The sequence below is a fragment of the Eucalyptus grandis genome, chromosome 4 (assembly GCF_016545825.1).
Source record: "Eucalyptus grandis isolate ANBG69807.140 chromosome 4, ASM1654582v1, whole genome shotgun sequence".
In the NCBI taxonomy this organism is placed as follows: Eukaryota; Viridiplantae; Streptophyta; class Magnoliopsida; order Myrtales; family Myrtaceae; genus Eucalyptus; species Eucalyptus grandis.
Genome location: NC_052615.1, coordinates 34,665,022 through 34,802,197, shown reverse-complemented (window position 1 = coordinate 34,802,197; position 137,176 = coordinate 34,665,022). Strand labels below are relative to the sequence as shown.

The 137,176-nt window shown below is 41.9% G+C and overlaps 19 protein-coding genes and 1 pseudogene across 29 annotated transcripts in view; 9 read left to right on the top strand and 11 right to left on the bottom strand.

Moving 5' to 3' along the window:
- Positions 1-4,962, top strand: part of LOC104442047 (uncharacterized protein At1g32220, chloroplastic) — an 8,683-nt gene extending 3,721 nt beyond the window's left edge. For both annotated transcript variants that reach the window (XM_010055339.3, XM_010055338.3), the window contains exons 4-7: positions 2,637-2,692; positions 3,519-3,665; positions 3,840-3,965; positions 4,402-4,962. In XM_010055339.3, the coding sequence (XP_010053641.2) occupies positions 2,637-2,692; positions 3,519-3,665; positions 3,840-3,965; positions 4,402-4,682 (610 nt within the window). In that variant the 3' untranslated portion in view covers positions 4,683-4,962. The remainder of the gene's footprint in view (positions 1-2,636; positions 2,693-3,518; positions 3,666-3,839; positions 3,966-4,401) is intronic.
- Positions 4,963-8,345: 3,383 nt separating this feature from the next.
- Positions 8,346-14,099, top strand: LOC104442046 (inactive poly [ADP-ribose] polymerase RCD1). Of its 4 annotated transcripts, none has more exons than XM_010055334.3 (8): positions 8,346-8,616; positions 8,801-8,841; positions 9,248-9,381; positions 9,619-10,855; positions 11,477-11,715; positions 12,071-12,159; positions 12,953-13,138; positions 13,228-14,099. In XM_010055334.3, exons 4-8 carry the CDS (start codon positions 9,759-9,761, stop codon positions 13,393-13,395), a joined length of 1,779 nt encoding a protein of 592 aa, XP_010053636.2. In that variant the 5' UTR covers positions 8,346-8,616; positions 8,801-8,841; positions 9,248-9,381; positions 9,619-9,758; the 3' UTR covers positions 13,396-14,099. The 4 variants fall into 4 exon arrangements, with proteins under 4 accessions (XP_010053636.2, XP_010053637.2, XP_010053638.2 ...); XM_010055335.3 differs by having other exon boundaries at positions 8,796-8,841; XM_039311299.1 differs by having other exon boundaries at positions 8,348-8,841; positions 13,228-13,323; positions 13,661-14,097.
- Positions 14,100-20,473: 6,374 nt separating this feature from the next.
- Positions 20,474-25,540, bottom strand: LOC104442045 (probable transcription factor KAN2). The gene is made up of 6 exons (XM_010055333.3): positions 24,585-25,540; positions 24,188-24,264; positions 22,810-22,855; positions 22,556-22,715; positions 21,588-21,654; positions 20,474-21,242 (listed from the first exon to the last, which is right to left on the bottom strand). Exons 1-6 carry the CDS (start codon positions 25,231-25,233, stop codon positions 21,114-21,116), a joined length of 1,128 nt encoding a protein of 375 aa, XP_010053635.2. The 5' UTR covers positions 25,234-25,540; the 3' UTR covers positions 20,474-21,113.
- An 8,180-nt stretch (positions 25,541-33,720) lies between these two features.
- Positions 33,721-42,123, bottom strand: LOC104442044 (lysine-specific demethylase JMJ706). Its single transcript, XM_039311570.1, has 11 exons — positions 41,598-42,123; positions 39,758-40,142; positions 38,204-38,360; positions 37,895-38,114; positions 37,594-37,647; positions 37,438-37,517; positions 37,045-37,322; positions 36,404-36,799; positions 35,913-36,304; positions 35,469-35,750; positions 33,721-34,641 (listed from the first exon to the last, which is right to left on the bottom strand). Exons 1-11 carry the CDS (start codon positions 41,598-41,600, stop codon positions 34,294-34,296), a joined length of 2,595 nt encoding a protein of 864 aa, XP_039167504.1. The 5' UTR covers positions 41,601-42,123; the 3' UTR covers positions 33,721-34,293.
- A 12,121-nt stretch (positions 42,124-54,244) lies between these two features.
- Positions 54,245-60,755, bottom strand: LOC104442043 (homeobox-leucine zipper protein HDG5). Of its 2 annotated transcripts, none has more exons than XM_039311210.1 (13): positions 60,652-60,755; positions 60,363-60,469; positions 59,833-60,097; positions 59,473-59,684; positions 58,935-59,052; positions 58,103-58,291; positions 57,476-57,973; positions 57,214-57,315; positions 56,686-56,904; positions 56,343-56,511; positions 55,712-55,980; positions 55,499-55,594; positions 54,245-55,300 (listed from the first exon to the last, which is right to left on the bottom strand). In XM_039311210.1, the coding sequence occupies exons 3-13, from the start codon at positions 59,971-59,973 to the stop codon at positions 54,815-54,817; spliced, it is 2,499 nt and encodes an 832-aa protein (XP_039167144.1). In that variant the 5' UTR covers positions 59,974-60,097; positions 60,363-60,469; positions 60,652-60,755; the 3' UTR covers positions 54,245-54,814. The 2 variants fall into 2 exon arrangements, with proteins under 2 accessions (XP_039167144.1, XP_039167143.1); XM_039311209.1 differs by having other exon boundaries at positions 60,583-60,681.
- An 11,808-nt stretch (positions 60,756-72,563) lies between these two features.
- LOC104442042 (plastoglobulin-1, chloroplastic) lies at positions 72,564-75,955 on the top strand. The gene is made up of 3 exons (XM_010055330.3): positions 72,564-73,220; positions 74,635-74,830; positions 75,309-75,955. Exons 1-3 carry the CDS (start codon positions 72,643-72,645, stop codon positions 75,615-75,617), a joined length of 1,083 nt encoding a protein of 360 aa, XP_010053632.1. The 5' UTR covers positions 72,564-72,642; the 3' UTR covers positions 75,618-75,955.
- A 955-nt stretch (positions 75,956-76,910) lies between these two features.
- Positions 76,911-78,332, top strand: LOC104442040 (probable calcium-binding protein CML17). The gene has a single exon (XM_010055329.3). It carries the CDS (start codon positions 77,531-77,533, stop codon positions 78,020-78,022), a length of 492 nt encoding a protein of 163 aa, XP_010053631.1. The 5' UTR covers positions 76,911-77,530; the 3' UTR covers positions 78,023-78,332.
- A 584-nt stretch (positions 78,333-78,916) lies between these two features.
- On the bottom strand, positions 78,917-80,570 carry LOC104442039 (dolichol-phosphate mannose synthase subunit 2). Of its 2 annotated transcripts, none has more exons than XM_039311734.1 (3): positions 80,391-80,570; positions 79,370-79,481; positions 78,917-79,266 (listed from the first exon to the last, which is right to left on the bottom strand). In XM_039311734.1, the coding sequence occupies exons 2-3, from the start codon at positions 79,457-79,459 to the stop codon at positions 79,114-79,116; spliced, it is 243 nt and encodes an 80-aa protein (XP_039167668.1). In that variant the 5' UTR covers positions 79,460-79,481; positions 80,391-80,570; the 3' UTR covers positions 78,917-79,113. The 2 variants fall into 2 exon arrangements, with proteins under 2 accessions (XP_039167668.1, XP_039167667.1); XM_039311733.1 differs by having other exon boundaries at positions 79,370-79,484; positions 80,391-80,559.
- Positions 80,571-81,367: 797 nt separating this feature from the next.
- Positions 81,368-84,858, top strand: LOC104442038 (syntaxin-22). Its single transcript, XM_010055326.3, has 7 exons — positions 81,368-81,864; positions 82,299-82,392; positions 82,590-82,729; positions 83,058-83,132; positions 83,607-83,764; positions 83,852-83,952; positions 84,367-84,858. The coding sequence occupies exons 1-7, from the start codon at positions 81,665-81,667 to the stop codon at positions 84,430-84,432; spliced, it is 834 nt and encodes a 277-aa protein (XP_010053628.1). The 5' UTR covers positions 81,368-81,664; the 3' UTR covers positions 84,433-84,858.
- A 713-nt stretch (positions 84,859-85,571) lies between these two features.
- LOC104442037 lies at positions 85,572-87,848 on the top strand. The gene is made up of 2 exons (XM_010055325.3): positions 85,572-85,943; positions 86,057-87,848. Exons 1-2 carry the CDS (start codon positions 85,835-85,837, stop codon positions 87,610-87,612), a joined length of 1,665 nt encoding a protein of 554 aa, XP_010053627.2. The 5' UTR covers positions 85,572-85,834; the 3' UTR covers positions 87,613-87,848.
- A 480-nt stretch (positions 87,849-88,328) lies between these two features.
- On the bottom strand, positions 88,329-92,152 carry LOC120292637 (annotated as a pseudogene).
- Positions 92,153-93,173: 1,021 nt separating this feature from the next.
- On the top strand, positions 93,174-95,735 carry LOC104442036. The gene is made up of 7 exons (XM_010055324.3): positions 93,174-93,350; positions 93,489-93,578; positions 93,884-94,038; positions 94,545-94,665; positions 95,028-95,147; positions 95,235-95,305; positions 95,409-95,735. Exons 1-7 carry the CDS (start codon positions 93,234-93,236, stop codon positions 95,644-95,646), a joined length of 912 nt encoding a protein of 303 aa, XP_010053626.2. The 5' UTR covers positions 93,174-93,233; the 3' UTR covers positions 95,647-95,735.
- On the bottom strand, positions 95,574-100,683 carry LOC104442035 (inositol-tetrakisphosphate 1-kinase 1). 4 transcript variants are annotated; one of them, XR_005550533.1, is made up of 3 exons: positions 99,068-100,683; positions 97,203-97,344; positions 95,574-97,067 (listed from the first exon to the last, which is right to left on the bottom strand). XR_005550533.1 is itself a non-coding variant. In XM_039311434.1 (2 exons), exon 1 carries the CDS (start codon positions 100,383-100,385, stop codon positions 99,390-99,392), a length of 996 nt encoding a protein of 331 aa, XP_039167368.1. In that variant the 5' UTR covers positions 100,386-100,683; the 3' UTR covers positions 98,829-99,193; positions 99,359-99,389. The 4 variants fall into 4 exon arrangements, 1 of the variants encoding a protein (XP_039167368.1); XR_005550532.1 differs by having other exon boundaries at positions 95,574-97,344; XR_005550534.1 differs by lacking the exons at positions 95,574-97,067; positions 97,203-97,344 and having other exon boundaries at positions 98,829-99,193; positions 99,276-100,683.
- A 6,715-nt stretch (positions 100,684-107,398) lies between these two features.
- Positions 107,399-110,328, top strand: LOC104442033 (uncharacterized membrane protein At4g09580). Its single transcript, XM_010055322.3, has 4 exons — positions 107,399-107,853; positions 108,965-109,235; positions 109,354-109,524; positions 109,794-110,328. The coding sequence occupies exons 1-4, from the start codon at positions 107,660-107,662 to the stop codon at positions 109,917-109,919; spliced, it is 762 nt and encodes a 253-aa protein (XP_010053624.1). The 5' UTR covers positions 107,399-107,659; the 3' UTR covers positions 109,920-110,328.
- Positions 110,329-110,870: 542 nt separating this feature from the next.
- LOC104442032 (nucleolar protein 12) lies at positions 110,871-114,271 on the bottom strand. Its single transcript, XM_010055321.3, has 6 exons — positions 113,329-114,271; positions 113,181-113,239; positions 112,740-112,809; positions 112,454-112,579; positions 112,220-112,348; positions 110,871-111,559 (listed from the first exon to the last, which is right to left on the bottom strand). Exons 1-6 carry the CDS (start codon positions 114,118-114,120, stop codon positions 111,083-111,085), a joined length of 1,653 nt encoding a protein of 550 aa, XP_010053623.2. The 5' UTR covers positions 114,121-114,271; the 3' UTR covers positions 110,871-111,082.
- Positions 114,272-117,407: 3,136 nt separating this feature from the next.
- On the bottom strand, positions 117,408-119,012 carry LOC104442031 (alanine and glycine-rich protein). Its single transcript, XM_010055320.3, has 3 exons — positions 118,335-119,012; positions 118,037-118,209; positions 117,408-117,921 (listed from the first exon to the last, which is right to left on the bottom strand). The coding sequence occupies exons 1-3, from the start codon at positions 118,917-118,919 to the stop codon at positions 117,810-117,812; spliced, it is 870 nt and encodes a 289-aa protein (XP_010053622.2). The 5' UTR covers positions 118,920-119,012; the 3' UTR covers positions 117,408-117,809.
- A 2,561-nt stretch (positions 119,013-121,573) lies between these two features.
- Positions 121,574-124,137, bottom strand: LOC104442030. Its single transcript, XM_010055319.3, has 4 exons — positions 123,463-124,137; positions 122,791-122,929; positions 122,278-122,363; positions 121,574-122,149 (listed from the first exon to the last, which is right to left on the bottom strand). The coding sequence occupies exons 1-4, from the start codon at positions 123,748-123,750 to the stop codon at positions 122,021-122,023; spliced, it is 642 nt and encodes a 213-aa protein (XP_010053621.1). The 5' UTR covers positions 123,751-124,137; the 3' UTR covers positions 121,574-122,020.
- A 1,823-nt stretch (positions 124,138-125,960) lies between these two features.
- Positions 125,961-127,621, top strand: LOC104442029 (RING-H2 finger protein ATL29). Its single transcript, XM_010055318.3, has one exon. The coding sequence runs from the start codon at positions 126,268-126,270 to the stop codon at positions 127,126-127,128; it is 861 nt and encodes a 286-aa protein (XP_010053620.2). The 5' UTR covers positions 125,961-126,267; the 3' UTR covers positions 127,129-127,621.
- Positions 127,622-127,935: 314 nt separating this feature from the next.
- LOC104442028 (RING-H2 finger protein ATL51) lies at positions 127,936-129,810 on the bottom strand. 2 transcript variants are annotated; one of them, XM_018872334.2, is made up of 2 exons: positions 129,358-129,810; positions 127,936-129,279 (listed from the first exon to the last, which is right to left on the bottom strand). In XM_018872334.2, the coding sequence occupies exon 2, from the start codon at positions 129,171-129,173 to the stop codon at positions 128,082-128,084; it is 1,092 nt and encodes a 363-aa protein (XP_018727879.2). In that variant the 5' UTR covers positions 129,174-129,279; positions 129,358-129,810; the 3' UTR covers positions 127,936-128,081. The 2 variants fall into 2 exon arrangements, with proteins under 2 accessions (XP_018727879.2, XP_010053619.3); XM_010055317.3 differs by having other exon boundaries at positions 127,936-129,228.
- A 2,049-nt stretch (positions 129,811-131,859) lies between these two features.
- On the bottom strand, positions 131,860-134,574 carry LOC104442027 (28 kDa ribonucleoprotein, chloroplastic). The gene is made up of 4 exons (XM_010055316.3): positions 134,079-134,574; positions 133,865-133,963; positions 133,145-133,438; positions 131,860-132,337 (listed from the first exon to the last, which is right to left on the bottom strand). Exons 1-4 carry the CDS (start codon positions 134,496-134,498, stop codon positions 132,227-132,229), a joined length of 924 nt encoding a protein of 307 aa, XP_010053618.2. The 5' UTR covers positions 134,499-134,574; the 3' UTR covers positions 131,860-132,226.
- Between the last annotated feature and the right edge of the window lie 2,602 nt (positions 134,575-137,176).

Genomic DNA, 137,176 nt, shown 5'->3' with positions numbered 1-137,176 from the left:
CAAAAATTCAAAGTGGTAAGACAAACAATAACTCATTTGGAAACAAAATAGAAAATGGAATGCCACTCACAAATTGAAGAAGGCATGCGATTAACGAGACAACATGCGATTAGAATAGCATCAAACAAAAACATTTTGGGGACCTTCATTTCAAGTAACATAGATCTGGTAATTTCTAATAAATATTTATTTTTCTTTTTAGCAACACCATTATGTTGTGATATATCAGGACAGGATGATTTATGGATTATTTCATGTTGAGTCATAAACTCAGAAAAGGGCGTTATTCCTTAGCATTATCAAAATGCAAAACTTTAACACACACCAAATTAAGTATAAATTTCAGATATAAATGCACGAAATATAAAAAATAATTCCAAATGATTTTTCATTTGATATAATCAAGTGACTTTGCAATGATCATCAATGAAAGTGAAAAAACATTGGAAACCCAAATTGGAAACCATATGACACGGACCCCAAATATTTGAATGAACTAACAAAAAGGGAGACTCTGTTGGTTTTAATGACTTGAGGCAGACAACTAATACGATATAATTTGGCGAGTTGGCATGATTCACATTCTAAATTAGAAAGAGATCGAAAATTAGAATCTAACTTCTGAAGACTATGCTAAAAAGGATGACCAAGACAACAATGAATATGATGTAGATTTGCAACATTGGAGCAAGCAATTAAGGGAACATCTTCAAGCACATACAACCTCCCTTGCCTCATCCTCTACCAATCGTTCTTTTCATAACCATATCTTGAAAAACACAAGAATCACATTGGAATGTCATCAAATACTGAAACTTCTTGGTTAATTTATTGATTGACGTTAAATGAAAACTGTGAAAGATAAAGCATTGAAGACAATGACAATGAAGGAGTTGAATGAACAGTGTCAACCCCCTTAATGTGTGTAGATGATCCTTTGGCTAAGGTAATTGTGGATGAAGATGGAGTAATAGAGGAAAATATACCTTAAAGACTTGACATGTGATCAGAAGCCCCTAAATCAATGATCCAAGGACAAGAAGTAACTGAAAGGCATGCGGTGGCATGACCTATCTGAAACTGGTTATATCAAGCAAATTCCTCCTCAAACATAATAACTACCTTGCCTTCAAAAGACTGTGGAGAAGAGTTAGCACCGGATGTAATCTTCGCAAACTATTGATGCTACCCTGGTCTTCCATGTAGCTTATAACAAAATTTTTGAATATGACTAGATTTGCCACAATAATGATAAGTCCATGTGGCCCTTGAGGTATTAGAAGAAACGTGAGATTATTCATTATTATTCTGTTGACTTTGGCCTCTCCCCATTCTCATACCTCGACCTCCCCCACGTCCATAATATCCTCCACGGTTTCCTCCATCACTCCTACTTCCACTACTAGTTCGAGACTAGGACACTATAAATATACCTTGAGAAGATTCACGAGATACTCGAAGACCAGAGCAAATGTATTTGTGAGTGATGCAATAGTCTCTCCTCCAAGAATTTGTGATCTAATAGCTTCATATTCAAGGCCACGACCTCCTAAAATTCCCATTACAGCTAATTGTTCTCTCTGAAGTTCCATTGGTTGAAATAGGGAGAACATCATTTAACTCCTTATACATTCTCTTAGAATCAACAAAGTATTGCGTAATAGAATATCCCTTCCTTTCAAATTAGTTAAACTCCTGCGATAGTTCATAAATTCGCAACTGGTTATTTTGACCAGAATATAATATGTCTAAATACTCCCACATTTCTCTAATCGTGTCAATATAAGTTACTACATCAGCAACATTACTCTCCATGGAGTTTAACATCTGACCAAGAATACGTGCATCAATATCATTCCAAGTTGCATCATTTGTGGGTTTAGACTCAATTAAGTGTCGATGCTGATTTCTGTTTGTCAAAGTAAGTTTCACAATTTTCTTCCATTGATAGAAATTAGAACTACCTTCAAGCTTCTAATTGATAATCCGATTAGACAAAGAGGAAATCACCTCAGTAACAGAATTATTCTTCCCATGATCACCCTCAACTTTACTTCCCAAAGAATCATCCATTCTCAAATAATAATAAGAAAGTTTCCATGATACTTTCCTTCCAACAATTCAGCCTCAACAATTCAATAGATTAAAAAAAGTCATGAAATCCTAACTTGGCCAAAGCAAAGTGGCTGAGGAAGCTGAGAAGATCTCACATAGCCATGCAAATAGATCCAAAAAGCCAGATAATTCTATTGCATAGCTTTGTGGGGGCCAAGTGAGAAAAGCCAAGGAGATAACAGACCATGGCGCGATGCCACGCAAGAGGGTTGCGCGAGAGAGGTTGCACGCGACCGCGCGAAGGGGGGAGAGAGAGAGAGAGAGAGAGAAAGAGATGCGCGAGAAGAAGACGGATTCAGACACAAGTCACGGCGCCGGTAACCTATTCCGGCGAGTGATCAACAGCGGGAAGTGGTTGCTCGGTCGACTAAGTTTAAGAACCTTGCTCTGATGCCATGTGAAAGAGAAAAGTGTCTTATATTATTTAATAAAGTTCAATATATACATCAAAATAAGCCTAAAGGTCCTAAAACCACTTTATCCTTTATACTTCTAACATATATATATATTTACTTTTGCAGGTCCGGACGACCTACTTACCCAGGTTCTTGGGTTGATCAGGTTACATGGGCTTCAGGCATGTCTTTTGGTCTCCCTTGTTTGAACTTTAATTCAAGTATGAGTTTTAGATGCTTTATCACAGTGAAGGCGAACTTCTATTAGTAACTCATCTCAGAATGCTTGAACAGTTCTTCATTTAAAGTTAGCTTTGTTGAGTGATTATGCCAATTTTTTTTTTCTTATTTGGCCTTCTTGCTTCAAAGGAAATGTATTTCTTTCCCTCCTTTTCCCTTGAAAGAAATCTTGGAGGTTGCAATGAAATTTCTGATAGATCTTAATATATGCTGTAGTTGTTCAGTTAGCAGGTCTTGAAAGTTATACAATTTTGAGCAACACATCAGTCTATCTAGGAAGATATAAATTCTTGTGCATTATTCTTGTCTTACGAATTTCCAGTTATTTGCTTTACAGTAATTCTTCCTTATGCTTCCTTAAAATGTTGTCATTGTTTCGTCTTCTTGGCCAAAAGAAATTATGTTAACTTTTGTCTTCTAGGTGATTCTCAGAATGATATTATGGACATAGGAATACTAAAACTGAATTTTACTGCAAATTATGGTTGAAAGTTCTGAGAATCAGGCTGTGCTCAAGTTCCAAGGCTGCTGCTGGCTTGAGTTGATGCAATGATGCAGAGTTTTCTTGCATTCTGTGCATCCCTATGGCTATTATCTTGGAATAGACTGTGTAGGCTTCTACTAGATGTTGATGATTGGCTCTCTAAGTGGCTATGGAGCTGTTACCTCGTGCGCTTATTATATGGCACTCGTGCACACAAGGAGGAGAATGTCACATGCTCAGTAGCTTACTCTCAATTAATAATTACTTAATGTATCTCCCTGTAGGAGATGTTTTCTACGCCAACTGGGATGAAGTTTTAGTTGGGGCAACTGCTGTGGTTTCGACCCTTGGTGGTTTTGGTAGTGAAGAGCAGATGCAGAGGATCAACGGGGAGGCCAACGTTGTCGCTGTGAATGCTGCAAAGGATTTTGGTGAGAAGTTTTAGACGACGCTACTTAGTTCATCAGTTAATCACGCTAGTCTTGGCTTTAGGAACTGGCTCTAGTTTCCCGAAAGAGATATGATGGATGAGGACCCTTGATGCCCTGCAGCGCATCCTCTGATTTGAAATTTGACATGATATTCTCTCCTTTTAATCCTTACAGGTGTTCCGAAATTTGTCCTCATCTCCGTCCATGACTACAACTTGCCACCTTTTCTTCTTTCTTCTGGATACTTCACTGGAAAGAGAAAAGCCGAATCAGAAGTCCTCTCCAAGTATCCAAACGCAGGTAATCTGAGACGTGTCTTCTACAGGGATATTTGTCACACGGATGGACATAGTATTACTAACTAAATTGTCCTTGACAAAATCAACTATGTGTTTTGATTATGGCCTAGTAAACGTTACCCATACAAGTCTGGTGAACAGTATCCTTGGAATTACCGTTGAAATAAGAGAAGTAAAAAGCAAAGAAGAGCCCCTAAGGAATTCATATATGTAGGCATTGCCCTAATCTTGGGCTACAGCTTCTTTTTACAATGATGCATTTCCCTAACTAAAACTCAATTATGGAGAATCTTACAGCAACTTTTCATTAAATCTGTGGGGAAGCTAATGATGAACAGCCCTTTATTAAGTTTAAAGAAGAGTGGTCAGGATGAATTATTAATTTGATCATGGCTATCAGCTGCAACAGACTGATGTGAATATTTCCTTTGCTTCAGGTGTTGTCTTGAGACCGGGTTTCATATATGGAAAAAGGAGGATAGACGGCATAGAGATTCCTCTTGACTTTATTGGCGAACCATTGGAGAGAATTTTGCAGGCTGTGGAAAACTTTACCAAACCTCTAAGCTCTCTCCCAGCATCAGATATTTTTTTGGCTCCACCAGTTAGTGTCGATGACGTAGCGCTAGCGGTAATCAATGCTGTAAGTGATGACGATGTCTTCGGAATCTTCACAATTGAACAAATTAAGGAAGCTGCAGCAAAAGTTAAAGTGTGAAGTCTCATGGAGTACAGGGGCAGGTCCCATAGACAAAGCATCGCCTAAAGCGGAGGCCATACTGTGGTGGGTTCGGTATACTGGTTTCCAATAAATTTACAATGCAGGCACAGGTTTTCTCTGACCTCTTTTTTCTATGCGGGTTAGTGGGGTAAAGGTTTAAACACATGGTTCTTTTAAATATTATCAGTGTATGAAGCTCTTGACCCCGGCGCAATGCATGGTAAAAGTTTGTATCTGATAGTCATGAACCCGATAACCTGCTTTTTTGTGCATTAGATATCCACTGTTAGCAGGAGGACGTGTTACTGTTAGTGAGCATTCGAGAGATCTGGTATATTTGGCAACCCAAGTCATCAATACAAGATAGCAAGCTGTTTTAAACATCTTTTGGTCAAGATTTCCCTCGCGAAGATGTGCTTGTCTCTCAATAATGAGAAACTTCCGGTTCAATTGATTCCAGTTCGGAGCCCTGTCGAACCAAATATCGCTGTTATTGGACAAGAAGAGCGTTAGCTTCAAGTTTAAGCAGAGTTGATGCACCCATCCCTTCTCGAAACGATAAAAGCCCTATGCATCTTTCTCTTTCCAGATTCCATCATCAGATATTTGACAACTGACGAGGTACCACCAATTCTTACATCCAATCAAAACCGCACCTTCCCCCAGCAAGCAAAAGTAGGTGCGCGGGTCATGTCAAATGAATTATTTTCCTTAATCAAGTACTAAGGGACATCAATAGCAGCTCGTTGGACTAACAACAATACTCCCTTGAACGGGCAATAGCAGGACTTCTATAGTCCTGTAGATGTGGATGTGTCCTCAGAAATTTATTCCTGAGCTAATCAATTGCTCGTGTCACACGGCGAAACTTGCTTGACAAGCTAGAAAGCCGAAAGGGGAAGGCTACAGGTCCGTTTGATAATGCTTATGTTCGGGATATAATTTCTTTTTAAAAATAATTTTTTATTTTTATTTCTCTAAACAATTTCTCAATTAAATAATGTATTTGATAACTACACAAAATTTTTATTCTCGAAATGGAAAAATAATAGGAATGCGTTTGATGCAATTTACAAAAAAATTGTAATGTAGAATTTTTTTTTAATTCTATTTTTTTTTTTTTGTTTCAAATTTATTCTTTAGTCACTTTTTTATTCTGGAGAATAGAAAAATTAATTGATATTACTAAATGGATTTCTGATTTTTTTTTTTTCAAATAAAAGAATAAAAATTGAAAGAAATAAAAACGTTATCAGATGGAGCTTAAGAAAATGGATAGCAGTGACGGCATCGAGCCGGATATATTGCTTGATAAGAAATTAACCTGGGAAAGACTGCCTTGAGGAGGCTCGTCAGCACAACAAGAGCTCCTTAGAACTGAAGTCTTCTCCCGAGCATAATACAGAGCGCCAAGGAACGGTCGCTAGAGAAAGTTCCCAGAATTTCTTAATCAAAAGCGAGTGCTGCTTCTCTAGAATAGGATCCTAGGGAGAATAAACTCAAGCCCTCATTTCCAACGACTCTAAAGAAGACTTTCTGATACTTGGAGAGCCCGCAAAATTCGTCGCTCGTGACAACTTTGGAACGAACTGCCCGAGAAAGCTCCAGGTCTCGTGTGCTGATTGAACCATTTTTTGTGGGCGTTGCCATCCGGGGGAGGCGCCATTTCCAGCTCCCACCTCCACCACCACCTCCACCCGCCACTCGTCAACCCCAAAGTCTAGATATTCTAAGTATTTTTGCCGTGGGAACAGGATGCTCTGTTTCGCCATTTGCGAAAGCGGCGCGCGTACGACGAAGCCCGGGGTCGACATTATTTTATTAAAGCAGGGGACGCAAAAGTTGAACTTCGCAATCAGTCATTCGTCCTCGCACGCTTGGAACTTGCATCTGATGCGGACTAGCAATCGGAATCGCGAGAAACCCACTTTATATATATGCGAAAAATTATTCAAAAAATCTTAATCGATCTTTTAATTTTGTTAATAAAGTCATTAACTTATTTTACTTTTTGTCAATTAAGTTTGTCCGGTCGATTTTAGAGAGATTACCTACGTGGATAATTTTTAGTACTGTTTTGCTTTTTTTTTTTTTTGTTCTTCTTCTTTTCTTTTTTTTCCTTCTTTTTTTTTTTCTCCTTTCTAGTCTTTTTTCTTTTTCTTTTTCTTCTTTCCTTTTCTCTTATTCCCTCGGCCGACCTCCACCGGCCATTGGCCCTCGATAGTCTAGTTGGAAAAATGATATGTTCACATCAGTGATTTCGATCAAAATTGATGGAATGGATTTAATTGACAAAAATCGAAAATATTTAAGATTCAACTAGCAAATTTAGATTTTTTTTTGACCAAATTGACAAAAGTATGATAAGTTTAGAATTTTTCAAACAATTTTCCCTACATTATATAGGCCGCTCGGTCTCGTCACTTCGGGGTGTGCATTCAAAAATTTGAAAGGTGCTGAAAATTGTTAATGTAAATAATTTTTAATAATATTTTCAATATTTTTTAATTCATTTTCCCTTTTTTCTTCTTTTTTTTTTCTCTTTTTCCCTCCGCTAACCTCCACTAGCCATTGGCCCTTGGTAGCCCAATTGGCAAAATGACATATTCACATAAGTGATTTTCAACTAAAATCAACTAATTTACTCAATCGGTAAAACTTAAAAATGTTTAAAACTCATCTGATAAAATTGGAAGGTTTAGAACGGAATTGAGAAAAGTGCGAAAGGTTTAGGATTTTTCAGACAATTTTCCCTGATATTCTACGGAACTCTTGAATCTCGTATCACTCGTGGACACGTATCATTTCCCCTCTCGGACTATTTTTCCAAGCGGGCTTTTGAAAATTTGGCACACACATACGTAGGAGCGACGACTTGGGAAAGGAAGAAGTCTAGGCCAGTGACAACGATACCATCCTACTTTCTCAACAGCGGACGTTCAAATCAATTTTTACCGGTCAACAATGCCCCAAAAAAAAAGTCAACGGAGCCTCGCTGATTGGTGGGGCCTTTCCCGTCCGCTTCCCTTCACGGCTTTCAACGTCCGTTACCGACCGCTTCCCTTTGCTTTGGGCCCCACCCCTCTCTCTCATTGCGTTTTCTTTTTTGCTTTTTGGTATTGGGCCTATTCTCTCTCTCTCCGTGGGCCCCACGCACTCTCTTTCTATGGAAAAAATAAAATAAAAAAGAAGCTTTATGAGGAAGGTGCTGATGACGACACGTCAGGCAATCTTATCTTTCCCTCCCACTTTCCTTACCGGGCCCCACCACCCATCACTTATTTCCGCAATTGACCCCTCGGAAATCAGGAAATTGCGATTCGGGCCTCCTAGTCAGATGTGATTGCTTTTAATGACCCGGACCCGAAAATCAAGTCGAGGAATAATCGACGCCCACGCGTGACGCGTGACCCTCACCCGCCACCGAGAAAAAAAAAATCAGAAAATCGGGAAAAATCCCTTCCCCCAATCAGAACGCGACAACGCCGCGTAGTTTGAAAAGTCAACTGGGGCCCGCCGGGTGCCCCCGTCCAATCAGGGGGGCGGGCGGTGAGTCACGCGCGTGCCGTGCGCGTCACGGCATCGAAAAAGCAGCCCCTCCAAGCGCTAATAATTCAATTTTGTGGTGCTGCTTGAAAGCGACGGTTTTCCTCTTGCTTTTCGCGCACGTAAGACCGACCTTCAACACGCTTTCGGGGACGCTCAAATGCCTCGCGAGCTCGCCGATCCTGGCTCACGCCGTTTAGCTGCTGGCTCCTGGATGCTGTTCATGCCGCCCGTCGCTTAACGGCGTCGTCTCTCTCCACTGTTCCCTCCCCTACCTCCGCCCTTCCGTACTACTCCCGATCTAGGGTTCCGCCGGATCTCGGCGGCCCGCGGCGGTCCGACCTATCGAACCTCGGTTACGGCCAGTTATTTTGTTTGTATTCTGGTAAGCTAGATCGCCTGCCCTGTACTGCCGATCTCTCATGGAATTGGAGGTTTGGTCGTCAATCTTCATGAGATTGAAGGGTTTGTTGTTGTTTTTGCTTTGGCTATCATCTTGTCGGATAGGCCTAACGGTTTTAATCAGCGCTCTGGTTTTTTTTTTGGTGGTACGGGTTGATTCAGAGCAGATCGGAGCCGATTGCTTTGTTTTTTGTCTTACGGTTTTCGTGTAAGTACCTTTTCCCTCGTTGGAATCCGTACCTTGTGGTTGAAATTTCGTTTTGTGCATCTGCTTTTTAGGTTTTGTAAACCTTTTGGGATTGTTGGCGGCAATTGGGGAAAATCTAACCTAGATCCGGCGGTTCTGCTTAGTTTTGAGCGTGTTTCAATGGATCTTTTTGTGGCCGCCTGATTTTGTTCGCACAAACTGGAGTGATTTGGAAAGCGATAGGGTTTTTGTGGAAAGCTAGGAGCCATCGGACTTTAGTCGAGTGATATTATAAAATTTTTGGGGCTTTTGAGTTAGTTTGGTGTCCATATCTTTGATTTGTAACTTTTGTGAGGTTTATAGGAACAAGATGCATGCTAGAATCTGAGTTGTGGTTTGGTATGTTAATGGAGCTTATTGATCGCAGGTGTTGTAGGGGCTGTCGTATTTTTGGGCGTTACAGCGATCAGTGAGGATGACTTCTACTGTTTATACAATTACTGCTTCTGTTAATACAATTGCAACAGATATCGACATAATGGACTTTAATACTCACACTTGGTATGTTTTGTCTTTAGATTTCAATCTTATCAAGCTGTACCTTGTGATATAGATGGCAAGGTGTTTATTTCCTTTTCCCGGGTTTGAATTCGTTCAGCCAAAATGACGCTTAACAGTTGTATTCCAAAATGTTCAAATAAGATGAGTTCATCTTTGCGTATATAGCCTGTTTGCAGACAGGGCATCGGTTTGTTGTCGGTAGAAAAAGTTAGTTTCTAACTCATTTAACTTTTCCAGGTCTCTCCTGCAATCTCCAGTGGAAAAGTCGCTCTGAAGTGCACCTGAACCAGGCTATTTGGACAACTTTCTGTACGAGTTTATTTTGCATTCGAACTTGAACTCATCAATAGTGATTGATCTAGTACAAGCGGATAGAAATGCAAGCCGAAATCGGAAAGGTATTGGATAGTGATGGTAAGAAAAGAATCTCGCTCAATTTGAAGCGAAAGCGAGCAGTTGGCATTGCTGATGTAGCTCCCAAGGTTCCGCGCTCCTGCGATATATCATCTACTAATAATAAGCATGGAAAACGAAGGAAAGTTGATGGCTTCAAAAGCACTGCCAGCTGTCTGTCTCCTTTTGGAAAATCTATCGCTAGATACTATTATAGTTTCATGAAAAGTGGGGTTCCGCAACGTTTGATGTATTATCAAAATGGTGACTGGACTGATTTCCCCCAGACTCTAATTGGCATGATCAAAGAGGATCTGAGCAAGAAGAAGGCCGCCATAGAGGTGAATTTTGGTGGTGATCATTTTCTGCTAGATTTCTTGCACATGTTTCGACTAGACTTGGAAAGTAACGTACAGCAACCTATTGCTTGGATTGATGAAGCTGGTAGCTTCTTTTTTCCAGAAACCTTTGCCAGCGAGTGCTGTCAACATAAATGCTTTGATCTACCAGAGCCTATGCATGGGGATGGGCCTTGCGAATTGAAGCTGCAACTTGAGATTGACATAAGTGGCATAGATCAATTTAAGCTAAAAGAATGTAGTGGCGAGTCAACCACTCCCAACAAGCAAATCCAGAAATCAGCCAATGAACGCATGTTTATGGAAGTTGAAGAAAGCTGTGACAGGAAACACCGGGTGAACTTGGTTGAAACTGTCGGCGAGAATAAGCAGATGGAGGTAGAAGTGGCCTCTAGGATAAAACATGATGGTGGGAAACTGGATTCTGAAACAGTGAGGAAGATGTTCCTCACAGGCGTGGGCGCTACTGCTGTGGGCAGTCTTAATTTGCATCCCTGCTCAAGTGAACCAATGCGAGATCAATTAGAGCTTTTCCAGAAGCAAATTGAGATAACCGAGAAACGCCGGGGAACTGCAAATGTTAAGTACGCTTGGCTTGCCATTCCAAAGGGGATGTTGCCCACACTTATGAAATATGGGCTTGGAAATTGTGGAGCACTGATAAGTAAGCCCACTTATGGCAGTGGTGTGCAGCTTGCGGCTGCAAACTGTATTCAGATCAGGTGGATATCTTCTTTTGATATCAGCAGCAAATATGTTATCAAAGTGCAGCAGCTTATATGGATGCATCTAGACACAATGATCACATACTCATGCACACATTACATGATCAAATTCCTATACAGCAAGCAACATTTTATACTTCTTTCCCTGGGGAAAACACGCTGGAAAGAAAAGTTGAAAATTCAAATCTTGATGGGCTTTAGATGATTTTAACCACTGGGCATTTGAATTTTTTGTTTCTTTAATGTGAATTGGAACTATTAGCAAAGACAAAGCATCTTCCGGTCCTAGGACTGCAAGGGAAGTAATCAAAATGCAAGTCATGGCTTAGCTGTTGTCCTTGTGTTTTAACCATGATAGGCATATTTTTGTAATAGTCAATTCTTACAAAAACTAACATAAACCCCTGCCTCCTCTCTTCCCCCCCCAACCCCCAAAAAAAATAATAATAATGAACAAATAAATAAAGGAAAAAAGAACAAAACGTTTGTGCACACAAGACACTTTATCCTGTTCCTTTCCAGTTTTTATTTATGTTAATTCTTTCCTTTTCGTCTTTGATTTCATTAAGGTTTATTTCTTGACCTATATAGAGGTTTCAAATTTTGGTTTGTTCTCAGAAATAATAATGATGTTGACGAAAATGGAGTTCAACACATGGTGCTTTGCCGTGTAATAATGGGAAACATGGAGGTTGTACATCCTGGATCTACACAGTGTTATCCAAGTGGCGAGGGCTTTGATAATGGAGTAGATGATCTTCAAAACCCCACACGTTATGTAGTCTGGCCTATGAACATGAACACCCACATTTATCCAGAATATGTTATTAGCTTCAAGGCCACATTGAAAACCGAAGGTGAGAGTTTTTTTATAATTCGTCGGTCATCTCTTTTGCTAACGCTTATCGTGTACAACATGCCAATTATGTTATTGGTCATTTGTCCGATGGAACATCATAAGTTGATCTTGATGTCCAGATATCATCTTCACAGACTCAACCTATCTTGGATGAAGAGATTTTTGAAGTTGATGTTTTAATAACAAGGCCTTTCCTTTCATATGTTGATGTCGATTGTTCAATGGGCCTCATTCATTCAGGAGATTGATCATCAGTTCAACTACTGATTGGATGACTCAGTTAGTCATGTCTTTTTGCAAGTGCTTTCGTATGTATTTGCTGCACTTTAGCCCCAGTATTGTTGTGTATGCAGATCTGATTGGAACTAGGAGTAACCATACTGCATTGAGAGTTACAAGGTCTTTCCAGGAGCCTCAAACAGACTCTTCTGCAGTTGACTCAGTAAGGATCCCAAATATGTTGTTTATTTGCCTTTTTTTTTCCTGCTTTGGATACTGTGGTTTGCTAGATGATTGGCAATGTGTTCGTAACTTTCATTTTTCTTTTCTTTTGAAAATCTTTATTTGTGTTTGAAGAAAGCCTAAATTTTAGAAATTACCTGTTCATTTGCCGTGGCAGTTAAGAGTACATTGCTATGTGCTTGTAGTTGATGGCTACTTCTAGTCAGCACTAATGGTATATGAGAGGGCATTCCATGTGACAGTTACACCATGGTAGTGCATGTGGTGCAATATGCCAATAAAAAAATGAGTTATCACTAAGTATTGTGCAGGATGACAAGCATTACATGCAGACAACATGATTGGTCAATCGCGTCATATGGGCTGTGTAGCTAGGGCTTAAAATACTGTCTCCCAAAAATACTTTTTCCCAATAGGACAGGGCTGTGTAGCTTGCCACTACTTATGGTGGCCGTCTGGCATTGATCATTATTGAGTATGATGCTAAGATTCCCGTGATTAATGATTAAAGATGTTGAAAGAACATATGCACGAATTTGCATAAGATGAATGTGAAGTGGAAATGTTAAGATAGATAATTAAGATCATACTACAAGAGGTATCAGGAAGTTCAGATGTGTATTAAAGCATTTTTGATATTTTTCTACAATGACTTTCTTATAAGTATAGTCTTCTTGCCCTGTTGTTAGGAAGTCTGGTCTGCTGCAACTTTTAGTCATTTCCTTTTCAAATTGCATACAAGTTTTTGGGGTTTTCCTTCCTGTCAATTGCAGGAAAGTAGTAGTCATCCACCTTCAGACATTGTGGAACATCAGGGGAAAGCTCCTACAATAGGTTCCAGTGCTCCTAAGACTCCTAGATCCCCCTGGATGCCTTTTCCTATGTTGTTTGCTGCTATTTCTGACAAAGTTACTCATAAAGACATGGAATTGGTGCAGAATCACTATAACTTGTTCAGGGTATGCTCACAATTGTAGCAATGTCTTCTTTTTTCAACATTATGGGTATTATTTTGGCCAATCAAACTGATGGTTCTTTTTAATACCAGGCAAGGAAGATTACGCGGGACGATTTTGTCAAGAAGTTGAGACTTATAGTTGGTGATGATTTATTGAGATCAACTATAACTGGTCTTCAGTGCAAGGTACCTCTGCTCACAACTTTAGTTTCACTCCATTTGGAGCAACTTCTAAGTACTGCTACTTGGATCCATTGAAATGTTACGTGCATTCATGCATCCACTTCTTTGGTTGGTGCATTGTTGGTGATGGTTTTCATGGACTGTTTCACATTAATCACTTGAGAAAATTCATCAAAATGGAAAAATATTATGTTATATTGGAGAGAATGTCCTATCAGGCTATTGGTGAACTGTGTCATTAGCTTTTTTGGTCTCATTTCAGATCCAACTCTATTTTCACTTGTTACTGTCTCTCATTTGAAGTGGCATCATACTTGATTGTGTCATTGGCTGTTTGCAGACTCCTTCGAAGAGCGAGGAGGAGCAGAAAGCAGGAGGCCCTGGTGGATGTTGATTGTCCTCATCTTGGTGTGGAGGCCTGTTTCCAATCCTTTCAAGATGTTTGGCGATGGAGTCGCGAGTGCTGTGTTCTGCGAATGCGTCGACATGAAGTGAATGTTATCTTTTCCCCTTATCCTTCGTAGCAATAGTTTCTGCATGTCAAAATTTGTATAGAGTAGTTTCTTAAATTTCCTACATAGATCTAGTTTGTTAGATTGGATAAAGTGCTTGTTGAAATTGGACAGCCTTGTGTCACGGGTTGCCGCGCGGTCACGATCCCAATCGATCGGCCCGTGACACTTGACTTTTGGAATTACCGCTTTCATGCTGATTTGAGGTGTTAAAACTCCGGATTTTCTTGCGAACTATGCTGAGCTAAGCATTATATTTTTCTCATGCTTCCTATCCTGTTGGTGTTTTGCCTTATTTGACAGCTGCAGAGTGGTCCTGAGATCCTAATAGGGGACAAAATTTAACAAGTGAAGACTGCACATCTTTCGCGGGTGTTACAAATATGAGGCCATAGCTTTGGTTTGCGTCTTGTGAAATCCATCGTAGATAAACTCACCGAAGCTCTTCCTCATAAGCAGATGAGCCTCATCATAACTCCTGCCCATAATGCTTAGAAGCGAGCAAGAAAGGGCCGAGGGCTGTTTATTCACTAGGACAGCAAACCAAAACGTGTTGAATCAAATTATAAATCTTGAAGGTGGGAAAAGAGCAAGCGACAGCACGAATCCGAGGATTTAAGTCCTCTATTGCTGGTTATAAAACGCAAGAAAAATTCCTGTGAAAGGAGCATAAGAGCCAAAAGAAGACGCGCCCTGGACGGGCCTGGACCAACTTTAAAAAGAATCTCACCATGAAATTGGTGGATCTGGGCTTGTATTTTTAACCAGAATCGACAAGCAATCACGTCACCCTCAGAGACGTGAAAAGGTAGAAGAACGAAACAGACACACGAGGCCCCGCTTGGTCCGACGTTTCAGGTAAGCGTCAATCATGGAGCAATCGCTGCTCCCCGACTCTTTCGCCCTTTTGACTCATTCTCCGCTGCCGCCTGCTAAACTACGAAAGTGAAATGTTAGTCAGCAGTCAATGCCGCCGGAGGCGATTTTAAGTTTTAGTGTACTTCGCAGCCGGGGCCCCACTGCGAACCTACCTTCTTTTTCCTAATCTTTCCATGCGAAAAAGAGAGCCCACGAGCTCTGCTCGAAGCTGCTGCTGCGAAATTTCGCGAGAGGATTTCTACAGGGGGACCGTCCGCTCCTCCCCTTAGCAGTCGCTTTCCTCACGGCAGCAGAGACTCTTCCCTTCGGACCTCAACGAATCGGACGGCCGCGCGGCCGGCACGGGGGGTCCACATTGAGGGCAGTGCGGTTCCGACACGTGTTGGGACGGTGGGGCCGAGGTTTGAATGATGGTGTCATGATGGGGGTGAATAATTTCTTTTTGACATTCCCGAGTCGACAGTGGTGGAGATAGATGGAGACGGGTGTCTATAGCCTTATGCCTAGACTAGGTTCGAAATGGACACGCGTTCCTTTCGCTAGTGACCTGGTCAAGGCCGAGGCCCAATAACGTTTTCGATGAATTAGGAGTAGGTATATAGAAATCCAGCTATCTAGATATTTATAAAAGACACCTCATAAGTCGATGAAATCGGTTCAATTCTTAGCCCGTGCAAGTGACCTCCACTCAAAGTAACATATGGTTTGTGGCAGTCTAGTTATCTTTGACCATTCTACATGGCACATCGCCACGTCAAGTGAAAATTAGTCGGGAGATCTACGTTGTAATTTTGCATAAAGATTTAGGATTAAATTAAGCAAAGATTGGAAAATTCAAGATTAAATCGTTGTCCGCACAAAAGATTTAGAACTGATTCGACAATTCCCCAATTTCACAATGGCGGACATATTACAAAATCCCTGTACCTTATTTTGGATTGAACATATAAAATTGTTATTCACATGTGTTGAAGCAGAAGGTTTTTTTTAATAATTCAGCTTTCAAAAAGTGAAGCAATAGCTGAGAAGCGAAAGTGGAAGAAATATTGGAAGGATATAATTCTTCACGATGGAGCTCGGCCTCTGACAGTTTATACTTGATCGGGCCGTTCAAGCTTAAGCTTGGAGCTTAATTAATCATTAGCTTTAGGTTAATCGACTCGAGAGGTTGGGCTTGGGTTTTCTTCGTCAATTAGGATTTGGTGCGTTAAAATGAGGAAGGATTCTATTCATCCTCCACAATCTGATTTCAAAAGATACCCACATTGCGAAAGTTGCGCATCAATGTCATCCACAATTAGTAATCGGTGACAATATTTTGTCCACACGATTTCGATGTTATAGACGACAAACATAGCATTCCTACCTTAATTTATCATTTTTTATTATTTGACAATGATGGATTTGGCAAACCATTGGACATGCAACATATTTTGTTCGATTGGGTTAATCTGTGAAGGTTCATTTTTTCGTTCTCTTGGAAGCTCGAAAGCTTTATCGCTCCTTCTTCCCAGCTATTCTGTGTGCACAGACTCGTCTCTTGGTAGGAGCTACAGCGGATTTCCCGAGACCAAATTTCTAATCGACACATTTCCCGAGACCAAATTTCAAATCGACACAATTATTGTCATTATTGGCATGATAGGGGGTGGGAATTGAGCATGAACTTTGAAAAAAGCAAGTGGGTGTAGATCTATCAAACTTGTTTTTTTTTCCCCTCGTAATAGGAAGTTCTTATTCAACCTACTCTATGCTAATAACCGAGGGTCCGAAGGAACATATGTCCATACTTGCATTATTTCGATGCAACGTTGGCATTGCATCTAGTAGATATGACAGCAACTATTGGAGCAAATAGTCCGTGTTCCCACGCTACCACCCCCACCTAACCCTAAATGTCAAGATGAAGCTAGTGAGTGGACCCCCATCATTTATTTTATGGACGGAAGAAATTATGTATGTAATAATTTAACAGTACATCGTAGATTGAATAGGAAACCCTTTACCAAACATTCATTGTTTTCATGTGTTGTTTAGATTATTAGTAGGAATTAGTACACAATGAGTTATTGGCCAAAGAAAATACACTGTCTCGATAGTTTTGTCGAGTTATCCTTGGCCCAACTAAGCTTGTTGATCAAGTCTACCTCCTCCAATCTTGTCTAAAGCGGGTCATCTAAATATGATGTACAAGATTTTTGAATAAATATCGGTAGAAATTGACGCTCAAATAGTTGGTCGCGCTTTCACCACCGTCGGCCATAATCTTACTCATTAAGCGGCCAGCTCCACCGACCACGACGATGTCTCCCACCCCTCTCCAATCGAAATCTAAGGTTGCCTGAGATGGCAACCTCCTCGGCGAACACAATGAAAGAGAGGGAGAGGATGGTCTTTTTAGCATGAATTCACATGAAATATAAGGGCATTTCCGTCTATAACTGGACACGGCTAATGTGACTTGCCCTTGAAAGGTTACATGTCGAATAGAAAATCCGACGCGAAAACCTAACGTTTCTGGTAGCATATGTTGTCGGCATCAAGCAACGTGTAATCCTGGAAATTAAGAAAGGTGTTCGGCCGTGGCCTACATTTAAGCCCTACTGGGCTGCACGTCTTGTCAAAGCTCGGAGTGACAGCGACGAGCAAGTGTCTTCATTAACTCCCTTTGCTGGCCGTTTCCATGAGTACGGGTCACAGCTCGTGGCCGGTTCCTGTGCGCCCTTTGAAGCGATGGCGTGTGGGCCAAACGCCTTTTTTCCCATTGCGATTATCACGATGTAGGTGAGCGACTTCAATTGCCCTTGTACGCATCCCCCATCTCTCTCTCTCTCTCTCTCTCTCTCTACCGCATTATTGTCTCCTAGCGCCCGCTTTGACAGGAACAGCTCCTTCGCGCTCGCTAGAGGCCACCCGCATAGGTCCCCCTAACTCTATTCCCTTCTTGTTCCTCCTTTCAATCGGACCCGGTACGAGCTTATTCTCCAGTCCTTTTCTCCTGGATGGTAACTCTCCAAATGTAATTGCCATTTAGAAAAAAAGTTACTTCCAGAGATAGACTCGAAATGTACGTATTGGAGCCCGTCGATCTCGTTCTCATGCTAGGTTGAAGCATGGTCATTCTTGATGTTTTCATTCGCGTGCGTTTCTCGTGGAAGTTTAGGATCGCCGATCGAGTATTTTGAACGAGGTCTAGGCGATAAAAAGGTTCATGAAAAGGAAAGGTTAGTAGATGCTCGACATTTATAGTTTGATCAAGTGCATTGCGATAGTTCGATGCTATGGTGAAAATGTCTCGAGTTACGTTACAACTGTGATCTAAGAGCTAAGCTACATTTTAGAGGAAGAGCAACGTTAGGTACATCCAGATTGATCTGCGCAGCCGGTGTATGTTGAGTAAATATGCAGCAGACTAGGCGTAGGCATTCAAAACAAGTCGTGCATATTCAATATCAGAAAGGCACTCACCGACAAAATTTATTTAGCATATAGAGTTTTAAAAATAAAAATATTCAGTGTACATGCAGCATGAAATTGAATCTGATGGAAAAAGGTCGATTGAGCTGGAGTGTGGGTCAAAGTCAAAACTCCATTTCCCCGAATCTCACTCGGAGCTGTCTCTCTCTCTCTCTCTCTCTAAACTGAGGAAGAGCGGGTAGTAATGATGCGGCAATTATTGCAAAAAGCTACCAATACCATATGCATCAGAAAGTCCAACTGAAACGTGGCACAAGCATCGTCATGTATATGTATATATGCCCACACACATATATATAGAAAAACGTTCCTAGAAGGATGCGTTTTTCTCGTGGAATTCCTGTGCTTTCGTGACTTGACTTGATCTCCTATGTTTTGAGAGTAAGTTATATCTCCCGTTTTCCCCTATTTACACTCATATAAAGAAGGTTTTTTTTTCCTATATTCAAGGACCTCAGTGTCCAATATATATACCTAACACCCTAAAAAATCTCTAACTCTTATTCCAATTCTATCTTCTTCTTCTTTTTTGGTAAGTGTTCCAATTTTATCTTTTGTCTCATAAAAAATCTCAAACTTTAGATCCAATTTTAATTATACCCTCAACCTATCTTTTTCTCATAAAATAAAAAACCTCCAACTTTAAGTTATGTTCCAAATTTATCCTAAAATTTTTTTGTCCTATGAAAAATCCTCAATTTTGCATTCCAATCACAATTTTACCCTACAATTTTTACATTCTCATAAAAAATCACAAACTTTTACTCAAGTCACAAACCTACCCCCATTTTCCCTACGTCCAAAATCTCTCGTTGACAACCAAGAGATGGAAAACTCTTGAGTACAAGCTGTCCCAAGTGCAAGCTCTCCAACCACGAGAAATGGAACATTCCCACGCACGAGAGATCAAAGACCGAGCACAAAATCACAAACGGCGATTTTGACGTAGCATTTATAGAGGCAAATTTGGAACTCAATTAAAAGTTGGTGATCTTTAATGAGAATTTTTTTTTTTAAGTAGAGTAAAATTGAAACTAGACCTAAAGTTGGGATTTTTCATGAGACAAAACAAAAGTTTACGGTAGAATTGGTATTGGAGCTAAAATTAATGACTTTTTTATGAGTAAAAAAGTTAGGGTAGAATTGGAAATGAACTTAAAAGTTGAAAGTTTTTCAACGAGACAAAAGATAGAATTGGAAGAATAGCTAAAGGTGGAGGTTTTCAGGGTATAAGGCCTATATATGCGCGCATTAGACAGACTTTGTTCTGGCAACTGGCAAGTGAGGTCAAAAGAACAAACTGCATGATGAATGGGGAATTATTGCTCCGACGGTGGGAGAGAGAGAGAGAGTTATGGAGTTTCTAGTGAATTCATCTCGCCCCAGTCAACAGGCTACTGTAAAAAGAGGAGCCACCATGTGTCATTTCCGGTCAAACATCGTATGCTCTGTAATTTACCAAGTACGACTTTCGCACGGTTAATTCAGACAAAAGTCCGAAGTAGTCATTCGCGTTCGCGTTCTTCTTTGGTGGGTTTATAGATATAGCGTCATTCGCTTACGTTAAGCGCCGCATGCAGGTGAAATATTGCAGGGTAAGTAACTCAAAAAACGACAACTTTCTTTTTTACCCCCTTTGGTTCGGCGGTAATGGAGCCCTCTTGCCAGGACCAAATCAGAAATACTGAAAGCGAGAGTTGCTTCCGTCTTTTGATGCGCTCAATGCACCAGATCTTCATCTTTTCTGAACTTGGGGCATTTCTCTAGTCTTTCTTTTGGCCCCCCTACGTGCAAACCCTAAATAGCACTCAACACAGAAGCAAAAAGGTAGCAACATTTTCCTCTTTTCCTTGTGTTTTTCTCTATGGTGTGATTCATTCCATTCTCATATTTCTTTCTGTTGCTTCAATTGTAGAGATTGAGTATGGTAGTAGTGTATCATGGAAGACAAGATGATGCTATTGCATTAAAAACTTTTTAAAAAAGCTATTTGCTTAGTCAATTACTTCTTCTGCTTTTGATAAAGGATACTTATTTTGCTACGATTTGCTAAGTAGGAGCAAACTGTTAGAGAGATCTTTCAGTAACGGAAGCACAAAGTTCTTCGACTACTCATTCTTCCATCAGGGTCTAAATTAAGCCAATTTACAGAATTCGCGGATCACGCAATAAGACCCGTGCTCAGGTTTCGGGTTTCTTGACAACAATTGTACGAGTTCACGTTATTTACATTTATAACTTTTTATTATCAACCATTCACAAGGAATTCTCTCCCAGTGCCTATCTTTCATTCACAAACACAGAAAATATATCATTTCACTATGAATCGAATGATACCAGAAATGTGGGCACCACATGGGTCAAATAGCTTAGACTGCTTGATCCACGGTAAAAAAGTTTAGCCGGGAAAGTTTTTCCAAGCATGTGTGACAACGGTCCATCAAGACATACTACAATTACCACAAAGGATCTTTCTATGCTCATCATTATTGATGGTTAGATCTCTCTCTCTCTCTCTCTCTCTCTCTCTCTCTCTCTTAGTGGGAGACAAACTAAACCAATTAGGTTTCATATCTACGTAGGAATATGATGCCTTTGATTTGGATGCTCCCACAGGAGGGTTTCATACTAGATGAATTAGAAAGGCAGGACTTGCTTTTCCCCATCGTTTCTTGCTTTTCTTCTGCTTTCTGTCATTGTTTGTCTCCTTCCCTCTCTTTTTCACCTCACTTTTTTTCTCTTTTCCTTTCTCTCCTTTTCACTTTTCTTCTCTTTCTCTCTCCCTCTCTCTCCTTTCTTTTTCACTCTGATTTTCTGAGCCGGCACCTGGTTCTCTACACAGAGCAGTACCCTTAAGAGGTATAATGATTTCAAAATGAGTAGCGCACAGGAGAGAGAAAAAACAATAAAATAAAATAAAAGCAATCAATGTGAAGATGATCTTCCCAATGTGAACTCCAGATTGGGCTTCATGTTATTGCTTGTCCCCGAAAGATTCGGTGAGTTCACATCTGATATTCTTTCGTTGCTTGGACACTTTGCATTACGATCTTCCTGCAGGAAGGGAAAAAAAGGGGCAAAAACTTCATGGGCAAAAGGGAAGTGCGTGAAGGTAGGAATAAAAAGGACACTGTGTCTCAGGGAATAAAAGACTACTTATTGAGGAACAGCAACAAAAGAAAAAATTGCAGAGAGTATTTGAAAATCCTAGGGACAAGTTCATGTGACGAAGCAACTCTTGATTGTCAGGAAACGTAAAAAGAAAAAGAGAGAGAGAGAGAGAGAGATAGAGAATCAAAGATGTCACCTTTAAAGATGAGACCAACATATTACGAGAGAAAAGCAAACTTCGTATACAAAGAGGGGCATTTAGGGAAAGCAAGTGCCAGAATTTGGTACCTCAACGTATGTTGCGCAATTTCCTATGAAATCATCCTCTGGTAATTTCCCTTGCTTCCAGGCTTCCCTGTTAGAAACCAACCAAACATGTTTGAGACTCGAGAAACTATGTCTAATCAGTGGAGGCCATGCAAGAGAAAAAGCAAGAATCACTTGAGATAGCAGATCTTTCTTGCGAGCTCCTCCCCTTTTCACACATTATTGTCTTGATTCAGAAAAGGAGAATTAAAGTTGAAACCCACCCACGTGATAGACCAATTGCTAGTTGCCAAATCAAACAGCTGATTAGTGACGACACAAAGATGCAAAGCACCAAGGACACGAACTTCTAGCACGAAAGTTTTCTACAAATGGGTTCATATTTAGGGCATAATTTTTAGCGCCCGAATTTCCACGAATGGGTCCATCCATGGATACATCCTTTTTGACTACCAAGTGTGTGGGCCACCAATCAGTTTGTATCCCCTTACATAGAGAGTGCCCACAAAATCCAAAAGAAAGAGATGTCTTCGTTATATTCTTTAGGCAGATCTTGTCAAGTGGGAATCATTTCTTGGAATGGTGGGAGAGTTAATGGTGTATCTTACTCCATCTCCATGTCACACGCGAATGATGATGAGAAACAAATCATTGCGCCATCATTAAAGTTCCTCTCTTCCTGGTTTGGACATCGAAGCACATAGCAGTGATGAAGGGGTTTTGTTCTTTCTGTTTGCTGTTTGGATCTGAGTCCTATTTCTTAAATATGCAATGGTCAGTCTGTGCCATCCAACCAATGCAACTAATGCCTACTGAAACTGTAGATAATCCTCTGAAACTAAAGTTAGTTACACTTTTATGCCAAAATATTTTGGTTTCTTAAATGTAATTCTCTTTAGATGGACTGAAATGCTGGTCATGCATGAACTGAGGCCCCTGGCAGTAAGTAATTAAGGTATTGCGATGCCATTTGCCTAGTGAGTGTTCACCTTGCTGATTTGCTCCACTTTAGGGCATAGTAATCCTTTTCTTGATTATTGAGTTCTCCTTGTTGAATCGATGTCTCAGGCCCTCTTGAGTTGCCAATCTCGAACACCAAATCTTCCGAGGTATCTCCAGATGATGCATTATCAAGCACTTCAGATTGTCCTACAAAATGTCAAATTAAAGATTCTTAGATGGCTCATCAATAGTTCCGGTTCCATTCGAATCAAAATCAATACATAAAGAAACTTGTGGATACCTGAAGAAGCAGCTGTCTTATCGGTTGTCTTCACGGTTCTATACATCTGTCTCCACAAATTACAGTTCATTATCGAAATGCAACACATTCTCTTCACAAAAATATCAACGAGCATCTCTTGAGAGCAGTAATTATGTCTTTTGGTAAATAAAACTAATACAGATTCAGTATTCGTAGTTTTTCTTTCAATAATAAACAAGGACTATTCTGGCTATGAAAAGTAACTGATTAACACGTTTTATGGGAATATTAATCGCATGTGGTACTAATAGCTCAAATCAAACAAGTCTTTCAAATTCTATAGGACCCATATTGGATCGACAGAAAGTAGATAAACCATGCATGAGTTCTGCTCTTCAATTTATCAACAGAACCAGCCATCACAAGATTTCCATCTTCACGGGTGCTTAATTGAGCTAAATCAATGTGAATGAAAGGGTTATTGGCAAATTGACTGGCCAAAAAAAAAAAAAAACCGAAAAGGTCATTGGCAAATTCAGTTGCAAAATGGCAAGAGCCATGTATATACTTCCTGCTTTTTGACCAGTACCAAAGCCAATTATATAGTTACCGGGACAAGGCGAGTAAGACGACTGCACGGTCTTTTGTTCTACACATCATATGATTTTGTAGTCCAGTACGTACTGAACCTGTACTAACCATAGTTGAACCCCACTGTGGCTAGACCCATCCAAATGATGAACATATAATTAAGAAATGATGGTATCCTGCATTCCATTTCTCGGGCTTCGTGCATGGAATTTTAGTCCTTGTCTAGTTCCCAAAAGCCAATATTTGCACAAAACCTACTATGTAATTTCAAAAAGTAAGAAGAAAATTCATTGCACATACTCACCCTGGATTGGTTCGGACAAAAACGATGACAGAGGACTGACGAAACACCTTCGCAAATTACTCGGCTTTGTCCTACTGTTTCTCTCTCTCTCTCTCTCTCTCTCTCTCCCCGGAAGACTCAAACTCTTTACCTCACGTGGTGGTTTCACTCTTCCAAAGGGAAAAAGCTGTGCATGAGCTTGGAGGACCATTAGATGTAGGGGAAAAAGAAGGGGCCAAAAAAAAAAAAAAAATTGCAGGGTATTGGAATTTGATAAATGCATTGAACACCTCCCTCTGTGGTGCATAACAATGCAGGGCAGTAAATAACAAGTTCAGAAACTACAAGCAACCTTTCTACAAACTGCAAACAAGTGCATGCCTCGAAAAAGCAAACACGGGTCAAAACAAGTGTAATATGTGATTTTAACTCCCATAATGCGACAAAAGAAAAACGTGAAGAGAAAGAGGAGAGAAAAATTCGACAAAAATATCAGAGGTAAATTAATTATTAAAGAAGGGTTGTGTCTTTAGGTAGTAGTACCTGTAAATGAGATTTCACATGCGCCAAGGTGAGATCTTTCACATCCATTAACTCAAGAACCGACTTTGGTGTTGCTCCTAAACCCCACAACAAAAAAGAAACCAAAAAGAAAAATCGAAACATAATGAGTATATATATATATATAGGCGCTTGTCTTTTTCGTGACGTCTCTGAAATTGTTGCTAGCAGCAAATTCCAATGGGAACGGAAGCAATATAAGAAATTTAAGCTTGTTTTCATAAAGGAAACGAGACTAATGGTGCGCGTTGATTATCAAGGATTCGAGTGTTTAGGGATGAGAAAGAATCACTTTGCTTTGTAGATTATCCCGAAAAGTGATGAACTTAGCCTTTCAACTGAGAAAAAATGAGGCAGAGAAGATGAATATTTAACCTACTTTCATGGCCGCCTAACAGCTCGACGGCGTGGACGAACCGGGCATGAAGCGTGGTGGTCCACCGCATCCGAGGAGCCCTTGTGCTGCGTTTGGGCCCGGGGAACCTCGACGCGAGCCTCGACCGCATCAAGCCGTGAGAGTGGAATCTATTAGAACTCGAACGGCTCATGGCAGCGTTATTAGCCAGGGAAGAGAGTGAAGAATTGGCAATAACTTCAAGAGGCTGTTGCTGTTGATGATGAGAAAATGGAAAAGAAGTGTTTTGGTATAGCGGGATTCCTCTGATGGGTCTCAACGTTTCGACCTCTTGGCCAAGCGGATTATGTTGCAGATGCTGCTGATAAACAGTTCTGTGGTTCTTTTCTTGAAAACGATGGACGAGGCTGTTGCTGCCTCGTTTCTGGAGGAGAGGATGAGTGTCGGGTCCGGACCCAGTGAACAGGGTGGTCGACGACGGAGAGAGTTCGGGGCGAGTGTCGGGTTTCGACATGGAGGAGAGGGAGCTTCTAGAGTCCAAGGCCTTCTTCCAGAAGCTCAAGTTGGCCTCTTCTTGATCTGTTGATCTCCTCCATGCCGAGGTGGGTTTGCTGTTGGGAGGGCTTATCTGCAGCGATAAGTCAGGCTGTGCCGGGAAGAGCTCCATCCTCATGTGACCAAAACGTGCCCGGAGTCTCTCCTCTCGGCTGTTGTGGTGCTCTAGGATGAGAAAGATGCGAACTCGTGAGTATGGTTATTGGATTGGAACACGATGAAGATTTTGGGAGAGTTCAATTCCTCGTGGGGAGTTCAAATGGGGGGTTTTGATCAATTTGAAGAGCAGTTGCAGAGAGATTAGAGATGAGGGCGATTGAGAGGGAGAGAGAGGAGAAATTGACAAGGTACGAAGTGAATGGTTGGATGACTTGTGTGAAGTATATGTTAGAAAATGACACTTGAGGGGCTAGAGAGAGAAAGAGAGAGGGGTTTTTGTTGTGTGGACGTGGGAGTATGGTACAAAGGTATTTAAGAAAAGGATGAAAAGATTGAGGAACAAAAAGTTAAGAAACAAGTGACTTTGTTTGATTGCTTTTCACTCCTCAGCTATTTCTCTCTCGTTTCCCTTGGAGGAGAAAAAGGGCATTTTAACTGCAATATACCTTTCCTGTTAGCATTTGTCCCTCGAGAGCTTGAACTTGCGTTTGTAATAAAAGCTTCTAGTTCTTTGAAATCGAGAAACCTTGGATTGATTGGACGTCATGTGTTAAATAATCACACCACTATAGTCATTCCAATTAATTTTGCCCAAAGGACTATCCGTATAATAAGTTTATAACTGATTGAGCAATTTGCTCAATGTCCTATTCCATGTTTCTGAGAAATAGACAATATTTAAATTATAAATTTCATCTCTTATCAAACAAACTTTTATTTACATTTCCATTATGTGAATATTTTGGTATTTGATATTTGATGCCTAAATTTTTAGTATTATTTTTTCAATTTTATCAATTGGAAAGAGTTGTTCTCCTCAAAAGCATCAAATGGAATAGGATATATATCTCCTGTAAATAATCATCTTATTTAGATTTAACCCAACTAGTGCCATGCCTTTGACAATAGATCCATAAGTTTCATCCGGTAGTCGACAAGCCTTCTCAAATATGAAGGCTAAGTAAGACTATCGCTAGCTTTTAACATTAAAAATTACATTTTAAGATATCTTTATATCTGACATTGCCATCACAATAGCCGCCCAATAGATATTTGATCACCATCTTCACCTCCGGCCCCCGTCTCCTTTAGAATACCATCACTGTCATGATAGATGTATTATTAGCTAGCCGAAGGCTGCCCTAACCATCGGCCACCATTACCACCTTCTCCGCTTCCGCAAATCTATGCAGGACCATGGCCGCCACCGCCTTCTTTCGCCATCACTCCATTTGCAGAAAACCAGAACCGCTTCACCATGACCTCAACCACAGTTGCCATCACTATCGATCCCGTTGCCACCATCGCTAGTTCAACATGCTACCACAAATTCACAGTCAGTTCCGCTCAACATCCTGCAGCCCAATTCTATCTATGTCATGCATTATTTCAGTTTTCAGCCGTGCATTGAAAATATTAGGTAGGTTTCTATTAACACGAGTGGTTAAGTGAGCTTCTAGACAAATTAACCAATCAATTGAATTGCTAAAATGTTATCAAGTGTGTGTGTGTGTGTGTGTGTGTGTGTGTGTGTGTGTGTGTGTGTGTGTGTTTTCTCACCCCTTGTTGGTTTCGAAAGCATCTATGACTACATCATCCTCCCAAAATACATTTCATTGTACCTTTCAAGTAGATTTGGTAGTCCACTCCGATTGGGAGAAAATCCATACTAAACTGATGTGGTGATAATTCATTAAAGGCCTCTTAGCCGTCTAATTTGTGGGTGACAACTATGGACATAACCATCTATATATATAATTTTGTAAGTGCATGATGTTCACAACTTGTGACTCATCAATTAGATTGGTGATTGGAGGAAGTTTCCTCCCTATTGGAGGAAAAGATAGCCTTTTGATGGATTCAACATATATATCCCAACAGGTTCTCTTTGTAATTTAACAAAATACATTGGAATGAATCCTGTAATTTTTTGAAGCTAGCACGATATTGTTGGAGTAACTTATCTTCATATAAAAATAGGAAAAAGAAATACAACATATCATTCTTATCTTGATGTATAATTTATTCATGTGTAGTCTATAGGAGTCTTCTTGAGTTCGTTACACCACAGTTTGAGACTCAAAATTATGAATAGAGTCCCTCTTTTTTCCACGACGTAGTAGTGATCAAATAATGTACTTTTCACATTATCATAATAATCACTCCTTCTCCTAAAATTCAAAATGACCCTAAAAAGAAAAATTTTGTTTATCTATTTATACAATCGTCCAACTTTGTGATTTGAGGGATTATATTTTCTTCTGGGTCACACAAATTAAACTTCCCTTCCAACTAAAGACGTTGAAAAGTATGTTGTGATTAACTATACTTTTGTTAACAAAATCGATTATGCGTAGCAAGTTATATTGGAAGCATAAGAAGGGGGGTATCCATAAAAGGTTCTCAGTCACTATGCAAAAGTCATCTCATCGTAAGATGACATGCCCACTTCACTGACACACTTCTTGGATTATTGTTCCAAGAATTACAGAAACGTTCGAGCGGCCCTAAAGTGAAGGGAGCCCCTCTTTTATTTTTTTTTTTTTTTTTTTTTTTGGGCAAAAAGGCACTAGAAGAAGCAAAAAAAAAAAAAAAAAGGTGAAAAAGAGCTAATCCACATGCTCTTTTGGCTTGCATGGAGGGAGGTCAGATGACTCCATGAGTAAGTGTTCCCAAAATTTGTCGTCAAAGGTTTGGTGCTTATGTTTGTCAATTACTCGAGATTCACTTTGATACCTCCACTTTGGATGATTCAAAGGGGCGAAGGCATATACTTGAATACTTGAAAGCTCATGAGATATCCTACAAACTTATGAACCAGTTAAGTTTAAATCTCGAGCCTATTACAGGGTGCCTTAACCAAAGTAATGTGCTCCATAATTAATGAAATTTGAAAGGCTGGCATTCAACCCTCGAGTTAGAAATTTCTTACCACCCTAACCAATTTTCAAACTGTTTTTAGGAGTAATGGTGTTGCTCTAATTGCATATGAGGAAAAGAATGGAGGGAGAACTCACAAAAATTCAAGGAAGCATAATATCACGCACTAGAATGCGTAAACTTTATTCCGATACGATGAATCAACACGTTTTTAAACAATGTCGTCTCCATTTAACAGCATAAAAGAAGTCGACATGTGACATGGACTCCACACGTTTTCTTGTACTGCGACTGGATTTGTCAATCTCATTAATTATCTTTACTGAAAGCAGAATGAACAGTCTTCGTGTTCGATGGGAGGGCGATGGCGAAGACAGAAAATTTTTACTAGGCTCTCTTAGCCGACGTCTGTGGGAGTATTGGTGAGGATTAGCTTTTTCCATAATGTCATGTCGTGTACCCACCAAACTGTACCAAAAAGCTCTTCTTCAGGCAACGGCGCTCTCTTGTCGATAACCTGGAGGTCCAGGTCCCCCACAGGCTTCTCCCCTTTAGCAGCCGGTCAAAATGACTCAACCATAACTTTCGTGAGCCTGATATATGGAGTCAGTGAGGTAACAATGCTAAACGCTAGGTAGACCCACCTTCCGAAATCAAAGCATGGTAAAAGGTGGAACCCTCCCGTCGTCTTCGCTATAGAATGCCAGATCCGTTTCGACTGGTTCGTAAATCAGTATCTTTAAATGACATGACAGATTGCTATTGAGTGTCGACTACAACAACTCATGTGATTAGATAAGTCATCGCCGATGCACTTCGGGAACAATTTCAAATCCTATAGTTTGCTTGGACCAATTTGCCCTGGTTAACCAACTAAATTAGAATTTAGGTGTGTGTCCTTCAAAAGTAAGAAGGCGAATATAACTTCTGATATAATAAACATAAGCAAAGGAGTTCGAACTTACCTTTTTCTTTCTTCCGTTACAGAATCTTAAGTAGATTTTATGTAGTTGAGTGAAAGAATTGCACCTGATAAAGACATCCACTAAGTGTAAGAGACAATGAAATTAAATGCAAAAGACTACTAGAAATATCCATTCTATTTCATATAGGTTTATGTTTCTATATGAATAATTTATTTACTAAATTAAAAAGAAACTGAAAACTGTGGTGTTGTTCACCTATAGAAAGTTCCTTAAGGTAATAACATCAATATGAATAAATGCTGTAACTCTGAGTTTTCAAAAGTTAATTTTGATTAAATATGATTTATACAAGTTATATACGATAGCTTTATTTCTTTCTTTCGAAATTCATTATCTTATAAAGAAAAATTATAACCAAGGCATAGCACAATTACAATTCTTAATTTATTTATTTTCAGCCTTAGAAATTCACTATTTCTAAACAATAAGATATATTTTACAAAAAAAAAAAAAAAAAGGATTAGAATAAAAGATGACCTCCAGCTTGAGCTTCACCTTCAAAAAGGATCAGATAACAAATGAAAAAGAGCAAAAGAAGACAGAGTTAAAGACAACAAATATCTAACAGTAAATGGAAAGAGTTAGAAGGAAAGGAGAAGCAGAATTAGATTCTAAGGAAAAAATAGAAGCAAAAAGAGGTAAGCCCCAATTCTCTGATTATATACTCCATTTTGGGCGACATTCATTCCTTCCTATTATTCAAGAATCTTCATGGAGATTTTGAATAAGCTTTCAAGAATAAATTTGTCCATTCAAGATGTAAAATTTGAAGTGGTTGTGGAAGAAGATTTTGTAATTGTAGAAATATATTCATCCAGTGGTAAATGATCTCCTAATTCCGTTTTTCAATTTATCAAACTAACCCAATTCTAATGTCCGATAAAAAATAGGTCATCCAAGTTGACATTAAGGGATCCAATGGAATTACCTTCTTGTGGTCTGGCCCAAGAAAAGGTTCCATCCTAGGATTTGAAGTTAAGCTACAGCTGCGTCTTAATCTCTCATTCTATTCACTCACCTTTTTCTTCTTTGCTTAGCATTCAAGTGGTGCCGGGCCAATTTTTGCTCGGCTCGACTAGTACAACTTCCTAAGCAATTTTAGGTATGCACTCCCTCGTACCGACACAACGCATTCAGCATTTTACTCCTGAAATGCTCTTTAACAAAATTATTAAACTCAAATCAAAGGAGCGGAGCAAACCATCTTATCATTTAAACAAGAGAAAAAACCACCACAAACCCTAAATTATGCCTACTGTAACACATTTATCCCAAAAAAATTTTGTAATACTAAGAAACCCAAATTTGTACCCATGTCACATATTTATTCTTTTTTTTTTGTGACACAAAATTCCAAACCTACATGACATATTTACCCTAAATTATTTTTTTGTGACACCAAAAATTTCAAATTTATACGCATGTGACACATTTACCTCAAATTTTAAGGTAAATATGTCATACATATACACGTTTAGGGTTTTTAGTGCTACAAGAAAATGTTTGGAGTAAATCTATCGTACTCATCAAGTTTGGGGTTTTTATATTACCAAAAAAAAAAAATTGAGTAAATGTGTTACGGAGGACATAATTTTGGATTTTTTTTATGGCTTCTTCCCTTTAAAGAAACACCTTATTCATATTCACTCGTCTTTATAAAATAGTGGAGTCCATTAATTAATATGAGAGAGAACACCCACATATTGGAATCTTATGATATCGTAATTGGGTCGGGAAAATTATCAAAAAAATCCTAAACTTATTTTTTTGACCAATTGAGTCCTAAACATTTTACAATTATTCCCGATCAGTCCATCCAGCCAGTTAGTCCTTCCTCCTATCAGAAAAAAAAAAAAAAAAAAAAAAAAAAAAAAATTCCGTCCATCGTTAGCTACTATGTATCAGAAGTTCAGGATGTAGTTATTGTAATTTTGCAAGCACAATAAATTGGGGGTCCACTAAGTTGTCTTCTTCAGAATTTCGCCTACTACTGACTTTGTGTGATAAACTAGATGATGCCATGGGGATCTGCATGGTAGAGAAGGGAAGATTTTCGCGTTACCATCAATTATAATCACTTACGAACAACAACCTCTGAAATGCGAAGACAATTTAGACTGCATTATTCAATTTCCAAGAAATTCTCCCGAGGCTTTTCTTAGCATAATGGCATTTTGGTGAAAGCCTGTAGTAAATGCTAGAGAGAGAAACGTCCTATAATGTTCTCCTAGGGGTCCCGACAGTATTGGAAGCAACAAAAGTAACCGATAATGTCAATGTTCCAAGAGCGCGGGGTTGGTTTGTCTAGGTGTTCGATAAAATACTCCATCCTTTTACCCCATATATAGAAGCATAATCTTGACAATTCTTCTTTAGTCTAACAGTAGACTTTATGACAATTTACATATTCCTCGTCTATCGGAATTAGGGTATTGCATGTACACGATTCTAAGAATGCTAACTACATAATAAATGATAACTAGCTTGGAAGAATCTGAAAACTTGCTAATTTGCCATTTCTTAGCATCTACTGCTCTAAATCTTTGTTTTCCCGCACGCGATGTATAGCAGCAATTTGCCGACAAAGGATGCAGGTAGAGAAGGTGCTTTATTAACTAACGGGGCATCTCTCTAGATAATGAATTAGGTGCCTATGCGTTCGTAATCAAGATCTAACTTAAAAAGGGGTCTAGATATTGAATTAGGTGGTGTAGGAGTGCCATATTGTTATAAAATTTAGTGACCAAATTAGGGGATCTAAAGTTGAATGTTTGGAATCTCCTAATATATTTTTCGATATGTGGGCTTAAAAGGATGACGAGTGACTCGTTGATTCAACATTCGAGAGCTCGTAGACGCCTAAAAATGCGATCAAATAGGGGTTAACTACCATGTCAAGTAATATCTATTCAATGACATGAAATATCTATCGATTATGTCAAACATTCGTCAATTCCTTGTGAGTAGTATCTCTTGACACACTCCCTCTAATATATTTCGAGATATTATATTTAAATGGTACGAAATGTGGGAGAGGAGACATCAGAATTCAACCTAAAAACATATGTTTCGATACCATATCAACCAGTCGTGCTTGACTTATAATGAAATATGTACATGTTAATTATACTTCCTAAAAAACAAAATCGAGAACTGTGGATGATATCAGTGTAAAACAGAAACTTCTTGAACGAGGCAAGCTGTCCATTTCTTTTTTAAATGCCTAATCAGGATAAAGGATGTCACTTAGGAATGGGAAGCATATAATTAGTGGAGAGCTCTTCGATGATATTCCCCCATATCTACTGACCCCTTTTGAATAACTAGAAAGAGTAATAAAGAGCCGGGCGACCCTTTTCCATTTGTGAAACAAATATGCTTGGGAACTCGTGATCAAACACGCTCGAAATCGAGTAAAGGGGGACGGCCGTCGAAGCAGAACTCACACGGACAAGGCTCGAAAAGCGGCAAGTGCTCAATTCCTTGCATTCGATATTCTCTCCCATGAGCTAAAAGTGGGTAATCAGATCCTTAATTTCAAGGACAAGAAACAAAGAACGAAAAAAGAGGAGGAACAGACAGGATCTTTCATGGAGACTCGGAATAAGTGTGACCCGTTAGTGCCCTACAAATCCGGAGAGATCATTTGCTGGAAAGTGAGAGAGAGAGAGAGAGAGAGAGAGAGAGAGAGAAGATTATGACAAGAACCCATTAACATGATTTGGTTTTTTGTTCCTTTTTCTCTTGTTCCGTAATTTTCTTTGTTTGCTTCGCTTTTTTTGCTCCGATTCTACACTAATCTTTTTATTCTCTTCTTGGAACACAAAGGTTTGGGGGGGAATTATTGATGGAGAGGGGTCCGGTCCTACAAAGAACTTTTCACGCACAGGAAAATCGAGGTCACATCAGAATAGGGTGCTTGTGTCAAGAAGGTCAAGGTTCACAGTTGGATCGCTGGTCCCACCTACTGACTAAAGTAGGAAAAATCTCCCTTTCCCCTCTCTCTCTTTGGCTTGATTGCAGCCAAAGATGCACGCGATAGAATGTTGAACGTGACATTAGCTTGAGAATGTTTTGAGCACTCTTATGGAGAGACCATGTAAACCTGCATAGTTTCGGCCTTTTCTCCCGGGATGGTTATTGAACGATAGTTCACCATTGAGACAGGCAGTAACTAGCCATGATATCCTCGATTTTCAGGAGTAAAGAGGACGAAGCATATGATGAGTCGCGGGCTTCTGTTGACTTGAGGCTTTGGGTCGGAGTCTTGTGAGGTGGAGTGGCCCTATAAACGTTGATAACAGAAGCCCAAGTAAGGAAAAGGCCTTGAGCGGGTCACTAAGGGTTGAAGTAGCTTTTTCTCTTTCGGTCAGAAGATGAAAGACACAAACACTCCAGTGGTTAACAATGGTCACAGAAGGTGTGTCCGACTGTGAGTACGGTCCATGAACACGGATTTGATAGGAGTTTCTCCATGATTAAGCTTAAAAAATAAGACAACCACCACCACCACCAAAAGAAGAGTTACCTACCCCAGTTGGCAGTTCTTCTAGAAGCAAAAATATACAGAAAAAGCACCATGAGAACAAGAGAATCATCTTCACATTGAGGAGAGAGAAGACATTTCTCTACAAATTATTCATGTTGTCCAGCATACAACGACCCATTGCCATGAAAATAAAAGGGTAAAGAAAGAATCAAAGAACCGACCAGGGGGGAAGCAGCGTGTTAATCGTAGGGAACAGTGGCCGAGGCCAATTTCCCTCGACCCAAAAAAAAAAGAAACATATCTGGATTAGAAGCAAAATATACATCAACTAAAAATTAAAACGCCAATCCAACTTTGAGCTGTGCTGGAAGGTTCCCCTGCCCAAGAAGCAAAAACAACCCCCGGCCCGAGAAACCCAAGAATCGTCATTCGGTGCGTCGCCTCCCATTTACGAGGCTTGCACAAAGAATTTGAATTTTTATCCTAATTGAGGTTAATCTGTTCTTGCTGCTCCCAAATCAATCTTCTTCTGTGTCGTTAGAACCTCATTAGAGAAACAAATGTTAGCGGAGTCAGGCTCTAGAATGTGCTGCAGAGTAAGGTGAGACCAAATTTCTCCTTTGCTTTACAGAGACCTAAACTTTTCTGAGTCCAAACCTAAACTTCAATCCAATCTTCGCTCTGACCCTGATGACGATGGGCATCTAACTTTAAGGCGCTTTGGACCAATTTCTAAAGGGGGAGGTTCACTCATGGCCTTTCCCAACTCATATTGGAATCTATCCTTTGCTTGGCATTCGGCCTTGTTCGTTAATTCCTCATTAGACAATTTCTTAAACTTAATAGATATTACAGAAGATCCTTTAGCAAACCTGTCCCCGGCACTGGTTCCTGGGGTTTCCCTGTGAATAGCAGATGCACCGACGCCATATCTTGCTTCATCAGACCTGTAACAATGTGACTGCATCAACTGCCCACGGTCAGATTGTTGTTTTCTCAGTCGCTTCAATCCCTGCATTTACACGAACGAGCCAGAAGGCAAATTTCAATGTTAAATGTTGGTGTCCAGCATTATTGCTATTCTGAACTCAAGAAAGCATCAACACCAAGAGATCAATAGAAGTTATGAACTTGTGAGTCATAGCATGAGCAAAAGTAACAACAGTTTCAGCTTAAGAATGTGGACAAGCTAGAAATTTCTAATATTTTGGAGCAAATTTAGGTTATGAGGATTGATGACATTAAAAGAGAGGTGGTTGAAAACATGTATAAAGGTAATGCATAATCCAAGTTAAATGGTATGACAAGCTACTTCAAAACACCATTCGAGATACTGACGTTAACAAAGGACAGTGCCACCAACACATGAAGACCTCACTTATCTGTGCCTTGGGCAGTGATTAGCAAAAATGAACATCTACATCCTGATATAAGCAGATTTAAGCAAATGTAGAAAGCCTGTACAAAATCTTTAAGGCTGGAAGATAGAACATGCCAGCGATCTAGAGATAAATAAAATTGAAACCAAAAAGTGGCTCTAAAAGAAAGCATCTTAACCGCAAAAGGCATGCAGTTGCTCCATGAATAACTTCAATACTAATCTCCGAATCAGTATGGCTAGTTGTTTATTTCTAAGCTACACTCAACAATTACAGTTTGAGGCAAACTAATCAACCAAATAAAATGTATCAAGACCTATCCTTACTTTCAACAGTAAAAAAAACACCCCCTTACATTATAACTTGAAGACAGTAAAAACAACACAACAACAAACAACAGGAAAGAATAGCAAAGACGATACTTTTCAACAAAAAGTTGCACTAGAGCCTGAAACTACACCTGGTGTCCAGAATGCTGCAAGGGCAAAGAATCATGCCTACTCCTCTTCTCCGCTTTCATAGACGAACGTCGTTTAACTCGGAATATCTCAGTATCAGAGTCATCGCTATATTGACCAGATAATGGCCTCCTCGCTGAGTCGTGGAGTCTATCCTGATCAGCACTCGTGCAATCATCATATGACAAAGAGGAGACAGATGATTCATATGCATTGCGAGACAGATTTTCTGAAAGTTTGTCAGGGTTAAGAATTGGCTTCTCAAAAACATGATGCCCCGCATTCTGCACATGATATTACCAGAATAAACATCAGAGAGCTGAGACCTAAAAAAAGTTCAAAAATCATGTTCTACCACCAAAAGTCACAAAGCAAGCTTATCTGTGACTTCCTAAACTATACATTATGCAAGATAAAAGATGCAGCAATTGATATCTGAATCTTACATTGTCAATAATAGATGAGCTTTGAGTCAGCATAGAATTTGAATGAGTTGGATGAACTGAGGAGACGCATGGTTGATGCATTTCAGGTTCCAAATCTCTTCTTCCATAATTAAGTTCGGGTTCTCTCTCAATACAATCCAACTCTGGTGACTCATTAGCATCTAGAGAAAGTGGATGAATGTCACAATAAGGGATGTATCTCTCGTTATAACTGTCATCAAATAAATTTGGAATCGAAAACAATTCTTTATCACTGCCTTTATCCCGACGGATATCATCCAAAATCTGCTCATCCTGCTCAAACCTCTTGGCTGCTGCCTCCAGTTTTAATATATGATCCCTCACAAAGATTGTATAATTGCTTCCACACGGAGATTTTATTGATTCAATATCTGAAGAAATCATTGAAAATTGCAATAAGCCATTTAGAATCAGAAAACAAGAAAGAGGAACTCATCAGCCAAAAGCAATGATGAAGAAGCAAAGAGTACCATGACGTAGGCAAACGAGATGGAGATGACAGGCACAGTTGATATATGCTACATAGCAGTCGCGCTTGCATAGACTACATATAACTGTTCCATGTGAAACTGGTATTACACCAGAGCATGCCCTTGATTTCATTAAGCCCCAGCGAGCACGATGCTGAAAGCGCATCAGCTTCACAAAAGAAATCTGCATACTGCGGTGTGACGCCAAGTGTGCAGAAGAGTAGTCTAAATCTCCAAGTTCTCCGCTTGCATAGAGAAGCATTGCTTCTTTACAGAGGAGCTCTTCATGAGGTAGCAACGGAATCCTGTTAAGAAGTGCATAGCGCTTGCTAGCTATGGCTCCAAGACGAAACCAATCACCAAGTGCAAAGTTCACTGCCTCACCACAATTGAAACCTAAATAGTTGCAGACCTATTAGTGCAACTTGCAAAATCAAATGAAAGAAAAACCATACAAGATTAAGCTAAGAGTTCTTTTTCTCTGCTCAATGCATGCATCAAATACGTAGGTGCAAACACATGCACATGCACATGCACGAGCACTTCCACGTGTACACACGTGCGCATGTCCGTGAGGGAGAGCCAGGGACACAACTGTCTAATTATGTGTCAAATCAAGCTAAGTTATTACAAAATCTTACCATGGCTAAATCCTGCATGATATGCTCGTGGGAACGTTACAACAAACTCCCCAGGCTTCTGAACTGCTTTGAAGACTGGGACATCGTGTTCTAACAAAATATTTGGGGGAAATAGAGTTGTTTTTCCCAAAAGTAAGTCAAAAGCCCCATCCTCACCATCGGCAGATAGAATATCAGTGGTATAAACATGCTCCCTAACTACCTTTTCGAAATCCAAAGCTGCATGACCGGGAACTCCATACCAAGTTTTAAAAGCTCCACAGTGGTGATAATTGATACTGCAAGCAAAAGGTGAAGAAGATGCTAGTAAAGGGGCAAAATTCAAAAGACGATGCTCAGAAAACTAAGGAAGGAGTTATGCCAAAATGCTGGAGCATTAACCATTATTTATACCTGTACAAGTAGTGATCTTCCACGTGCCACGCAAACATACTAAAGAGCATTCCAATGTAAAGCATGGGATCAGTCACTCCCTGGAATAATCACATGCATGAGGACCAGAGGGTAATAGATATGACCATGAAAGAAGAAGGTAAGCTAAACTGGTACCGGAATTGCAGTTTCCAGCAGATGTAAAACAGACTTGGGCAGGCGTGAGAGATTCTGAAGTCAAAACAGAAATGAAGTTATGAGTGAAACTAGATAGACCAAGCCTAGAAGCATGCAGAGTGTCTTCAATCCATCAGGACACCAACTATATAAAAGAGCATGATGACTTGCAATACACAAGATAACTTCTGGCTCGCCAGCTGTGTCATCAAACACCACTAAATATGCTTTAAATAGAAAACGCAGCATTAAGGATTAAAGAAAAAGATTAAGAGATAGCAAGCAAAAATTAGATCCTCACCTTCAAGTTCCATTTACTACTTCCGAGTTGATCGGTGTCAGAAGATGAGAAGGCACTACCGTCAACATCACAAGCATATTCAACAGCTTCCATCTTTCCACAAGCAATTTCTTGCCAAAATTCCTTTTCCATGAATTTGGCTGGAAGACATCCAACACTTTGATATCTTCGCGAAAAAACCTTGTTTGCCATCTTCTCAAAGTCCCGAAAAGAATAATTCCTGAATGCAAAAATGTACTCGTCAGCAGAGAGAGTAACGGACAGAGGAATGATCAGGTAAACATTATTCAGCATTACAAGAAAAATGACCTTCCACTCATGAAAAAGGTGACCCTGTCATCAGAATCCCACTCAGCCAAACGAAGAGGTTGTACTCTAGTCGTGAATTTGAATGATGCTTTCTCCCTCGTCAATACAACCCCAGCAGGGACAGAAGCACTCAAAGGAGAAACAATTTTGCATATACCTAGCAGATTAGCACAGATGCGGTAAGAGAACAATAGAATACAAATTACAAAATTCATGGCAAAGAAAACAGGATTACAAAGGACTTTTAAGTAATAAATTTAACACCATGACTTCCGTGTTAAAGCAGCTTGTGACAACATAATTTCTATGTTACTGCTTGATGCAAATAGAGTACATCCATTACACTGATAAGTTGCACACCTGGATATTTATTGCTTCCAAGGATAAGACAAATACCGAGCACATGACACTTTTTGCAATATCACATTCCCAATCCATTCGACCAAAAAAAAAAAAAAACATTCCCAATTCCAGTACATTCTGCACACAACTTGACAATTATATATCAGGTTGATCCAGCCATTCCCTACATCTTCATAATAGCTTTTTACGCATGCTACTTTAAGGTGCCGAGCTACAAGTAATTCATCCAAAAATATAATGACATTGTACAGCATGACTTTACAAGAAACATATGATGCACGCACCTAATCATCTCTCTAGCCACTTCGTATTAAGTCCAATGATCAATAAATAAAATGAAATATATTCCATCTCTACCAGGCATCTTTCAGTCTACCATTCTGATCTGATTACATAGTATAATAACCATTTCCTCATCATCTAACAACAAACGCACTAATAAGACAAATGTAATGTGGGAGTTACATCATATGACAAGCATTTTATGATCCTTAGTATTCCAACACAATTAGTGCTGGTGATTCTTCATTTCAAAACCTTCATAGTATCTTGATCTTCCACAGTGGAGTTATTTTGCACCATAAGCAGACCTCCAATCCACACGACGACAAGCAAAGACAGCAAATCTGAACACAACTAGTATTTGCCGATACATTCAAGATTACATGTTTTCAGATCCCGATACTAGAATAACAACACTGCTTTCTCTCGATTCACCTCCAATTTCTGACCTTTTCCATCTTCATTGAAAATTTAAAGTACCATGTCAAGTGAATATCAAATTCAAACCATTCCACCTAACATATGTTGCATCTGCGCATCTAAAGCTTACAGAAAAAAGAAATGCTGCTGAACGCAGCCATAAGAATCTAAATGGACCAGTTTCCGCCCCAAGAAACTCATTTCAGCTGACAGTACCAAAGAGAGGAGATGATGGAAAGAAGCTACCCACAACTACATACATGGCATGCAAGCTGAATTGTGTTACCATCTCACTTTAATCATGTTAACTTAACAACAACACAACAGGATTTTTCATAAAAAATGTCCGTTCATATGTTCACATTCTGATTATTTGAGTCTTATGCAATAATGAGGTAGAATGAACATGCCCTTCCACAAAAAAACTACATTTCGCAACATCCCAATTAGAAAAATTCAGAAGAAGTCCAAGTTGTCCAAGCAATTTACCATATCTTGAAGCCTTTGGAGCAATCTTTTGCAGGTAAACTAGAGGATCCTCAAACTCCTCCTTTGATGGATAGTAAACAGGACACTCTGGAATTTGGTCGGTCCATTCTAAATCATCCATACAGAATTTTTCTACCTTCCGCTTTGAAAAGACATCCTTCCCAGTTGAAGCCCCATGTGATGGATGAAGTGAATTGGGATTACCATGTATTCTCACACCACATGAAGCTGAAACTCTCAATGCATCTCCTCCACTTCTATTCATTACATTAACCAGACCATCAGTCTCCATGACACTTTGAGTTCTCATTCTCTGAAGCCTTTTACGCTTCAGGAACTCCAAAGCATTTGTAATTTCTCTAGATTGACAACCCCTTCCTTCCACCTGATTGAAGAAAGGGTAAGTGTACATGCAGAAACTGGACGAATGGGAAAATCAAGACCAAGCTCAAAAAATCAATCTATTGGGGGCCCATTAAAGTGAAAAGGCAACAATTTGGAGAATCAAAACCCCATGCTAACTAGATTAATTAAAAAGGAATGCGCAATTGAATAGTGACGGGAAAACCAATCACACACCACTTTATACCAGGAACAGAAGTGCCAAGACCGCAATCTAGAAATTGAATGGGGAAACAAAATAGTCACATTCTAACCTTAAATCATGAGCTTCAGGATATAACAGAAAAACCAATGTAGTTAATACTGTTACGAAAATAGCAAAGAAATCATGTCGGACACAAAAATTCTACTAGTTATGCATACTCATCAATTAGCTCCAAGTAAAAGTCAATGTGAACCCAAAATGGCCATTTAGAGTGAAGTCATGGAGTGCGATGAAAAATATTTTCATAACCAGTCAAACACCAAAGACATGTCTCACATTGCTTACAAAATGACTAAATACCCAGTCAAATCCTGAACAATGCCCACTAGCTTTCCCTGAAGGAGCACATACGTCGAAAAAGCCAAAATCCAAACCCATCCCAAAATCCACGTCTCCAGGGAAAATTTGTCAGTTATATACACACCGAAAAACATGGTGAGACGTGAAGGACAACTTCGATTCAGCAAAGCACGGCCACCCGATATTGACGAGACCGATGCCGCCACTTCATTCTCACTGAATGATATGGAATTGGCCGGCCGTAAAACAAACGGGGAAAGGTATAATCGCGTCGTCTCAAAACTACCCGTCTAAAACACAGGACTGGTCAAACCCATCAGTTCTGCACCGTCTACAGTGATCTGTCGCGCCTTCCACATTGATGGGTCCCTAAAGAGGGCAAATTCAACCGAAATTCTAACGCGGTATAACCAAAAATTGCATCTCCGGAGGCATTTTTGGTGCGCTTCCTGGGCAAATATCAGGTAAACGCGCAACACTTTCCCAGAAAGAGAATATTTCCACGGAAAATGACAGGTTTCAGGAAACCGTTTTTCCCATTAAAAATAAAAATAGAAATAAAAATAAAAAGCGAGGAAATTACATGTTCGCCGTTTATCATTGAGTCCTAATTATTAATTAGTCTAAATAATTTCCGGGGACTCCTGAGGCGCATTTGAATTTCCACAGATCAGACGGACTACGAGAAATTTACCAGGAACGGGAATTCGTCGACGGAAATTTCCCAAAAAATCCACTGTGAATGCAGAAATTCAAGAGAAAATCCGTTTCTTCAGGTTGAAAAAAGCATCAGCCCAGGATCTGGACCGCGAATGGAAGAATGGAAGCCCGTAAAATTTCGTCCAGAAGAAGAAACAAATCTCGTAATGCAAACCGCAAACAGAAGAGAGGGAAAAAAACGAAAAAACAAAAAAAAAAGGATGATTGACTTACCATCTCATCACGGAGACGGTACCTGCGAGCCTCCGTGCTTCACAAGCCTCGCCGGAACAAACGGCCAACGACCGAAACCGAGATCAAACGCCAAGGAAAACAAACCCTAGATCACGATCCCGGCCTCAACGAATCCACCGCGCGCCTCGAGACGGCCTCAGCCTCGCCACATTCCCCGCCCGAACCGCTACGGACGCGAGCTCACCGTCGCGGGCGCGGAGATCCGGGGCATTCCCCCCAACGGAGCCGAGAAATTCGCCGGGAATCCGAGGCGCGCTGCCAATGGCGGAGGAACCGAGCGGCTCCACGGGCGGGGGGAGGGGGGCACGGGGGTGGCGGCGTTCGCCGCAGGGAGAGCGGCCGCCGGCGGGAAGGGGAAGGGGGAGGTTCGCCGGCGGAAATATTATTGGCGAAAAGAAATTTACGAATAAAGGGAAGGCGAAAAATAAAAATTGGAGGGAGAGAACAGTGGAGGAAAACTAAAAAGCAGAGAAAAGCAGGAGGCTTTGGAAAACCGAAAAAGAGCGCTGTGGTGATAATTTATAGTTTTATATACTGCGCCAATGGAACTGCTTTTCTGCTGCCAAAAAAATATATATATTCCTTTTTTTTGGGTGAGGAAGTTTCATATCACTCTACAAGAGTCTCCTCGTCAAAAAAAAAAAAAAAAAAAACCCCAGAGAGAGAAAAAAAAAAAAAGCAATATTTTTTAATGGTTTATTTATTTTTTTATTACTGAGATAAAGAGTGGGAGTGCGTGAAGGAAAGTGGTGGTTGTTAGGTGGTTCAACCAAACGCCTTGCCGGCCAGAACGCGCATCGTGACCCCCAAAAGAAAATAGGAAAAAAAAAAAACCCCGTTTGCCTGCCCTACGGCGTGAAATGACCATTCGGCCCCTGGGCGGGCCCCGTTATCCCGCCCCCTCCCCGCGAGGGGGCCGCCGTGGATTCGGGATGACTGGAGGGGCGTTTTGGGTAAATAAAGTGGACGGTGTTATCGAAGGGGTAAACGGAGGAACGGGAGGGGTGTAGGGTGTCCTGTTTCGGTCAGAAATAAAAGGAAAGTGGATGGAAGGGAAGTGAGGGGCGAATAATCACGTGCGGCGTAACGACGCGACGGTGCCGAGTGGGAATAATCCGACCGTCCAATTTTATTTTTTTTCCCTCGCCCCGCGGCTTTTGATCGGTTCAACGGGGCGGCAGAATCTTGACCGCCCCCTCCTCCCTCGCGTCGGATGACAGATCGCATAACCGCCCCGGTGTACTTTGCCGTTGAGAACCGCTGACCTGTAACGAAGCCCCCAGCCCCCTTCCCTTTCGCTTACCTTCCTAGTTAGTTAGCCATCCCCTTTCGACGAAATGACGATATTCTCCTCCCCAAATCGAGGCTCTTACGGCACAAACTCGGTAAGAAAAATCCGGTTTTTCAAAATATTAGTGCTGCTTGTCGTGAGGACATTCCATATCTTACAAATCACGATATTAGTTAATTTTTTGATTATTCAATCAATGCCACCATGATACACCTTACAAAACTTTTTTACATTTTAAAAACCAACCAGTGCGATATTAATATTACCTTTTCATATTGTGTCATGGCATTATTAGCATAATCTATATAAAGTGAGTTATGTTTATTTTAGATGAAAGCAGGTCAATTTGTGTCGATTTTCGAATTTAATTAAAAATGGATTTGCTCGCCGGCTTATTGGACATTGAAAAATTCGGCACTCTAGGGATTGACTAAATTTGGCCGATGAGAAGATGATTATTTTTTTGCGGGTTTTAAGCCATCACGAATTTCATCATTTGAAAAAGGAAAAAAAAGAAAAAAAAACACTGCTGGCCGAGGGCAGTCCCGGCATTTCCGGGCCCTCCCCTCCTCTCCGTGATTGCCAGCGAACGAACCCCACCACCCGCAACGTGGCCGCGCGTGACTGGAGGGCCACGCGCTGGCCTACACGTGGTGCTCGCTCGCTCGCTTCGAAAGGAGAGAAACACGTGGCGGCCCGCGGAGGCCGTCGGTTTCGGGAGGAGAGCGCTTTTCCGTGCGGTCCTCGCCGCGGGCGCGCGCGCGCCTTCGATAGGTAGGCGGTTACGGACTCACGAGAGGCGGGCGCCACGTCTGCACTCCTCGCGAGGCGCGAGCCCGAAACGACCGGCGGACCCGGTCGCCGGTCAACGCCTCCCCCCCAAACTCTTTTTCTCTTTCTCTCTCCGGACGCGATTGGGCGAGGGGCGCGAGCTTTTTTGCCCTCTCCAGGGGAGGAGGGGGCGGGGGGGGAGTGGGTTTCTTTTATTACGCGGAGGTTGGTCTAATGATTAGCCGGGGAACCGGTCAGCGATAGCGAAGGCTCGGCGCGTCGGGAACTTTTTGAAGCCCCACTTGGCGGCTCGACTTCGGCGCCGAGTCAAAACTTCCCGCGCCCACTTCCGTCTTCGGCGCGGCTCGTCCTGAATTTTCTTTTTCTTTTTCTTTTTATTTATCCGAATTTGTTTTCCGGGACGCGCCCAGGTCCGGGGTCATTTCGTAATTCGGCTCGCCCCACGGAAAGCGCGCCCCCTAGGAAACAGCGTCGAGCTGCGCGGTGGCTTCGCGGGGGAGGGAGAGACAGGGGAGAAGTACAGCTAAAGATTCGGCTTCGCGAAAGTTCCCGAAATGACAATAATGCCTGCCGAGGGTTTCGTAATCACCCGAATGCCTTTCGTCGCGTTTTGGGCAATTTTTCTTCTCTTTTTTTTTTTTTTTTGGGGTTTTTTTTTTTTTTTTGGGGGTTTGGGGACTGGGACTTTGGTCCCCTTTTCCTTTTGGACCACTGCTTCGGAGAAACGGACTTTACTAGAATCAAAAATCCGTCTCTTCGTTTTCGCCGCTTTAATTAGTGGCGGTTTAAAAATTCTTTGTGATTTATATTTTCTTTCGGATTGGATGGTTTGATGTGATTTTACAACAATCAGATTAAAGCCATCGCCTTGACCCAAATCCTAGCCGAAATAGTCCTTCCTCTAAAATGATCCGCCTTTTTCAGAGTTGATGCTATGATAAATCGAGCATTTTATTTGGTACAAAATCATGGCTATTTTCTTTGGGGTTGGTGAAAAAACACAACTATCCGTTTAGTCAATAAGAAAGGACTTGATTTAAATCATGGATAAGTTGAGACCACAAGTAAAGAAAAAAGTTAAATATTACAAAAAATCTTAAATTAATATATTTGTGACAAATTTATTACAAACTAATTCTTGAGTCAAATTTACTCCAAACAACACTCGTGATAAATTTACCTAACACCTTGAAATTTTTTAGACCGAATGATAATTCTCATGAAAATCTATATTAATATTGAGTAAATTGGTTATATGTGTATTAGTTTAGAATTTTGATAATCCAAAAATTTACTCGACGTAAATTTATCACGAACATGTCGGTATGAGGATTTTTATGATTTAAAATTTAATTTAAAATAAATTTATCATAGATATAACAATTTAAAGTCTCTCGTAATATTAACCAAAAAAAAAAGTGTTTTTCGAACGTTGGAAACTTTCTGGTTCAAATATTCAGTCAGATACTCAAAAGTACTTGACAACAAAATCCAAGAGAATTAAAAAAAAAAAAAAGAAAGAAGAAGAAGCAAAAAGCCATAAATAAATAAATAAAAAGGAAAAGGGAAAGAGAGGAAGCGAAGGCATTTACGGTGGGGATGTGACGGGTGCAGGTGGTGGAGTTATGGGAGCGCATTGATGATGACGACGGTCATGTCCGGACACGCAGGAAAGACGGGAAAGAAAGAAGGGAAAGGGGGAAAACGAGGGCCGAAAATGGTTAACAGTCAAACCCGGTTTGGAAGACGTGGGGGAAAGATTTCCCGAGGCAAAGCCTACGGAAGGGGCTATCTGTAGCTACTACGCCAATGCTCGGGGAAGGGAAGGGAAGGGGTAACTGGTAGGAAGAAGTTAAAACGAAGCTCTCCCGAAATCGAAGTTGGTGGGTGTGTGCCTGGGTGGTACGTACGAACCCTCCCCTCTTTCCGGGAATTTTTATAAATTCCAAAAGCGAAGGCCATCGCAAAAAGGCACCACGGTTAGAAGGGACCCCCCCACTTACCTCCCTATTTACCGTAGCGTTCGCTGTCCCAGCTCGTACCCAACTTATTGCCCAAATTGACGCGGACTATAAAATGCATTCATTTCTTGAGCTAATATCACGAAAAACTGTTAAAATAATACATTTATTACAAATTTATCATTGATTTACTTTTTAATCATAAAAAATCACCAAATCAGTACACCTATGATAAGTTTACACTCTCTTAGATTCCACTACATTCTGCCACAAAATTATTGAGTTGGCTGACACGTGACAATTGACAAATATATTATCCTAAAGTTTTACCTTCCATACCAGTTTGTGGATTTTTTGTCATGGGTGTTCTAGTTTAGAATTTTTTAGTGGTTAAATAATTATTTGCAATAAATTTATTACAAATATACCAATATTTAGTTTTTTATAGTATTTATCACGAAAGTATATCGGTTTGAGATTTTTTGTGATCAAAAAATGTAAATTTGTAACAAATATATTAATTTTGGATTTTTGATGGTGAAATAATTAATTTATGGTAAATTTATTATAGGTGTATAAATTTGAGATTTTTCGTGACATTAATTCTCATTTATTTGACTAATCAATGCATAATTTTATCATCCAAAGATAATCAATGAGCATTTTGGAACACTTTTCTTAGATACGACGAATCCGATCGAATATTCATATAAGTCACGTTTAGCGCTAAAAAATACATTCGCTTATGTCGTTTCTATAGGCTGATCTTATCATGGCGATATTGTGGTGCAGAATTTTTATTTTTATTTTTATTTTTATGGTTTTTGTCTTTGGGAATGATGTATGGACCGGCAAATGGGGCATGCGGTGACGAGCGTAGGAATGGGGGTTGACCAGCGTGGTGCCCCTCATGCGGGGCAAAAAGCGGGCAAGCGGGTTGTCTCTTGGATTGGACCTATCGAAGAAAATGAGAGCTATTGATTTCGACAGAAATAGGGAAAAAAAATAACGTGCCAATTTGATTGGATAAAATGAACATAAAAATACATGAGAATCGAGTGGTGTCACAAGTGTCATTCGCTGGCCAATGTAAAGATGTCAATAGATCATGCGATTTCCATAATTCTCGCAAGTGCTTACCTACATGCTACTCCACTACAACTACTTTTTCCATTGACTATGTAGTATGTTAGTCTAGCAATCAATTTTTCGGTAGTAATTGCTACGTATATAGGCATGCATTGCGATAATTACATATATCACAGTGAAAATTTCTGCCATGTTTAATTTATTGTGATATTTTCCTCCTTATGAGGTTAATGGTATTCATATTGGGTAGAGTTTGAAGGAGGACTTTTTAATCAATACTCGTATAGACAAGACAATATAATTGTAATGTGGGAGAACTTTTTTCTTGAAAATACTAACCTTCCTAAAACTAATGCATATCTTTATCTCTACCGGATAAAGTGTTGGGTTGGTGCAACTTTTTCCCAACGGTTTCAACTGCAAATAGAGGTGTTGCCGGTTGTAACACCTCCATAGTTATAATCGCTTTTCGAACATCTCCTAATCCAATGCGGTGTTTTAGGTAGCTCGACTTTCAAACACGTATTGCCAAACGCACGAGTCGAACAAGCTTTACAGCACATCGCCACTCCCCTCCAATCCAAAACCCTCGAGTCACCTAACCCATTGCTCCATTTAACAATTCAATCATGCACAAAAACTCCTCCTTATCCAATCCCCGTATGCTGCCATCCTGTCCGCATAAAAATACAACTAAGCCCTCGTGGAATCTGCTGAGGGGTAGCTATCCCGCACATATGGCCAACGCTCCTTTTCGCGAGGGACATAATCATTTCCATTCACGGATCAAACCGTGACATTTATAATAATCCCCCACCAATCCGAAGGCGTCCGAGCGACAGCTTCGATGATTAGTGTTTCTATAAGTAAAAGAGGGAGGGGAGGGAGTTGGTGATCCTGGAAAACGAAATTTTCTAAGCCAGGTGCTCCAGTGATGTCTTAATCAGGAAACGTGCGTTGTCTCCCAGGGGTGCTGGACAAGTGGACAGGTTTCTATAATTAACTTATCTTTGAGCTCTTTAATTAATGATCCCTCCTTCCCCCGCAAAAGAAAGGGGTCGCATTAATATCGGGAAAAGATTTTGTGAATGCTTCGCGAAATTTCCAACGCCCCGCTTTAAATAGGCTCATCACTTTCGGAACTCCTGCGATTTGAGTTTTCAGTTGAGCACCCCCCACTTGAAAATGACCTGGAATACCACCATCGTTGACTTTGACTTTTTGATCGACAGTGGTGACACTGACACCCTTGCATGCCCGCATTGGTCTCTCTCGGTCGGCACCTCTCTCCTCTCCCTTCTATGCCAAGCTCAGATCGAGGATGGCAAGCCTGGAGCTCAATCATATCTAGGGGGTTTCAACTCAGACATCGAACTCAAATATGGCATCGAACTCAATGCCGTGGTGATATGGAATCGTGACTGACATTGGATTCAATTAGAAATGAAATCTCAAAAGCAAAGGAGGTTCTTTAAGTAGGACGAGGTTTGATTCGTGGAGCCAAAAGTGATGATGCTTTTGGAATTTTTTCCTGATTTACAATTGATCCATGAGGACAACAGATTCCTGGCTAGGGCATTTAGCTAGGAACACAATGATTCGGGGGCGTCTTTGTAGACAAGAAGTAGGTAAACTTCCGCCTCTAACTTTGATGATTGTTCTTAATAGGATCCCCTGTTCATAACTCTCTTTTTTTCCATGTGATGATTTCAGTGCCGTAAATGCCAATTAATCGGAGCCAGGTGGCTTCGAGACCAACCGAATATTCTTTTATCCATTCATCGAAGTTGAATTTAAAAACTAAGCATAAAATTAGATATTAAAACTAAACATTAATTCAAGCTATTTAAAAAATGAATTTAGAAGGTTCTAATGGCTCTCGCATTAATTGTGATGTATAAAACAATTGAATACACCTCTATTTTTTCGAACTACATGGCATTGCCCCAGAGTAAAATTTCCCATATATTTATTTACTTATTGAGGCCGTATATTACAAATATGAAGTCAACGACTCAAATAAATTATCTCTAAAAGAAACTCAAAAAACAAGAAAAAAAGAAAAAGAAAAACATAGCTCGACCACATGGAGACAGTTACTGCCTTTTCAACGGGGACGCACTCCTCGTTGACTTTTTACATTAGTTGCCCCTGGACATTATATGAAAGATCGTGTAATTGTGTACTACATGTACACATCACGTCGGCAAAAAGGTTCGTCCATCCCAACAGACCGACTACGATTGCGGTCGAGATTCAAATATAGGCACCGTCCCTAAAGCGGGAGGGGCATGCTTGTATTTTTATTGGATAATTATTTTGAGCGATTTAAGTAATTATTTTGAAAAAAAATTCTTTTTAAATGATTAGAGCTCGGGATTCTGCATAAATGATATAATGGATCACGGGAGCTCTTTTTGTCATGTCTCATAAGTCAATTCATCACCTTGATCAAGCGACATGTGAATCTTTTTTTTTTCCTAATTAGTCGGGGGTAATTATGGTGACTAATGAATAGACCGTTTGATTAAATCGGGGCGTTGACTTGACGCATGTGCTCACGTGAGATTTAATGATTGGGTTGCGTATGCTTCTATGCTTCTACTCACATTTCCCAATTGTTTGGTAACCCAATCATTAGGCCTTTAACAAACCAAAGAAATTAATGCAAATTTATATTACTGTGACATGCATGTATTTTAATTCACGATATGCAGCCGAATATTCGTTTATTCTTCATCTATCTATGATTCGATGGGAATTATTCTTATATAGAGATTTTGAATTTCGATACGGGGTTTAAATTGTCTTCCTTGCCCCGTACATGAACTTTGGGATCTACGTTGCTTTTTTCGGCACGTTAGGTGAGTCAGAACGATCAACTAACTGTGGAATCAAGATCAAATTTGATCCCACGTCTCTTGGTTTTAAGAAAAAAGAAGTAAGTTGGGTCAATCAATTGAATAAACACGATTCCGATATCTCCCTCGATGAAGAAAAGTGCCTATAATTATAGAAATTTTGGATTCTCATATGAAATTCGAGCTGTCGTACAAAATGCCTATAATTATATCAAGATAAAAATGTAGAAATTTCATATATTGAGCGATCCAACAAAATTGTTTTTATACGAAAATTTCGGGTCTCAAAACAACGTTCAAACCGCCCTCCTCGCCCCTATAAGCAAGCTTTGCAGAGAAAATTACCGACAATTATAGAAATTTCAAATTTCAATACGAGATTGGAACCGTCACAATGAAAAGTGCCTATAATTGTATTAAGACGGACGGCATAGAAGCACCCTGACGAGGTCATGACTCATCAACAGAGAAAAGCCATTCTAGGGGGCAAAAAAAAGCATTCAATACCTTTGCGTGCCACTTTAAATTTTCGCAGGGGAAAAAAAAACAAATGTAATTAGTAAAAAATAATTCAATTACGTAACGCGAACAGTTAGCACGTGCTCGAAAAGAAAGGCTGCGAGGGCCGTCGACTCGTTTCGTTTTCACAAGGTACCGAGTTCAGCGAATCCTAATCTGGACGCGAGCTCTTTGCATACGTGTACGAGGTTTAGCAAAAAGCCGAATTGCAAGGGAAATCGACGACTCTTTCGAATTCGCACCGTCCAACGAGAAAGGCCGGTCCGCAAATTTAGAATCTTACCGAAAGCAGCGTAACCTTTGACCTTAGACGCCGCCCGCCATATTGCTCCAAACTTTCGCAAGTTCAAAAGGCAAAAAGTATATCTACTCAAATCAATATATGTATATTTAACGAGGATAAGGGCGGGCGGATGCAGGTCGGTTCTCCGCCTCGGGAAGCCTCGATTGGTTTGCAGCGCGACGATGGAATGGAATGGAGATGACGATGGGCTCCCTCTAAACGAGAATCACGAAAGGGGATGCCCCCCCGACCCCCCCCTTTTGTGCAACCTTTGCAAGTGTGATTCTCGTGGCATGTCCTGTCGTGGATATAGGCATATAGGAGGAAGTGGATTCTTTTTTTATTCTATCAATCAAAGCCCTCGTTCCCAGACTACATAAGTTTATTTCAAATCACACAACTTTTCCGGATTAGAGTGAAAGAAAAGTTCATGGACATAACTTATTTTTCCCTATTGAGAAAGCTCAATGTCTAGTCAATTCAACCACATGTACAGTCTTTTGGAATAGCCGCCTCATGACACGATTGGTTCACTAATCAGTTATCGTAACATTTTTGTCAATAGAGCAATAATTACGGATCAAATCAAATAATTAATCATGACGGTGAAACTTCAGTAACAAAGCTAAAAATGAATCGTCCATGCCAGTTGCCCCTTTCCACACGATTAATGAGCAAAGAACACGGAACGATCTTCAGCCACTCTTTCCACCTATCGCCTCGAGTTTCGTCAGCCGCCATGAGACCCGAAATCCTTTGAATCCTCACCACTTACAACTTTTTCCAAAAAGAAGATGTTCACCATGCCCCATCAGTTGACCCTTTTCTTGTTTCCGTCTCCACCTCACAAAGACTTAAAGAGAAAAGCAAAGCGGACGATTCGCCTTTGCCGTCGCCATCGCCATCGCCATCGCCATCGACCCTTCTCCTCCGGTTCACATGCGCATCTTTGAACGGCAAGCCGTCGTTTGCCCAGGGAAACAGGAGGAGGAGAAGGAGGGTGGAAGAGGAGTTCGTGGCCGAGGAAGCCGCCACGTCATCCTGCCGACGACATTACAAGAAAAGAAGAGGGAAAGAGCAGTAGGAAAATTACAAAGGGCCGCGGCCAACTTCTCCACTCGAATTTGCCGGTGGCCGAAATATAGAAAAAGAACACCTCCCCCAAAAGAAGAAATCATTATTAAAAGAATTACGAAACAAAAAAATAATGATGGGGAAATAATAAAAAATAATAAAAATCAAAACTCGAGTGGGTTCGCTTAGAAGTCACCACGTTTTGACGCCTTGATTGTATATCGTACCATCATTCATTCAGTGCCTAATGCCTGACTATAAAAGATTCACCCCCATTTTTTTGATTTCTTTTGTTTGTCTGCTACTTAGATGAGGCCAGCTGGTCGCCCCCAAAAGTGCAGCGCTAAAAAAAAAATGAATAAAATAAAAGGATAATTCCCATTACAGCGTGAATGTGCGTACACACGGCATGAAAAAGATTTTGGTATCTTCATTTCCTGTCGCTTTCGCCCGTCGCAAATCTTTCAATTCTTTAATTTCGAAACTTTATCCCCTTTTTTTCTCTCTATGTTCATATTGCGAGAAAGGGGAATTGCATCTCGGGATTCCGTGACACGTCAGCGCGGCCCTGTCTTTTGGCGCCCCCGCGCGGATGGTCGAAAACCACGCATCCGCCTTCCAATTGGCAATCCCCTTTTTCCGCATACTATATTCGATGTTGCGTTGGGGTGTCTCACTTTTCAGGTTCCAGGCTCTTCTAGTTATTATGCCTTGCGTTCTCCACGTACGAAAACTCAGGAGCTGTTTCGTAAGTTAAAACCAGGGGCAAGCATAATTTGCGGGGAAAACTTGGAACCGAAAAGCCAAAACTAATGGGAACTCGTTCAGTTTCGAATTTCAAGATGTGCATGATAGGTCTCAATTTCAAAAAATTGAAATACCTATTTTTGCACATGGATTTCATATTATAAATAAGTGGAACTTGAATTCTCATAAACTCAATCTTAAAATCTGTGATATGGTAGGTTTTAGATTTTAAGATGTATATAATATGTTTCAAGTTTTAGAAAGCTGTTAGGTTCTAGGTGAAACGTGTATAGAATATGTTCACACCTAGTTAAAATCATCCCATTTTTCTACTTTTCTGTTGTTTTACTCCCCAAAACTGGAAAAAGATAATTACTTCTCTGTTATTGGAAACAGAAATGAAAAAGAAAAAAATGAACTATTTCCGAATAAAAATTGTTTCTAGGAACAAAAAGGTCATCGGATGAACTTTTAACCGCCGCCAAAATCTAATCTTATGAGGAAATGTCGAGAACGTGACGATGCTGAAACGAGCCGGGTGATTCCGAATCTCAGGTTTCGATTGGGTTAGATGACGAGTTGGTGTTTACTGGAGGAGTTGCTCTCCAACTTCAGATGCATCATGGGTTCTGACATTGCCGTTAGACTGGTAGCATTCTAGTTGGGATTTGTCCTAGATCCCGATCCTGGTCAACCTGTTGGCGCCCCCCGGTTCACACGGGATTTCCCCAGAATGGAAGGGTAGCCGCCAACGTCTAGGCACGAATCGAGGCTGAAACCGGAAGTCGTCCTCGTGATTTTTCCTCGCTCTTCACGGAACGAGTCGGGTCCGTAATCGAATAAATAAATGAAATTTTGTCTAGAAGTGCTAGTGGTGCTGGAAGGCGACGAGAACGGAGGGGTTGTTTCGCTCTGGTCGTGCTTTGACCGGACGTATTAAATAGCGACGGTGGTGGGAGGTGGGGTTAGGCGAAGACCGGAGACTTCAACCGGTTGAATTTCAACGTCATCTTCTCCCCTCTTCTTCCTCCCTCTTTCTCTCCCTTTCGGCCTTTTTGAACGAGTCCAAATTGCGACCTTTTCAGCCTCTTTTAGACCCAGTCCATCCGCCCCTATAAGCAGATTCGATTGAGCGCACGTGCTGTAAAGCGATTGGCAGAACGGAAGGATTCGATTCGATGGCAACTGGAGTTTTCTTGGGGGGTGGTTTTCCTTCTCGAAGGGATGTTGCAGTTGTCAAACGTCGTCAAAGTTTCCTAGGTTTCTCCGTTAGCATACCTTGCGAAAATTTGAAGTTGGAAACCTGGCTCGACATTAATAATTGGATAATCCGAGGATTAGCGTGACGGGAGCCTGACCGAGTATGTACTTGTTTCGTTTAGATGGCGAATGTTTCGATTCACAGAAGCCGACGAGGACCGTCCAGAGCGGGCGGAAGGGGATGCAGGACCCGGCCCTTCCGGCCCGATGCGGAAGCACGGGCTCCACGTCGTTGACTGCGTGGAGCGAGGGACACTGCAGGTTTTTACGTCGGAAGAAAAATCACTCGGCAGAACGCGCGAAACTCGTCACGGGTTCGCCACTGAACATTGGCTTGACACCCTCTCGTCATCTCGTCTCCACCAATCGCGTCCTGTGGGGACCTCACTGCGATCGCGATTCTCCGACGCTCGAGAAAATTACAAAAACTGTGGGCTCAGGCCTGAAAAATATAGACAGAAAAAAGAGAGAGAATCCGCCGCAAGATAGACAAGTCCAGGCCCGAAATGCCAAGCGCATTTCATCAGTCATATACCGACCGGAAACTCGAACGTCACGTGGCCATGCTAAGTGTACACGCCGGCGTATGGCCGCGCCCGACACCAGTCCTCCGCACCGGCCTCGACCTGGGATGGATCGCGGGGTTTACGTGCGCATTCATCTGGTCAGATACAATGATCTATATACTCTTTTTCAAGAAGCAGAGGAGGAGGTCCTAGCATTGAGTGAGGGAACGGAGAAAACACGAGTTCAGAAAGCATTGAATTTGGCATTGAATTGAAAGCACGAAAAGCCAGAATGGGCCGACAGGAGTCAATTCCCGAACCAACCACCCCCCTAGTTTGCTCGACCGGCGAGGAGGCCCAAGTGGGGGTGCATTCAATCCCCACCCACCTCGCCTCGGCGGAGCAAAGCGACGGGGGTCAATCTCTGGTGCGCTCTTGACTCCTCCTTACCACCCATTGTTTTCAAAGGTTTTGTCCCCTACTACTCCAGCAGCAGCTTCTGCTGCTGCCGTTGCTACACACCATAGTTCCTAACTGAAATCTGCCCCCTCAAAAGAACGAAATGGAATGAAAAATTCAAACCCACCCCCCCACCTAAGTTCAGCTACAACAACATTAGTCTCTCCAAAAAAGAAACCAACAAAATGAACATGAGACTTCCCTGCTTAACCACCCTTCTGATCTCGTTATTCTTACTTACCTTAGCTTCTTGCCCCGAGTAGTTTACCCATGATGTCCCCCTCTCTTCATTCCCCAAACCCCCATAATGCTAAAAGACTAATCCTTTTTGGGGTGCAATTCCATGATAATTAACTAAGCACTGATTTGCTTAGCATCGGTAGGGTCGGGACACGGAGCCACCGCCAGCTCAGGGACATTGCAGGGGGCTGGGGAAGAATTGCCGTTGCTGGAGCTGCTGGCGAGGGCGGCGGTGATTTGGTGGACCGCCATGCAGAGGTGGTTGTTGATGGCGTTCACGCTGGAGAGGCTGAGCTTGGCTGTTGGGATTGTGCTGGCCAGGACTTGGAGCCCCACCGTCAGGAGGCAACCTTCGCCTTGAGGGCAAGCGTCGAGCCCCAGGTTGTCATTGGCGCCGGAGTCGGATCCGGGTGAACCCGATCCGAAGGGGACGATGGAGAAGCCGATAGGGAGAAGAGGAAGGTGGGAAGGGTCCTCGCCATTCATGGCGAGCTGGATGGAGTCAACGTCGATGGTGGAGTAGACGACGAGGCTACCGGAGGCGTCGGTGCAGCTCTCCTGAAGCATTAGCTCCACATGTTGCGACGAATTGCTCGCCACCTGCATGGCATAGTTGGATATTATCGTGCCCCTTTGCGAAAAGAACTCGTGAATTCATATGATCTAAAACTTAAATTAGCTATAACATGAACGCCTAACTAAATATTTATGTATGTGTTACGAAAGAGGTTAAATATTAAATGATTCGACAGCCGAATGCTAGTAAAAAACTTGTAATTAATTGATAGTGTTGCTTACATTGATGCGAAGGAGAGAGATGCAATTTCCAGGGTGAGAACCATTCGCAATGTGAGCCACCTCTTGCAAAGAATTCCCATTTGAAAGCACATCTAGCTGAAATGCCACAAAGCCAAATAGGAATCAGTCACAATTATGGTATGCTCGCAATTAAGTTTATATAAAATATGCTTCGAAAACGAAAGCATGAGTGATTTAATCAAAATAAAGGACCTGAGATCGGCGGCGCTCATCCTTCAGGAGTTCGAAGACATGGTGGTGAGGGTAGGGAAGCCAGGTTGTGGATACGGCGGCGAGGACAACGCCGTTGGGCTGACCGGGCTCGGTGATTTTCCTGGTGGTGATGCGGATGGTGTCGTCGGAGGAGTCCGATAGCGCCGTCCATGATTGGCCACCGGAGGTGCTGATGTTGGTGCTGAATGTCCTTATCATCCTCTGAGCCAACCTCATCAGGTTCTTCCTCGCCTCCGGAGACGGTATCACTACATCAATCCAAAAATGCCAGCATCGTTAACATTTGCGAATTTGGTTTTTTCCACCTAAATTCATACTCCAATTCGCTAATCAAATTCTCTTAACAAGAGAGGTCATCGACCGAATACATGAGATTGGCCAATCACATCCCAAAGTTCGTAGCAGTCTTACTACAAAACTTAGGTTACAGAATCCAGATTCTTTACTTTTCCCTTCATTCCTGTCTCATCGTATGTCATGGAAAATGATCTTGCCTTTGGGGGGCTTAACCAGGATGAACACTTAATATTCTCTTATCGACATCCTACTGATATGTATGAAGATCAAAATGCTTTAAGTTTATCATAAGATGAAGATAAAGTTGAAGAACCTCCGAGATCGGATATGTTTCTGGCCATGAGGCTGGCGACCCTCTCGCACTGTCTTTGCAAGACCGCCAACCACCGATGTGCTCCAAATGCCATGCCACACTTCACAAACTGACTAAACAGTGGGTGCCCCACTTTCTCCTCAATCTCTGCATGCTCGACCCAGGTCACCTGAACAAGACGAACCATATCAACACCAACTATGTTGCTCAATCTTCAGATCCTTATGTAATTATAATCTAGATGCAAACTTCTGGTTGTGCTATACTGGCATTGACGGTCATTCTAATAATAATAATCGGTAGGAGCATGTGTACAGATGTATAGCTGTTAGGTCGGGCTTACCCTTGAGTAGCCATTGGGCATGTCTTGAATGACGCAACCGGAAGGTTGTCTGATGTATCTGGGCATAGAAGGTGGTGAAGCGAGATTGTTGTGAAGGCTGTCCATGGGAAAATCAACAATCGCCCAACTTCCCTCATCCACATTTTGTTGGCAATAACGAAGGAAGTATGTCTCTCGTGTCGGTAACATCGGTGAAAGAACTTGCAATTCTGCGTACATCTAATCAACCAAAAGAAAAAAAATGCAGTTCTTTTAACATAACAGAAGCGATACACAGACAAAATCAATTGTGCACATTGAAAGCTCAAGATTTTGTCGGTGAATGATACAGTAATACATGTGATTTACACAACTCAGAATTCGATTCCTTGAAATATTTCAGGATGAAAACTTTTTCATCGTTCAAACATATAAAAGAAGTTCGTCCAAATTGAACATGATGAAATGGAAGGAAATAAATCTTCGTGTAATTACCTAATGTGCAAAGTATAGCAAAGGGAAAAGAAGTTAGTTAAAATAGTCAATTACCAGGTTAAGAGATCCTCTTGCATGACCTGCGACGCCTGATGCTATGACTTGAATATTTTTTGCCCTAGAAACAATGGTGGGAAACAAGTCCATCCACTTGCCCTAGCAAAAATATACATTATTGTGTCAACTTTCAAGATTAAGAAGTTTAACAACGATATAGCGTGAATAGACAAAGCATTCTAATCCATGAGAATGTAACCGTAAGAAAACACCGCGTACATGTACAGTTCAAAAATATTTTACAGCAAATAAGACTTACAGCATCCATGAAGGCATCAACCAGAGTAATGCTATTCATTATAACAACAGCACTGTCTCTACTAGCTTCTTTCCTAAGCTTGTCTGAGTTTTGCTTGAGATTATTGTTCAATGGCCATGGGAACAACCGCGCATGCTCCTCGAAATTGAGCACTACCTTTCCGCTCTCACTGCTCTGGACCCAAAGGGGCTCGGACGCGAGGCACATTTTTGAGAGTTCCTCCATGGAGGACATGGCGAGCTCTAGGGCAAGTGCTTTTTCATCTTCCATGAGTATGAGGCCAGTGCTTTCGGACAAGTGGTGTGGAGTGTCTTGCGGCAACAAAGGCATGGGCATGATGTCTGAGCAAGAGGACATGGCTTCCGGGAAATGCCTTGGTGGGTAGATGGTCATCTCCAAGTCAAGCGATGGTGGTAAAAGAGACAGCGGCGGCAGCACTGGAATTGATTGTATTTGTTGGCCGCTGTACCGTGAAGCTAGACAGCACACACGTTCCAACTGTTGCCATTGATTTTCAAAAAGAAAAAGAAGACATCATTAACATATATTCCCCTTAGGATTGTAGAAATCATGAGGCAACTCTTATGTTCATAAGTATGCCAATTGCCAGCTAAGCAATAATGTTACCTCCTCCTTTAGTCGAGCATTTTCGATGCGAAGCTGCTGCTCATCAAAGCCCATCTCTCCCAGCATCCCTGGGCCTCCACAATTAGGACACACTATGTTGCGCAAGGCTGCTTGAAGCCTGTAATTCTCATTCTTCAGATTATCGTTCTCGGCCCTCAGTATCGCATTATCAGCTCGGTCTTGTTGTGCCTACACATATTGTTATCCAAAAAGAAAACTCGCTAAAGAGCAGTAATTGACCGAAGCGAAGTTAAGTATCCATATACAGAGCGAATACACTTCAACACAATGCCCCCAAGCAGAGAGGGAGAGACACTGCGTGATCATGTAATTCGTGGCTTTGTTTAGTTACAGACTACGGGGCCATACATCACCAAGCTAATGTTGCTTTTTAGAACCATAACTATACATCAATTTAATTGTACAAAGCTAGGAACACTCCATTGGTTCGTGATACAATGTTAGCGAGCCACATGAACAAACATTAGACAACATCTTTTTCTCCCAGGAACCCTAGAAGTTGACAAAGCATTTACTCTGTACAGGTAGGGTTTTTATTGCAGCAGCAGCTAACATTTATTGTCGCGCATACGTTACAGTATGTTGTAGGGAAGAGGACTACAAGTAATGAACCCATCGTCGAAAGGATTGTTCTTTTTTCCTTGCTTCTATGAGCTACGCAACATAGTGAAAGCAAGCTCAATAATGGCTCATAATGACCCGGTCGCATTATCAGCTAGGGTTTTGAAACTTCAAGAGGGAAGAGAAAGATCGCAAATATATATCAGCCAGAGAAGCTCCCACAGACACAGACAGAAACACGCGCACAAACCTTCATTTGGGTTCGCCGGTTTTGGAACCAGAACTTGACCTGGCGAGGCTTGAGCCCTAGCTCCTGGCTCAGCCTCATCCTCTGCTTGTCGTCCGGATGAGGACATTCCTTAAACAATCTGTAACACATTTTAAAAAGGGGAAAAAAACACTTTATATAATAATAATGATCTTATCCAAAGAAAAAATTGCAAAAATGAGGAAGAGAAAAATGGTCAAGGTCTCCAAAATCTTGGGGGATGGGCGAAACACGCAGGTACTAAATAAAGCACAAATAATTTGCTTAGAATATTTGAATGCAAGTAACGTGAGATGACAAGCGTATGTACTTTTTTTTTGTTCAAATACAGGCGTATGTTCTTGTAATAAACTAGTTACATGCATGAAAATTTTGACATTAAGGAGGAAAAAACGAGTCGGAAAATGGAGCAAAAAAGTGATCTGAAAAGTGGTACATGACCTTTTGCATGCGAGAGAGAGAGAGAGAGGGGCATGTGTAGTGTGTATACGTCTTAAAATAAAAAAGAAAAAAGTCGTACGCTTCCATTTCTTGGATCTGACGAGCGGTGTGTCGATGGTAACGCTTCTTCTTGTTAGCAGGCTGATCTTGATCGCCGCCGTCTAGATCTAATAGCTCGTTCGCCGACGACTTCTCTTCCAAGAAATGCTCACTCCCCGACCCTCCACTGTCCACCATCTCCTCCTTGCTGTTGCTGCTCCCTCCCATCATTCCATTAATCTCTTCTTCTTTCTACAAAAGATCGAAAATGAGTAGGGTAACGTGTCAGCGACGAAAGGACAAGTCCGCTTTTAGAACAGCTGCATATAATTCCGAGGCGGGGAGAGAGAAAACGGGGGGGAGGGGAGAGAGAGAGAGGGGGAGAGAGTTTTAAACTGACCGGAATGAGCGGAGCGAAGGCGTTGAAGGGCAAGCTCGACATGAAGTCAAAGTTAGGGTTTCGGATGGGCGACGAGAAGAGGGACTCGGCGGAAATACCAGTCCCTCCCATGGATGACATCACCTGGCAATCTCCAAACATCTTTGCTCTCTCTCTTAATTTTTCTTCTTCCCTCCCAAACGTAAATACACACCAAGAATAGAGAAGCGCTGTGTTCAAAACCCTTCGGAGTCCTCTTTCCTCTTTCTCTTCAACTGGACGTCCCCTGTACACAAAAATGCAGAGAGATCGAGAACCCGTTGAGCGAAGGATAAGGAGGGCAAAAAAAAACCCCTTTCGTAGAGCTAGGTTAAAGTGAGAAATGGGAATTCATATTCATGAGTATTTTCCAGCAAAACGAGGAGAAAATTAGGAAGCTGAAACAGTTGGTGCAAAATGCAAAGAAGAAGAAGACAATGCATCTCTCTTTTTCTTGTCCCGCATTAATCCCCTGGAAAGATGAGGTTTGAGCTCATAATTACTTGCCATACCTGGGACGCTGGTTTCCGCGTTCGAGTCAAAACCCAGAACACGAAAGATCGCGAAGCGCTTCAAGTCCGATGGCCGAGTCCCGAAACCACCATGCCTTTCAAGTGCACTTTACAAGGAAGAAAACGAGAAGGATGAGAAAACGAAGGGAAAAAAGAAAAAGAGGCAAAACCAGAGAAAAATATCATTTTCCCTTCTCTTCGAGTAAGGACATAAGCGCACCATGGGCACAGCAAGTGTCGGTTTGCATTCCGAAACGCAGAGAGAGAGAGAGAGAGCAAACATATTTACCCTATTCTTCCTCCTCTTCCTCTTTGGTTTTTGCTGCTTGGGCACTAAAATTCAGCAGAAGCAGTGTACAGAGAGGGGGAGAGAGAGGGTGGGGTTCGTCTTCGTGTTGACGCAATAAATGGGTGGGGTTGAGTCATCATTTATGGCCTTTTCCTCTCTCTCTCTCTGTCTCTCTCTGTCTCTCTCTCTCTCGTTTCGCTTTGACGAAGCGAAACCGATCAACGCACAATTAATCCATCGGTCGCCGTTTCGTCACACGTGGCGCTCCCTCGCTGGCCGGGCGAGCGTTTCGATGGTCCGGTAATAAAAATCAAAGTCAAACCCCATTCTCTCTCTCTCTCTCTCTCAGAGAGAGCGTTGGGTCTCTGTCCTTTTCCGCGTGGAGAGTGAACTCGCAATAGCTGGAGTGCAAGAAGAGAGTATTTTTTTTCTTTTTTTTTACGGGCGATTTTTACCTGCATGAATTGATTTTTACGCGTCATTCACACGGCTTAGCCCAGTTTGGTTTCCCCTTTACTTTGTAGGGTAACTCCTTGTGTTGTTGCGCAAAATAAATATATAAACAAGTCAATTATAATGATATTTGAAAATGTAACATCTTCAAGTTATAAATCATTTTTAGTCGTTATTATAGTATTTTCATTCTTTGGGATAAGGAAGTTGTTGAATCGCATACTCCGAAATATGGGTGAGTCTGACATAGCAATCTAGCAAAACATTGTTACAAATCCTAAGCATGCAGCATGCTGCAACTTAAAATGAAGACAAACAATAAGCAAGCACTCCATATAGGAACTAGGAAGGACTTGAACATTCGGAGACGAACATTCGGATTCGATAACAGACCCCCAATGGAGATCTGATGCAACCCTCTCTCTTCTTGCTAACAACAGCCCTCGAAACGACGCTTTCCGGGTAATCTAATCGAAGCGAAGGGTCTTCTCCTCCACAGATGCAGCAACTTAATAATGAAGCAAAGCATTATGCAAAGCACTCCGAAGGGACTTCGCCGATGCTTTCCGCAGCTCCTTGCCCTTCTCCCTACTTGCATAATCCAAGGAAGATCAGCTCGCCAATTTCCAGAAATCCTACTGACAGAGCATGTCTCCATGACTTCGCACCATACTTGAGCAGAAAAGTGACATTCAAAGAAGAAGCCAGAGCGAGTTTCACTCCACTGCTGACAGAATAAGCACAAGAAAGAGACACCCGGTCCAGACCAGACCATCTCTGCCAATTCATTGTAAGGTAGCAATCAATCAATGGCAAGCCAGGAAATAGAACAAGGTTTGGGCCTGTTAGATGAAAATTGGACGAGCCAGCGCCACACAACTTCGGTGCCTTTGCTCCTGACTGCATGTCGGCTACGCTTACTTTCCTAAATCATACCCTAAGTAACAATTAGAAAGTGCATAAATATGACAATTCGTTACAAATAGAAATAATTATGAGGTTATAAGAGTTACGTAATTGATTCTCCTTTGATTGGAAGTATAGTTTTCCAATTACTTAGTATAGGTAGTTGCTCACTTCGTGAAGGATGCAAGAAAAACAATTATCGCATGGAAATCGCTAGTATGACAGTCCGGTCATCATCGGCTGTCCCATAGGACGCACTGCCACATTAGCAATTTTAACAAAATTGACTCGAATGACTATACTAGAATTTTGTGCAAAGGTTTATAATTATATTGACAAAATTGAAATGTTTAGAATTGAATTAGCATCCATACAATATGTTCAAAATCGATTGAATCATTTCTTCACTGGTGGCCATAGTAAAATTAATAGCTAAGTTGGTAGCATCTACGCTGATCCACTATGGACATTGATAATATCAAATGAGAATTGGTAAGTTTTTAGATATTTACAATAGCTGCAAATCAAAAACACTGTCAAACTTTAATAACGACAGTGAAAATTCAATTATAATATAAGTTGATAAATATGGAATTGATAATTTCGACATGAGTCGGGTAAAATTTCAAATACTCACAATAGCCTCATCACAATAACACAATTATTAGCAAGGTTTAAATGTAATTAATTTGGTATTTATTAATACATAACCGATCATAAAGTTTCCCACCATTTATTGATGGCACAGTTGGCAAATTTACTATCATTTATTGAATTTTACCAAATTATAGAAAAAGAGTCCGAAATTTCACTTCCAGATCACTACAATTTTGCCTCGTGGACTCGCAATTTTCATGGAAATGCACAGACTTACATAATTCATTTGATTTGACCCACATCTTTTACGAGACACCTATCCATTGACAATGACACGGAAAATAAAAACGGTCAATTTTGGAAGAAGGTAGGTGGCGAAAAGCAAATTTGGGGAAACAGGGGGTAAAAACCTAAGTGAAATCGAAGAGAAGAGAAGGAACAAACACACAATCTTATTCTCTATGGACTCATTCACCTCTCAATGTTAGAAATTTTAAAAGTAGGAAAATGCAAAAAATTGCTTAATTGAATCAATTAGACTCGTGTTAATGAGACGAGACAACATAAGTTGAAATATTTTCATCTCTCTATCTCGTATAGTCATAGAGACGAATCGGGATGGCCTTTTTTAGGAGTGCAATGGTTTTGAACGATGTTCCTAGGCTTCCAAATTGAGGGAAGGGGAAGTGATTAGATTTGAGTTATGTAAAATGATATGGATTTTTCTGAAGAGGTCCTCTTCTGATCAAACTTTGACCAACTCCTTTCAGTCCAATCAATGAACTGATTTTCAGTGGCCTAACCATGAAATTCCATATCCACCATTATTACAAGAAGCTTAGGCAGTTGCAATCGATTCCCTGGGCACAAGCGGAGGAACTTGCCAGCTTGCCTTAAAACGCACTGACAAAGGAAAGGGAATTGAATTAGGGTTTTAGCAGGACATAAATTCCGATAGTACTGGGTCGTCCCCAGGCATGAACTACTGATTTTTATTGTCATTCTACTATTTTTGTAAAATTCTGATAATGAGTTTCCCGGACGTACTATGCATGGTTTTAATCTTCCAAAGATCAATTACAGAGGATACGAGATAGACAGTGCATTGAAGACATCGGATTTCCTATGTCCTGGTCATTTAACAAGTGTCCTATGGCAACGTTGATGAACTCTATATATACATTAGGAGATCTTATTAAAAAAAAAAAAGTCTCTGAGGAACCAAATGAACTATTTTTTTTTTATAATACTCGTCGCACTAAATTATTTTACGTATATGTGGGATCAATATTTTGAAAGCCAAAAAAGGATGTTCTCCTTTTAAAATTTTAGGGTACGAACTAATGATTTTTTTAGAACGGAATCATGACACTGACCGCCCCAAATGAAATTATGCTTAGCAAGGACAGCTCAAAGCATAAAACGCGATCCAAGTGGGGGAGCCGAATCCAAGTCGATCTTATTAGGTATGTTACAGAGTGCAACATGACTATATATATAAGTCCGCCTCTATGATCAATTTTTCTACCTAAACAATGTAGCCAGTGGTCACTTCTACTCGGGCTTTTAACTAATTTTATGTCCATAAGGTTATGTTTGGCAACCCCATATAAGATAACAAAATATCTAATCAAATGTTAATTCCTTCAGATAAGATAAACCCGAATATATATCCAAATAGAAAAACTGAGATGGGGACGAGATAAACTCGGATTAGATAAAAAAAAAAAAAAAACTAACTTAACAATTATCTTTGAACAATGAAATGTCACATTTGCTTTGCCGGCCACCATGTAAGAGCCACCCTCATGATAATTGATTGTTGTTACTTTTGATCATCATGCGATTGTCGATTGTGTTCACAAGACTAACAGTGAAAATGAGAAGTTATATGTTACATGACTATTATCATAGAAGAATTCGAATCTGTCATCATGGTCTACTACATAGTTGTGTACCCCTCATTAGTCGCTACCTCGATGTCATCCATCGCCATCGCCATCGGTAGATGTCTGTCCACCTCCTCCTCGCCCCTCGTTAGCCCCAAATCATAGGCTTCATCGTCAACGTCAAGTGACACCCAAGTTTGCGCGTAGTGTCCACCCGCCTCGCCGCCACCCTTCGCCGTTGCCTCGCCGCTACTACCTCATTTACTAGATTGGCCGACCCACCGCCTTCCCCAGCGGCTTGTCTTCACTGTCGTCCAATTCCCCTTCGACGCAGTAAAGCTGACCAAGGACTACGGCCTGGAGGTGGAGGTGGAGATGGTGATGGATTTGTCAAAGTTGGCGGCGAAGGAGACGAACCTAAGGAGCTAAAGGGAGCGAGTTTAACGAGTTGCTAAAGAGCTTGAGCTGGGCAAGTGAAATTTTCACAAAGTTTTAATCTTATATTGAATTACACCAAACATGTAATTGGATTTTCTACAATTCATAGATATTTGAAGGATTTCAAATCCCACATTATCCTATCTTACCTTGACTTTAATCTGAACGATTAAACGCGATCTAAATTTAAAGGTTATATTACATGTGACTTATTGTCAAGAAAAAAAAAATTAATCGATTCAACATGTCAGATAATCTAACAGTGGAGTCAAAATCTCTTTCGAGCCGTTTGCACAGGAGAGGGAGGACCACTCCAGACACGTACTTACCTTAAGAATCTGAGACCCCCAAATCCTGATTTCACCACTGTATTGCAGCAAACGTACTGATAATATGATTAATTTCGCGTTAAAAGAAGTCTTGATACAGTAGATTTGTCTGGTGGGCTGGGTTACAGTGCATTCGTGCTGTTTCTTGTACTTGTTATCTTGACTATTTCTCCTTACTGATGTATATTTAGAATAAATAATCTTGCGAAAAATAAATAATTTAGAAGGTATTTTCTTAAAAATATATGATTTGTATCACTTACAAAGATAACTAATGAAAAATATTTTCATCATCCATGAAAATATTTAGATATAAATTTATTATTAATAACTTAAACATTTTCCATTGATTAAATTATTTCAAGAAACACCGGTGATCATTTTTAAGGAATTATTGTCCAAGCTATTCGTTTTCCGAAAAACAAATGGAGCCAATCACGTGGTACCAAATCCTCTTCCTATATCTCGTCAAGAATTGTGTCGTGTGTTTCGGAGTGGATCAAATAACGTAAAAGCTCAACACTCATAGCAAGAATTGAACCTTTTTCTAGAATAATAATTTAATGTAAGATTGCAATCATCCTAATTTATAAAGTGGCGGGTAGACATGTCAAAATGGGTCACAAACCCATAATGTAACTTAGTTTTACGTAATAGATCCAATAATGCAAGAGCAAAGCTCCATTAATTTCACGGAAAATCAATGATCTAAAGAAATTCTTAATGTTGATTATTTATAACTCTTAGGAAAGAAGTAATAGAAAATATTTTCATAATTAACAAAAATTTATAGGCATGAATTGTAAAAGATAACAATGATTAAAGTTAGGAAAATATTTTCAAATCTGATGAACTTTCACGAAACAAGCAAAGACTAATAATTAAATGTTTATCTTGAATTTCCTTTAATGCAAGATGGTAACTATGACATATACTTTACAAGGAAGGCATTTTTTCTTTCTCGTCGCCCTAATTTATGAAGTGGCAGGTACCGATTGAGCAGTTATTGTGAGAACATGTCCCTATGTTAAGGCACGGTGAGATTTTTCCAATGGCATTGCGACGTCCAAATATTATTGGACGGCAATAATGCAACCCCTAATCATATTGCGATCGAGTAAGATGTTACAAGAATTCTAATAGTGATTGTTTTGATAAGTGGCATCCGAATTTCGAAGGTAACATTAGAACGAGACTGTTGAACATTGGAAAAAAAGTAAAATTTGTATCATGCCGCTTAGGGAACAACTTTTTGATAATTTACAATCGAGATGTGTGGATTCATATGTATGAATTTTGAAAAATGACTTTCTTACTAATCGTTCATGTGATGTCTGAAATTTATACTTGTTAGTCACATGGAAATTCATCTTTGAAATTTGTATTGTATGAAAATATACCCTCTCCAAAAGCCTGTGTTGTTTTTTCCTGCTAAAAGCTTTTTGGGAGCATCTAATCATCACCTTGACTGTATCATTTGCAAATGTGGTGCGCAAGAAACAAATAATAACGGGTCATCTTTGTTTTTTGTCAGTTCTACTCTACTATTACTCTAACCCATAGTCTTAGACTTTTGCCCATTTTCATGCGGGCGTAGAAGTCGAAACCTATACCTAGATTTAACAATTTCCTCTACTTGCTCATGGATCATGAGCAACGGGAAAATAATCCAAAATATACGGCGGCCAATTTAGTCTTGAACCTTTGATGATTTGCTTATTTCATTTTAAACCTTTTTTCACGATTTGTCAATTCAGCTCTATAACTTTTGAAAATTTATTAATATAATCCTTTTTGACCAATTATTTATATGGACAAAAGTTTAAAATGTTTAAGACTAAATCGACATAATTGAAAGATTTATGACTAAATTAATAAATTGTAAAAAAAATTATAACTAAATTGATATAATTGAATTTGCTGCAATATGATAGGTTTAGGAATTTTTTAATAATGATCCCCATGAGCAATGACATGACATGACATGTAACACGTAAGTCAAAGCGGTACTCCTAGTCTTTAACACTCCTTACTAGCATTAAAGATTGATTGTGTGAACACGATAACATATGAGAAAAAAAAGACCAAAATGGTATGACTAATGTGAGTAGTGCTCGAAAGGCCCTCTAACCAAAAAAAAAAAAAAAAAAAAAAAAACATCCTGACATGCCTCTATCAAGTGAGTCTATGGCCCCAAGGAGGTATTGTGCCTTCCAAATCTTTCATTGTTGGATTAAAATGCAATGAACCTTAATCGTTCAATGAATCTCAATCTAAACAATTGAGAGTTGCTTTTCGATTTGATGGCAAAAGTCCTCGAAGATTAGAATCACCTATCCCCATAAGCAACTGATGACATGACATGTAACACGTAAGTCAAAGCGGTACTCCTAGTCTTTAACACTCCTTACTAGCATTAAAGATTGATCGTGTGAACACGACAACATATGAGAAAAAGAAGACCAAAATGGTATGACTAATGTGAGTAGTGCTCGAAAGGCCCTCTACATCCTTGACATGCCTATATCAAGTGAGTCTATGGCCCCAAGGAGGTATTGTGCCTTCCAAATCTTTCATTGTTGGATTAAAATGCAATGAACCTTAATCGTTCAATGAATCTCGATCTAAACAATTGAGAGTTGCTTTTCGATTTAATGGCAAAAGTCCTCGAAGATTAGAATCACCTATCCCCATGAGCAACTGATGACATGACATGTAACACGTAAGTCAAAGCGGTACTCCTAGTCTTTAACACTCCTTACTAGCATTAAAGATTGATCGTGTGAACACGACAACATATGAGAAAAAGAAGACCAAAATGGTATGACTAATGTGAGTAGTGCTCAAAAGGCCCTCTACATCCTCGACAGGCCTCTATCAAGTGAGTCTATGGCCCTAAGGAGGTATTGTGCCTTCCAAATCTTTCATCGTTGGTTTAAAATGCAATTAACATTAATTGTTCGATGAATCTCAATCTGATCAATTGAGAGTTGCTTTTTGATTTAATGGCAAAAGTTCCCAAAGATTAGAATCACCCCCGCCTTTGTCGTAACTTAAAACCATTTTCCTGTTCTCTTGTGCTTTCTTTAGAAGCTTCTTCTTTCCACTTTTATTTTGCCAACTCACCATTTCGTTATATAGGCCTTTTTTTTGGGGGGGGTGATTTATGGTAATGGGAGGTGATAGACATGATAAAATCATATAGAGGCCCATTTAATTTCTTTTTACCGAAGCCGAAGTCGATGTTGTTAGGGCCCATTTAATTAATCTAGCGAGAGATGTTTTATTAATTCCATGGCCAGATCCACGTGTCGGTCCCGCCTCGGCCCATTCGCTAAGGCTTTGAAATTGGGCTTTCATTGGGCCTCTGATTGTCTAATAAACAAGGATCGGATTGGACCTCGTCGATTCATGGCGATAAAATTGATTTAGAAATACCAACAAATCCCATGGCATATATATAGCAGATCCTTTTTTTTTTTTTTTTTTTTTTTTTTGGTTGGAAGGGAAATTTTCATTTCAATAGAAGAGATGCACATGACTTCGAGATAAAAATGTCAATCCCACAAAGCAAGTAAATTTTAAAAAAAAATCAATTTAGTACAGTCCATAAAGATTCGTTTATTCTACAAAAATAGATATGTATAGATTGAGATAGATATATATTGCATATTGCTTGCCCAATTTAATCGCTCATATGCTTTTTAAAGAGATATCAGTTCAATTTACGAGTTGGATATCAAAACATGAGCCCGCCATTTTACTTTTCGATTTGATTTGTGCAATTTAATTTGGTGACAATAATATTTATGCTCATATATCAGTGTCTAGAATGTATAATGAACACATCTCGCTTATTAGTCATCACATTTTATAGGAGTGAAACCGAGCATAGAACCTAGCAAGACTACATAATTGGAGTGATCAGGCCATGCTTGGTTCTCTTGGCGAAATGACCAATCTTTCAAATTGACGAGTGATTGATTTAATTGCACAAAAAAAAAGTATCCGAAGCCAACTTCACGTTTAAAAATTCTCTTATTTGCAGGGTGAAAATATCAAGAAGTCATAAAAAAAAAAGAAAACTGAACACAAAAACTTCCTCTTCTCCTTTTTCTAATTATTTTTTATTTATCGAGGCGCTGCTAAACCGAGGAATGACCAAAAAAAAAAAAATCTCAGCAAAAACACTGGATGGATGGAGAGCAGGAGTTGCAGAGCAGCAGTGAAAATGGCGTTCTTCTCCCTCGCGCCGCAGCCTTCCTCCTTGTTGTCCATCGACCGCGGCAGCCACAGGCTCCCCGCCGCCTCCCCCACTGCCTCCCCCGCCGCAGCCTCCATCCTCAGGCCGCCGCACGCTCACGCTTCCGGAGGGCTCCCACCCTCACCCTCGCTCGCTCCTCCCCTCCTTTGACGCCCCCATAATGTAACTTGATTTTACCTAACGGATCCAATAACACAAGAGCAAGAGCAAGGCTCCGTTAATTTCACAGAAAATCAATAAACTAAAAATTTTCTTAATTTTGATCATTTATAACTTTTAGGAAAAGAAGTAATAGAACATATTTTGATAATTAACAAAAATGTATAGGCATGAATTGTAAAAGATTATAATGATTAAAATTAGGAAAATATTTTCAAATTTGATGAATTTTCACGAAACAAGCCTAGCCTAATAATTGAATCTTTTGTCTTGAATTTCCTTTAATGCAAGATGGTAACTATGACATACGCTTTATGCGGAAGGCGTTTCTTCTTTCACGTCGTCCTAATTTATGAAGTGGCGGGTACCAATTGAGTAGTTATTGTGAGAACACGTCCTCTCTAAGACACAAGGAGATTTTTCCAATGGCATCATGACGTCTAAATCTTATTGGACGGCAATAATGCAACCCCTGGTCCTATTGCAATCGAGTAAGGTGTTACGAGAATTCTAATAGTGATTGTTTCCATAAATGGCATTCAAATTTCAAAGGTAACATTACAACGAGACTGTTGAACATTGGGAAAAAAGTAAAATTTGTGTCGCTCTACTTAGGGAACAACTTGTTGATAATTTACAATCGAGATGTGTGGATCCATAAGCATGAATTGACTTTTCTTACTAATTGATTGTATTATGAAATTTATATTGTATGACGATATATCTCCAACAGCTTGCGTTGTTTCTTCCCACTGAAAGCATTTTAGGAGCATCCGATCATCGCCTCAACTATATCATTTGCGGATGTGGAGCGCGACAAACAAATGACAACGGGTCACTTCACGACCACCTCAACACTAGCGCCTTGGATTCAACGATTTACTCTACTTGCTCAAGGATCATGAGCTACCAGAAAATTGTCCAAAATATATAATGGTCAATTCAGTCTCAAACCTTTTAACATTTGCCTATTTCATTTAAATATTTTCAAGTTTTTTCAATTCAACCTTATAACTTTTGAAAACTCATCAATATAATCCTTTTGATCAATTATCTATATTGAAAAAACTTCAAAAGGTTTATAACTAAATTGACACAATTGAGAGGTTTAAAATGAAATTAACAAATCGTCAAGATTCAAAAGATTTAAAACTAAATTGATAGAAATGAAAAATTTATAATTGAATTTGCTGTAATATAATAGGTTCGAGAAATTTGGACAATTATCTTCATGAGCTAATGACGTGACATGTAACACGCAAGTCAAAGTGTTAGTCCTAGTCTTTAATACTCCTTACTAGCTTTAAAGATTGATCGTGTGAACACGACAGCATACGAGAAAAAGAAGACCAGAGTGGTATGACTAATGTAATTGGTGCTTGAAAGGCCCTCTAGAGCCTTGACAAGCCTCTATCAAGTGAGTCTATGGCCTCGAGGAGGTATCGTCCTTTCCAAGTCTTTCATCATTGGATTAAGATGCAATAAATTTTAATCGTTCGATGAATCTCGATTTGGACAAGTTGAGAGTTGTTTTTCGATTCAATGGCGAAAGTCCATGAAGATTAGAATCACCCTGGTCCTCTTGTCCTTTCTTTAGTTGCTTCTTCTTTCCATATTTTGCCAACTCACCATTCCGTTTTATAGGCGTTTTCCCTCTTTTTTTTTTGTGATTTACAGTAATGGGAGGTGATGGACATGAGACATCACAGAGGCCCATTTATTTTCTTTTTACCAAAGCCCAAGTCGATGTTGTCATGGACCTTTCAGTGAATCTAGCAAGAGGCGTTTCATTAATTCCACGGCCAGATCCTCGTGTCCGTCCCGCCTCGGCCCATTGGCTAAGGCTTTGAAATTGGGCTTTTCATTGGGCCTTTGATAGTCCAATAAACAAGGATCCGATTGGATCTTGTCGATTCGGAGGCATAAAATTGATTGATTTTTTTTTTTGAGTCAGAAGAAAATTTTCCATTACACACGAAAGAAAGGTACCTAACTTTAAGATAAAATGTCAATTTTGCAAAGCAAGTAAAGTTGAAAAATGAATCAACTTGGTACAATCTATAGAGACAGGTTCATCCTATAAAGACGGATTTATTATAGTATCAAAACACAACCGACAACCGATTATCGAATTTTGCATCGTCATCAATGACAAGAACGCGTCGGACATTTCCCTTCCCAAGGTGTTCGTGTCTTTCTTCTCCATGAATTATTCCTCCAATGTGCGTGTATATTCAGTGTCCTAGTGCCATCACTGTATAGAGACAATAAGAACAACACTAACAAGTTAAAAGAGCACAAAACACACCTCATAAATCCTAGATCTAAATCTAAATCGAGATAAAATACATCCAAATATAAATATAACTTTAGATAAAGAGACACGTATATTACATATTGTATACTCATTTCAATCACTCGTATGTGTTTTAGAGTGATGTCAATTCAATGAATGAATTAGGTATTAAAACATGAGCTTGCTATTTTACTTTATGATTCAATTTGTGCAATTTAATTTGGCGACAATAACATATGTGCTCACGTATAAAGATTTAGAATGTATAATGCGCTTCACTTGTTTATCATCGCATTTTATAACAGCGAAATCATACGATTGAAATGATTTGGCCATGCCCGATCATCACTGTGAAATGACCAATCTTTCAAATTGACAAGTGGCAGATTTAATTCTGACAAAAAAAAAATTCATTTAATTGCGCAAAAAAGAATATCCAAAGCTGATTCCATAATTAAAAATTCTCCTATTCGCATGGCGAAAATATCAAGAAGTCATAAAAAAAACTGAACACAAAAATTTCCTCTCCCCATTTTCTATTATTTTTTTCATTTATCGAGACGCTGCTAAACCGAGGACTGACAGAAAAAAAAAAAATCAGCAAAAACAGTGGACAGATCGAGAGCACGAACGAGTTGCAGAGCAGTAGCAGCGGCGAAAATGGCGCTCTTCTCCCTCGCGTCGCAGCCTTCCTCCCTGTTCTCCATCGACCGCCGCGGCCACAGGCTCCCCGCCGCCGCCTCCTTCCCCGTCAGGCCCCCGCACGCCTACGCTTCCAGAAGGTTCCCTCCCCTCACCATCGCCCGCTCCTCCCTCTCCTCCTCCGACGCCCCCGAGCCCGACTCCTCGCCGGCCAACATCACCGACGAGTGGGGCGAGAAGGCCGGCCCCGAGGCCGAGGCGGAGGCGTCGTCGTACTCGAAGCTCTCCGATTCGGACCCTCCGAGGGGGGACGACGAGTGGGGCGGGGCCGGCGGCGTCGAGGAAGTGGCGGGGGTTAACGGGACCCCTTCGGCTCAGGGCGAGGCGGCGGCGGCGGCGGTCGAGGAGGAGGTGGATAAGGTCGGGGATTTGAAGCGGGCCTTGGTGGACACGGTGTACGGGACGGATTTCGGGTTCCGGTCCGGGCAGGAGGTGAGGGCGGAGGTGCTGGAGCTGGTGAACCAGCTGGAGGCGGCGAACCCGACGCCGGCGCCGGTGGACGCCGCGGGGCTGCTGGATGGCAACTGGGTCTTGGTGTAAGTTTTAAGAACTTGCGTAATTGCGATAAATTTTGTGTCTTTTTGTTATCTGTGTATCGCTGGTGTGAATATATCGTGCTGTTTTATCAACTGTTTAAGCTTTTAGTTGTCCATTTCGCGATCGCATTAGGAGTTGCGGCGGATCTTCATTCCTGTTTCGCCAATGTTACTGGACGGACTGTACATTTCAGGCGTTCTCCCATTACTGTTCTCGTCACTTTATGCATGAAGCTTATTGAATATGTCATATGCTTCTCGTGTTCTAGCAACTCAACGTTTGATGGAATAATCTGTCGTGTATCAATAGGAGCGGCGGGCCTTGAGTGCCTGCCAAGATTTAAAAACAGGCGACCATTGAACAGATCACGTGCTATAGCCAAGAATCGAGATGTTTGCTCGTGTAGATGCCTCTTTGAAGTTAATTGGTTTATACATAATACACCTCGAAGTATTCATGTGATGAAACCCCTTCTTTATGTTATGGTTTTATGGATTTTAGTCATCGGGAGTTGTAGAAAAGAGAATCCTCTCACGTCATATTTTCATTTCTATCGATTGAAGTAGTTTTCAATTTGATTGGTTCTTGAGGTGTTGATGTTGGTCTATAACTAAATTAGGAGGAGCTCGTGCATAGAAGGGAGTGCTCGTCATTTTAGTTTAACTAAAATTGGAACACACTTCTCTGTTTTTTTTTTTTTTTTTTTTTTTGGGGTCAGAAGTTGGAACACATTGAATGTGTAATGACGTGCTGATGTTTCTATGGTAAAGTGCCTTATAGTTTTGTGTATGGAAAACTTGCTTTGCTAGAATCTTTCCCTTGTTGAAGAGAGTAGCTGTATTTTGAATTTATGCTTGTTTGTTTACACTTTATTGTTGTGAATTTTCTCATTAAAATTGACTTCTGTTGTTGGACTTTTGGTCTAAAGGTGATACTAAATGGGTTAATTCTTGTTAGCTGTGTCAATACTCTAACTGGAAGCACTGACATAGCGCATTATTCCCATCTGAAGGTTTTATGAGGATTAAACATTGACTATATTCGCGAAAACAACTTAATTATTGGTTTGAAGACATAGCACAAGATTCCCATCTGTAAATGAAGTCTCTTGTCCTGTCGGAGGAAATAGTTTCCCTTCCTCTATAGTAATTTGATGACAACTTAGCTGAGCCTTTTTTAGAATATATATATATATATATATATGTAAAGCTAAATTATTGGTTTTTCCTTTCGTTTTTACCAAACCATTGATTTTGGCTTCATAAAGCTCTTGCCACAATGATATTTCAAGTTCACATCTAATTGAGTTTTCAATATTTCATATATTTTGTGGAATTGTTGACCTCGCTCTGCCAGAAGATATTGATGAAAAGAACCGCTAGTCACTACTTAACATTCTTTCCACTTGATCAGGTACACGGCTTCCTCCGAGCTCCTGCCTCTTCTAGCTGCAGGGTCATTGCCTCTCCTGAAAGTTGAAAAAATAAGCCAATCTGTTGATACCAGTAACCTAACAATTGTGAACTCCACCACACTATCCAGCCCCTTTGCTACTTTGTCATTCAGTGCATCTGCGGCTTTTGAGATAAGAAGTCCCTCGAGGATTCAGGTAATTCTTGCTGCTGCTGAACGGCATACTCTACAAATAGAAATCTTTTACAGGGCTTTTGCTTCTACAGAAACTGAAAATTCAGTAGTTGGATTACTTCGAGTATCCAACTGATGTGACATCTCCAGCTTTCTCATGTTATTCCTGTTTCATTTACGGGAATTCTCCGTTGCTGGACTCTAGACATTTAACATGTTGAATTTGAATGGTGGAGGAACGTGTAGGCCAGGAAGTATGATTAAATAATCAGTGCAAAGTCACTATTTTCCAGGAAATCATTTCAAATGCATCTGCATAGGTTACTAATTTGTCTAGGGCTTAGGCAGTGAATCCAGGAGATGCCTTCTTAGTGAATCAATGTTCCTAACATGAAATAGTCTCTCTCTCCCTCTCTCTCATATCACCTTATTACCTGCATGTTGAAAGTTGCTAGGTATATGTGTGTGAAAATGCTCAGATATGATTCAACTCTGTGCAGGTTGAATTCAAGGAAGGGACCTTCCAACCTCCTGAGATAAAGCCGACCATTGATCTCCCAGAAAGTGTGAATCTCTTTGGGCAGAACATAAATCTCATGCCAGTGCAGCAATCTATCAGTCCCCTGCAGGAAGCCGTGGCAAGCCTGTCGCGTGCCATTTCTGGTCAGCCACCACTTAAGCTTCCCATTCCAGGCGAGAGGACCCGCTCCTGGCTTCTCATCACATACCTCGACAAGGATATGAGGATATCACGAGGGGACGGCGGTCTCTTCGTGCTTGTCAAGGAAGGGAGTCCTCTTTTGAATTAGTGGCCAGACACCATTCATCAGGGTATAGGAAAAAAAGGATTTCGCGGATTTTCTCTTGCTTCTTGATATTGTCGACCGACGTAGATATTCAGAGAGTCAAACTGGTGCTAAGACTTGTAAATTAGTCGTGAACTCATCCTCGTGGAGAGATTGGGAAGGATGCAGAGGTGAGAGTAAAGATTATTTGCCATTGTATAACTATACGGCGTACGATGTTCTCGACGATATCCACAAGTACATAGCGCGAATTTGAATGGAAGTCAAATACCGTCTCTAGTTTGTGATGTATTCACTTTGGCAGATTTGAATGGATGTCAGGAGTGAGAATGGAGGAGTTAGTCAAATGCCCTTTCATGTCAACTTGGAAAAGCAGCGGTCTTGGGACGGCTTTGAATCTTTTGAATGCTACTTTAATTTAAACCTCGCAAATTTGTCATGGCATGAGCGGTTATTATGCCTAGGAAATAGGGAAAGTGATGTTTGCTCTGAACTAATAGTAACCGGATGCCTCGCCTCCAACTTTGCGCCTAGATCTAAACCGCTAAATTCTCTCCAGAGTCAGATAACCTTTTTCCTTCTTATCTCCCCAGAAATTCTCGGTAGAATTGGTGAATTTTCAAGAGATGATGGCAAGGATTAAGCATATATGCACTAGGGTGAAAATGTTGACTTTATCAGGTTCGCTTGCTGTTGAGAGCCACTGCGAATCGAAAAATAAGACGGTGAGAATTAATACAGTTAAAAATCTTTCACGGATATCTCCTGACGTACCAAACATTAGTACTTCACGAGAGTTTTACCCGAATTAATTTTGGTTTTATGAAAAATTTCAAATCAATATATCTGCAGCACAATTACCCTCAAGTTAATTTCAGTACCAATAAAATCTTAAACTGACACTTCATTAAAATGCATGCGTGCTAGATAATCTAGCAAGCACTGCCGAGACCTATGCATTTTAATGAGACATTGGAGATATTGCTAATAGATGGTAGATTCCAATCAAGAATATGGTGTCTATTTTGTAATACGCAGGCAACGGATTGTAATTTTCTGTGAGATGAAAATTAATTCGTATCAAGCGTGCGATGTTTATCCCGTTTGGATTTTTCCGTTGATGAAAATTAATTTCGGATAGATATGCAGGGGCAAGTTTTCCTATTTGGAATATTCATGGGTACTAATTTTTTTTCTTTTCGAGTAAAAAACTGGGCGAAATCATAAAATTTAGTGCGAACTAGTTGGGAGAATCCCAAGGATGACGACCACATCAAAAGGGTAAGGTCCACCAATCACGGAGTTGGCGCCTCCCTTGCCGCGTCTTCTGAACTCTCTCTCCGTCCCCTGCTGTTGACTTTTACTTTTCCTTCCTTCCTTCCTTTCCATTTCTTGTTTTTATTGGGATCGTAACGTTGATCCATTCAAAACCAGAAACGCCATCGGATCTCCGGAGGCGTCGAGAGTGTTCTTCAGTCAATCCGATACCACGCCCGTGCTCGTAGATTTATAGTGCTGCAGCAGCAATTCGCTTGTAGTGTCGTGCTCAGTCGATGAACACTTCCACAGCTTCTGCAGGTCGCATCCTTCGTTTCGGATTCGTCCCGTGTTTTGGCTTCGTGGGTCGTCGCTAGTTTGGCGCATTTTCATTCAGGCAGACGTCCCGAGATCCCGGAGGGAGAAAGAAAGATCGTTCGTCCCGTGAGAAGTGACGCCATGCAGGGTTGATTCTTGAAGACAGATAATGGGGTTCGCGTGAATCCCGGCGAAACGCCGTACAGTTCAAGATACAGAGTTCTTCCAGATCCGGAAACGTCCTTTTCCGTGTTTGTTAGTTGAAATTTCGACGTATATACATAGATCTAACCAGTATATACTTGAAAGATAGAAACTCGGAACCTGCTCGCCATCCCAGCATGAGCAACAAGGAGTCGGTGAAGCTGGACGACGAGCAGATCGCCGAGCTGCGCGAGATCTTCCGCTCCTTCGACCGGAACAAGGACGGGAGCTTGACGCAGCTCGAGCTCGGGTCGCTCCTCCGCTCGCTCGGCCTGAAGCCGAGCCCCGAGCAGCTCGAGGCGCTCATCCAGAAGGCCGACACCAACAGCAACGGCCTGGTGGAGTTCTCCGAGTTCGTGGCCCTCGTGTCGCCGCAGCTCCTGCCGGCCAAGTCGCCGTACACGGAGGAGCAGCTGAAGCAGCTCTTCCAGATGTTCGACAGGGACGGGAACGGGTTCATCACGGCGGCGGAGCTAGCGCACTCGATGGCGAGGCTCGGCCACGCGCTCACTCCGGAGGAGCTGACGGGAATGATCAAGGAGGCTGACACGGACGGCGATGGCAGGATTAGTTTCCGGGAGTTCTCGCAAGCAATCACATCGGCCGCCTTTGATAATTCCTGGGCATAATTAGGAACTGGGGTGCTTTTGCCTCCAGGCTCAATGGAATTGTCTGTTAATTTCTATTCCATGCTAGTATGCCGTATCTAGTGCTTTTCTTGAGATTAGCCTACTTGTGAGGCAAGGGAGTTTAGAATGTAGGATGGAGGACCATTTGGGTGTTGTCGAAATCAAATCCGTAAACGCTGCGGTTGTGATGCTTGCAGTGATTTATATTTTCGAAGTTTTAATACTCAATTTGACTGCGTTGCCAATCATTTTGACGAGGTTCCCATGATCAAGAACAAGATATTGTCTGAAGTTGAACTGGGTTTTTCCAGATCTCTTGCCCAGGTTTTTGTCACGTTTGCGGGACCATCGCAGTCCCTCCCTTTCCTGCTAGCTAATATGAGTATGCAGCAATGAGGCGTAATTTCGATCCGTGGTGTCCACTTTCTGCATGAGGATGAATCCACATTTCAATATGCCGATTTGAGAATCTTAAGTTGCGAGGTTTTCACTTGGAATAACATTCAAAAGTAGCAAAATCAGATAGATTCACATAAAAATTTGATTGATAACGGAATACAGACGAAGGAAAAGCGATGTTGCATGTAGTGCATGCGCTCACTTCCTTTTAGGGAAAATATGAACAGATGGAGATCTGGACCAATTCATTCTATGGTAGAAACAGGACATCACGGTTTCAAATAATGCAGCTTTGCACCGATCATAGACGAGCTGCACGTGTTTCGCTTGAAGTTGCAAGTAGTCATTCCCGGTCCTGTAGTGCCTAACAATAGTCATCAGACCTTCCATTTTCCTCTGACTGATGAAGAATAGAACATCTCTTCGCATCACAAGAACTTGACAAAACGATGGTTGATCAGCGATGGTTCCGTTGATGCCAATGGAGAAGATATAGATCAATAAACAAGTCTTTGAAAATATAGGAAATCCAATTACCCAGCAAAAAATCCTCTTCCAGTCAAAGATCCATTACAAGAAGTATCAGTCCACATATTCTTCATTACATCTAATCCGGAAAAAAGATAACTAATTACAGAATCAGCATGTGGTAGTGTTAGGCCAAACAGAAAAGGAACTATGAATACCGGTCACTATGCTTTCTTCTTTTTCGGTTTGAGCATCACAAACCCAATGAACACACATAAGAAGCATAAGAGCACCACGCCTGCGAAAACGGGAATGAGTATTGCGTATTCCTGTGGTAGAAAGTACTGGTGGACGAAGTGATCGCTATCCACAAAAGGCTGGAAAACAAAACAGATGGATGCATATGAGCATGACAGAATTTGCAGATCCTCAATATAAGCAGATCAACAAATCCAGAAATTACAAGTCAGATGTGCTTACCAGAATGATGACCCAAAAGGTGTAGTAAGTGAAGATGGATAAGCTAACAAGTGTTAACAGAAACCCCACTGCTCTGTCTGCCAGTTCCATTTCGCATGCCCCTAACCTTGAGCTACTAAAGAAAAGAAGATGTGATGGTGAGTGCATATATTCCCTCCTCAAAGAAAATTACTTTCGCAGTAAAGAGCAGATATATTTCAGGCACAATGAGTTGTTAAGTGATAGCCTGTCAAACTGCTGACCAACCTCTGAAGAAACAGAAAACCAAATGCATCCAAGTATAATCAATTCATTCTTTTTTCTCCAGAAGTCTGATTGGGTGGTTGCGGAATCAACGTATGCAATGTCGAAATCCCGGGAGACGCAAAACCAGGCATTTCAACTTTACCGAGGACAAGGAAAATATCCAATTCCATCTCTACATAACCAATACAATCTTACAAACTTCGATCACTGCTCGAGGAGAGCAGTAAGCTTCTAGGAAGCATCACCGTCTACATCCTGAGTTCCTGACCTAGACTATGCTGCGAAGGTCCGGTCTATCATGTATAGAGTTTACTTTCTCTTTCTCACTCTGAATTTTAGACATCATAAACCCACATAAAGCTAAGAAGGGCCACTCTAACCTAACCAGAACACTATTACGGGGCAAAGACGCAAAACATGACTCCTCAAGCAATTCAGCTACCAATAACTTCTTTTTCCAACACCCACATGACAATCCCAACGAAATGCGCTTTCTCACAGTCAAAACCAGCGTTCAAGATCCAAAGAAATTAGCCATTCTCTGCCCGATCACCAACCCACGTTTCTCCCCCGCAAGAACTTGTGTTCTTTCAATGAAGAAACCTAAATTTCTCCGGGAAAAACCTCCGTTGCCCAACTCTTGAGGTTCCATCCCCATTCAGTTTCCGAGTTTTGCCGATTCGATGGAAATTGCAAGGGGGTCTCGATAGCCACGCCCAAAACAATAGCAGACAAAAGAAACGATTTTTCGAGGTGAGGGGAAGAGAACTCTTACCGGGCACCCCAGAGAAACGGCTGAACAGCTGCCGACGCCGGAGGATTTTGCCGGTCGAGATTGAAAGGGAAGAAATCGACCCGATTCGGCTCTGACCCCCGTTTTGCCCAGCAACGGTGGAATCATTCGCCAGGAAAAAGGAGGAGCTTGACGGACGAAAGAAATTTAGATGGGCTTTGGGCTTAATGGAATTGGTTTCAATTTGGGCTAAAAAGTTTTAGCCTAAATTTGAGATTTGGAATCGATTGGCACGAGGAGTTTGAATTTTGCAAATCTGATTATTCCAATGTTCCAGATGGCCACAAGGAATGAGGTTCTAAAAAGGTGGCACCTTTTGATTGAAAAGGAATCGGAATTGTCCAAAACGTCCCTAGACGAGTTGCGCGCGAATCAGGATTAAAAAGCTTATTGGGGGTTGGGGGGTCGGTACAAACAGTACATGGAATTTCTCTATCGAAATACGTCGCCAATCAGTTGTGATGTTGTATTTCCAGACATGTCATTTGTTAAAAGAACCGATGCAATCGAACCATGGCAATTGGAGAATAGATAAGTGCAATTCTCCGGCACGTTTCGTTAGTGTAAAGCCTTCCTCGATTCATCGTCTGAATTCCATTCGAACTTTGCAAGACGAGATACTCGTAGCCAGGACTATACACGTCTAATTCGATTTCAATTTCGGTTCCGATTCCGATTCCTAATTTTCTCGATCCAAGAATTAAAGAAGTCGTTTTCCCCCCGCCCCGACGACCCCACTTCTCGACAGGGGCCCAATCCCGAGGACACCACCCGTCGCGCTTAATGAGCACCCGGACAAAAGACGTGGGGAACCACCCGCCCCATCTCCACCACACACGTGTCCCCTCCCCACCCTGTCCGCATCACTTTTGCCGGCGAAAGAACGATCCCTTCCACCGAGGACCGCAAAATACCACCGGACCAAAAAAAAAAAAAGGGAAAAATTCCACCTCACCATCGCTTCATCATACGTCACTCTTTCTTTCTCTCTCTCTCGAAATTGCAAACCTGCATCAACGAAAACCTCTGTCCCTGCCCTGAATTCGCGGCTCCTGATGAGCGTCTAAATTGTCCGGTTCCGCCCCGATTCCCGATCGGAAATTTCCTCAATTTCTCCGAGAACGAACGAGGCGCGGGGATCTCTCTCTCTCTCTCCTCGTACTCTCGATTTCGCCCGGTCGAGATTGCTGGGGGGTTGGGAGCGGCGCGTGGTCGGGCGGCCGCCGCGGGTGGTGGTGGTGGAGGAGGAGTAGAGGATGAGCTTCCAGGATCTCGAGGCCGGCCGCGGGCCGGGAGGGTCGAGGCGCGGGGAGCTCCTCAACAATGGCGGCCGGCAGGACGCCACGCAGGCCGTCGTCTCCGGCGTCTTCCAGATCAACACCGCCGTCAACACCTTCCAGCGCCTCGTCAACACCCTCGGCACGCCCAAGGACACCCCCGAGCTCCGCGAGAAGCTGTGAGCCTCCCTCTCCCCACTTTCCTGTCCCGTCCGTTCGAAATTCTTGCGACGATTCCGGCGGCGTCCGGCGGTCGACGCCGCCGTGCCGCCGCCGCGAGAGTGTCTTGAATTGATCGTTAAATTGCTTTGGGTTCTGGAAATGTGGTGTGGCCCCGGGGGCTGAGGGGGTTTGGTTTGTCGGTTCGTGAGCGTGATTGCACGTGAGCTTTCGGTTGAATTTGTCGGCCGCTTGGATAGAAGAGGAGTAGGATGTTTATGCGTGCGGAACGTGTGTGGTTATCGCGCGCGATTCGTCGTTTCGACAGTCCTAAGCTCTGGTTTGATGATTTCGAAACCGCTGTCCAAAGCCAATTCAGCATTCGTTGCTTCGTTGCCCAGCATTTCTGGCAATGCTCAAGCAGCCTTCTTGGTTTTTTTCTTCAAATCTGCAGGCACAAGACAAGGCTACATATTGGACAGTTGGTGAAGGATACATCGGCCAAGCTTAAACAAGCTAGCGAAACAGATCATCACGCTGGAGTTAGCGTAAGTTCCCTTGATCGCTTCATCTATGGAATGAACGAATTAACGATACTTGATCAGACATCCATTGTCTTAATTATCTATTTTCATTATTGAGCAGTCGGACATCATTGGTTGGGGTGCTGGGTACTTGGGCATATAAGTGTTTGGTTTCATTCGAATGTTAAGATGGAAAATCTAGTATCTTTCATTGCTTGCAGGCCAGCAAGAAGATTGCAGATGCCAAACTGGCAAAAGATTTTCAGGCGGTTCTTAAAGAGTTTCAGAAGGCTCAACGGCTTGCAGCTGAGAGAGAAACAGCATATGCACCATTCGTTCCCCAGGCGGTACTTCCTTCAAGGTAACTATTCCAGGGCGATTCAGTCTGTAAGATCTTTCGGTTTCTTCTTTTCTTTCTTTTTCCTTTTAAATTCCTATTTCCATCAAAAATGTATTGCGACTGACTGACTGCAGATCATGAATAAGTGGTAGATGTTTTCATTTCTTCCTTTAATTTTCTAATTCCATCTTAAATTTATTGCGTCTAACTGACTGCAGATCATGAACAAGTGGTAGATTTTCTGTGCAAGAAATAGCAATTACTTTTACTCCCACTTTTCTAATGCCTTTTCCCTAGACCTGCCACACGCTACTAGTTTATATGAGCTATTTCATGTTTGTGGATGCAGCTACACAGCCAGCGAGATTGATGTCAGTTCAGATACGAGTCCACAACAGCAGGCCCTTCTAGTTGAATCCAGAAGGTTATATCTGCAAATTTTTCTTGATTTGTTTTCCCTCTTTCTTTTGTCAATGTGTAAAGCCTTACTGTTTGGTTCACGGATGTTTTGATCTGATGAAGCCATCGATGGAACTTGTAAGTACTGCATATGCTTTATGATGCTTCTACGGGGTTGTTCTGTATTGGCTCATCAGCACCGTGTCTTCTTTTCCTTTTAGGTTTGCTCTGCCTGATCATCTCACAAAATTTCCTCTAGTGACATGATGTCATTTGATTATAGAATATGCTAGTCTTGATATATTCTTGTTAGCATCTAGCATAAGTGGATCTATGTTGAAAGACATCAAATTGAAATGCTGCAATTTTGATATCGAAGAAAATACTCGTCATTTAGTTTTTTGTGGTAAATCATTTTTTTACTAGCTATATTGTGCAACACTTGAGATGCTTTTCAGTGTGGCAAATTTTTTAAATAATATTGTCACCTATCTTGTAGACAAGAAGGCGTGCTGTTGGATAACGAGATCACCTTCAATGAGGCTATTATTGAGGAAAGAGAACAGGGAATTCAAGAAATTCAGAATCAAATTGGCGAGGTGAATGAAATTTTTAAAGATCTCGCCGTCTTGGTTCATGAGCAAGGGACCATTATCGGTAAGCTATTGTCTTTTCTTGGGATCTTGGACTGCTTAGTTTTATGGCCTGGTTGACTAATGAATCTTGACCAATTGATCACTGCAGATGATATTGGCTCACACATCGATAATGCTCAGGCTGCAACTTCTCAGGGAAAGACCCAACTCGTGAAAGCAGCAAAGACTCAACGGTCAAATTCATCTCTGGTAATTCATGATAGCAATCTTGCTTTGCATATCATACTTTAAGATGCTATTGCACTCACCACCTGCTACCATACATAGCCTGTGCTTTTCCCGTAGTCTTTTTGATGCTCTAGAGTACTATAGTGGGGCATCCTCTGACATGGTCTTTCATCTGATCTCAGTTCTCTAATAGCTCATATATTAGATGGCCATTTTCAATATAGATACTACAACATATTTGTTCTAAGTTCTGCTTATCTCATCTTTCTGAATGAATGATGCTATTGCACTCACCACCTGCTACTATATGTAGCCTATATTTTTCCTGTCAGCGCATGCAGCCGCTTGTGCTGACAAAAACAATCCTGTGATCCTCACCAAGTGTACTGCTGAGATGCATGGTATCATCTTAACTTTAATTCTATTGCCATGCAGGCTTGTTTGCTTCTGGTGATATTCGGGATTGTGCTCCTCATTGTGATCATAGTACTTGCAGCTTAATCGGGATTTAGTAATCCCGGTAGTATGTTGTGCAAACCCTACTGATCTGCTTCAGAAGGCAGTAACAAGGTGGACATCTCCCTGCACGTCTCTCTAATTGCGGCCTCTGTGCAACTCCGTGGTTGAATGGATCGTCATCCTCCCAATCTCATTTGCGTATATAAATATCAGCTTTTGTCTTGGGCTCCTTTTTATTCTCCCTTTCTTCTTTCCTGTGGCTTTCCGGAGTTGGATGCGTGGGTATTGCTTTCATCGTTGTTCGGGTCTTGAATGTGGGTCTCGGACTCTGCGTGCAGTGGTATGTTGTATAATTTTTCCTGTCTTTTTACAAAATGAGATTAATCAATTCTTTTCTGGTCTTATGGTGAGTGATAACTAAAGGGAATTTATGTACCTGAGTTGTTTCTACGATATTTCTTTTTTCTACCTGTGACTTTCCGGTTCTGTGTACATCTATATGGGTATAGTGCGACAGAGATCAAACACTTCCCTTGCTGAATCCGCATCCATTTGATAGAATTGCTGTAAGATGAAGTGAAACGATTAAAATCAACACGAGCTACAGATGAGCACATACATTTTCTGTGCCTACCTAATTAACTATGCTTCAAATAAACGGAAATCCGGCCATACAATATTTGCATGTTTTTCATGTGTTAATACAATGAGCTAAGCACACATCTTTTGCATGGTGAAAAATGCCCATCCGCATCACATGCGAAGAGGCAAATTTTAATACGTAAGAACCAACGGAGGTAACGAACTAGACTAGTCACTGGCAATGTTAGAATGCAGCTTTCCGTTCGGCAAGCTATCATTTGTCCGACCCGCGTCGCGCGAAAGGTTTGAACTTGATTGCACGCAAGTTGGGAAGTCAGCAGCAACCTTTTTTTGTCTGCCCTCTTCTTTGATTGAGAGTCATTCGCTTTCCTCTGTCGCTTTCGACATTGGATTCTTCACGTTCCTTGTTACGTGGAGTTTCTTGGACCATAATCAAGCGGAAGGAATGATTTGCAAGACTCACCCAACCTAAAACCCATCGATGATGACCCCATCGTAGGACCCAGAAGAGAGCTATGAGCAGATGAGTTACGAAATTCTGCAGCTAGTACTAAGTAGGGGGTGGAGGAATTCACATAAAACTAGAAATAACCTTGTTAAGCAAGCAAACCGACTTCTTGAAGTCGAAGAGAAGTTGAACGTTCCGAAAGCATTCTCCGGTGATCAATGACTTCCTTGCACGACACATCCTCCGGAGGTTCTATTAAAGGGTGGTCCCTTGTCTTGCATCTCGTCTTTATTGTACAAACAGAATATGCTTCTTGCCTCTCAGCATCCACCATATAATATCATATCTCGTTAAGACAGTCGGACTCAATTGTCGATCATCCTGGATGCTACGATGGGAAATTGCATCACTTTCTCGTCGATGGCGAGTTTGCAAAGAAAAGGCGTTTCTCCCATCGAGACCGCTTTCAAGCTTCCTTCGCCATTGCCAACTTGGCCACACGGTAAATCTTCTTCTTCTTCCATTTAACACTATTTAGACATTTTTCTGCTCACAGCGAATGTTAAACGTGGACATCTAGATGAGCGGTTTGTTACTTCATACTCGCTTGAGCAGGCACAGGTTTTGCACTTGGTACTATTGACCTTGGAGGACTAGTGGCGTCCCGAGTATCATCTCTGAACAAAGTTTGGGCTGCTCATGAGGGAGGACCGGACAATCTCGGCGCGACATTCTTCGAACCTTCGAAACTACCGGAGGGATTCTTCATGCTGGCTTGCTATGGACAAGCTAACGACAAGCCTCTTAATGGGTGGGTTCTTGCTGGGAAGGATGGGTCAGGTGGAGCGCTTCGAAAGCCAACAGATTATACTCTGGTTTGGAGTAGTGAGTCCTTGAAAATTAAGCAAGACGGGTATGGCTACATCTGGCTTCCCGTGCCCCCCGAAGGTTATAAAGCCGTGGGACATGTGGTTACGAGCTCGCCAGAGAAGCCATCCCTCGACAAAATCCGATGCGTTCGATTGGACTTCACTGACCAGTGCGAAACAGATTCGTGGATTTGGGGGCCTGACAAGTCAAGCGACACGAGCGGTTTCAATGTGTATAGCTTGAGTCCGGCAAATAGAGGAATACAAGCTTTGGGCGTATCTGTTGGTACTTTCCTAGCCCAAAATGGTGCGAATGATACCTCTCCTGCTCTGTCATGTTTGAAGAACCATAACCCCAACTATACATCCTCCATGCCTAACATTAGCCAACTTCAGGCACTATTTCAAGCTTACTCTCCGTTTGTGTACTTCCATCCTGACGAAACCTACTTGCCCTCTTCAGTCAACTGGTTTTTCAGCAACGGGGCTCTGTTATACAAAAAGGGAGATGAGTCAAACCCGGTTGCAGTCGAACTCAATGGTTCAAACCTCCCACTAGGCGGCTCAAATGACGGTGCCTACTGGCTGGACCTCCCGAAGGACCAAGCAGCCAAAGAGAGAGTAAAGAAAGGAGACTTACAGAGCTTCCAAGCTTATGCACACGTTAAACCCATGTATGGTGCAACGTTCACGGACATAGCGCTATGGCTGTTCTACCCTTTCAATGGCCCGGCTAGGGCAAAGCTCGAGTTGATCACCATCCCATTGGGGAAGATAGGTGAACATGTTGGTGATTGGGAGCATGTGACCTTGAGGATCAGCAATTTCACTGGTGAGCTGTGGGAGGTCTATTTCTCACAGCACAGCAGTGGAACTTGGGTCAATGCTTCTGAGTTGGAGTTCCAGAGTGGGAACAGATTTGTGGCCTATGCTTCCTTGAACGGTCATGCTTTGTATTCAAAGCCGGGGCTAGTTTTACAGGGCAGTGGAGGAATCGGAATCAGGAACGATACTGCCAAGAGCAAAATGGTCGTGGACACACAAGTTGCACACTCACTAATTGCTGCTGACTATCCGAGCACATCGATAAGTTCGCTACCATGGGTCAACTATCTAAGGGAATGGGGTCCTAAGATTACTTATGATACTGAAGAGGAGTTAAAGAAGGTGGAGCAAGTATTGCCCGCAAAGCTTAAATCGGCATTTGATAGTGTGGTGAAGAGTCTGCCAAGCGAGTTGTTAGGGGAGGAAGGGCCTACAGGTCCTAAAGCTAAGAACAACTGGAGTGGTGATGAGGTTTGAGGATTAACCTGACTGCAGCTCACATTGGGAGGATTAAGGCAGACAGAGAATTTGTTGTTCCTGATGAATATCCGCTGAAATTATATGTTTTAGTGCGCATAATATTGTTCTTATCCAGTTAATACCTGTGGCACACTTAAGTTATTCATTGTTTGTTCATAGACTGTTAAGTTATTAGCATAATAGTTTGACTTCAGAATCAATACTATCAAAAGAAAGTTTCCAATTTGACAGAACTACATTATACAGACATTTAAATGAGATTCAGTTTTCCAGGTAACTGGAATTCACTTGAGGATTCAACAACACTATGTGGTTCTAATTGAAGAAAAGGTGCTCATCAACTAAAGAAAATTATGATTAGAAAAAACTTCCAGTAACTAATCCAATACAAGTCAGTTACTTTCTAATCAGAAGCTTATGTGTAACTATCATATGAAAGACAGTCAGCATCCATCGAAATCCCAGAGACACTTTAAACCATATCTCTAACAGGAGGGCGCAAGGAAGAAGCCCAAAGTATGCATATTATCCGCCACTGAAACTGCACTGATTATTACAGCTGACAAAGGGCCAGCAAAAACAGAAGTGAAAGGGATGATTTAATGGGTGCTAAAAACTGCCCAAAAAGAGAAACACGAATGCTTATCTTCTTGCTTTGTCATCGAACTTAATCTCAGACAATGAGGGAGCCACTCTAAAAATCCCGATCAAGATCATTCCCATTTTTTATCAGATGTTAGAAGGCCCATTTGTTGCGTGAGCTGATCCATGTGCTGAGCTTTGTCCCGCCCATTCTTCACTGGCTGCACATCATCTCCTGTTAAAGTTGACTTAATCTTCCCAAGCACTGAGCTTTGTACGAGCAGATCATCCCAAAAGGAAGAATTCTCCAGCAAAGCATCAATGTCAGGATCAGGAGAGAGATCATCAGTATCTATTGATATGGATGCACTGAATGAATCTGGATCCATGAAAGCACCGGTTCCGAATCAGTTTCCGCTTTACCCTCACCAGCAGTATCTGGAATCCGATCTTGCGTCACATCTGGCAATGGATAAAGCTCAGGCAAAATCACATCTTCCTTACCAATTAAGACAGCCTGACAATCTCCTGTCGCACTTCAGATATAGTGGCTGAGGGCCTGTCACCTGAGACAACTGATGCTATAGGTATATATGATAAATGCTCTGAAGTCTGTGGTACCTCCTGCGGCGTTGCTCCAAATATGTGACTCGAAGAACTCCCGCTGTTCGATAAAGATAAACCATCACTGGTCGGGAAACTGTCTGATGTTACATCACAAGATTCTAATAGAAAAGAAAGAATCCAGTCCTGCTCTACCGTAGCATAACCTTAAATGCCTCGTTCATTGGAGGGTGATATCTAACAATCTGTCCATCTGAAGTAACGATATCCTCATTCTCAGACACATCATCCTGCTTAAGCCCCGCTTTTTGTTGCCCTCATTTATTCGTTAAGGTACGGACACCTAAAGTGTCAAAACTTTCAAAATGTACATTTGTGCCAAAATCGAAATAAAGTGGATTAAGTGCCACGGCTAAAATCCGGCCAAATTACTGATGTTACAATTTTCTGGTGAGGTGAGTGCAAAACGGCGTCGTTTTATATGCTGACGTGGCGAGAAAATACAAAAATGACGTTGTTTTGTGTCGATGTGTAAATAATTAATATAAAATTAATTAAATTAAATTTAAACTTAAATTTATTTAAAATATTCTATAAAATAAAAAAACTTTAAAAAAAAGGGGAGGCCGAAAGAGGCGGCCGCCTCTCTCCGCCACCGTCGGAAAGGGTTGAGCCCTTGCTAGCCGACTAGCGGTAAGGGCCATGAGCCCCAATTAAATATTGCCACCGTCGGAAAGGGCCAATGACGGAGGAGGGAGGGTCTGGGCTTTTGGCGAGATGGCGACTATATTATCAAATTCTACTTACCATTCCCTAGTTATTAACAACTAGCGCACTCACCCTATTTACTAATGAGGACCATGAGCCCAACGGGTTGCTCGCATACAAGCTGGAGCCCGCAAAGCTAAAAGTACATCCGGTGCCAAGAAGGGTGGGACATGAAGAGGAAGGAAGGAATGCATTGGCGTCCAGGGCTCTTTGTCCGGGCCTTGGGCCAATGGGGGAGGGCGGGGGGTGCCGCAAGGGCCGTGACGACCGATGGTGAGGGCTTGCGAGCCCTCACCTAGATCTGGGGTGAGGGTCGCGGCCCTCGTCGCTGGTTGGTCAGGGGCCAGCCACCGGCTAACCCTCCCCCTCCGTTCTTTGGCCCTTCCCGATGGCGGCGACAAGAGCTCAACTCTCAATCGCCCCCTTCGCCCCCCCCTTTATTTCTTTTCTTAATTTTTTTTTTTTAGAATATTTTAAATAAATATAAGTTTAAATTTAATTTGATTAATTTTTATATTAATTATTTACACATTTTTATTTATATTTTAGCTGGTAGTTTAATTTTTATTTTGTAGACGACATCGTTTCGGAGAAGTTTGAGCCGAATCCGCTCTCTGGCGAGCCACATAGGCAAGCAAAAATAATAAAATATTGTTACGTAGGGATTTTCAGCAAGGTTTACCGGAGGTGGCACTTCGATTGGAACTGGAAGTTCCAAAACAGGCGGCTGGTATACCACCTTAATGAAATTGCCTTTTCATTTTTTTATTTGGATAGGATTTATGTTGGCTTCGTTGGGAGGCTCCCATAGTTTGTTACATCAGCTCCAAATGGATAAGTTGCGTTGGAATCGAGAAAGCTTTTTGGAGTTCATAATTGCATAAAAGGAGGAAAAGTAGTGGTTGCGGTGTGTCGAGGCACTTCTTAAGTGTCCCACTTTTAAAAGAAAATTGATTTTCAAAGTTTTGGTACTTAAGTGTCCCTCGTGTCAAGTTTTAGCACTTGAGGCTATATTTCTGCCGTTATTCATCTGTTGTTCTCATTTTGCTGTTGTACGAACTTAGCCAAAAGGGCTCTGAACAGCCTTTGCCAGGAATGATATCATCTGCTGCTGCAAAGCTCCATCCCATGACGGCATTTGAACGTCACTCGTAATTGCTTATTGGTAGCCTGCTGTTGTTTCCTTGACCTCACGATCTCCTGCATATGCACACACTCGTCTCTTTTGAGCCTCTCAACCTCTCCTCAAGCCCAAATTTTCCAACCTCCATACAAGCGCCGACCGATTTACTACGTGATTGGTGGGTCAGTTGATGACTGCATCCATGAGCAGGTTTCCACCTATTTATACTCCTAAGCAGGTGTTCCTGACCCCTCAGAAAGCCCTCATTGGCAAACTCCCACCGATCTGGATCGACTTTTCTGAAACCTTGTTTGACAGATGCAGCAGAGTACTATTGCTGTACTAGTTGGGGATGAAGCAATGATAAAAAAAGATACTTCCAAAATTATGAAGCAAAGCAATATCTGAATTAATAGGTTGCATGCAAAGGACGTGCTGAGGCAATACAGTGTCGTAGTATACAAGGCCCACAATCATGGGGACTTTAGGGAGTGCACACTGTGCACACTCGCATGCTTTCGGAAAGCAATTTTTGTGACTAAAAGCTGAAACCTCCACGGTAAGAGTGAACCAACCTCACAATAGAACCAACACTTTGAGGGGAAAAGGGGGTGAAAGCAGACAACGAGTGATTAAGTGCACAACAAGAGACTTTGAAACGATTAAGAATCGCACTGAATTATGCGGAAAAGAACCCGAAAGAATAGATCCTCGTGGCGGCAATATCACATATCCCTCTTGTGAAGGGAAAAGCAGAAGGCATGTCCAGGCTTTCTGCTGCACGTAGCTAAGTAATGAATTAAGAAGCCTAACTTAGCAACCTTAAACTCAGGTCGAAGGAACAGCTTCGTGATCTCTTTACTTTTCCAATTAACTAACCTTCTGCTCCATTTGTTTACTGAGAAAAGCAGAGAGAAGAACTAGCAAATATGCATGTCCCAACACAGTTCGTCAACTTCCCACTTACGAATTTTTCCCATCAGTTCATCTAAGACCGCGTCTACAAACACTAGAAGCAGAAAAATGCCATAGTCCTAGATTGTTCTCACCGCTGTCAACAAAAAATAACCACCAATACACACCAGGAAATCCTAAATAAGCAAAATGGACAAACACAGAGAAATGTTCATAGTCGTTAGCTAACCACGCACACAAGCAAAACCAAACAATAGATCCTCTTTCAACACCCCAAATCCAACCCATCCTACGAGAACCGGGGGAAAGAAAAGAAAGAGGCAAACTTCACGAAAACCCAGGACAAGAAACTGAATAAGTGCGTACATAAGTGTTGAGCTGCCCGACGAAGCTGGAGAAGTTGTTGTGCTTGAAGAACTTGGGCAGGAGGTCCGAGGCAAACTCGGGCGAATTCCACACCACGAAGCTGCTGTCGCCAGGGCCCTGCGACACGACCGCGCCCGTTGCCGGGTCGTCCACGATCTCGTACGTCTTGCTCAGGAGCGGCGGTGGCAGTGGCGGCACGCTGTTGCCAGGATTATTCATCGGAGCTGGAGAAGGCCCCTTCCCTGCTGAGAGTCTCCGATGCTGTCGTTGGCAGCGTCCACTTCCACAGGGAGGGAGGGAGAGAGAGAGAGAGAAGAAGCAGAAGGAAGAAGAAGAAGAAGAAGAGAAACGATTTCGTTCGCGCGGACAAGGAGACCGACTAGGACGTTAGGAAGGCACGAAGCGGTCGACCATCTCAGCAACGGAAAGGGCCACGGTGGACAATTGAAGTTATTTTACTTTCAGTCCCACGTCCAAATCTATAGGTACATTCCAATATGCCCCTAGCATTCTATATGTTTTTTTCGCAATCTGTCCCAATTCCGAATTTCATCACCGCGAGGGAGACCCCCTAATCCGCTCACCCCAAATTTAACTCATCCTAGTTAAATGGCGATGACGGACTTGTCCAAAATCGTTAAGCCACTTGAGCACAAGCCAAAGTATGGTAATATCAAGGCTTCGTTTGAAAAATGAATAATTTAAAAAATATTTTCCCTTAAAAATGATTGTTTGTGTACTTTGAAATAATTAGCCAACGAATAATAATTTTACTATCGATAATAACTTATGTCTAAGCACTTTAATGAGTGATAAAGATATTTTTGTTTATATAATTTTTAGAAGAAAAATATTTATTAGATTAATTATTTTTGCAAAATAAACAAAATCAGAAAATAAAATTGGAATCACAACTTCAAATGAATCAGAAATCAATTACCAATGAAACGAGCAACACACTCACACCATCTAATCTCTATTTATTATGATTCTCATTTTTTTTAGACCTTGAGATTCTCAAAAATTTCAAAATGCACACAAATCCATAAATGGAATTTCAATTCTTTCAAGATCTTGAACAATAGTTAAATTTTTTCGGGAAAATTCAACGAGTGAGTTCTTAAAGAGCATCCAAAGGACCAAAACGAAGACAATTAGAAACACGGGGGAGCTATTGAGAGAGGGCTAAAACTAGGGGACGCAAAATCGAAAATTCCCCAAAATATATGTATTGCGCCTAGCTGGCTTTCGGGGGAGGGCGAATTTGGGCGCGAAATTAGAGCGCGCGCGAGCGAGGGAGATGAGCTCGCCGGCGACGGAGGCGGCGGAGGAGGCGGCGGCGGACCTCATCTGCCACCTCGACAACGTCCAAGGCATCGTCGACGCCCTCTCCTCCGTCCGCTTTAAGCGCCACCAGGTCTCTCCTCCCTCTACTTCTCAGCATCTCCTCTTTCTAACCGACACTCCTCTGCTTTCGAACCCACGGAACTCGAGCTTAGGGTTTTCTTGGGGTTTCCGCTGACGATTTTTTGTTCCGATCGATTGATCCGGTCAGGATGCGGTCGTCGAAGTGTCGGAGCACGGCGTCGTTCTGATCGTCGAGGATAGCGGCTGCCTTCAAGCCAAGGTTTACCTGCAGCGCGAGGTATTCACTGCTCAGTATCATGCGGAATTCGGAATTGATCTCGGCAAACAAGACGAGCACTTGCTGATCCGGATTTGACTTGCTTTGAAAAATGCGAAATTTTCCCTCTTTCCTTTTCCGTGCGCCCGGTGTGCTTGATTGTGAATGGCTAGATGCTTCTGAGGAACATTTTATCGATCGCGTGGTGTTCGGAATCTTGTATTGGCGTGGTTTTGTATGCATCCGTTTCCTTCAGCACCGAACACGGTGAAAATGTGGTTCCGCGTGGAATTGATATCTTTCATCGCTCTGCTCCTGTATTGTAGCTGTTTATCCGTTATGATTATCACGCGCAAGGGCGGCCTCGGTTCGGCTTGGGTTTGGGCCTCTTTGTCGATTGCTTGAGCACTTTCTCGGTTCCCGGACACTCCAACACGATCGAGATGCGGTATCCAGGGCCCGACATGCAGCTTCTCCTCAAGTATGTAATGCTATTTGTAATCTCCCTACGCTGAATGGGGATGGGTTTGGATGGATGATGATTGATGCCATCCAAGGGCATAACTTTACTAGACATTCATCTTATCTAGGCTTATCAGTGAGCGAGGAGGGGCTTAGAAATGAGGTCCACGAGCTGATCGTTTTTCCATTCAATTTCAAACTAACCCGGAAAAATGATTTCTCATCTGTTTTATTGTTCTTTACACTTTCTTTCGAATATCATTCTCGAATTTTGTTATGTGATATCCTCAGTGGTTGTCTACTAGAGGCATGGATAGGCAGGAAATGACGATGGCATGAATGCATCTGTGCCTTTCCTCTCGTTCTCTTTTTCCCACATCGATATTGTCTCTCTTGCAGCCATTTTACACGCCATGTTCTTTTCCAGTTCTAGTGGAAGGATCAGAATAGGATTTACATCTGATTTCATGGATCTGATTTGTTAATTATTGAGATAACCCTATTGCCTCTTTGATGTAATGTTAGGTCTATCGATTCGCTCGATGCTTGCATTTACGCTGAGATCAGGACGAGGATCCCTGAAACAATTTCGTGGGACTATGACTTTGAGCCTGCAGGAAGTTCACCCCTCAGTTTCACCGTCAGGGTATCATCTCCTATGCATTCCTCTGTTAGGAATATCACCAGCAACCAGCCCCCCTCCCCCCTCTCTCTCCTCCCGCAGTAATTAATTTATGTCCTTTCCGTGCTCTGTCTCTGATTACATTTTTGCTGATGCCTAATTAGGAACCTGTTATTTTAAGCATTCAATGGTTGGTTTAATTCCGTTTTTTTTTTTTTTTCTGATGGACGATTCGTTGGAGAGAAATGAAATGGTTTTCCTAGTGGTGTCGAGGATAGTTATCTAAATGCAATATGTCAAGTTTCTTGATAGGCAATTGTGAGTTCTGGAATGTTGTTGCTGTCAAAATGATTGAAATATTGAAATTAGAGGATTTCTATCTGCAGTCTGCAGCATTGAAAGAAGCCATAGATGATCTCGAATGGCCAGGGTCAAGTGTCCAGATCACTTTACAGCCAGCACCTCCTTCTGTTACGTTTAAAGGCGAAGGTCATGGAGATTTGCAGGTGCAGTATGGGTTGATGTATGAGGAGGCTAGTTTAGAATGACTAACAGTACTTGCACACACTCTTACAGAGTACCATGTTCTGCAGATAGAATTCATGTATTATGCAAATACCGATCTCCTGATTGCATTCCACTGCGACCATGCAGTGTCCCACAGGTCTAATATGGATTTCTGCATTTTTAAGTACTTAGATGAATTTCTTGCTATTGTGACTTTCTCGCTTCTAATAGCGTCCATATTACAACAATTGCATGGATAGGTATAAGTACAAGTTTCTCCGTGCGACGACTTCAAATTTACCAAGCAACGTCACTAAAGATAACAGAGGAAGCAAGTTGACCATTGGGAGAGGTGGAATGCTGAAAGTTCAGCACTTGGTTTCGGTTGCAAGATCTTCTGCTGCGCACCAACACAGCGCTTCTGGCTATCAGCAACCCAGTCGAATTGCTTATGTGGAGTTCTTTGTGAAACCAGAGGTGGATGGGGATGATGCGTAGGATTCTCTCACTATATTAAAAAAAAAAAAAAACTAGAGGAAGAACACCAGTGATTCATACGCCCCTCCAAAGAAAATTTAATTCAGCTACACATCAGTATCTGATCACACCATGGTTTGTCCCTTCTGTTGAGTACAGCTGTTGGCCCTGCATTTTGATCCATTAGACTACACCTCGGAAAAGATTCAAAGGGCCAGTTCGTCACACCCTGGGACTAAATTGCTCATTTCTGCCCTTCTCTGGGTAGGAGTGGAGGCACAAGGGTCGGCTCATTTGTAGTTGCTGAAAATGATGGCTGGCGTTTATATGAGCGAAAGGATCACGTTAGAAGATAGATCCTTTTCTTACTTCCAGGCTGCTAAAGATGTGACTTATGCATGGTGTCGGGGGTGTCCAAGTTCATGCAACATCCACTGTATTTTTTGCCTGATTGGCACAGAGAATTTGGTTTGCTAAAGACTATTCTGCCGAAAGTGAGTTATTTGGCCTGATTTGAATTAATGACATCACGAGTTGAGGTATTCTGCCAGAGGTTGCCACCCATCGCTCGCGGCCTCCTCCCTCTCGACCCCTCTCTCTCTTTATGCGTCCCTTTTTATTCCACTTTTTTTCTGTCGTGCCATCCGTGTGGAACCACGTCAATGCCACATTTTTAGCAAAAACCGAGAGAACAAAACTGCTACGAATTTTCCGTCCAACATGCCTATCGAAAGGACTCAAATGACAAAAGGTGACCAGCTTGAGGTCACTATCCCATTTGATTTTTGCCCTCCTGGTTCTGTCAATTAGAATTCAGTTCGGCGATTGGTGATTATGCAGTGAGATTAAGACAATTTCAGAGTGAGGGAATTCCGTAAATTACCAGTTCTATTTGGTAACGTGCTAAAACCCATAACCTGTAATGCATATAGCTGCTCAACATCGAGATTAGCTTGAGCCGCATTGAGGCAGCAGTCCTAGAACAATCCGTTAGCTACACCATGGCTTCTCTCCTTATCATCTGAACTTCTCCAATCCGTAAGGATGTCAAGTTTCTTTGACCTTAACCCTCATCACCTGCCGGCTGCAGTCATCACTAATGGATCTTTTGGGGCCTGAAAGACCCTCAAGAGAACAGAACAATGACAGCTACAATGACAGACACTGTGAGGCCTCTGGGTATTTCTGATGACGTAGAGACTTATAAATATCCATTCTTTTGAAATTCTCCCTTCTAAAATGTAGAGGATTTGTTTTGCTTTCTAGCAATCCAAGTTGTGCAGTGCAAAAAGGGACCTCTCGGTTCGCGACATAACTGAAGCACTCGCTAGTGAGGAAGCTCTAAGTATCAGATTGACTCAGCCACCTTGCATTGAATCTTTTCATTTCCTCAGCTAATTATGGGTGGCAAATGGCAGTCATTCTCCAACATTGGAACCTCACTAGAAAGTGCAAATAGTGCAATAATCCATAGAATAATGTTAGAGGTACTTCAATTAGCATATTGCTCTTATCCATCATCCATGTGTCCACAATCATCACCATGGATTTAACATGCAACAACAAAACCTGCTTACCTGCAAGAGTGGACTGTTGCCAAATCATCAGCCTGAGCAACTAGGAAGTCAAACAGGTCTTTCCACCAGACCACGATGATGAGACCATAAACCAGCACTGTACGCGTCTTGGAAAACTTGAGACAAGTGTCAAGTTTGTGACCTGCAGATGTGGCCGGTTTCCTCTACCATTCAGTGTAACATCATGACCAGAATCCCAAAACACATCTTTACTCAGCCGTACAAAGAAAACACATTACAAACAGGTCGTGATTCAAAGAATCTATTGGGGCTCCCACGAAACAATCTGCTACATGAATCAATGTCAAATTCATTTAAGTGAATTCTCCATTGGTATCTCTCCAGGAAAGTTCTAGTTGGAACTCGAAAATAACATGAAGGCTTAGACATAAGCACAAAGGCCTTCCCAGGACTGACTTAAAGCATGAGTTAGGAGCAGATAATAAACAAGCAGCCATTCTTAACCATTCATACATATTTTCGCAAAGTCTCTGATTGAGATATCATTGAATCAATTTCCTGTGCATTTAGTCTGATTTTGCCCGCTATTTTCCCTTTGAGAAACTCTTACTTCTTTTTGACAAAGATCTTGAATATTATTTCTCTATGTCCAAGCTCTTTTCTCAACAATCTAGTATTCCTAATAAAGTGAACTCTTCCAAAGCATAAAACTAAACTTCTCCGGACATGCCACTAGATTCTACCTAAACCATGCCCAGCCATCCGAACAATAACAATCAGATAACATGTACAAACATCCAGAGAACTGTAATGTCAACTGCGTCGACTTTATTACCTAAAGCGTCATTGGACAATCAAGTCCACCATTTTGGACTTAACACTGAACGTAGCATACTTGCCTATTCATGCTCATTATGAGATGAGAGAAATTAATGGGGCATGTTGTGATCATACCATCCAATTATCCAATATGATGCAGCTGGCCTATGGAACTATCTTATCTAATGCGGAGTGAGCATTCCAACAGCACAAATTCATCCTACTGCATTTATTGGGCAGCGATCCTAGGGAAATAACGGTACTCACTCCAGAAGATACAGAACAACCCAATGGCTCTGTCAAACTTAACTATCCTAATTCCATAAATGGCAACAGTATATCAATTTGGCAACCAGTCATTGATGTTTGAAAATAAGTGAGATAATCTGCTTCCGTACAAGGGATAATTCCACGTTATGCCTTATTAGTATGGAAGCAACGAACTAATCACGCAACTGCTTGCACATTTCCATCGATTAGAAATACCCCATACCCAATCAAAAGCCAAAGCAAGCAGTGGCCATAGCATTCTCCAGTGTCCTTTATTGGAAATTTTTCCAACAAAAAGAAGCAGATAGTATCAAGTGCAATTAAAGAAGAGCGAGATGTAACGCATGCAAGGCACAAAATTAATGAAATGCTATGTCGAATACAAGAGGTTGAGAAAATCCAGAAACTTTACATTGAGTAAATAAAATCTTTCCTTTGATGACACCAAGGATGCAAAAGGAAATATTGTCAACTAGCTCTTACCACTTAGGAGCTTAATTATCATCACGGCAATTATAACATGGACAAATGTTGAACCAATTAGGAAGAATTAATAAGCATCAGTGCTATCCCAGCTGAGAAGCAAATCATGACAGACTTTACTTAAAGAATATCAATGAAACTAGAAATACAAATTCATTGACGGAAAAGCAAAATTCATTGGTTAGCCAAAAGATGAAAGAGCACAACTAAACAAGTTCTGTGCAACAAAAATTCCAAATAGAACTTTTCCCTAAAATCTCCAAAGTATCTTAAAAGACTACCTATCTGCAGAGAAACATTGATGGAATATACAAGATCAACAGAGTACGCACATTTGATCGTCAAGAAGCTTGAACTAGAAGTCAAGATACGGCTACTTATTCACCGCTGTCCAAAATCCATCTAAAAGGCGCGAACGACTTCAGTCACCAATCAGCAAAAGGCCTCCTGAAGTGGACCTGTTTCCAGCAACACAAATCCATCAGAGGATCCATCAGAGGAACGAACAAGGAATTCATTGTTCATGGGTCTTCTACGCACTGTGCCAGGCTTGATTGAGGCGAAATTGGAAGGCCACCATCATCCTCATCACTACTGCAAGCATTACTCACAAATTTCCTCACCTTCTTGTCACAACTCTGCACAGTTCGAATATCAAAACTTGCTCTTCTCAGAGCAATCCTCCTTGCCGGAGCACTTCGCCAGATTCTTCCCCGACTTTTGGGCTAAGTCGCAGAAAAAATCAGTCAAAACAGGCTCGTAATTGGGCATCTTTGCGTATCCAGGGAAATAGTTAATGTCAATAACCAAGTATCGGTGACCATTTCTGGCATCCCTTATCACATCGAAGTTAAACAAATTCAACTTCATGGCCCGCCTCAAGCCCTTTGCGATCTCCGTCATAAAACTCTGAGGAGGCATCTCCGCGTCCTCCAAATGCATCGACCTATAATACTTATCGTCATTCTTTTCCTGCGTTGTCAAATTGGACACCTGCGAGAACGACAAACACCCCTGGAGAGACCCCTGCTTCTCCTCTGTAACATCAGGCAAGGACTTGCGCTTCACGCATTTCACATACTCGCCGACGACATAGACTTTGAATATGACCCCACCGTGATTCACAAACTCCTGCAGCACAATGGGCGGTTTGAGCTTGTGCAGCACGTCGTGGTTAAACACGAGCGACATCTTGTGCGATTTGGCGCTCCCGTCGGCGACCAAGGGTTTCGCAATCACCGGGAACTTCAGCGACGCCCATGCATGCTTATCGACCAGCGTCTCCTTGTCGTAGATCACAATCTGGTTCGGGATCCCGAACGACTCGCTCTCGCTCTCGACCCGGAGCTCCGATACGACCTGGAGCATGGAAATGCGGTTGTGGAGCCTCTCGATCGCGTCCGGCGAATCCAGGACCACCGCATTAGGGTTCCTCGCCGTGAACTCCTCCAATTGGCGCCTCCAGTCCTCGCCGTACAGCTTGTGGAGGACGCAGTCGAAGGGCCCCTGGTCGACGAGCGGCCGCCCGGCGTCGATCCTCACGAGATCGACCCCGCGGGACCCCGCGAGCGCGACGAGCGAGTCCTGGATGAAGCTCTCCCGCTTCTTCGGCAGGAGCGCGTAGCCCACGCGGAACCTGCCCTCCGCCATGCCCCGCAGCTGCTGCGCCGCCCCGCCCTCAACGCCAATCCCGACGGCCGCCAGATTCCCCGCCGGAGCTCACATACAGGAGGCCAATTCCCTCCCCCGGAGGCCCTGCGGCCGGAGCGCGAGAGGACGGCGGCGGCGGCGGCCCGCGGCGGGAGGAGGAGCGGTGTCCGGAAACGGCGGCGGCGGAGCTCCGGCTAGGGCTTCGGCGCGGCGCGGCGCGGCGTCGCGGCGTATGGAAAAATTCGCCGTTCGAGGTTTCAACTTCCCGAGGATTCGAAACCGAACCATGCAACGGAGGTAAAAATGGGGCCAAGTGAGGGCGAACGGGCGCGGGTATTTATATAGGTTGGAGTGGACTAGGGTTAGGTTCGGGGGGAGGCGGAGACGCGGGCCGGGTTCTAACCATGGTTAGCTCGCGCTCGGCCGAGCCGGATGGATCGGAGGGAAATTGTGGGCCCCTTCGGGGCTGTGCACACGTGGCGCGTTCTCAAGCGCGATCGTGCGGATTCGCGCCGCAAAAGGTATGAAAAAGGATAGGGGGTGGAGGGGGGAATCTAGAGATCGGACGGTCGTGATCGCGTTGACCCGAGTCGTCATCACACTTTTGGAGGTTGATAACGATGGGGGGGACCTCCTCGTCCCTCGATCGATTCGCCCCTAACATTCTTAAAATTCGATAGGTTCCAACGTTAATTCTATAAAAAGAGAGATGCTAAATCCTCTTCGCGTTGCCCCCCAAAAAATTGGGACCACTCTAAGACGTTCGGCTTGAATATTCGCGTAAAATAATTCCTTTGGCCTAATTTTCGGGATAACGTAGCTCGATCGAGAAAAACGAAAGAATACGAATATAACCTGATAGATACATGAATGAGAATCTTTTGAATAACTTACCCGCGTCTAATCTCAGCAACTTGTGATGGACATTGGCGGGCTTGGAGGGCTAGTAGGTGTATCGGTCCCAAAAACAGCAATTTTCATAAATCGAGTTGACCGTCGACGATTTTAACTCCGTAAAATCCGCTTCAACATCGGTAACATTACTATAAGTATCTTTTTTGGGTCCTGTCAATTTTTTTCCCCTTTTGTGCTTGCATGGAACAGTCGAAAGCGATTCTGTATTTTGGAACATACTTGCCCCAACTTGGCAATTGGCTGGAAAAAGAGCCCCCATGGCATGCCACCATCGTTCGTACAAAGTCTTCGCATTCCCGAACCGCAAAGGTCATAATCACAAGGCGGGACATCGTCTTTTGCTTTCTCTGCATTGTCTTCTTCTTCTGCACTTTCAGTCAATATCACTTGCCGTTCCCGGGAAGTAAAAATCACCATTAACAACAGATTTTCTCAAATATCAGTCGTATAGATGGGAAATTTTACGGTCGCTTACCAAATCTGTCGTTATTTCTTCTCCAGAAGTGGGCGAAGTCGACACGTGGTCGGGATTTGGACGGTACAGTCAGTGGGGAGAGGAGTAGCTATTTCCGCGTGAAAATGGTGGGGGAATCTTGTCTCAAATCTGAGCTGATTCTGCGATGGCGAATGGATGAGCGATGACAAGAGATTTTTTTGCTTTTGGCCATTGGGTAGTGGTGGGGTCGCGTCGCCCCATGCCAATTTCTCCGCTGGAGCCAACGATCAGCATTTCTCCATGAAGAAAACGTGCTCATTTTCGGTACACGCACCAATGAGACTTTTGTACTTTTCGGATAATAGGGATGAACGGTTTTTCAATGGGGTAGTTCCCACCCTGAAACCGATAACCGCCCATTGATTTCATCGATTCACTTGGGAGTCGGACTGTTTGAAGGCGACCGAAAGTGAGAGTGATAGAGGGAGTGACAAGGTTGGAGACGATCTAGAGCGAGAGCAAGAGAGGGATCGATGAGACCAAAAGCCATCGAGAGCGAAAGGGAGAGAGGGAGGCGAGTCCGCAAGATGAATGAGGCAAGTGATGGAGAGAGACAAAGAGGAAACTAGGCGTTTAGATCTCAAAGGTTGTAACTTGGCAAGGAAATTTTGAGACATGGTTTCTGGGTATTCTTTTATCATTTCGTCCGAGAGTAAGAGTTCCTCCAATTCTATGAATTTTTTCTATATTAAACTTAAAAATTTTAAAAGGTATATATATATACCAATTCGGTCTAGGTAGATGATTCCACACCTAAAATCAGGAATTGGACTGGTTTTCGATCTAGCGGTATCATGTATCAGCTTTCATGCTCAAATTAATTAAGTCCATTCATGTCATCAAATGCACAAACAGGTCATCCCCGAGTCATTTCCATTACGTCCTCGCTCCTGGCTTGCGCATACGTAGACCCGATATTATCAACTATGGCCGGAAACAAGCCGCGACATCGAATCCTGGAGGACAAATTGCACAGCGAAGCGCCATCATCGTGAAGCCATCTTCCCTTCAGTGACGATGCGCAGCAGCGGCTGTTTGTCGTCGCAGCTAATATCGGGATAGGCTGATATTGGGCCCATTGGGCCATGGAATCCCCAACCCCACCGTGGGCCGTCCTTTCGTGGGCCTGGCGAGACTCGTGGCTTTCCTTCCGCTATTGCTTTGGAGTCTCCAGGACGGCAAGTCGCTACTGATAGATTTCAAGATGAATGAGTAGATTCCGCCTTTCTTTCCTTATCCTTGCTCTTCTCCAGGTGTTGCTCACCAGCCCATCCAACAGAGAGGGCTCAAACAGGAAAATCGACACGGACGATTTTTAAATTTTGATTCAATGTGTAATGTGTTTCTAAAACTTTTAATAGATTTGATGTGGTCTTTAAACTATTAGTAAATGTTCAATATAATCCATAAGTTATGTAAGAATGTTCAATACCGTTCTTTTTTTAATTCAACTTAGTGAAATCTGCTGATGTGACTTCTAATCCATCAAGTTCGATTGATGGACAAAAAATATCATGGTTACACGTGAATCATCCACATGTGATATTCTTCTCCAATCAATTGACATCCTGAATTAAATTTCATTTTTTAAAGTAGATGGATATGTCAACTTGTTAATTTTGAAAATCCAGCCAAGCTTATACATTATTTGATAAGATTCGATTTGTTGCTTAAACAAACGGAAAAATTTCGATTGAACATTTATCAATAGTTCAAGAATTATATTAAATAAATTAAAAAGTCAAGAATAATATTGAATGTTGAACCAAAGATTAAGATCATTTGCATCAATTTTTCCATGCAAATACGAGAGATTCTATGTACTCTCCAAGTTTGGAAGGGAACCGCATACGTAAGATACTTGTGCGACGGAGAATTAATTTATTCAAATCCGATAGAATGCGTAGATCCGGATAAGAATTTCTGGTTCCAAAATCGGATAAAATCACCAGCTTGTCGTGCGCTCTTAAATTAGCTTCCGGTTTGACGAACCGAAGCTGGTTTTCCAAGCAACGCAATCGATTGGGCGATTCTGGAGCTTACGTAATTTGAAGACAAGGCTGCTGCGCTCCTCAACATCGACCGACATATTCCCAAAAAAATATCCGAATATCCGCAAGAGAACAAAGTCATTAAAAATATGAAAAAAAAAAAAAAAAAAGAGCAAAAAAAGATCTCCGTGTATTTTTAATGGCTTCACGAGGAAGACGACAAGAGCGGATTTTAATAATTAAGGAAAATAAAGAGAGATTATCCACGTGGCGCAACAGGACAACTGATGGAGATGCGTCGAGATATCAGTCAGGTTGGGAACAACTGTGGTGAGTTGCACATGACACGACACGACACGGTTTTTCTCTTCATGTTTTTGCTGGAAATGTACGGCCACGATTGTCTGATGTTTCTCCACACGCGGCGGCGATGCGTCCATACCCGTCACGTGCAATTCGTGGCCGCACCTGTCGCTGTCCCTATTAATTTTGATCAATTCTCTTTCGATAAATAAATAAATAGTTAAAATCAAAGTATGCAGACTGGCCCCGCAACTTCTGCGAACAGGTCAAACCAGTTTCTAATTTTGCTCCCGTTTATTTATTTTTTGTGGTTTTAACGAGGGCGACGTTTGTTTTACCGTTCATCCATGATTTTTTGCAAATTCAATCATCAATTTTCTAATTCTAATAATATAATCATAAAATCTTTATGAGAAGTTATAATATAATCTTTTTGACAGATTGACATCGAAAAATACTAAAATAATTGTCAACGTAAAATGATAGATTCCAATGAAGTTATCCATATCAACATGTCACTTAGGATAACCATCATGTCAGCAATTAATATTTAAATTTCACGTTAAGATACATGATTAAATTGTTAAAATTAAAAAAATATAGGATTAATTTAGTGTGGATTTGGTAATTTATCTTATTATGCATGCTTTTGACCTTATTACTATTAATATTATAGGCGAAAAGGAAAAAAGAACATTTATGGGCACAAACAATTCTAATCTCCTTGTTTTGAGGGATGATGGGTCACCACATTAATTATGGCTGGAAAAAACACGATGCCAAAAAGGGAGTCATTGAAGACTCGCCCCCCGCTATGCTACGGCGGTAGATTGGTCCATCAATCTTTGAAAATGTTGCCACACTAAATCTCCTTAAAAAATATATACATTTATCGTACAAAATACTTTAACAACAACAACAATAATAATAATAATAACAACAAAATGCTAAAATGCGATTTTGCTTCCACATACAGAGAACGTAAGGGTGCGTTTGTTTGCGTTTACGTTTAAAAATTGTTAGAATGAAATAAAAAAAAGTGTTTCATTCCTTTTAACAATTTCGAACAAAAACGTGTTTGGTAAACTTGTTCTAGAAATATAATAAGAATAGAAACACGTTTGGTAAGTTTGTATAATTTTTTTATTTCTTTTAATTTGTTAATATTTTATTTTTATTTTTTATTTTCTTTCTTATTTTTCCTTTTTTTCTTTTTCTTTTTTCTTTTTCCTTTTTTTTTTTTTTCTACTTTTGGCCGGCGGCCTCGCCTACCACGGCGAGGCTCGGCGTCGCCAGCCCGGCGATGCTCGCGTCGCTGGCCAGCGCGGGCGAGCTCGGCCTCGCCGGATCTGGGCGAGATCGAGCTCGCCCGGCCTAAGCGTGAGGTCGGCCTCGCCGCGCCAGGGCCGACGGTGACCTGAGCCACACCGTCGTCTCCCTCCACCGCATCGGCGACCGCGCTTGACGCCTCCTCGCCGCCACCGCATCGGCGACCGCCCCTCCGCCTCACGCCCGATCGACGCATGCGGGTCTCGAGCCTCCGTTGGCCACCGCCGCATCGGATCTCACCGCGCCATGACCCACGACTTCGAGATCCGCTCGATCGTCGACCCGCGCCGCCCACGACTCGGCCGGCCGTCCTCGCCCGCTCCGCTCCTAGACGTCGCCGCTCGAGACCCCACTGGGTGAGCCCCGCACCGCCGCGCCGCCGCCGCCTAACGACCGCGACCCGGCTCCGTCACCCGCTCGCAGTGGAGACGCTCGCAGACGCAGTTGTCGGCGTCGGAGAGGACGACGGGTGGAGAAGCCGGATGGTCTCGAGGCAGGCGGTTGCCGGCGCCGGAGAGTGGGAGGCGCTTAGGAGAAGACGACGGTACGCTTGCACGAGGAGAGGCTTCGAGGAGACATGTTCCCTTTTTGTTCCTTTTTTGTTTCTGATTTGTGTTTCAGAAACAAGAAACACAAAATTTGTGTTTCTTGTTTGTTTTTTTTTTTGTTCCTGGAACAAAAAAAAAAAAGGCAAACGCTTCCAACGCGTTTACATTTCCTTTTGTTCCCAGGAACAAAAAAATGAGAAAAAGTGTTTAGAAACAAAAAAGAATACAAACAAACGGGTCCTAAGGGTGCGTTTGTTTTGCGTTTCGTTTAAAAATTTTGAGAGCAGAAATAAAAAAAAAGTGTTTACATTCTTAGAACAATTTCGAACAAAAACGTGTTTGGTAAACTTGTTCTAGAAATATAATAAGAATAGAAACACGTTTGGTAAGTTTGTATAATTTTTTTATTTCTTTTAATTTGTTAATATTTTATTTTTATTTTTTATTTTCTTTCTTATTTTTCCTTTTTTTCTTTTTTCTTTTTCTTTTTCCTTTTTCCTTTTTTCTACTTTTTGGGTGGCCGAGGCTTGGCCATGGCCGGCGATCGGCCGACGAGGGCGGCGGCCTCGCCCGGCCACGCGAGGCTCGGCGTCGCCGACCCCGGCGATGCTCGGCGTCGCGTGCCGGGCGAGGCTCGGCCTCGCCGGATCCGGGGGCGAGATCGAGCTCGCCCGCGGGCGTGAGGTCGGCCGCGGGCCGACGGTGACCCCAGCCACACCGTCGTCTCCCTCCACCGCATCGGCGCCGCGCTTGACGCCTCCTCGCCGCCACCGCACGGCGACCGCCCCTCCGCCTCACGCCCGATCGACGCATCTGCGGGTCTCGAGCCTCCGTTGGCCACCGCGCATCGATCTCACTTAGCGCCATGACCCACGACTTCGAGATCCGCTCGATCGTCGACCCCGCGCCGCCCACGACTCGACCAGGCCGTCCCGCCGCTCCGCTCCTAGGCGTCCGCTCGAGACCCCACGGCCAGGAGCCCCGCACCGCAGCCGCCGCCGCCGCCTAGCGACCGCGACCCGGCTCCGTCACCGCCGCAAGTGGAGACGTCGCGGGCCAGCGGCGTCGGAGAGGACGACGATGGAGAAGCCAGGATGGTCTCGAGAGAGGCGAGGCTTGGCCGCCGCACGGAGAGTGGGAGGCGCCTAGGAGAAGACGACGGTACGCTTGCACGAGGAGAGGCTTCGAGGAGACATGTTCCCTTTTGTTCCTTTTTGTTTCGATTTGTGTTAAAAGCAAAACACAAAATTTGTGTTTCTTGTTTCTTTTTTTGTTGAAGCAAAGAGCAAAAAAAAAAGAACAGAAACGCTTCCAAATGCGTTTCTGTTCCTTTTTGTTCCCAGGAACAAAAAAAGAAAAGTGTTTAGAAACAAAAAAAGAATACAAACAAACGGGCCCTAATTAACGGAATATCTTGTCTTCTTCCCGTCTCTGCACATCGCCAGCGAATATTCCTCCCCTCTTCCTCCCTCTCTCTCTCTCTCTCCATAATTAGATCCCCAGAGCGAGAGAGGAAGAGGTATCCCGGAAGCAAAAGCAGAAGGAGCGAATCTCGTTCTCGCGCCTACCCATTTTCTCTCCCCCCTCCCTTTCCCGGAAAACGGAGGAGAACCGAGAGAAAACGAGGGAAAGGGGAGGAAAGTTCCGACCTTTACGGGGGAGAGAGAGGGAGGCGCGGCGGCGGCGGCGGCGATGGACACGGACGCGGGCGCGAAGGTGAAGGTGGGTTCCTCCAAGTTCCCGCTGAGCTCCTGGGAGGTGGCAATGGCGGCCCTGGTCGTCGCCGGGTTCGCCCTCGGGCTCGCCGGCGTGTACCTCACCATGCCCGCCTCGGACTACAGCTTCCTCCGGTTGCCCCGCAGCCTCGAGGATCTCCAGATTCTCCGGTAACGTGTTTTTCCGATTGACCCCCTTTTTCTCTAGGGCTTTGGGACGATCTGGGAATTTTTGTTTCCTTCGTTTGGAGGTTAAAGTTCTTGTCTTTTGATTCGATGGGAGTCCTTAATCTGAGTTTGCGTGGGTTGGTGAGATTATGGTTTGAGCTACACGCGCCGAGATCGAAGTAATGTAATTTGATTTCTGGGATGAGATTCTTGTGGCGGTACTATTTGTATTATCGATTAGGCTATTTTTTTACTCGATGATTCGTGCAATCTGGTCGGTGTTTAGGTTAATGTTCCTTTTTCGCACGTATTAATATAGCTTTGATAGACAGTTTAACCATTTTTCTGCTACCAAATAAATTTGAGTTTTTGATCCGTTAACACCCTCAGACGTTAGTGCCAAATTGTTCGATGAAGATGATAGGTATGGAATTCCTTTGGTTTCGCTGCCGTTTGTTTTCATCTTCTTGGTTTGTAATTGGGTACTCTGGGAGTGAACCTGTAATCTTAATTTAATGCATTTTGCTTAGCTGTTAGTTTCTCTTGTCTTGACCATTGGGTGTGTGGAGGTAATGGCTTTGCATGCAGCATTTAGCTCATCGACCCGTCTGTTAATCTGCTCGCTTTCTAGAACTCTTGTGATTCACTTATTTTTCGATCACAGAAAGTTCCTTTCAGGATTTATGATAAAGTAACTCGATTTGTATGATTTTTTCCCTTGGAAGTTCATTCGACCTGAGAATCTCCACTTTCAGTTCACAAACAGAAAGACACAACATTCAAAATTCCTCGAGCAGGAGATTCATGTTGAGAGCGTGTCGCCTATTGATGTCAGATTCACTGAGTTGGATTGGAGTATCTTGAGTCTGCTAATGTGCTTTTTTTTTTTTTCTTTTTTTGAGAATGAGCTTTGGCAAAAAGATCCATCGAGAAAAAAACAACATGCTCTTCAGTAAATAAGCTGCTTGTTTACATATCATGTTTGCTCCTTGCTTGTACTTTTTCATGACCAACTCCTCTGACTCTGCCTTCCATTATTGCCTCTTCAAAATAATAGTGCAATGTTAATGGGTATGAGTCTCAAGTCTTATGAGTTGGGCATTCATTTCTGCAGAGACAATCTTGAGGGCTACACAAGTGACTATACGCTGCAGGTCCTTGTTGGTTACTGCATGGTCTACATATTCATGCAGACTTTCATGATTCCGGGAACGGTTTTCATGTCTTTACTTGCTGGAGCTCTGTTTGGTGTTTTCAAAGGTGTAGCTCTTGTCGTCTTCACTGCCACTGCAGGAGCTTCTTCATGCTATTTCCTATCTAAACTGATTGGACGGCCCATTATCTTCTCTCTATGGCCTGATAAGCTGCTTTTTTTCCAAGCTCAGGTTAGTTGCAAAGATTTCATGGATTTACTTAGTTCTGGTTATGGACCAAGCAAGTCCATGTGTCTTCAATTATGCACATTTACAAATTCGACCAATTTTGTTTCCTTTTCAATTGCAGGTGGCAAAGAGAAAAGAGCGGCTATTGAACTACATGCTATTCTTGAGGGTTACACCAACCTTGCCCAACACATTCATAAATTTTGCTTCCCCCATAGTTGATGTACCTTACCACACTTTCTTACTGGCGACGGTCATTGGGCTCATACCTGCTGCTTATGTTACCGTCCGGGTATGCTTATTAACTGCCACATTACTGTTTAAGAGACGGCCTGCATTTTGAGGGAATAACTACAATTGTTGACAAATAATCTGCATAATAAGTGCTTATTAATAAGTGCACATGGATATATAGTCAGACTCATGTTAGTGTTGCCATGATGCTTCAAGTGAAAAAAAAAATAAAAAAGCAAGAAAACCAGCTATCTTCAACATAAATAGTCACTTTGGTCAAAAAGAGAACAATGTATTGCAAGACTCATGGTTTCCCTCTTTTCTCAGGCTGGGATTGCTATAGGAGATCTGCGATCCGTTGGGGATCTCTATGATTTCCAATCAATTGCTACACTCTTCTTCATTGGAGTCCTCTCAATTACCCCCACGCTGATAGGCAAGAGCGAATCATAGTAATTGCTGGCTTAAGCTCCCAAGGCTAGCTGTCTCGCTCCACCTCCACTGTACATATAACCACCATCCAAGTACGGCTGTTGCTATTTCTGTGCCTTGACAAGGTTGAAATCTGCAGCCGCTTTAAACAATCAGGAAAAGCATGACGCGATCTTCGACTCAGCCACAGCCACAGGGTGACGTCGGTTATAATGGTTGACAGGGGGCTGGGGGGGTTGTAAAAGCTGATTCGGCATTTCTGGCTTGGAGCAAACTGTGTGTCCTTTCATAAAGACATCTTGATACCATAAGGATCCTCATAATGTTCTAGACTGATGCTGGAAGATAAGGCCGACTCTTGTATATTTATGTTAAACTGGATGATTTGTAGCTTGTGCGTTAGATAATCTCAATCCCGCATTTAATTTTATCGGCACTTCCCTTATCAAATGACCAAATGCTAATTTGCAGCCTGAAAAAGAGGCAACGTGTTATTATCATTGCATCGGCGTGAGGATGCGCAAGATCTCTTGGTAACCTTGAGCAGGTGTTGCAACATTGTCATTTAAATGATTATTGATTCTACATATTCTCGAATGCCGTATTATCTGGAAGGAAAAGATTCTAGAGTGCTTACGCGAGGCTGCGGGACATCACGTGATCCGGTTGTTGTTAGGTGGGAATTACTTCTAAGACAAGGCAACCATTTACTATAGGAGGAACAAAAAATCAAATGACCACCTGCAGTTATGAGGTAACACTCTCTTTTTGAGTGGTGAGCATAGTATTAGTTACACCTAATTGGTGAAGTTATTGGCCATCGGTTGAGATGGGTCCCTTACAAATCAAGATGCACCCTCGCTAACCTCGCCATGCTTCAGAGTCGATCGATGTAGATCGATATCGAAACAGTAGGATGCAAACGAGCTCTAATTTCATTCGATGATCCGCCTCTAATTCTCCTGCCAACAATGAAGAGAATGCTGATGATCTTTGTTCAACGACATAAACTGAAAGATGAGTCCAGCCAAACGACCGTGCTACCCACTGTAAATATAATTTTGCCAAAGAAAGAAAGAATACAAACTGTTATACAAACCGAGAAAGGTACAACCTTTACGTTTTTTTTTTCTTTTTTTTTCTTTTTGGGGGGGGAGCCAGTAAACTAATTATTTTGGAGGAATTCAGTGCGATTTCTTGAACTTCTTGTTCTTCTGGTGCGAGATCTCGGGAGTCCTGCTATCCATCTTCCGTTTCTTTGCAGTATGCTCAGAAGCACCAATTTCATTCTTTGCCACTTGCCTCGCCTTCCTCTCGGCCACTGCTGGTCTTTTCTTCCACCTTCCTTCTGCGACCGGTTCCTTCTTCGTGATCTCCTTCTTGGGCTTCAGTGTTCGTATTCCTTTAGCGAATTTCTTCACGGAGGTACCTTTGCTTGCCTGTAATCCCTGGTAAGAGGTTGAAAATTTCGTACTTGCTCTGTTAACTCCATTTGGGGTCCTTGAATCCCCAGCAAGCTTCTTCGCAGGGTGATTCGCATCAACTGCGGATGAATGGTCAGTTCTCTTAGACGGGGTCAAATTTGGCTTGGCATGGGAGAGTCTTAATTCCCGATCTCGAAGCTTCATATTTCGCTTCTTGGCAACCAGATTTGCAGCATCCTACAAGGCAGAAGCACACTTAAGATGAGTGGCAATACTACAAAGACAACAATAGAAAACTGTGAAGAATTTGGTGGTTTTGGCATCTTCAACATTCTATTTGGGTTTCTACCCTTCTAGCATCCAAACTCAATAAGATAGTTTCCACTACTTCAGCCAACAAAAGACTATTTGCTTGGTCTTTGCAAGGAGGTATGGGTCGGGTCAATATACCCTCTTAGCGGCCATAACCTTGTTAAATCTTACATCACATTAACGATTGACAACACAATACAGCATTTCTACTAGCTTTAGAGCCTGCCCAATCAACGATGCTGTCGCATTAAGCTATCAACAATTTGTATGTTATCAGGACTTCAGGATACTGGGGAATAAACAAGTAGATACTGAAAAGACAGCACATTCTTCAGCCAAAAAAACATTATAAGATAGTCATTGGATACAATTAACATCATCGATCTAACCAAATAACATTTCAAACAAAAAAACTACAAATGATGCTAGAAAAGATTTAAAATAAAACCACAGTGCATTTGAGGTAGAGAAGAAAACTACAAGACATAAAAAACGGGACCCCATTTTCCCAGATGAGTGCTATCTGATAATAGGCCAAAATTACGACACAATATCAACCAAAAAGGAATAACACAAGAAACTTACCCTCGTCTTAAACAAGACATAAGCAATACCCTTTCCCACACTTGTATGAGGATCTCTGATAACCCGAACAGCTTCAATGCCGGACCCCATATTGTTGATGTTAGAAAATAACCGATAGAGTTCTTCATCCTGCAGAATATAGGGAAAACGTATTCATATATCTACAAAGTAACAGCTACAGCAACCACTATTTGTGAAGCTTCCCACATTCAGGCATAAGCATGAGATCATTACCTTTACATCAAATGGGAGATTACCCACAAAAACTGTCCTCTTGTTGTCATAAATTGGAGAAGTCTCTCCCTTCAATTTCTTGCGAGGAGGACAGGCTCTGTCCACTCGGATGTGGTTTCCTCCAACCTACAATAATTTCAAAGACGTAAGCAAAGCCTCTTTTTCAGGTATGTAAAAAGATATTTCCTACAAGTTGACCCTTTGACGCCAATCATGCTGGTGCTGATAGACCAATCTGTTTTCCATCCCACCCCCAAAAATATAAATTGTTTGAAGGTAGACTTACCTCTGTCATGTTATGGGCCAAAGAAGCAAGAGCTGACTCTTCTGTCTTGAAAACGACGTAAGCATTAACACTGCAATAAAAGTACATTGCCATAAATATAAAAATTTTACAGAACAATGCACCAAATTAAACAGAAGCCATCCATTTGATGAAGGACTGGCTGTAATTTCAAACAAACAACATGTAGAACAAGAAGCCATCTAGTTTAGGAATCCATCCAAACTCTCCACATCACCAATGTAGAGTAAAAATATAATTGAGAAACAACATAAAGATGTTCACACAATGCCATTTTATCATCAAGGAAACTGAGAGATAAGTGACACAAAATTAAGTGGAGGAGTCAATATGGTATACATACTTTGGAACGATTATAGTATGCTCGTAAACAGAAGAAAAGGAAAACAAAAAAACTTGAAGATATTCACAATGTTATCATACCAGTCAATGGCGTCATTGATCTTCTTCTTCAATATAGCTCCCTTCCTCGGTATTTTGGTCTGGAAAAACACAGATCGGCATTCATCAGACAAAGAAGAACAATCTAAGCAGCATGTTAAGCATAAGGTGTCCACAAGAGCACACTCACATCCAGGATCGGCACGGACCGGATCCTCACCGATTCTACCTCTCCAAACTTGCTAAATTCCTTCACCAAAGCCTTCTTTTTTATTTTCAGAGGCAAGTTCCCAACAAACACAGTTCTCAACAGCTTGCTCTCATCATCGTATCCATCTTTCGAAGCCAACGCATCCGCCGGGTCATCGGCTTTCTTCCTCTTCTTCCCCACGACCTTCTCTCCAACTGGACCGTTCGCTTCTCCCTCTTCTGCTTCCCCATACTTCTTAGATTCGTAGACCCTCTCGAGCTCATCTCTCTTCCTCTTTTTCCTCTTCTCCTTCTCCTTCACATCCGATTCCTCGCCTTCCCCGTTCTCATCCGCCAAGCCACCAGCTTGACTGCCCAATTTCACCTTCTTCGATATCTCCGTTTCAGAATCAACGTCCGAACCAGAGCCCACCTCGGAAGCACCTTTCTTGGACTTCCTGGATTCCTTCTCCGATTCTTTCGGCTTCTTGTCCTCGGACAAGCTCTTCTCGGGTTCTTGTTCTAGCTCCGGCTCTTCCTCCACCTTCCTCTTCTTCTTCTTCTTCTTCTCGACCCTCGCGGACTCCCCGTCTTCGTCACCGTCGACGGAAGCGCCGAAAGGCTGTCCCAATTCCTGGTGCTTCCTCTTGAAGGGGTTGTCAGCGGAGAAGATGGAGCCGGCGAAGTTTTGCTCCGGGATTTCTCCGAAAATGGATTTGAACACGTCCGGCGGAGCCAAGACGGCGTCTTTCTGGAGAGGGTTCTCCGGTTCCTTGGGCTTCTTCTTCCCCATCGTCCTCGGACCGGCGCCGGAATCGGACAGGAATGTGCTGCGTCTCGGACGCGAGGAAAGGGATGTCTGGTAACCCTAGGTGGTGCGATTTTGGAGGGAGAAGAAGGAGGGGCGAAAATCGGAAATTTGATAAAGTTGAAGACCGTTTTGGCGAAGAAGAAAAGTATTTTTATTTCCTTTTCTGATTCAATTTCAAGACGGCGACCTCATCAGATGGGCCGTCCTTGGGCCAAGCCCAACCATAAGTTTTGTGTTTATGTATGGTGCTTAATACGCATTGAATGCCTATATATATATAATTGCGGGCAAATATTTTTCTATTTTGGAGGTGAAAATAAATCAAGTTATATATGCATTTTTATTGCTCAATGATATGTATAAATCTTCATTGTGATGAAAGTTACAAAAGCAACCGTAATATGCAGTTCCCTTACGATGATCTATCGACAATGCTAATGTAATCAAACGTCAATACTTTCTCTTAAGTGACAATTTATAATTCGTAAGGGAGGATTGAATCTAGATATCTACAAAGACATATGAAGGTTCTGATAGAATCAATTGTATTATAATACTATGATATGTTATAACTCGTAATTTAAATAGTTGGGGCAATGGTCAACTAATCTCATAAGTAACTTATCTTCCAACAACTAGATGCAAACGCGTATCATCTTACCATCATCCAAATATTTAATTATCTCTCTTCCCACAAACTTGAAAACTTTTTCCTTCCCCACTTGCATTTCCGTGTCATTATGTGAAAAGAAAAGAAAACTTGTTATATGGTACATTCAATTGAAAGGAAAGTGACAAAGACTTGTAAATAACGCTGACAACGAATGAAAAGTAGCAAAAAAGTTATAAATTTATTCCATTGGTATTAATTTAGGCATAAACCATTTAATTAGACCAATTTAATCGTAAATATTTTAGATTTGTGCCAATTGATTAGTCATAAATCGTTGACATTGATGTTAGTCGTTTTACGTAACACGATTTAACGAGGGCACAACCCTTATGACCTAGGCAAGAACCACCCTTGTAGCCTCTACTGAGGGTTTGGCAATTCTTGCTTGTGCCTAGCAATGGCCTGGGTGAGGGTCATTGATGACCCTCATCGACCACAAAAAAAAAAAAAAAAAAAAAAAAACTATGAATTTGGCTAGTTCAATGTCATTTTTTTTTTTTTTGGTACCTGGGAACTGCCGTACAACATAAACCCAGGGGGCACTAGTGTGGGAACCCATTTCTCACAGCACCCCACTTAAGTCACGCAACGTGATGAGCTGGGGAATCGAACCTTGGCCAATGGTGTGGCCAACATACGCCTGAACCAACTCGCCCATCACGGGGCGAGTGCCAATACAATATCATTCGTATCACGTAAAATGATTAACGTTTATGTCATCAATTTTTGAGTAAAAATTGATCAAATTAACTTAATTGGTATAAATGTAAAAATTTAGAATTAAATTGATCAGATTAAATAGTTTAAATCAACAATTTACATCGTTTTTGAAGCTGACTTGCTTGTTCCCAGTAATAAATATATCATGGAGTTCCAAATTCTAATGGTTAGCCGATTCTAATTAATTACGTGTGCCTGGATTGGCAAACCACGTGCAAGAAACATTTTCTTTTGCCGACAATGTGATATTAAATCCAACGTTTTATCTTCCGTGTATTTCTCAATGTTTAATGTTCCCATTTCTTGAAGATAAAGCAACGCTATAACACAAGGAAGCAGACCGTTTAATTTCGTTGACATTACGAACCCCGAAAAAATAAAAATAAAATAAAACCCCGTTGGCATTAAGCTCCGTTTGAAATGACGACCGTCCAATGAAAGCATTTATTCATGTCCAGGCACGTTAAACGAGCCCTGTCGGGTTGGATTTGGGGGTCGGTTTAAAAACATCCAACCCGGCGCGACCTGGGCTCAATGCTTAGCAATTTTTCTTCTTAAATTATTGCCTCTAAAATAGGCAACTACATGGACCGACTCACCAGGTAGACGAGGAAGCTCGGTGATCGGGTCGGGTCGGGTCGGTTCGTGGACTAGGACTTCTCGTGGTGCATGAGCAATATGGAGACATGGGTGAGTGTTGCACTGATGGACAAGACTACCTATGTTGACGGTTTTGAAGGTCGGGATATGAATAGGGACATGAAGTAATTTATCAACTTATCATATATATTATTGACATACAAGTATTGCCATCTTGTAATTTAAGCACTTCACTAGTCAACATAACTCTATATAACCAAGTAACTTCAAAAGTACATGTGATAGAAATAGAAGCATCAAAAGGATGAGTCGAGTCAAGTTTGGAGCAAGCGGAAAACAGATCGATCCTATTAAATATAAGTAAACATTTATATTCAAATTGATCTATATTCAATTCAACTCATTAAAATCCATGCCCACTAAATTAAACCATCTCAACTCCTTCACTACAATCAACCGACCTGTGTTTATTTCGAGTTTTGTGAGAGAAAATTCAATGAATTTTTTTTAGTTGATGAATTGCCTTGTATTTTGGAAAAATATATTTTAAGAAAAAAAGGAATTATTCATCAGGAAAATTGTAACATTGTAAGGCAGAAACAGCCTGATTTTCAGCACGTTGTTGTCTTCTTAAAATTTGTTAAGCTCACCAATTAAAATAATTTTGAGAAAGAAACTTGAATTATCGTTTTATACCAATTTCTTAAGGTTACCAGAAAATCAACGTCGACGAAGGAACTAACTAACCAGTCCACATCCTCTAAAATTAAGTTCACCCCAATGCTGTCTTCTTCCTTACTTTTCACATTCCTTAGTTTTGTACTCCCTTTTTTCATTAAAAATGATTAATTTGAGAAACTTTTTTTAAAAATATAATTTACATCGTTTAAAATAATTAATCAATAAAAAATATTATCATTATTGACAATAATTTATGTCTAAATCTTTATAGAATATGAAAATATTTTTCATTCATTTATTTTATAAGCGATTCAATCAATGCAATTTTTTAGAAAAATACTTTTAGATAATTTATTTTCTGTGTATATTTCATTATGTTTACCGAAATGGGTCTATCTCTAACCTCCTTTATCCCAAATCCAGATAAGGCTTTATTTCCGTAACCCATTCAAATCTGGAATGAAAAATTCAAGAAACTCACGAACCACCCGACCTGTCAAGAAAACGAATTAAAGATTTGGGTTTACATCCCATATGACACACTGGATCGATTCAAAGAAAGCATCGTGATCCCGGAGTAATTTATACATTCGAGGGCAACCGAGCAAAAAGCCCTTTTCAATTCGTACCATCATGATTAAATCCAAACAAGCTATATTATCAGTTCGAAATTTACATTTGAGAACACGAAACCGCCATCAGATAAGGCACAAACCACAGACGACGACGACGACAGGGATTAGCGTTTTTTGCCGTACAGGCTGCAAACCGGAGATCATAGTCATTACAATATACAGATCATGATCGCCACCAGACCTTTATTACTCAGGCTCTGCTTTGGTTTTATTCTTGTCAGATTATCTTTATTATGGAAGATTAAATTCCGCAAAAAACTCGGGTTACCATCCAAGAAACATATTCTTGCTCTGCAGTCGACGTTGAATCCAGCTCGGTCTTTTTTCAAAATCCGGTCGGTCGTCCGGCTCGGGGATTCGCGCTAAAAAGCGGCCACCATCGCCGGCAACTTCGCGGCTTCCTCCGCACCATCGTCGTCATCTTCCTCCTCCTCCGATTCCCACAAGAATCGCGCGTACGACCCCAGCACCGTGCTGCATGATCATCCACAAGCGCGCGCCAACCGAGATCAGATCAGTAAATTTCGATGGACGATGCATCATCGCGAGAGCAGGAAGAAAAGTTTTGAGATTCGTCGGGTGGGAGTACCTGTCGTCCGGTGACGCGAGAACGGCTTGGTCGAAGTAAGATTTGGCTCTGCCCTCGTCTCCCTGCGTCTCCCAGATCAGCTTCCCGTACAGCGACAGCACTTCTCCGTCACCGGGACTCGCGAGAATCGCTCTCCCGTAGTACTCCTCCGCTCTCGCTGCGTCTCCCTCCACCTTTTAACAGGAAAAAGAAGAAAGCAGAGAGAGAATGGTTAACGATCGTTAGATACTGTGGATGGAGCTCAAGAGGCGCCGGCGCTAACAGCGAATCGGCGAGATCTTTCAGTTCTCAAAAGTACCTCGTGCAAGTACTTGCCGTAGTTCCTCAGCAACAGAGAATCCCCGGGGCTCGACTTCAGCATCTCCTGGTAGTGATCGCCGATGCTCCGCCGGTCGCCATACCCACCGCCATAGCCGCCGTTGCTGCCGAAGCGATCGGAGCCGTCACCGCCGAAGTCGCTTCCGCCTCCGATCCCGCCGCCAAAGACCCCCAGCTCCTCCAGCGGGATCCCGATCCCCGGCCACGCCCCGGAGCGCCCCACGCCGTCGGCGCATCCTCCGAGCGCCGGCGATCCGCATTCCTCCTCCGGGATCCTCGCCGACGAGGAAAGAGACCCGGCGCCGCTCAGCCTCCTCAGCGGCGCGATCACGTCGCTCTCGGACAGGGCGCGCCGGATCCGGCTCCCCGCTTGGGATCCGCTCCGGCGGTTCATCCCCAGATGGAGCGAGAGCCTCGGCGAGCCCGGGGCGAGCCTGTCGGCGGAGAACTTCCCACCGGCGGCGAGCGAGTCCTGCCGGAGCAGGGCGAGGGACGGGGAGCTCGTGAGCATCGCGGCCGCCGCCGGCGACGTGATGGAGCCGGTCCTTATCAGCACGGCTTCCATGGCTTTCGTTTATCTCTACTTTTGCAGTGCGGTGATGATCTTCTGGAGAGAGCTTTTTGACCGAGATGAGATTTTGGGTGGGAAGTGCAGAGTCGGGGTTCGGGTATATAAAGGTGACGGAGAGCCGTGCGATGGGGCGACCGGGTTGACTTCTTCGACGCGGGGACGGAGGAGATGGAGACACGTGTGAGGGGCGCGCACGTGATGGCGGCCGTGCCCGGGGCAGTCGGCGCTGGGGGGAGCGAGTTTTAATTTAATGGGGAGGAGGGGGAGCTGGTCGAACGAGAGGTGGACACGTGTCGAGGGGAGCGCGTGAACCTGGTGACTTGTCTGCGATACGTGGAACATTGGACTCGAGTGCTCTCGTACGCTGATCGTGCGGATTAATTTGTGTGCTCAAAGCTTAGAAACTAAAAAGTATTTTGGTGCGTTGAAACAACGAATCGCTAGATCCCGCCAATTGTATCGTCTGTACTACATTGTAAACAATGTACGCGATACTGCCTTTCATTAAATGTAAATTGGTTGCTAAAATATTATCGAAATAAATCCTATATACTTTTCATATTCACTTGATTTTTTTCCATTTATTAATTAAAAATTTTAGATTTGATTTTTTAGCATAATATCTGAATCCCAGTTGGCAACGAGTTTAAGCCCAATAATCATGTGGGAGATGCAAGCCTTGGTCGTGATGTGTGAAGGAAAATTGTTGGGTTGGTGATCACTTTAAGTGAGAGAGAAAGTTTCATCATCATTAATTAGTTAAAAAGTTCAACGAGATTTCTCGACCTATTAATTTAAATTCTTGAGTTGGGCTTTTTAACATTGATTTTGATTGATCGTTGACAATGCATTAACGATATAATAAATGCATACGATACGACATTAATGAGATGAAAAAAATCCCATTTCTATTTTTGTGGGCTTGAACTTTTCACGTACATAACGATTTTTCACGTTTCAAGTGATCTTAGTGTAGGCGGATCTTTATGAATGTAGATAAATGATAAGGTTAGGGACTTTGCCTCTCATAAAAGTTTGATCGGAGCTATATCATGTCAAGGTTGGCACAATTTTGAAATTACGCATATCGAATCATATCCATTTTGATGACCCTCTAAGTGGGACACAAAATTAAGAAACTAAGCGCTGCAGCTTTACAAGCATCAGGAAGAGCAATCACGAAGGAAACTAAGAAGGAAAAGGGCGACAGGAATGAACCCTAAATTGAAGAGATCAACACTAAACCACCGAATTACGAGGTTCACCCCGCCTCCCTGCGCGGCCCGTCAACTGCGAAAAGGAGATGTTTGAGGGGCGGTCGGGGGTGAGGATGGGGAAAGACGTTTCGGCATGTGAAGCTAACATGCGAGTTGCCAATGTCCGGACACCACGTCAATGCTCGACATGTGATTTCACGTGTGCGCGCTCGCTTTTTTTTTTGCCCTTATTTTCAGCTTTATGCATTCGTCGATCCCATTTCTGTGCATGATGCATCCCCCACCAAAACGATAAAAACAGGGTCCTTTCCAAGAAGCCTCCCTTTGACTCGGGAAATGGGGGCACATGTACTCCTTTACAAAACATCGAAGTACTCAAACCTAAGCAATATATACGATTTTAAACAATGAACGAGCCAAATATATTTTCATTGATCAAATATAAATTTTAATTGACAGTGAAGATATTATTTAGTAGGTAATTATTTCAAGCAATATAAATAATTATTTTTAAGAATTTTTTAAATCATTTTCTTTTGCGAAAACAAACGGAGTTAAAATAAAGTAGAGCGATGTGGTGAAATTGGATTGAGTTCAGGAATGCGAAAGTTCGTTTCTCAACCCATCATGAGTGATGTAGCATCCAAAGGTCAAGTGGCTACCATTTGGCCATCGACAATGAAGACTCGCCAAACAATAATTAAAAGAGGTCTTTGAGTAATACTAAAGACATTGACATGAGTCCAAATTCAATTGATGTGACGAGTTGCAAGTCGATATTTCAATAAGCTCAACGTATTCAATGCTCCAAAATTTATCAAATCCTTAAATAAATGAAATTCGTATATTAATTTTAACGAGTGACGCCTTTATTCAATGGTATTTGTGGGGAGACTTCTTTTGAATGCAAGTACTATTATAAAGAGTCAGTCCCATGAACAGATCTCTTAATGCTTAATTGGTGGACAGCTACTATACGCAACAATGATTTAGAAATTTCAAGTCATTGTGGTTTCGAAGTGGATAATTCATAATTTGCACGAAATAAATGAACTCCTAAATCAAATCGCAATAATTTCTTTTGTTTTAATTTAATATGCTTGTAAAAATAGGCTTGTCATGCTATGCATACCACGCGTCCAAAGAAGGCTCGTGCCTGCACGACCACTGCATAGATAAACCGCATCCCAGCCTAAATTACAGTTTAAGTTACTCTGTTAATCACGGACCGAGAGAGAGAGAGAAACAATCTCTATATCATACTCGCCTTTGTCTTAATACAGAAAAAAAGAGAAACTAGCAGATTCCATTCTTCATCATCAAGCACGTCTCCTAATTGTCCTTTAGAGCCTGCACTTCCTGTCATTTTTCATAGGAAGGTCCCACCCTTCTTTCCAGAAATGAACGGATTGGCTTACGAGGACGTGATCATAAGCATATAGACAAGAGTATTAAGAAAATATTTCACCACGAGGGCCATATAATAATGAAGTGTGTTATTCAGCATTCAGCAACTAACTACAGTTCATCTTAGCTCCTAGTCAATTTGAAGATCAGAAGACTACTGCGCAACAACCTCTCCCATGGAATCTGACTTCAGTACAAGGAAGCATGCTTTAAGCTTGAAGAGGCTTTGGCTTTCAGATGCTTTGGAAGCTCGAGAAGGAAAGGTGAACCTTAAGCCAAGGACCCAATTTGGTTATGTGCCACAGAGCACTTCAATCATGAAGATGCAATCCACCAAGCTCTCAGTGTACTTGCATATGAGGAGCCATATGGAGCCCTACTGGTATGAGCGCTTGCTTCGCATCCACATGACAAGCATCAGCAAGAGGAATCAATTAGATGGCTAACCTATTTGGCTTGACGAAGCAAATCTCATTGATTCTTTTTTGTCCTTGAAGCAGAAGATGGAGGTCTCAAATCCTGATTTGAAGTCCTAATTATGAAAAGAAGGGTCTCCAAGAGCATTCCACATACCAATCCAAGAATTCCACCAGCAGCATTCTGGACATTAGAAGTTCCTCATAAGTAGGATAAGAAATGGAGAAATTGCATTTTAGAGAAAATACAAGCGACAAGGCAATCTAAGAACTAGAATGCATAAGAATCCATGATGGTTGTTTTTTACATACCATTACAGGGCTGTGGCCGAATAACGCTCTGAATGCAAAATATCCGAGCAAATATCCAGTAAACATCGTAACCACAACATGTAAGCCTGCAAAGAGACAAATTACCAAGTTTCTGAAAGTTATGCAGGTAGCGTGATGCAGATGTCTTGAAACAAACTATGCAAACCATGATGCACATGTGCAGGAATAAATAACCATATTCCTCACGAATATATTGGCAACCCGCCAAGTGGCATTACTGGGTCATAAGGGTAAACACTTGTGGTTTTTACAATACACATGCACGTTTGTTCCAAGGAAGTAATTGAAAAAACATGTCGCTTCTAATCAAGAAATCTCATATGGAAAAGAGAACAAGCATAGTTAACAGGAAGCAAGTGAGATGGGATAGCTATATTGCTACATCACCGGACTGAACAGCCACCGTATCTCTGACTTCAAGGATTAATCTACTATCCCTCTGCCCCAACCCCCATTCACTCAAATCAAAAGAGATGCAGAGATGATCATTACCAAACCCAAGTTGATCTTTGTAGGAAGAGAAGGGCTCATTGGTGTCTTTCTTGGGGGTAATGTCTTTCACGAGCTCCTCGTACGCTTTCTTTTCTGCCATCTCGGAAAGCTTCCTCAATCTCACCTTCAACTCTTCACTCTATAATTCAACCGAAAAAAACAGATCATCACAAAACAGGCTATGACCTATCAAACGAAGCCATTTATCAGCTAAATCTTAGTTAAGAGCCAACACCCACATAGTAAACTAACGAAAAATGCTAAAGTTCTTCACAGATTCTCCTATATTTGGTTTTATCAGTATCGGCAATCACAGATATCATTACAAAATATCTAATCAAGGTCGCAATTAATATGCTAGAAGACACTATACAGAGCCATCAACCATCTAAAGCTTTATTATAACTATCGATTTCACCCCCAATTATTCATCCAATCACTGATTTTGGATCTCTTGGCATGCAATCGCAAGAAAGATCAACCTCTTTACACAATCACCCTAATTAAGCAGCTAATTTTGATCAAAATTCTGACACCAACGTAGTAAAACATAAGCAAGACGCAAGCTTTTTTCACAGTAATTCGCACTCCTGAACTCGCGAAAAGCACAAAGACCATCAATTTCCACATCACGTCATGCGCATCAACAGCGCCCAAATCAAGCTACAGTACCTTCTCTCTGGGCTTGGGGCTAGTGAAGACGAAGTGCGACCCGGAGAGCAGGCGGGCCCAACCCGGCCGGGTCTCCGGGCGAGACGCGAACCAGATTTCCCGGAGCGACTTGTAAGGCAAATCGGCTGGCGAGGAGAGATCGGAGGCCAGGTCCCGGAGCTGCCCCGAGAGGCTCGGGTCTCGGGACGCCGACGAGAGGAAACCGCGGATGTGCTCGGTGGCCGAGATGATCAGCCCCGGCGGCGGCGGGTTTGGCGGGCCGGTGGCGGCGGGGGACGCGGCGGCCATGGTTTCGGATCGAGGGTCGATCGCCGCGAGCCGGGACGGAGGCGGATCGGCGGCCACGTCACCGTCGCAACGTATCAAGAAGCTGCACGTAACGCTACGCGACTCTCGGAAACAATGCTAATGTCTCTGAGGCAAGTCGTCGAACAGGTGGTGAGCGTGAAACGCGAGAGGCTCGGAAGACGGATCATTCAATTCTAGACGATAGCGGAGACGAAGAAATCAGTAAGTTGGGAAGGCGAACGAAGAAGAATCGATCGTGAAATTACTCTCGACCAAAGAGAAATGGGAGAGCGATTGAACTCTAGATGACATGAGAACTGGCGGTGACGGAGGAGAAAGGCGTGAACTTTCAGACGTGGGAGGGAGAATTTAGAGGCAGGTTTGAGGCCGGGCTCCCCTGCTATCGTGGGCTGCTTTAATGGGTCCTCTCTCCTCTTTTTTTTTCTTTTAAATAGACACCCATTTTGTCCTTTCCATATATATATATATATATAATCAGGAAATAACACTCGCGGTTTATGAACTATATCTCAATATGTAATTTAGTCCATGAATTTTTAACTTATTTAATATAATTTTTAAAACTAGGCATAATGTATAATGTGATCTTTAAATTTTTAATTTGTTCAATATAATCTTTTAATTTTTGATAAATATTTGATATAGGCTTGAATTGAATGGAAATATTCACTATAGTCCTTCTATTAATTCAAGACTGGAGACTACATTAAATTTTTTCATAAGAACCTGCAGCGACGAAGGAGAAAGGCGTGAACTTCAGACGTGGGGGAGAGAATGAGAGGAAGGCTTCAGGCCGGGCTGCCCCTGCTGCTGTTGTGGGCTGCTTAAATGGGTCTTCTCTTCTCCTTTTCTTTCAAGCGGACACCCCATTTTGTTTTTCCCATAAATATAATATGAGAGAAACAAGATGAGAGGTCGGGTAACTGATTCAAAAGTCTTCAATTCTTCTAAGTCTGAACATATTCACCATCCGGCAATTGGCGAGTCAATTCTTCTAAGTCTGAACTTTTTCCTTGAGTTGAATGACATTGTGGAGACATTGTGGATCTATAATATGAACTACGGAGGTTTCTATCAAAAATTGATTTAGCCCAAGATTGGTTACTTAAATGATAAGATCGGGAGAGTAACTTACATGCATGAAAACTTAGTTACAAAATTGAGCGGAAATTTATTCTGCGCTAATTCGAGAAAATAAGCATAGTTTTGTTGATTTAAATTAGAATGACCTGATTTTAAAGCCAAAAAAATAGAGATTCGAAGATTTATAACTTCTATGTTTTGAGTTTTCTCAAATAATAATTGTAGGTTTGTCCATTTTTGATGGAAGTGGACGAAACAGGATTGGACAAAATGAAGGAAGGATAGGGGCTTCAATGGTTGCTCTTTGAGGCCCCCAAGAAGTTGAAATTTCATCAATTTTTTGAGATTGATGACTATAACTCTTCGAGGATGCAGGCTTTAAAAGCCTTGACCCTTCAAAGACAGAGTGAAAACTCTTCTATGTTTTCAAGGGATTTGAACTCTTCAAGGTTTAAGGGAATTGCATTAAGCAAATTTATTAATCAAATTCGGTTTGTCTTTTACAGAGACTTGACGACCATTTATAGCAAAATGAAAGGAGCAAAAAACTAGCAAGCCTAGCAACTAATAGTCATTAATGTACATAGAACTCAAAGCTAGTAAATGTACAATATTTTCAATTATTATTACCATCTCAAAGTGTCTTGACACAAATTTCGATGCATTGGAAATGACATAATAAAAAATGGATCAATATTAGGTTTACTCACGAGAGTGTTGTTGATTTTGAATACGCATGAATCTTCCTTGATTGAACGAGGTGGTCTTGAATACGGGTTGCATAAAAAACTGACCATTTTGAATTCCGAATTACTTTCCCATATAACGAAGTTTTGGACAAGATTATAGGGATCACTAAAAGTGATTTTCAAGCGAGATGGTCCCCCATCGTCCATCCCTCGATTTGCCCCCGCGCCCCGACACCAAACGAGAATCCCCCACCAACTTACGTAGTCCCCTCCGACTCCTCCTTCGATACAGAACACGACATGCATCGATCGGGGGTTGAGGTTTTTGTCTTGTGGCCAAAGCAAAACCTTGGCACGCACTCCCCAACAAGAGCCCCAACTTTCCCACAAGCGACTCGCTCCATCGCTATGATCAATCCCTGCCATGGACATCAAACCAACCTCGCCACGTCCCCTCCACCCACCAAATTAAGCAAATCCAATCTCCCTCTCCCTGCCCAAATTCCCTCCTCATTTCTCTCTGTTCCTGTTGTCTCTCTCGTCCTAACTTCCCCCTTAAACATCAGCCCCACAACAGTCACTGTAAAAACTCCCCAAACCAGAAGACCCCGCCACCGCCCGTTGGCCTTTCCCTTTCCCTTTCCCTTCCTTCTTCTCGTCCCATGCGCAGAGCCGAGGGCGGAACGAACCCATCTCCGGCCGCGCACCGCCCTCCTCCCCGGCAATGTCGGGCCCGCCCGCTTCCCTAGAGACTTCCTACGCATCCCCGCCCATCACCATCATCCTCACCGTCATCCTCCTCGTCTTCTTCTTCGTCGGGTTCTTCTCCATCTTCTTCTGCCGGTGCTGCTTCGAGAACCTGTGCAGCCCCTGGAGCCTGAGGCAGAGCCCCTCCGCGAACCAGATGGGCGCCGCGGCCAGGGGGGCCGGTGACGGCCTCGACCCCTCGCTCGTGCAGGCCTTCCCCACCTTCGTGTACTCGGCCATCAAGGACTTCCGGCAGGAGAAGTGCGGGTTGGAGTGCGCCATCTGCCTGGCGGAGTTCGAGGACGAGAGCGTCCTCCGCCTCCTGACGGTCTGCTACCACGTGTTTCATGAGGAGTGCATCGATCTCTGGCTCACGTCCCACAAGACGTGCCCCGTCTGCCGGGGGAACCTCGACTTGCCCCTGAGCAAGCTGTCGGAGATGCGGCCGGTGGTCGCGGTTCCTCAGGATAATGCCATGGGAAGCATCCGCGAACATGAGGAGGCTTCTTTTCAGGGCGCGGTCAGCATCGATATCAAGGAAGGCGAGGACGAGGAATACAGAGGAGGGAGTACCGATCCTGTCGTCATTACAGAACAAGAGCATTGCAAGACCGAGAAGTTCCCGCGGTCGCACTCGACCGGGCATTCGATAGCTAGGAATAAAGTAGACGAGGACAAGTACATGTTGAAGTTGCGGGACAACGTGAGGGTCCAAATTCACAGGGGACACACCGGAAGCTGCATAACTTTCGGGGAATTCTCCGATCACGAAGACATGATGAGCAACGGTGGATTCGATCACGTGCTGGGCCACTCGACGCACCAGCCACAAGAATGAAAAGTTTTTGGTTTCGAATTGTAGGGTGTCTTTTCCTGCCTGGTTTCCCTAGTGGAATTGTCAAAGGCCGAGCGACGTGGATTGCTCGAGCATCTGACATGTTTTGATTAGGAATAGGAAGATAGTACAGATACGTGCTGCGAAACCTGAAAACATAGCAGTAGATCATCCTGAAGAGCTTCCTCGTTGGGTAGGGGAATTTTTTCTAAAAATTTAGCCTCGGATGAAGCAATGGCAATGTGGGATCATGACCTGAAGCTCGTTCATGCAGAAAATTTGGGCAACCGATGGGTCGTGCTCGGAACGATAGTTCCTGAAGTTCAACTTTCATCAGATTGATATGGGAAAAGGAAAATTATTGACGGTTTGATCTAGGAAGAAATCGAAAAGACTGGGATTCTTTGCCTGTACATGTGCTTGTACCGTTGCCGCTTATCCCTATTGTATACGTAATGGAGGTTGAATTATCTGAATGTCCAGGGTTTTTTGCGTCGCCGCCTGTCTCCTTCTCAGCAAAAGAATGACAAGAACTGTTGCAATGGCTATAAAAAGAATCTGGTACAAAAAGATGACTCAAACCTTCCTCTCTCAAAATCCAAACAATAAAATGATCACGAATCTCTTTATCTGAATGACTACATTGGTTCGTCAACAAAGTTGGCTGAATTTAAAATATCCATTGCAGTTCGTTGTCTAGATATTTTGTGCATCGACGGACTAATTCAGGTAGCAGAAATGTGAATCACCTGAAAGATCATGACAGAAAGTAAAATGAATAAAGTAGATTTGATATGGAGGCACATCCTCTTGCAAAATTTCCTCTTGTGGTCGGATCTCCAAATTATGCTTAACCAGGTGAAATGAATTAACACAATGTCATGACCATTAAAATTTTACTTCAGGCAGAGTAGAGCTAATCGACGACTCACTTAGACTCTATCTTGAGAAGATTATCAATTAGGAATGGTTGCAGATTTTACAATTTCTTGTCTGCCCAGCAGCAGTCTCCCGCTTGAAAACGATCTTTTCATTGAGGCCGGACCGATCAGACAATCCAAGAGCTTTCTAGTGCGGCCAGACCTGTTTAAAGGCTCTGATGATCCTGCATCACTGAAGAATTTTTCGACAGGAAGGCCTTCTTCTTCTGGGTGAAGAATCACATCAGCAACCGTAACCCGGTGACATGAATGATCCATTGAAATGGATCTCGTTATCCGTCTGACACCTTCATCACCTATCTCAATTACAGTGTGCCTGTTCTCCCAGCACCCCAGATCACTAAAAACTCGAAAGGGTCTCTTACGAGTTGCAGGATTTACGCTTGCTATGTCCTCTTCCTTTTCAAGCCTTTCTGAAATTTGTGCATCAGCTGAACTTTCAGTTACCTGTTGGCTTCCCACCGAAGAACGATTACCATCACCCAGATAACTTTCAGCTGCCAGAGAAGGTAATTGAACCGGTGAAGCACCGACAAAAACTATGTCGGAACGACACAGGGGGCAAGAAGAGTGGGACTTGAGCCATGTATCTATGCACGGGATGTGAAACGCGTGTGTGCATTTGGGCAAAAGCCTTATGCTTTCGTCCTCGTCGAACTCACTGAGACAAACCGAGCAAGTCCCTTCGATCAACCCCACACCTTTCCTGTACTTGCACACTGTGATTGACTTGATCACCGCCTCGTCCAGTCCAATTGTCTCAATCTGCCATGGCTCGTGGACCGCTGGGTTGTGATCATCTTCTAATTGTACATTGGGCTCCTGGTCCTCTCTCCTCCTATTCTCGGTGTTGCCGCAGTACTTCGAAATTAAGACATAGTAACTCACGAGTAGGAGAGCGCTCGCCATGATTCCAATTACCGCAATCACAAGAGGGGAGAGTCTAGGACCAGAGTTTCTATCTGAGAAATCGAGTGGCGGCGGTGGCGGCGGGAAGACGATGTAACACCATTGTGGACAGTATGAACTGCAAAAGCCCTGTGAACAGTCTCTTGTGTTTGTATATGTGAATGGCACCCAAGTTTTTGGGTTTCCCACAGATCCCATGAGAAGCTAAAGAGGTTCTGATATATGCCTTTAACTCTAGATGACACTTCTAATCCTGTAAAAGAAGACTCGGGAATATCAGGAGAGCGTCTGTAGGTTAAGGACACTGCAAATTCAAGAAAGTTTTTTACATTTCAGACTTAAATGGGATTTGAAGATAAAAGTTGATGGAGAAAAGCTTTACCTGAGAAGTGGGTGTGGATTGGAAGGCTTTCTGATGGTGGGTTCTTGATCAGAAACGAGATAGGAGTTGCAAAAGAAATTGACGATTTGGCTTGTGGGAGAAGCTCTGCAGGTTAAGGCTGGCAAGAATGGGCGAGTACAGGGCGAGATTATATGTGTGGGAAGGAAACTTTGTTCAAAGAGACAAAAAAAAAAAGAAAGTCAGGAGGTGGCGATGAAAAAGGAGACAACAGGGAGAAGCGTGGAAAGCAGTGAAAAAAAGAGAGATGTGAAGTTGAAGAGGGAAGTGGTCTATAGTGAGGGTTCACTTCCGTTCCTCCTTTATCTTTTCTAGTTCAACCTCATTCTCTTTTCTTCAGCTTTTGTTTTCTTTTGGTTTTCTCTTTTCTTCTTGGGCATATATTGGTATTGTTGTTGACCGAAAGCATTGATGGTTAAGATCTTATTGAAGCGATCAATGCTTTTCGATTTGCTTGTCCGAAGCCAGCTGAAACCAATATGTAATTTATCAATTCAATCCCTTCATGCATGCACAGAATTGGAAACAACCAGTACTGATTGATAGACTTGAACGTGTACCAAGATTGACAGACTATCTTGCTCCAGTTGATAATAAGTGCCGTCAAGGCAGTTGTACCAGCCAAAAGGAGAGCGCAAGCAAGCATCTGCAATTCTTGCTTAGGGCCCTCTAGAAATAAATATCTGATTAAAAAAATATCAACAGAACAACTATAGTCCTAACAGATTCCATCTCCTATTTCTGTGCATTTGTACTGTAGTTTCGTCACTTTCGTAAGACGGGGATGTTTGGGTTGGTAGATGTACAATGACTTAAAATGTAATAGGCTATTGCTTGCACACGCTTGGCACATCCGAATTGCTAGATCGTATGGCCTCACATGAGATTGATCATATTCAAAATAATTAAATGTATCGGACTCACATGCATCGAATGGTGATAATCGAAGCATAGGTCCATACAAAAGCTCGTGAAAGGCAACACTACTCATCCCAATGATTGATACCCTCATGCCCCAACTCCAAGATTTGGCTTTTGGGACCAGGTCTGAACAACTGTAGGAAGCCAAGGCAGCGGGATTTGCAGACGCTATCAAACTTGAAATTGACGAAAGCCACAGAAAAAAGGGGGTATATGTCTTGACCATTAAGGCCCCCCCCTATAGCCATTTTAGCAAGAGAAATCACCAGAGAGAGGACAACATCTTGGCCAGCAAAGAAAAAGTTTTAGTCAAAGCAAATCAAAGCAAAGCGCCAAATAAAGTGGAAAAACTCTTGTATAATCAGTCAACAGCAAGCTTGGTAAAGTCGTCGGTGCAGTCACCAACACTGCTTTTTCGGTTCTCCAAGGAACGGAAACCCTAAAAAATTGTGCTCTTTTATGTGCCTCCTGGGAATGCAAGATGAAGAGTGAGAAGCAGCGCAACTGTGCTCATTCTTTTGCAGAAGTACATTCAAATCCCAATGCCTGACAGAAGCTCCTCCTCGGAGGAAACAAAAATTCATTTTGATTCTCTGATGTCCATGGAATTGCATAATGGCATGCAACCCACACCCCATCAACCATTCGAAAATTTTCGATGCTTGTTTTTTTCCCGGATCAAAAAAGACCGGCGCACAATTTTCACAATTTTCACAATTACAAGGATCAGCAAAAGAAGAAGACATGACATCTGTGTATTACTCAAGTGGTGACACTGGTTGATTGCGATTGCCACCATGACACGAGATCCATCCTCTGTTCATAACCTAAAAGCAAACCGACATAATTCAAGTCTCTCTACACAATAAAATTATATCTGGCAACAAAAAACCAGTGTTCACCAAACAACAAACAATCATTAATAGCGTAAGACGATTGAAATTAAATGGATGCCGAACAAGTACGTGAAATTATTAGGAGTACAGTAAACAGATAAGGGTTCCACCTCATCTATCAACAAGTACGGGATCAAAGTAGCTAAACAAAGGAGAGAGCAGGAAGAAAAGAGAGACATCAAAATGTCTTCATAAGAGGTTCACAGAGAGGATAAACACACAATAAAATTCAAATGGCTATAACTAAAAGTCAGTATCGATTAGAATGATGACATGAAATTTATTATGTTAATTTATCTCATAGAACAGAAACCATGAATCAGGGAAATAATTCAACCAAATTGTCAAAAAGTAGCGGTAGAAAAAAAGAAGACGCATAAGAGAATGGATAGAGGATGCGTGTGAAAATGAAAGCCAGGTTTGGATCCATCTGTAATATATTGCAGTCCTACACCTCAACCATTCAACTTCTGCCCCCACATATTGTCAATTTGATTTCACTGCTATCTAATCTTATCCTGTCATTAAAGAAGGAGATCCGGAAGGAACTTTGATTATTTGGTGCGATTGCCTTAGGACGAGACAAATTGCCTCACAAAACAAAATTTTCCTAGGGCACTTCTCCAATAATTCCAAAGGAACAAGTAATCACTGCAAGATTAAAACATTCGAGCAAAGAAGAATCCATTAGAATGTCAAAAATGCCGACAAATCTACACTCTGACTAAAAAGATGGCCAGGTTCCAGCGTACGGGATCTCCTTACATCGAAGAACCAAATTTCATGTGATTTACAAACAAATGCGGTCTAGAATAGAGGAATCTGCACTGCCCTGATCCCAGCTTAAGTTGTTAATGTAAGCAAAAGAAAGTAGGAAACACTAAAGAATCACAACTTCTCTGAGCAACATTTCCATACAAGATTGGATGAGTCTATAAAATGCACAGACGAAGGAAATTCTGTCCTATATTTGCAAGAGATGTAAATAGAGCTTGCAGGTTGATGATCTTTGAATGTCATATCAGCAAAGCAGTTCATGAGTTATCAGGCTGATCCTCGGAAGTTCCCTCCCCTTCATTTCCACTTTCAGATTCGGCAGGATTCCTTTCGCTAAATTTTAGACGAAGTGGACGACCCATCAATTCCTGCCAGAGGAAAGAGTTCATATCATAAGTCCAAATCAAAAGAACAGCTAACATTACTTAGTGAACTGGTTAACATCATCTATGTATGCCTGAATCTTTGCATGCTATTCACTTGTTCATACACTTATGACTACATGAGCAGGCACCGAGCTACCGGTGGGACAATGGCTAAAGCAACAGGCGTGATCTATCATATAAAGAGTTCATAAAACAAAAAATACAAAAGGGAAAAAAATGGCACATTCATTTATTTTCTATCTCCAGCATAGACTGGAAGGACACAAAATCCAGATAAACTGGTCTTTCAGTTACTAAGTTAAATGCTCTTTAATGTTACAAATCATCCACATTTCAATATCAAGACACTTCTATGGTCTCAGATATCAGTTCACTGCTCTCAATCACGGCCACATGATAAATCATTATAAACCTGGTGGTTTGCTTATGACTAGTTTTACATGTACTAGAGCAGGCCAATGTCCCCAGGAAAGGCATAGTCTTTACATCTACTCTACTCTCCTGGGACGACTTTGTATATTTACTTGATATTCCATTTCTGGCGAAGTCTAAGGACAAATTTGAGGAGCATATCTTTCTGGTCATGAGTAGATTATTTACCACATATATCTAATTAGTTACTTACAGAATGCACTTAAATGACATTTCAAGGAACAATGATTGCTATATAAAGCAGCTTCCATGAATATGATGCCTGAGTGGACCAGTTGATGCTGTCATGAAATGTACTATCCGTGCATAACAACAATTAGCAAACCATACTATTCAAATATTTTGCTCAGGCATTACCTTTCCATCCAATGCAGAAATTGCTGCCTCAGCTTCCTCCCTTGTGGCAAACGACACAAATCCATAGCCAGCAGATCTACCAGAAGGGCTTTCGAAAACCACTCTACTCGACACGGGATTAAAGTTCTCTGAAAACAATTCTCGAAGATGGGTCGATCTAGCTTTCCAAGCTAAATTAGACACATAAAGCTTGTGACGGGTCTCCTTAGCAGGGGGAACATTAGGTGGAGGCGGAGGAGGAGGTCTCCTAAATCTCTTTGCAAACTCTACTCTAATAATCCTCCCAGAGACTTCCTGCATCAACACATCCAATATAAGGAAGTGAACTTACGATGTGTGAAACTAAATTCAAAAGGAGGCACTTTTCTTCACGAGGTAACTATTCAGTTTGCAGCTATCTGATTTAAAGACCAATGCTATCTATAGCTGAACACAACACAAGCAGGGTGCAAATTATAGCTGAAAACACGCTCATAGAAATGATCAGGTCACCTCAACACAACAAGAATAGTGCACATTATACCGAAAACATGACCTGCATCCATTATCTTCAAGGAAACTCCTCGACCGCGCAGTGATCTTCTCAATTCAAAGTCATTTCTCAGGTTTTACAGGCAAAATTACTAAAGAGGGTATGAATGCATATACAAAGAGAAGCTTCAACATCAGAGGAATCGCAACATGGTCAAGCTAAAGACCAAAAACGTCGCAACAACTCACAAATGAATCGAATTTCTCAACGACAGCCTGAGCTTCTTCCCCGGAAGACATTGTCACGAAAGCATAACCTCTGCTTCTTCCATCCTTCTGCTTTATAATCTGAAACGCAGACCTACTACAGTTCAGTTTCAAACCGAAAAAAGAAGAACAAGAACAAGTCTACAGATAAATAGAGATGACAGTTGAACGAAAAGAACAAAAAGAAAAGTAAAACCTCGACGTCTTTGGCAGTGCCACACTGGCCAAACAGGTTCTTGATGTCTTGAACGGAGAGCGACCAGGGCAAATTGACCACGTAGAGCTTCTTCTTGATGTTCTGCTCCTGGGTTTCCTCGTCGGCCTCGGCCTCGGCCTCGCTCTCGGCCGCCATTTCTTGGACCGCGAAGCACGGCCCGAGGCATGGTTTCCCGGCTCGCTCGTCGCGAGGCACGCGAAGAAGAAGACGAAGAAGAAGCCGCCCGCGAAGCGAGCTCGACGGCCGCGGAGGCGGAGTCGCCGGAGAAAACCGAAGCTTGAGGGAACCCGACGGCGGCTTGGCGGGCGCAGGGGAGCGGGAGTGGAGAGGAGACGACGACGATGACGACGACGACGATCGTCCGGAGAAGATGGAGAGCGCGGTCTCAAGGGTCGCCATTGCCAGCGGCTTGGAGAGGAGGAGAAAGAGGATAAGGAGCGGGATTGAGAGAGATATTTTGAAGCTGAGTCATCGTCGTCGTCGTCGACAAGTTCGATCCTTTCGCTGGTTTCTTTCTGCGGTCGTGATGCGGCGGCGCGATACGGCGGGGGCCCCGGTTTCAGGCGGTCGCTCCGATCCGGATCCGATTCAGTGAGTGGATGACCCGAATCCGCCTTTTAAGTCGGGACGGATTTAGACGGAAACTATTACATTGGGGTGCTAAAAAAATTGTTCAACTTTTGTATTTGTACTCCTAAACCTTTTTTGAGTACTAATTTAATTTTAAACATTTTTACTCAATTCAATTCAATCATTTCCGATCAATTTTCACCGGATTTTGCTATGTAGACATTGGCCAACTAACGTGACCATGGACGAGACTTAACCCTCGCCAGATCTAATGAGGGTGAGCCGCCCAACATGAGGCCACCCTCGCGACCACTGGGGAGGTGGCCGACGAGGTGGATCGCTAGAGGTCCGACAACTAGCTGGAGGAGAGAAAGGAAAAATTAAAAAAAAAATAAAAAAAAATCAAAAATATTAAAATATTATTAAAAGTTATCAACGTCAATATCGATTAAGCCACACGCCCGACCAACATTTAATAAGCAAAATCCAATCAAAATTAACCGAAAATGATTGAATCGGCACTAAATAATAATTAAATTAATAAAATACTATCAAAATGCCTCTAGGTATCAAAATACTATGAAAAATTGTGAAGTATCCTAAGAATATTCATCTTTTTTTTAGGGATTTCAAGGAGATGATAGGAAGGCATTTGTGGAACTACTCCTCCAAGAGATGAGAGAAGAAAATGAGTGATGATGAGTTGCAATGGGTCGCAACAAGTTCGGAACATTGAACAATGTTCTTTTTTGAACATTGAACAATGTTCTTTTTGCTATTTATTGGAATCATATGTTTTTTTAAGGTGTTATTTCTTGTGTAATCCCTCCATAGTCATATTGAGTCTTGTTCAAGACCTTTGAGAGTGTGTTGCTTTTCTCATGCTGAAGTTTGTCTTAGATAATGGTTAAATTCAATTCAATAATGTATTGTTTCCATATATGTTTGTTGACGGAGTGCTGGTAATGCTTTTACTACTTTTTAGACTTTTCATCCACAAAATCTTTAAAATAGATCTCATGGTTAAACTTTTTGTTACTTTTCCTTGTGCTACTTATTACGAACATTACATATATTTTTATTCTTAATGTATAAAATCAAATCTCATATCTTCTTGTCTACTGACTCAATAATATGTGCAATGTAAATTTGAATATATATTTTTCCTTGTGCAACTTACAGCAAACATTACATATAAAGAACTATGCCGGTATCAACGAATGATCTTGCTTCTTATCCGTTCATATATTCTAATGCTCTTGTGTTAGTCTTAATTGACTCATCATATTATCATACGTAATATCACTTTTTGATTCTCTATGCATTTTGCATATAATGCATAATCATGGATTGATTTTATGAGAATTTGTTGATTTGAAAACAAATATTTTGTTTGGATGATTTTGTTATGTTCTAAAATGTTAGTTTGTGCTTTCCTAATTTTATTTCTTTTCAAGAATACGATTATTAATAAAAATGACTTTAAATCCGCAATTCACTAAATGGTGAATAAGATAGGATATGAGAATATTCGACTTCAAATCCATAGCTCACCAAATAGCGAATAGGATATGAAAAAATTCATAGATTTTTTTTATCATATTCTATCCAATCCAATTCTGTATAGAAATCTAACGATCAAATACAACTTAAGATTTTATAATATTTTCTTTTCTTTTGTAAATTTTTTGTTTCCCAAAATAGAATGTGTATATGTTTTGTTAATATGGCATTGACGATGTATCGTGTAAAATGACAGATTGACATTTAATGGCCACATCAATATTTAATGGTCGACATTAAACAAGAGGGTGAATTCAAACGAAAAACTTATAGTTTAAGGATTCGATTGTATGTAAAAAAGTTAGGTGACTTTTTTGAACATTTTTGTAATAGTTGATGAACCTCTAGTACTTCTGTCCAGGAACCTTTCGTATGTCAAGGCTCGAAATCTAGCAGAATTGTACCGTTGTTGGTATTTTGAGCAAATGAATATGTTGATACAAATATGAGTTCATATAATAAAGCCAGCCAAATGCGCAATTTCAGAATCCGGGATTTTGGGCCGAATCCAATTCGATTTTTCCAAAAGAGCACCTTGACAGGCTAAACGGCTTAGAGAGAGGAAGTCCAATGTGAATTCAATCTTCACACATAAACCCAAAACACCAGAATTTGGACCGTTAACGAGTGCAAAAAGCCCATTGAAACTCCCTTTAATAAGCTCATGGGCAAATATGGGCTAAAAGATTAGTACCCAAAAAAAGAGAGGAAGAAATCCTCAGGCGATTGCTGAACATTGGAGTCACCAATCAGAAGCCAGTGATGAGAAAATCCTCAAGTGATGGAAGCAGAAATGAGCACCCAAGCTAAAGAAAAAGAAGAGGTGGAAGATAGGCTAGAGCTATGCCTGTCTGTTTCACCAAAAATAAACTGTATCGAAAAATATCTTTGTAGGAGCTTATTTTCAAGAAAAGTTATTTTTCTGTATATATCGTTGTCTATTG

Bases quoted from the DNA above. Each gene is read 5' to 3' on its own strand.
- LOC104442035 (XM_039311434.1), bottom strand. From the start codon at position 100,385: ATGGCGGAGGGCAGGTTCCGCGTGGGCTACGCGCTCCTGCCGAAGAAG.
- LOC104442028 (XM_018872334.2), bottom strand. From the start codon at position 129,173: ATGGGATCTGTGGGAAACCCAAAAACTTGGGTGCCATTCACATATACA.
- LOC104442040 (XM_010055329.3), top strand. From the start codon at position 77,531: ATGAGCAACAAGGAGTCGGTGAAGCTGGACGACGAGCAGATCGCCGAG.
- LOC104442030 (XM_010055319.3), bottom strand. From the start codon at position 123,750: ATGGCCGCCGCGTCCCCCGCCGCCACCGGCCCGCCAAACCCGCCGCCG. The intron at 122,364-122,790 runs GTAATGATCATC...GTCTCTTTGCAG, and splicing joins CAAAGATCAACTTGGGTTTG to GCTTACATGTTGTGGTTACG. The intron at 122,150-122,277 runs GTATGTAAAAAA...TCTAATGTCCAG, and splicing joins TCGGCCACAGCCCTGTAATG to AATGCTGCTGGTGGAATTCT.
- LOC104442038 (XM_010055326.3), top strand. From the start codon at position 81,665: ATGAGCTTCCAGGATCTCGAGGCCGGCCGCGGGCCGGGAGGGTCGAGG. The intron at 83,765-83,851 runs GTAAGCTATTGT...TGATCACTGCAG, and splicing joins TGAGCAAGGGACCATTATCG to ATGATATTGGCTCACACATC. The intron at 83,953-84,366 runs GTAATTCATGAT...ATTGCCATGCAG, and splicing joins AACGGTCAAATTCATCTCTG to GCTTGTTTGCTTCTGGTGAT.
- LOC104442037 (XM_010055325.3), top strand. From the start codon at position 85,835: ATGGGAAATTGCATCACTTTCTCGTCGATGGCGAGTTTGCAAAGAAAA. The intron at 85,944-86,056 runs GTAAATCTTCTT...TCGCTTGAGCAG, and splicing joins ATTGCCAACTTGGCCACACG to GCACAGGTTTTGCACTTGGT.
- LOC104442032 (XM_010055321.3), bottom strand. From the start codon at position 114,120: ATGGGGAAGAAGAAGCCCAAGGAACCGGAGAACCCTCTCCAGAAAGAC. The intron at 113,240-113,328 runs GTGAGTGTGCTC...GTGTTTTTCCAG, and splicing joins GGTCCGTGCCGATCCTGGAT to ACCAAAATACCGAGGAAGGG. The intron at 111,560-112,219 runs GTAAGTTTCTTG...TCTGCCTTGTAG, and splicing joins ATGTCTTGTTTAAGACGAGG to GATGCTGCAAATCTGGTTGC.
- LOC104442029 (XM_010055318.3), top strand. From the start codon at position 126,268: ATGTCGGGCCCGCCCGCTTCCCTAGAGACTTCCTACGCATCCCCGCCC.
- LOC104442027 (XM_010055316.3), bottom strand. From the start codon at position 134,498: ATGGCGACCCTTGAGACCGCGCTCTCCATCTTCTCCGGACGATCGTCG. The intron at 133,964-134,078 runs GTTTTACTTTTC...TCTGCGTTTCAG, and splicing joins GCACTGCCAAAGACGTCGAG to ATTATAAAGCAGAAGGATGG. The intron at 133,439-133,864 runs GTGAGTTGTTGC...GTGTTGATGCAG, and splicing joins TTGAGAAATTCGATTCATTT to GAAGTCTCTGGGAGGATTAT.
- LOC104442033 (XM_010055322.3), top strand. From the start codon at position 107,660: ATGGACACGGACGCGGGCGCGAAGGTGAAGGTGGGTTCCTCCAAGTTC. The intron at 109,236-109,353 runs GTTAGTTGCAAA...TTTCAATTGCAG, and splicing joins TGCTTTTTTTCCAAGCTCAG to GTGGCAAAGAGAAAAGAGCG. The intron at 109,525-109,793 runs GTATGCTTATTA...CTCTTTTCTCAG, and splicing joins CTGCTTATGTTACCGTCCGG to GCTGGGATTGCTATAGGAGA.
- LOC104442036 (XM_010055324.3), top strand. From the start codon at position 93,234: ATGAGCTCGCCGGCGACGGAGGCGGCGGAGGAGGCGGCGGCGGACCTC. The intron at 94,039-94,544 runs GTATGTAATGCT...ATGTAATGTTAG, and splicing joins GACATGCAGCTTCTCCTCAA to GTCTATCGATTCGCTCGATG. The intron at 95,148-95,234 runs GTGCAGTATGGG...CATGTTCTGCAG, and splicing joins AAGGTCATGGAGATTTGCAG to ATAGAATTCATGTATTATGC.
- LOC104442042 (XM_010055330.3), top strand. From the start codon at position 72,643: ATGGCGCTCTTCTCCCTCGCGTCGCAGCCTTCCTCCCTGTTCTCCATC. The intron at 73,221-74,634 runs GTAAGTTTTAAG...CCACTTGATCAG, and splicing joins GATGGCAACTGGGTCTTGGT to GTACACGGCTTCCTCCGAGC. The intron at 74,831-75,308 runs GTAATTCTTGCT...AACTCTGTGCAG, and splicing joins GAAGTCCCTCGAGGATTCAG to GTTGAATTCAAGGAAGGGAC.
- LOC104442031 (XM_010055320.3), bottom strand. From the start codon at position 118,919: ATGGAAGCCGTGCTGATAAGGACCGGCTCCATCACGTCGCCGGCGGCG. The intron at 118,210-118,334 runs GTACTTTTGAGA...TCCTGTTAAAAG, and splicing joins ACGGCAAGTACTTGCACGAG to GTGGAGGGAGACGCAGCGAG. The intron at 117,922-118,036 runs GTACTCCCACCC...ATGATCATGCAG, and splicing joins CTCGCGTCACCGGACGACAG to CACGGTGCTGGGGTCGTACG.
- LOC104442039 (XM_039311734.1), bottom strand. From the start codon at position 79,459: ATGGAACTGGCAGACAGAGCAGTGGGGTTTCTGTTAACACTTGTTAGC. The intron at 79,267-79,369 runs GTAAGCACATCT...TTTGTTTTCCAG, and splicing joins CCTTTTGGGTCATCATTCTG to CCTTTTGTGGATAGCGATCA.
- LOC104442045 (XM_010055333.3), bottom strand. From the start codon at position 25,233: ATGAGGATGGAGCTCTTCCCGGCACAGCCTGACTTATCGCTGCAGATA. The intron at 22,856-24,187 runs GTACTACTACCT...TTGTGGAGACAG, and splicing joins ATGTGAAATCTCATTTACAG to ATGTATAGAACCGTGAAGAC. The intron at 21,655-22,555 runs GTGAACACTCAC...GGTTTCTAACAG, and splicing joins AAGTGGAGCAAATCAGCAAG to GGAAGCCTGGAAGCAAGGGA.
- LOC104442046 (XM_010055336.3), top strand. From the start codon at position 9,759: ATGCAAGCCGAAATCGGAAAGGTATTGGATAGTGATGGTAAGAAAAGA. The intron at 11,716-12,070 runs GTGAGAGTTTTT...TTGTGTATGCAG, and splicing joins GGCCACATTGAAAACCGAAG to ATCTGATTGGAACTAGGAGT. The intron at 13,139-13,227 runs GTATGCTCACAA...TTTTAATACCAG, and splicing joins ATCACTATAACTTGTTCAGG to GCAAGGAAGATTACGCGGGA.
- LOC104442044 (XM_039311570.1), bottom strand. The intron at 38,361-39,757 runs GTAAATTGCTTG...CTAATCTGCTAG, and splicing joins TCCAAAGGCTTCAAGATATG to GTATATGCAAAATTGTTTCT. The intron at 37,518-37,593 runs GTACCAGTTTAG...TGATTATTCCAG, and splicing joins TGCTGGAAACTGCAATTCCG to GGAGTGACTGATCCCATGCT.
- LOC104442043 (XM_039311210.1), bottom strand. From the start codon at position 59,973: ATGTTTGGAGATTGCCAGGTGATGTCATCCATGGGAGGGACTGGTATT. The intron at 56,905-57,213 runs GTAATTGACTAT...TTGGTTGATTAG, and splicing joins CAAGAGGATCTCTTAACCTG to ATGTACGCAGAATTGCAAGT. The intron at 55,301-55,498 runs GTAAGCAACACT...TATGCCATGCAG, and splicing joins TCTCTCTCCTTCGCATCAAT to GTGGCGAGCAATTCGTCGCA.